Source organism: Gopherus flavomarginatus, chromosome 15, assembly GCF_025201925.1.
Source record: "Gopherus flavomarginatus isolate rGopFla2 chromosome 15, rGopFla2.mat.asm, whole genome shotgun sequence".
Classification (NCBI taxonomy): Eukaryota; Metazoa; Chordata; order Testudines; family Testudinidae; genus Gopherus; species Gopherus flavomarginatus.
The window spans coordinates 13,001,168-13,144,695 of record NC_066631.1 but is presented as its reverse complement, the minus strand read 5'-3'; the positions used below and the strand labels follow the sequence as shown (position 1 = coordinate 13,144,695).

At 46.4% G+C, this 143,528-nt stretch overlaps 2 protein-coding genes across 6 annotated transcripts; one reads left to right on the top strand and one right to left on the bottom strand.

Moving 5' to 3' along the window:
- Positions 1-35,402: 35,402 nt before the first annotated feature.
- GGT5 (gamma-glutamyltransferase 5) lies at positions 35,403-78,877 on the top strand. 3 transcript variants are annotated; one of them, XM_050924491.1, is made up of 13 exons: positions 35,630-35,718; positions 45,990-46,197; positions 57,307-57,437; positions 60,183-60,275; positions 63,497-63,692; positions 65,471-65,628; positions 66,881-67,027; positions 67,491-67,627; positions 68,618-68,808; positions 70,062-70,159; positions 71,312-71,424; positions 73,041-73,151; positions 73,423-78,877. In XM_050924491.1, exons 3-13 carry the CDS (start codon positions 57,389-57,391, stop codon positions 73,567-73,569), a joined length of 1,440 nt encoding a protein of 479 aa, XP_050780448.1. In that variant the 5' UTR covers positions 35,630-35,718; positions 45,990-46,197; positions 57,307-57,388; the 3' UTR covers positions 73,570-78,877. The 3 variants fall into 3 exon arrangements, with proteins under 3 accessions (XP_050780446.1, XP_050780448.1, XP_050780447.1); XM_050924489.1 differs by lacking the exon at positions 45,990-46,197 and having other exon boundaries at positions 35,403-35,718; XM_050924490.1 differs by lacking the exons at positions 35,630-35,718; positions 45,990-46,197; positions 57,307-57,437; positions 60,183-60,275 and adding an exon at positions 63,013-63,265.
- A 1,545-nt stretch (positions 78,878-80,422) lies between these two features.
- On the bottom strand, positions 80,423-136,432 carry GGT1 (gamma-glutamyltransferase 1). Of its 3 annotated transcripts, XM_050924486.1 has the most exons (14): positions 136,354-136,432; positions 136,058-136,199; positions 101,322-101,501; positions 100,266-100,393; positions 99,910-99,999; positions 97,958-98,150; positions 97,311-97,468; positions 94,608-94,757; positions 93,792-93,928; positions 92,898-93,085; positions 89,319-89,446; positions 88,076-88,188; positions 84,952-85,065; positions 80,423-81,717 (listed from the first exon to the last, which is right to left on the bottom strand). In XM_050924486.1, exons 2-14 carry the CDS (start codon positions 136,096-136,098, stop codon positions 81,574-81,576), a joined length of 1,764 nt encoding a protein of 587 aa, XP_050780443.1. In that variant the 5' UTR covers positions 136,099-136,199; positions 136,354-136,432; the 3' UTR covers positions 80,423-81,573. The 3 variants fall into 3 exon arrangements, with proteins under 3 accessions (XP_050780443.1, XP_050780444.1, XP_050780445.1); XM_050924487.1 differs by lacking the exons at positions 93,792-93,928; positions 94,608-94,757; positions 97,958-98,150; ... (3 more) ...; positions 136,058-136,199; positions 136,354-136,432 and having other exon boundaries at positions 97,311-97,950; XM_050924488.1 differs by lacking the exons at positions 93,792-93,928; positions 97,311-97,468; positions 97,958-98,150; ... (3 more) ...; positions 136,058-136,199; positions 136,354-136,432 and having other exon boundaries at positions 94,608-94,690.
- Positions 136,433-143,528: the final 7,096 nt, after the last annotated feature.

Sequence of the window (143,528 nt, the reverse complement as noted above, 5' to 3'; positions counted from 1 at the left end):
TTTTAATGAGTGCTTTTCATGAGACAGATACATACACAGTGGCATGATTCTGATTCCCATTGCAACAGAGAATTAACTCTGTTGACTTCAGAAGAGTTAATTGAGATTTACATCAGTATTAAAGAGATCAGAATCTGCCTTCAGCATGCTGATAGGTGGGTCATAGGAAATGGAGCTCATCAATCCATTTGTAAACTGAATTGGTGTGATTCTGTATATAAATGTTCTCAGCTCTTCTAACACAGCGTGCTCACATCACGTGTCTGACACAGATTTACTGGCCAAGACAACCCACAACCTGAGGCATCCGCAGTTATTAAATCAACTCATAAAATTCTCTTCTATAGCATCCTTCTCTATGAGTGATTTAGGACCAAGTACATAGAGTGCTTAGCAATTAGATTTGTTTTCTCCTGATTCACATCCTTTCAATTTTGTTAGTAATTTTGCATAATAAACACCAGCCAAAGTGCTTGGTCATCATGATTAAACTCAAAACCTAGTTTGGGGGATTTTTTTAGCATTCTGCAGTTAATCAAAATCTGGGCTTTCTTTCCCAATCCCCTCTCCCCCATTCCTAAATTCCTGTGGGGCTTAGGCTTTGCTAAGAGTTGCTCTGGAGAGCAGCCATAAAGAGTTGAGAAAAAATGCAAGTTCCCTTCTGCAGTTTATCTGGGCAAAGGGCCCTTCATAGCACAGACAGTGCCTCTGCTCTCACAGCAGTCCCCTTAGTTCCATGGGTCCCTTTAGGACTTTTATTCAGATTTCTCACAGTTCATCCCCCTGAGAAGCAAGGGATTGGCCTGTTGCAGAGAGCCGTGTTGGAAGGGAGAAAGTTGTAGGATTTTGGTGGAGGCCTCTGTTGTAGCGAGCTGGCAGGACCTGTCAGGGATGAGGTTATTGCCCTGGACTCACTATGCCTGGTGCAGCAGGCTGGATGACAGGCTGACAGCACATTGAGGCCACTCAGATTGCGAGGGTGCTGTGTTTGGGTCAGGTCCTCCAAGGCAGTAAATGTGGCTAGTCCTGATGTTCTCAAGTGGAGGCTCACCCCTTTTTTCACACTATTAATCTGCTGCCCCCTCCAGCCAATCACAGCTGAGACTCTTCAAATGTAACTGGGGGTTGGATTAAAGCAGGACACGTGGGATCCAGGTTCAGTGGTATGAGGTTACCCAGTGCAGAGCAAACTCAGAACAAATGACAACCAAGGGCCAGATCTTCAGCTCTGCTCAAGGAAAGGAGTGCTTGGAGCTGAGGAGGTGCCAGGGGTGGGTGGATTTAAGCTAGTTTTACTCCCTTCCCCCACACCAGATCCAGTGGCTGGTCCTCTGGAGCAAGTCAGAGTAGTGGCCTCATGGCTGCCTTTGAGACTTGCAAAAAGAGGCAGTTTAAAGCAAGCGCTTTGCAGGTAACAGAGTGAAATATTAACATTAATAAACTGTAGATTGAAGTGAATTATTTAAGTGTGTTAAGGCTTGCCTATGTGAACATTTAGTTCATTTTAAAATGAGTTGTCAGTCTATCCTGCACTAGCGTGCCACCTCTGTCAGTGTAGATCCTGCTGAGACATGTCAACAGTTCATTAGAGCACTTTGATCTAATCAAAGAGGACTTGATCAGAGCACCCTAACGAACTGTTAATATACATCAGCAGAGTTCACCCAGACAAGGAGCTGGCTTCTGTGAATGAATGTTCATGTAGACAAGCTCTGATTGTCATTTTGCTGTATGATTTTAAATCATACCTAAAAAAAAAAGATTTAAAACAGTCCAGTGTCATGTCCTTTTTAAAAAATCAGAAAGCTTTTCTCAGCATTCTGGAATGAAAATTGTAAACGTCTTCAAAAGAACAATAAATAATTTCCATAATTGGATCTATTATGTAGAGGAGACTGAAAGAGGATCATGAGAAGAAAAGACAAATATCCTCCAGTTGAAGCAGTGTAGATCAGCTGTGAGGTAAGGACAGGACAGCTTTCCAGGCCTCTGGTTTGTATTTAAATGTTTACTTATTTCCATGAGTTGTTTACAGGGCTGTCCCTAGACATTTTGGTGCCCTATGCAGCCCCGCCCCCAGGGGGTGCATCTACAGGCCTCCGTGGGGAGTAGGGGCAGGGGGGAGCCTCTCCCCAGCACTCACTGGTGGCGCAGGAGTGGATGTTCTCGGAGCAGGATTAAAAAAATAGTCTCACACAGGGCTCTGCTTTGGAGCCCCAACTGGGATAGACACAGGGGTAACCACTGTACTATTGTCCCAAGCCGATACCCTGAGGCAGTGACACAGCTGCTGCTGCTGCTTGAATCCTGAAGAGGAACATGCTATAGTGTTAGTTTAGCAGCTTTGAGTGGCACATACAGTTAGGAGGAGGGCCACATTTATTTTCCTTTGATTTCATTTTTCCTGAGGGTCAGACCCAAAGTCTGATTCTCATCTCACTTTTGTACCAGTGTTATGACAGCATAACTTCATTGACTTCAGGTGAATTACTCCTGATTTACACTGGTTTTGGAAGAAAAGTAGGCCTGGGTGTCCTATTCCTTGACAACGAATGTGATGACTTAAGGAGCAAGCCAGTGTAATATTTAACCTTATGGGGTGCCAAGGTGGAAAAGGCACTGACATAGTTTCTCACCCCCCACCCCCACAATATGGGATCTGACTCTGAAGAGTGAAGGAGAACAGAAGTCTAGAACTTGCTGTTTCCTCTCCTTCAAAAATCTATATAGACCTGTGAGCTTATCATGCCAGCTTCATACAAATAACCCAAGTGGCAGGTCTCCCACTGTGATGAATCGACAGATATGTACGCTACATTGCTTTTGGGATATGGCAGTTCCACTCATGTGTGATTGCTTTCCTCTGTACTAGCGGAGCTAATGGAACTGTTCTGCTGTTTTCCCAGTAGTAGGGAGGGATTCAGGTTTCAAACTTTCCCCTTGGCTCTCTGAATGGCTCAGGGAGTTGGCTCTAGAGCATTTTGCTGCCTGCTTGGTCCTAATCCAGCCAAGGCATGTTGTGGTGAATGACTGGTTAGTAAACTGAAGGATAAAGTATAGCTATTATTTCTGGCAGAACTGCTGTTAAATAGCTTGAAGAAAGGCCAATATTGAGTTCTGTCGGTATGACCCACTAGAAGCATTGTTCAGTATTGTGTTTTCCTATCAAGTTGGCATTCTGTCTCCCAGAGGATCTATGGGAAATGGCAGTAAGTGAACTGTATTGTTTAAGATTATCAAAACATTTCCTTTTTCCTTATCTTGTGTTTTCATTTATATCATCCTCTCTGTAATTAGAATATTTCTCCTTTATGTCTCTAACATAATGCTGAATACATTGTTCTTGCTTGAGTGTCGTTGGGTGTACATATTTTAATAATCACCTTGCAATCATGCCGTTCCGTGTTCCATTAGCATGGTTCACCTGCCTAAGTACTTATCTGAGTATCCAAATGCAAGATTTGGACATTCTGTTTATTCGCATATGAAACTTATGGCAGCCAGTGAGTCTGCTGCTAATATTGACACATCTGCATTTTCTTCTCCATTAAATTGAAAGTGACTAGTGCATTATGAGCTTCACCACAGCATTGCAGAGAAATTCAGCAGCTGCCATTCCAGGGAATAGTGGGGAAAGCAAGTACATGCCTGAATCTTTACACAGAACTTACATTTCAGAAAACAGGGCAAGGATAATTCTTAATTAACACACAAAATCTCACCCTGGACCACTCTCAGAAAAATGCTCACCATGCAGATAGCACTTCTTAGGCCTTGTCTACACTGGCATGTTTCTGCGTGGTAAAGCAGCTTTCTGCATTTTAACTCCTGAGGTGTACACACTGCCAAGCCACTTAGTGCGCAGAAACTGTGCAGTTGCAGCGCTGTAAAACACCCCAATGAGAGGCATACAGCTTTCTGTGCCGGGGGTACAGTGCCGCGGTACCAGTGTAGATTACAGCGCTGTGATTGACCTCCAGGAGGTGTCCCACAATGCTTGTTTTTGCCTTTTTGGTCATTGGTTTGAACTCTGCTGCCTTGCCCTCAGGTGACCAACCGTGAGCCCCAGCCCTTGAATTCCTTGGGAATTTTGAAAGTCCCCTTCCTGTTTGCTCGGTGATGCTTGCAGTGATCCCAGCGCATCTTTCCAGGTGGCTAGGTGCCTGCTCCACGCACCAGGCGATCCCCCGCTTGGAGCAATGCCGAGCTGCTGGACCTCATCAGCATTTGGGGAGAGGAGGCTGTGCAGTCCCAGCTGCACTCCAGCCATAGGAATTATGATACCTACAGACAGATTTCACAATGCATGACAGAAAGGGGCCATGACTGGGACACACTGCAGTGCAGGGTCAAAGTGAAGATGCTGCAGAACACCTGCCACAAGGTGCAGGAGGCAAACTGCTGCTCTGGTGCTGCGGCCAGGAGCTGCCAGTTCTACAAAGAGCTGGATGCAATACTCAGTGGCGACCCCCCCTCTACGGCGAAGGCCACTGTGGATACTTTGGTGGCTCACGTGCCAGTCGAGAGTGGATCCAGCCAGGAGGAGGAGATCTTAAACGAGGAGCAGGAGGAGAACCCAGAGGCAGAGGACCAGGACCGGCACTAGGGGTTTGAGCGCCCTAGGCGCATGGCAATTTCGCCGCCCCGCGTGCTGGTCCCGCAGCTCCAGTGGAGCTGCCGCAGTGGCCCCTGCGGAGGATCCGGTGCTCCATGTCTCCGGTGGAGCTGCCGCAGTGATGCCTGTGGGCGGCCACCGGAGCCGCGCGAGCAGCTGACTGTCCGCCCGCAGGCACCACTGCGGCAGCTCCACCGGAGCCGTAGAGCACCAGACCCTCCGCAGGCACCACTGCGGCAGCTCCACCGGAGCCGCCTGCTGCCCCCTCCAGCAAAACGGCACCCACCAATTATTCTGGCGCCCTAGGCGATTGCCTAGGCTGCCTAAATGGTAGCGCCAGCCCTGCAGAGGACAACTCGGATGTCAGAGATGCATGCAGCCAGGAGTTCTTTTCTACCCCGGAGAAGGCCAGCCAGTCACAGCTGTCGGATGTTGGCAAAGCCCAAACAGGAGAGGAGGCCCCAGTAAGCAGATTTGATTTTGAGAATCGTTGAAGCGAGTTGTTGGGGGCAGGAGGGTTGCAAAAAGCAGGTTTGTGTCTGTGTGATGCACATACCACCACATACCTAGTCTGAGCAGTGGAACGGGGTGTTGATTGACTCCCTCACTTCACAGGACTCTCCCTCAGAAATCTCCAGGAAACTCTCATGGAGATCTGGAAGCAATTTAGAATTATAGAATGTCAGGATTGGAAGGGACCTCAGGAGGTCATCTAGTCCAACCCCCTACTCAAAGCAGACCAATCCCCAGACAAATTTTTGCCCCAAATGGCCCCCTCAAGGATTGAACTCACAACCCTGGGTTTAGCAGGCCAATGCTCAAATCACTGGGCAATCCACTGCCACGGGTCCTTTGGCAGAGCTGCTTAGTTTCTTGCCCTATTAACGGTAACTTCCCCGCACCACTCTGCCGTCACTGGGGGAGGGGGGACCATTGCACACAGGTGAACCACATAGGGGCCAGGTTGAAAGCCACAGTCTTGGAGAAGACCCTCCCTTGATTCCCAGTTCACCCTCAGCAGCGAGATGGAAAATGTGGGGACAGGAATGATTATCAGGTTTCCCCTACAGTGCTGGCTTTCCCCAGGAACCACGTGCCCAGTGTACAGTAGAGTCTGGGAACACTGATTTACCCTCCCCTGTGGCTACTTACCATTTTGGGGGCGTCTTATGGCTCATGTGTGCTTGCCTGGGGTCAGCCAGTCAGTGATAGGTATGTGAATAGTGGTTGTGTTTTAAATCACTGAATCAGTGTTCGGTGTGTTGCAAACAATGCTGCTTCTGCAAAATGTTGTGTTTTCGCTTCACAGAGATGGCCTTGGGAGCCCAACCTCCCTCTCTGTTATCGGTGGCTGAACGGCTGCGCAGAATTAGGAAGCAGCCATAGAGAACTAAGGAGAACTTTCTGCGTGAGGTTACGATGCACTCCACGGCTGAAAAACAGGAATTGAAGGCATGGCGGGGCAGCGGGAAGAGGGACCAAAATGAGAATGCAGCGCGCCAGAATGAAGCCACAGAGAGGCTTTTAAACATTATGGAGCACCAAATGGACATACTCCAGGCAATACCAGCACCGCAAACTGAGCAGCTCCATGCCTGCCCTCCCCTCCCCTGCAGCCACTGTTATAAAACTCTTTCCCATGTGCCCCCCAAGACACTGCCAACAAACTTTTATCAATGTCCTGGCTCCAGTCTGTACCCATGGCATTCCACTCCTCCCCCATCACAGTCCAGCACTGCGGACTCCCAGTACCCACTGCACTCAACATGCATCGCTCTGCAGTTTAGCCCTGCTGAAGTACAGTACCCACAGCACTGTACTCCAAAGGAGAAAGTTGGATATGATCCCTGGACATACACAAATCTTTAACCGTCCCGGGACCCCATCTCCTCCTGGGACCTTCCCTTCCCCCAGCCTCCTTAGGGCTGATGTGTTTTATTGTTTCTCTCTCTCCTCTGGTTGTTTTTAATAAAAGAATTGTGTTGGCTTGAAAGCAATCTTTATTCTATTAACCGAAAGCAAACAGAGCTCTGCACAGCAACAGACAATTATGTTAAACTTTCATATTGCATCATCTGCACCAATTACAATCACCTCCTAGCATTAGAAGCACTGCACTCCCGAGCGTAGCAACAAATATTTGTGGCTTTCAGCTTCATATTGCTTCCTCAAGGCAGCCCTGATCCCTATGGCCCTGCGCTGCGCCCCTCTAATAGCCCTCGTCTCTGGCTGTTCAAACTCAGCCTCCAGGCACTGAGTTTCTGTGGTCAAGCCCTGAGTGAAACTTTCACCCTTCCCTTCACAAATATTATGGAGCGTACAGCATGCAGCTATAAACATAGAAATATTGTCATCGGCCAGGTCCAGCTTCCCATATAGGCAACGCCAATGGGCGTTTAAACAGCCAAAAGCACACTCAGCAGTCATTCCGCATTTGCTCAGCCTGTTGTTGAACTGTTCCTTGCTGCTGTCAAGGTGCCCCAGGTATGGCTTCATAAGCCATGGCATTAAGGTGTAGGTGGGGTCTCCCAGGATCACAATGGGCATTTCGACTTCCCCTACTGTGATCTGGTCCGGGATGAAAGTCTCTGCTTGCAGCTTCCTGATCAGGCTAGTGTTCCAAAACATGCATGTGTCATGCACCTTTCCGGACCAGCCTGCGTTAATGTCCGTGAAATGCCCACGGTGATCCACAAGCGCCTGGAGAACCATAGAGAAATAACCCTTGCGATTAATTTACTCGATGGCTGGGTGGTCTGGGTGCCAGAATTGGAATATGCATGCCGTCTGTCATCCCTCCGCAGTTAGGGAAACTCATTTGTGCAAAGCCACCCACAGTGTCATGCACGTTGCCCAGAGTCACAGTCTTTGGCAGCAGAATGAGATTAATGGCCTTGCCCACTTCCATCAACATGAGTCCAATGGTCGAATTTCCCCCTCTGAAGTGGTTAGCGACCAATCAGTAGCAGTCTGGAGTAGCCAGCTTCCACAGTGCAATCACCACGCACTTCTCCAGTAGCAGGGCAGCTCTCATTCTCGTGTCCTTGCGCCACAGGGCGGGGGCGAGCTTATCACCAGTCCCATGAATGTGGCTTTTCTTATCCGAAAGTTCTGCAGCCACTGCTCGTCATCCCAGACATACATGACAATGTGATCCCACCACTCAGTGCTTGTTTCTTGAGCCCAAAAGCAGCGTTCCACGGTGGTCAGCACCTCTGTGAATGCCACAAGCAATCTCATATCATAGCTAGTACACATGGCAAGATCAATGTTGCACTCCTCTTGCCTTTGTAGTTTAAGGAATAACTCCACTGCCACTCGTGATGTGTTAGTCAGAGCGAGCAGCATACTGGTCAACAGTTCAGGATCCATTCCTGCAGACTGAAGAGGCAGAGTGTGCAGTACACAAACTGTTGAAAGGTGGCACTAAATACGGATGGAAGCACAGGGATTGCTGGGATGCAAAGCAATGCATCACAGGGCATTGGGACAGGATGCCCCGCGACCCTCTCCACCTTCCCACAACTCTTAGCAGCAGAAGAGGAATAGATATTCTGTGGGATAGCTGCCCAGAGTGCACCACTCTGAATACCGCTGCAAGTGCTGCAAGTGTGAACACACTATTGCGCGGGCAGCTGACAGTGTGAACACACAACAGCAGTTTCCCTTCAGCACTCTCTGAGCAGTGCTGTAACTGCCGGCACTGTATCTCTGCCAGTGTAGACATACGCTTAGACATAAACTGATTGATTCCCCACAACACTCCTTCAAGGCAGGCAACTATTACTACTCCCATTTTACAGATGGGGAAACCGAGGCAGAGAAAAAATCAGTGGCCATATAGTGAATGAGTAGAAGGGCTGAGATTTAACACAGGAGTTCCTATCCTCCGTCCCATATTCAGACTAGGAGAGCGTGCTGGCACAAGATCAGTTTCTCTTTAAAGCAAAGTCTGTGAAATAGCTGAGAGAAGACATACTCTTTTAAGTGGTGAGCTGTTGTGGGAAAGTGCAGATTGTGAAAGAAATTGGAAGCATTAAACCACTCTCGAAGATCCAGTACCACTGGGGATTTTCAAAGTAAAACACAAGTGAAAGAAGAAAAGCTAAGAAAACAAAATCCAAAATCAACCTAATTTTCCTTGACCATCTGGTGAAGGAAGCAATGTTTTCTTGTATTCTTACATAAGATCGAGGCTATTCCACGCTTGCTGCCAGGGCCTGCAAGGTAGGCCAATACACAGAGTAACAGCAATGTGATTACTCTCTGATAGCTGGAAAGAAAGAAGCAAGCTTTCCATTATAAGCTTATTCTGCTCTTATTTGTACTGAGATGTGCAGATAACTGTTCACCAGAGTTCTGAGCAACACAGGATCTAGCTAGCTAGTTAAAAGGTGATAGCTAGCTATCATAATTTCCAGGTAAATTAGGACTGTATGGTGAAGTCCCTAGCAGACTTAATGAATCTTCCTTCCCTAGCAGAAGAGATTCTGTTTGCACTCTATTTGGGTAGTTGTGTGGGGTTTCTCAGTGGAGCTTGTTGATTTACATCATCCAAGGATCTGGCCCAGCATTTAAAGAGAAGAGCATCCTGTAATGCTGTACTCCATAATGGTTTATGGGAATATGACATAATTGGAATATGTTTTGTGCTTTCTTGCCATGTAACATAGCTCTATAAAGGTTATAGTCTACTATTTCTATTCATCCTATTTGTACACATATATCATTTTGTACTTGAGGTTAAGAATATTGGATGTATATTTGCTTGGTTTCTAAATAAGCTTTGTGAGGCATTTGATCAGCTTCTTTAGGAAGAAATTCGCAAGGTTAAGTACCTGATCAGGAAGCATTTTGGGAACAATGCATCTTGGAATGCTCCAATCCACATAAGAAGTCTTCCTGGAGACATGCAAGATACCATGTGGACAATGGCTTCTGCCTGTAAAGACTGTGAGTCATGCATGGACATGTGACTTGCCCAGGTGACTCCAGAACTCCATCTTGGAGCTGGACTTTGCATAGGAGTGAGGAGAAAGTCTATATAAACCCCTGCGAGACCCCTCCATTTTGTCTTCAGCTGGCTAAAGAAAGAGCCTCTGCACCCCCCCGGATACTTGAAAAAAACTGGAACAAAGGACAGTAAATACAGGGGGTGTGAGTGATTGCTGGACCCAGGCTAAAAGGAGCTTAGTCTATAAAAGGGAGCATTCTGGAACTGGTGAGGATCTTATCTGTTTTCAGTTTGATTAGACATAGATTTGCGCCTTTTATTTTATTTTGCTTGGTGACTTCCTTTGTTCTGTCTGTTACTACTTGGAACCACTTAAATCCTACTTTCTGTGTTTAATAAAATCACTTTTTACTTATTAATTAACTCAGTATGTATTAATATCTGGGGAAGCAAACAACTGTGCATATCTCTCTATCAGTGTTATAGAGGGTGAACAATTTATGAATTTACCCTGCGTAAGCTTTATACAGGGTAAAACAGATTTATTTGGGTTTAGACCCCCTTGGGAATTGGGCATCTGAGTGTTAAAGACAAGCACACTTCTGTTAGCTGCTTTCAGGTAAACCTGCAGCTTTGGAGCAAGTAATTCAGACCCCGGGTCTGTGTTGGAGCAGACGGGAGTGTCTGGCTCAGCAAGACGGTGCTGGAGTCTTGAGCTGTCAGGGAAAGCAGAGATAGAAGTAGTCTTGGCACATCAGGTGGCAGCTCCTAAGGGGGTTTCTTTGATCCAACCCGTCACACATCCTAACAAGTAAGGGGGGAGAATTGAGGAAGGAGGAGGTGATGGGGGAGAAGAGGTGGAAGTTCATATTTGGAAGGAAGGCGATTTCCACGGCATGGCTTTATTCTAAACTCAATAGTGCTGATTACTTGGTTTGCTTTTGAACTGCAGCTCATGGGTGGAGGATCTGGGTGTACCATGAACAAAGAAGTTGTAAGCAGAGGTGGGCTAAAACCGGAACTGTTGATCCAACCACCTTGCTTCACACCCATAACACTGTTTTCTAAAAAGAGAACAAACCCTCTAGTTGTGCACACCTCAACCAGAGGAGTGGGTGGATGTCACTTGATTCTCCAGTGTATCAATCAGGAAATGGGCTTGGAATCCTGAATGGAATAGTCTTCTGGTTCCATTTTGCTATTGTAGGTTTTGCCAGTTTCCCCTTCTCAGAATGAACCACGTCAGTAGGAAAAGTCTTAGGGTATGTAGTGCACCCTGCACGTGGGCGCTTGCCTCCAGCCTGGGTATTTGGACACATGCTAGCTCCACTTGAGCTAACATGCTAAAAATAGCAGCATGGATGTTGTTGCACGGGCAGTGGCACAGATTGGCTATCCAAGCACAAGACCACTGGACCCCCTGGGTCTGAGCGAGGGTCACTAGCCCATGCCACACTCCATGCTTCCAGAACATCCACAGTGCTATTCTGAGTGCACTGGTTCCAGTGAAGCTAGCATGAGACACACTCCCAGCTGCAGTAAAGACATACATTTGTAGGTCCAGGCTGCAAAGCCTCAGAGTGGGCTGCAAGGAAAGGTAGGCTCTGCATCTCTGAAGGCTCCTTCCCCTCTCCCTGGGACCTGTTGTTCATGCCCAATGAAATCTTCTCTACCATAGATTTTGAAACAAATGCTGGACTCATGCCTTAGTCCTGGCTCACTGGCTTCACTAGAAGGGTAGCCTGAGCTCACTGTGAGTCAGCAGCATGTTTACAGACTACAGACTAGGGACAGACTGGCTAGGCAGCAGTTCTGCAGAAATGGACCTGGGGGTTACAGTGGGCGAGAAGCTGGATATAAGTCAACAGTGTGCCCTTGTTGCCAAAAAGGCTAACGGCATTTTGGGCTGTATAAGTAGGGGGGCATTGCCAGCAGATCGAGGGACGTGATCATTCCCCTCTATTCAGCACTGGTGAGGCCTCATCTGGAGTATTGTGTCCAGTTTTGGGCCCCACACTACAAGAAGGATGTGGAAAAATTTGGAAGAGTCCAGCGGAGGGCAACAAAAATGATTAGGGGGCTGGAGCACATGACTTATGAGGAGAGGCTCAGGGAAATGGGATTATTTAGTTTGCAGAAGAGAAGAATTAGTGGGGATTTGATAGCTGCTTTCAACTATCTGAAACGGAGTTCAGAAGAGGATGGATCTAGACTGTTCTCAGTGGTACCGGATGACAGAACAAGGACTAATGGGGGAAGGTTTAGGTTGGATATTAGAAAAAACTTTTTCACTAGGAGGGTGGTGAAGCACAGGAATGGGTTACCTAGGGAGGTGGTGGAATCTACTTCCTTAGAGGTTTTTAAGGTCAGGCTTAACAAAGCCCTGCTGGGATGATTTAGTTGGGAATTGGTCCTGCTTTGAGCAGGGGGTTGGACTAGATCACCTCCTGAGGTCCCTTCCAACCCTGTTATTCTATACTTGTGAATTCCTGGAAGAATTTACTCACTTGAAAATTCTCTTTTGGGGGAAATATCTCAAAAATTCCCTTCTTGCTCCATTATCCAGAACAATCAGCCTCACCAGGGTTACCAGAGTGAGGCTGAGTTTGCCATCAGATGGACTGTAAGGAGAAATTTCTCTTTTGCTTCTATATTCCAGTAACTATCATTAGGGAGTTTTTAGAATTACACCAAAAGTGTGTAATCTTTGTAGATACAGCTGGTCCCTGCATGTAAATCATTATCAGCCCTGAGCAGCACAGTGAGCTAAACTTCACAAAGCCCATAGCACAAGTTTTTCAGAACTGGCTTTCCAAGTGTGACAGAAAGAGAGGTGTTTCCTGAAAGCTCTACATCCTGAAACCCGCTCTTGCTACTGTGAATGTCCCTTTAGCCCCAGACCTGCTGTGGCTGGGGGAGAGGAGCCCCTCCCGGGGCCCCAACCTAGCCCAGCCCACAACCTGCCCTGGCAGGTCTGGGGCTGAGTTGGGGGAGGGGGAGGGGCAGCCCAAGCCCAGCCTCAGCCCACACCTGTCGCAGCTAGGGGAGGGGCACCTATCCCATGGTCCCAGCCATAGGCGTGCGCAGCACATTTCATTAGGGTGAGCACCCAGGGAATTTTTTTTTTTTAAAGGTAAACATCATAAAGGTTAGCATGCGGGAGGGAGTGTGGAGTATGGGAGAGGGTGCAGTGTGCAGGAAGGGGCTCAGGGCAAGGGATTGGGGCAGAGGAGGGGTATGGAGTGTATGAGGAGGCTCAGGGAAAGGGGTTGGGGTGAAGGAGGGGGCTCAGGGCAGGGGGTTGGGGTGCAGGAGGGGTGTGGGGTGCCGCAGGGGGATCAGGGCAGGGAGTTGGGGTGCAGGAGGGGTATGAGGTGCAGGCAGGGGGCTTGGGGCAGGGAGTTGGGGTGCAGGCAGGGGGCTCAGGGCAGGGAGTTGGGGGCTGGGGTGCAGGAGGGGGCTCAGGACAGAAGGTTGTGGTGCAAGGTGCAGGCAGGGCGCTCAGGGCAGGGGTTGGGGTGCGGGAGGGGTGTGAGGTGCAGGCAGGAGGCCCAGGGCAGGGAGTTGGGGGACACAGTGCAGGAGGCATTCAGGCTCTGGCCTGGCGCCACTTACCTGCAGCGGCACGCTCCCTGCCCACCTGCCCTGGCCCCACGCGCACCACTCACCACCTCCCAGTACGGCCCTAGGGGGGCCCACAGGGCTCCATGTGCTGCCTTTGCCATGCCTCCAGGTACCTCCCCCGAAGCTCCCATTGGTCGCAGTTCCCCATTCCTGGCCAATGGAAGGTGTGGGGGGGTGGGTGCCTGGAGCAACCCAGGGAGCCCTCTGCCCCACCCCCCCGGGGCCCCAGGTACATGTTGCTGTGCCGACAGCTTCTGAGCGGCGCGGGACCTGCGGCACCATGGGGGGCAAATACCGTGGGCCGGATCCAAAGCATTAGGGTGTGCCTAGGCTGGTTCAGACCCACCCCCAGATTTCTCCCCCAACTGCAGGAAACTCTGCAAACTTCACCCTGCCACCTTGTGCGTCCTGCACCCATCACTTCTCAGCTGCAGGGGGAGAGATCTCTGTACAGGGAGCTGCTCCCCCCAGCCACCCAATCCCCATGCATCCAGACCCCCTCAAACCCAGACCCTCCCACCAAGCATAACACCCCCCCCGCACCCAGAACCCCCCAACAAGCCCCTGTGCATCCAGATCCCCCTCACACTGAGCCCCTCGCACCCAGATTGCCCCACACAGAACCCTCTCAACCTACACCTGCATCCCTCCACACTAAGCCCTCCACACTTGGACCCTGCCTTGCTGAGCCTGCCTGCCCACACCTGGTGCACCTAGCACAGAGGGGCAGGGCCCTGCGGTGTTTCTGGGGAAGGCCTGGTCCTTGCGCTGTGTCAGCGTTGGGTCCAGCCTCACTGCTGAGTGTAGTAAGTGAAGGCCCTGATAAAGGCCCAGCATGAGGCCTGAGGCCTGAACTAAAGTAATGGTCAAGACTTTGCTAACATAAAGCAAAGTGAAGCTGTAAGCCAGAGGCAGGCCCTGCTCGCAGAAGCTGGCAAGGAAAGGGCTGATGCTGCAAGAAGATACGTACCTAAAAGGTACTGAACACTAGAGATCAGAACATTCACATACTTGCACATTCCACACAGATAACAAGGAACAGGCCGACCCATCCCAATGACAGGGGCAAAAAGGTAATATGATGGATAGAGTTGTTTTGATCGAACCAACATGTACAAGGTGAGAGGCGGCACTTTGCTACGTAGAGGGGTTGTACCTTGCTGCGTGGAGGGGCTGCACCTCAATACGTCAGGAGTGATGTGTAACTTGTTTGTACCTGTGTATAAAAATGTATCCCTGGGGCGATGTCTTTGTCCGACCTAGGGGGCAGTGGAAAGTCCCACCACTGACTGAGCCGAGTCCATTGACAAGAGGCACTCTGTCGCAGTATGTCTGGTAGACTAAGTACTCTACGGGGACCCTGCAAGTGTGTCCGAGCGCAATAAACCTGGCCGAAGTGCCTTCGTACCTTACTAGACTCTGTGGTCATTGGGGGTTCTCTTCGGGTCTGCTGTGTCAGCTATCTGCGCAGAGCTGGGACAGCACACAGAGGGAACACATGCACGCAGCCGAGTGATACCAACAAGGAGAGAGCAGAGCAGAGCACCACACCGGTAGTGCTTCTGACAACACACCTCTGACAACACTGAGTCCGTGTCCTGGGGGAAGCTACACAGTGATCGACAACCTCTGTGCAGCCAGTGGCCCATGCTCCTCACTGCCATGCTGGAGCCTCCACATTTATTGGACAAATAAAATTTGCAGAATTTTGCATAACTTTAAAGTATTGTGTACAGAATTTTTATTTTTTGTGGCTCAGAATGCCCTCAGGAGTAAATAATTGATCACTAATACAACATCCGAAATCGTGGCCAGAAAGATTCCAGAGCTTAATTTTGCGTGATCATCATTGCACTGAGTGTGATTACAAGTAATTTCCTATGCAGTTTTCCACTGTATTGTTCTTTGGACATGTTGTGATACACGGTTTGATGTTTATAATAGGACAAAATTTGAGTCAGTCATTTCTCAGTGCCTGTTTGACAGAGTAAATAAGGAAATACTGCTGGGAAACAGAGGGGTCAATGGCCTCTGTGCAGGGAGAGAGGCTGATGAACTTCTGTAGCGCATACTGTACGTTCTTTTATTGTATAATGTCTTTCCTGGGGGCGAGGATGGAGTTACTGCAAATTCCCCAACTCTGGTTATGAAAAAAAACTAGCCTTGTGAAGCTACGCCCCAAGAAGAGGGTGATTGCCTGCTGATGAACTGTTACAGAACCAAGTTCTAAGGACCGAGATGTATAAAGAAACAGCTGATCTACTCAGCCTTCCTTCTGGTTCCTGATCTAAGGACTGATTACAACTTGTAACTATGAGGAAAACCTAGTTGTAAGTTTTGAAGGACTGACACCTACCAGTGCCCTAGCTTGGAGTTGGCGATGATCTCTGCTCAGCTTTTTAGCATGCGTGTAGGTTCTTTTATTGTTTTAATGTTTTCTCTGTAATGTTTTCACTGTCAGAATAAATGTGCTTGCTTAGAAAGAGCTGTATGATAACTTATAACTGCAGGAATACACTGGTCATAGCCCTTGCGAAAAGGGAAAATGCAGGTGCTGGCCTTTTTAGGCAATCTGGGTTGCTGGGATTATCAGTGTAAATCAAAGAGCTATGCAGTCTTAAAATCCCTGACCAGGAAGGAGTGAGACATGGCTATCTGCCCAGAGAGATGATGGCTGGGATTCATAGATTCGTAGACTCTAGGACTGGAAGGGACCTCGAGAGATCATCGAGTCCAGTCCCCTGCCCTCATGACAGGACCAAATACTGTCTAGACCGTCCCTGATAGACATTTGTCTAACCTACTCTTAAATATCTCCAGAGATGGAGATTCCACAACCTCCCTAGGCGATTTATTCCAGTGTTTAACCACCCTGACAGTTAGGAACTTTTTCCTAATGTCCATGCTAAACCTCCCTTGCTGCAGTTTAAGCCCATTGCTTCTTGTTCTATCCTTAGAGGCTAAGGTGAACAAGTTTTCTCCCTCCTCCTGATGACCCTTTTAGATACCTGAAAACTGCTATCATGTCCCCTCTCAGTCTTCTCTTTTCCAAACTAAACAAACTCAGTTCTTTCAGCCTTCCTTCATAGGTCATGTTTTCAAGACCTTTAATCATTCTTGTTGCTCTTCTCTGGACCCTCTCCAATTTCTCCACATCTTTCTTGAAATACGGTGCCCAGAACTGGACACAATACTCCAGTTGAGGCCTAACCAGCGCAGAGTAGAGTCGAAGAATGACTTCTCGTGTCTTGCTCACAGCACACCTGTTAATGCATCCCAGAATCATGTTTGCTTTTTTTGCAACAGCATCCCACTGTTGACGCATATTTAGCTTGTGGTCCACTATAACCTCTGGATCCCTTTCTGCCGTACTCCTTCCTAGATAGTCTTTTTCCATTCTGTATGTGTGAAACTGATTGTTCCTTCCTAAGTGGAGCACTTTGCATTTGTCTTTATTAAACTTCATCCGGTTTACCTCAGACCATTTCTCCAATTTGTCCAGATCATTTTGAATTATGACCCTGTCCTCCAAAGCAGTTGCAATCCCTCCCAGTTTGGTATCATCTGCAAACTTAATAAGCGTACTTTCTATGCCAACATCTATGTCGTTGATGAAGATATTGAACAGAGCCGGTCCCAAAACAGACCCCTGCGGAACCCCACTTGTTATACCTTTCCAGCAGGATTGGGAACCTTAATAACTACTCTCTGAGTATGATTATCCAGCCAATTATGCATCCACCTTGTAGTCGCCCCATCTAAATTGTATTTGCCTAGTTTATCGATAAGAATATCATGCGAGACCGTATCAAATGCCTTACTAAAGTCTAGGTATACCACATCCACCGCTTCTCCCTTATCCACAAGACTCGTTATCCTATCAAAGAAAGCTGTCAGATTGGTTTGACACGATTTGTTCTTTACAAATCCATGCTGGCTATTCCCTATCACCTTACCCCCTTCCAAGTGTTTGCAGCTGATTTCCTTAATTACTTGTTCCATTATCTTCCCTGGCACAGAAATTAAACTAACTGGTCTGTAGTTTCCTGGGTTGTTTTTATTTCCCTTTTTATAGATGGGCACTATATTAGCCCTTTTCCAGTCTTCTGGAATCTCTCTCATCTCCCATGATTTTCCAAAGATAATAGCTAGAGGCTCAGATACCTCCTCTATTAGCTCCTTGAGTATTCTAGGATGCATTTCATCAGGCCCTAGTGACTTGCAAGCATCTAAATTTTCTAAATGATTTTTAACTTGTTCTTTTTTTATTTAATCTTCTAAACCTACTCCCTTCCCATTAGCATTCACTATGTTAGGCATTCCTTCAGACTTCTCAATGAAGACCGAAACAAAGAAGTCATTAAGCATCTCTGCCATTTCCAAGTTTCCTGTGACTGTTTCTCCTTCCTCACTAAGCAGTGGGCCTACACTGTCCTTGGTCTTCCTCTTCTTCTAATGTATTGATAAAACATCTTCTTGTTTCCTTTTATTCCCATAGCTAGTTTGAGCTCATTTTGTGCCTTTGCCTTTCTAATCTTGCCCCTGCATTCCTGTGTTGTTTGCCTATATTCATCCTTTGTAATCTGTCCTAGTTTCCATTTTTTATATAACTCCTTTGTATTTTTTAGATCATGCAAGATCTCGTGGTTAAGCCAAGGTGGTCTTTTACCACATTTTCTATCTTTCCTACCCAGCGGAATAGCTTGTTTTTGGGCCCTTAATCGTGTCCCTTTGAAAAACTGCCAACTCTCCTCAGTTGTTTTTCCCCTCAGTCTTGATTCCCACAGGACCTTACCTATCAGCTTTCCGAGTTTACCAAAATCCACCTTCCTGAAATCCATTGTCTCTATTTTGCTGTACTCCCTTCTACCCTTCCTTAGAATTGCAAACTGTATGATTTCATGATCACTTTCACCCAAGCTGCCTTCTACTTTCAAATTCTCAATGAGTTCCTCCCTATTTGTTAAAATCAAGTCTAGAAGAGCTTCCCCCCAGTAGCTTTTTCAACCTTCTGAAATAAAAAGTTGTCTGCAATGTAGTTCAAGAACTTATTGGATAGTCTGTGCCCCGCGGTGTTATTTTCCCAACATATATCTGGATAGTTGAAGTCCCCCATCACCACCAAATCTTGGGCTTTGGATGATTTTGTTAGTTGTTTAAAAAAAGGTGGGTAGGTGGCCTGTAGTAGACTCCTAGCACAACATAACTCTTGTTTTTTACCCCTTTTAGCCTAACCCAAAAGAAGCCTAAAGTGAGTCCCCTGGGTGGACCATGAGTAACAGCTAATTTAGACCCCCATCATTTTATATGTATAGTTGGGATGTTTTCTAATATGTATTACTGTGCATTTATCAACATTTAATTTCATCTGCCATTTTGTTGCCCAGTCACCCAGTTTAGTGAGATCCCTCTTGTAACTCTTTTGCAGTCAGCTTTGGACTTAACTATCTTGAGTAGTTTACTCCTTTTTCCAGATCATTTATGAATATGTTGAACAGCACTGGTCCTGGTACAGATCCTTGGGGGATACCACTATTTACCCCATCTCCATTCTGAAAACTGACTATTTAGTCCTGCCCTTTGTTTCCTCTCTTTTAACCAGTTATTGATTCATGAGAGGTCTTTCCCTCTTATCCCATGCTGCCTACTTTACTTAACAGCCTTTGTTGACAGACCTTGTCAAAGGTTTTCCAAAAGTCCAAGTATAAACATTTTGCTCACTGCTGTACTTCTTGACCCTAATTTAGCCAATGCAAAGTTCAGATAAAGTTCACTGTATGTACTTCTGGGTGGGAGACAAGCCCTTCTTTGTTCTATGGCTTCATAATTTTCAGTCACTATCATAATTGTTCTAATGAGTTTTTGTCTTTAAGAAAACATGTCCTGCTGGATTCATTCCAAAATCCAATTAAAGAGCTAATGGTGAAATTACAAGGTTCCACTAATCTTATCTGGAGTGTGGCTGCGCTGTTGAGAGTAGAGGTAAAGTGTTGGTGCTATTCCGGAAGCTACCTGGTTATCTTCAACAAATATAATAATTACAAATAAATTAATGAACCTCATCCCTGTGCAGTGGGGCAGCTCAAGGCCTGTGCAGTGCTAAATCCCATTTAAACCTTATTTTGAGGACTTACACTGATCCTCTGCAAAAGGGAGAATTTATAGACTCATAGACTCATAGGTCAGAAGGGACCAATCTGATCATCTAGTCTGACCCCCTGCACAAGGCAGGCCACAGAACCCCACCCATCCAATTTTATAACAACCCCTATCCCAGGACCGAGTTATTGAAATCCTCAAAAATGGTTTGAAGACCTCAAGCTGCAGAGACACCACCAGCAAGCGACCCGTGCCCCACGCTGCAGGGGAAGGCAAAAAACTTCCAGGGCACCTGCCAATCCGCCCTGGAGGAAAATTCCTTCCCGACCCCAAATATGGCGATCAGCTAAACCCTGAGCATGTGGGCAAGAGTCACCAGCTAGCACCCAAGAAGGAATTCTCCGCAGCAACTCAGTACCCATCGCATGCAACATCTCCCCGCAGACCATTGAGCAGACCTGTCTGGTGGTAATTCAAGATCAATTGCCCAAATTAACGATCCTATCATAACATCCCCTCCATATACTTATCAAGCTTTGTCTTAAAGCCAGGAAAGTCTTTTGCCCCTACTACTTCCTTCGGAAGGCTATTCCAGAACTTCACTCCCCTAATGGTCAGAAACCTTCGTCTAATTTCAAGTCTAAACTTCCTAATATCCAGTTTATACCCATTCGTCCTCGTGGCTACATTAGTACTAAACTTAAATAATTCCTCTCCCTCCCTAACGTTAACCCCCTTGATATATTTATATAGGGCGAGCATATCCCCCCTCAGCCTTCTTTTGGCCAGGCTAAACAAGCCAAGCTCTTTGAGTCTCCTTTCATAAGGCAGTTTTTCCATTCCTCGGATCATCCTCGTAGCCCGTCTCTGAACCTGTTCCAGTTTGAATTCATCCTTCTTGAACATGGGACACCAGAACTGCACACAGTATTCCAGATGGGGTCTCACCAACGCCGTATACAACGGTACTAACACATCCTTATCCTTGCAGGAAATACCCCGCCTGATGCATCCCAAAATCGCATTTGCTTTTTTAACAGCCGTATCACATTGGTGACTCATAGTCATCCTGCTATCAACCAGTACCCCAAGGTCCTTCTCTTCCTCCGTCGCTTCCAACTGATGCGCCCCCAACGTATATCCAAAATTCTTATTATTAATTCCTAAATGCATGACCTTGCACTTTTCACTATTGTATTTCATCCTATTTCTATTACTCCAGTTTACAAGGTGGTTCAGATCTTCCTGAATAGTATCCCTGTCCTTCTCCGTGTTAGCAATACCCCCCAGCTTCGTGTCATCCGCAAACTTTATTAGCACATTCCCGCTCTTTGTGCCAAGGTCAGTAATAAAAAGGTTAAATAAGATCGGTCCCAAAACCGATCCTTGAGGGACTCCACTGGTGACCTCCTTCCAGTCCGACAGTTCACCTTTCAATACGACCCTCTGGAGTCTCCCCTTTAACCAGTTCCTTATCCACCTTACAACTTTCATATTCACTCCCAGCTTTTCCAATTTAACTAACAGCTCCGTGTGCGGAACCGTGTCGAATGCCTTACTGAAATCTAGGTAAATTATATCTACCGCATTTCCTTTATCTAAGTAATCCGTCACCTTCTCAAAGAAGGAGATCAGATTGGTTTGGCACGATCTACCTTTAGTAAATCCGTGTTGCAATTCGTCACAATTACCATTGACCTCTATGTCCTTAACTACTTTCTCCCTTAAAATTTTTTCCAAGACCTTACATACTACAGACGTCAAGCTAACAGGCCTATAATTACCCGGATCACTCTTATTCCCTTTCTTAAAAATAGGAACTACATTAGCAATCCTCCAGTCATACGGCACAACCCCCGAGTTTATCGATTGCTTAAAAATTCTCGCTAACGGGCTCGCAATTTCACGCACCAGTTCCTTTAATATCCTCGGGTGGAGATTGTCCGGGCCCTCCGACTTCGTCCCATCGAGCTGTTCAAGTACGGCCTCTACCTCAGTTGCAGTAATATCCACTTCCATATGAGAAGTGGATATTACTTTGTTCTCATCCAAATGAGAACAAAGGATCGAGAACAAAGGCTCTCACCACAGTTTTTTGTTGGGACTTCTCCTCCTACAGGCCCTGGCCATAAATTAGCTTGGAATCGACCCCAGGAGAAGGTCCAGAACAACTGTATTTTGATGCTTCCAAGTTAATGCCCTACTTCATTTGCTCATTCTTTTACTTCTGGTCTCCTTTTTAACAGTGAAATATGTAATGGTCTGTATGGTTGTATGCTGCCTAGCACAACACGGTTGGAATATATTTGGGCCACTAGGGAGTACAAAAAATAAAATGTAGATCAGTTGGCTACATAGTCCCAAACCAGAAAGCAGCCTGTGATAGGAAGAGAAACTGAGATATAAGCCTTTGTACCAGAGGCCTGCTATGAGGCCTCAGCTAAAGTAGTGGGCAAGCTTTACTAATGTACAGCAAAGTTAGCAAAAGTCAGGCTGACTTTAAAGCTCACAGAATCTGGCAAGAACAGGGCTGATATTGCAGAAATACACATTCCTAAGAAGTGCTAAGCACAGAACACTTACACAAGAGTGCGCGTCCCGATATCAAGTGATACCACAACATCCCGATATCAAGGATGGTACAGAAACTTTCAAGGATAATGAACGCCCTGACTCTTCCTAAAAGATACAGGGCCACTCAGAGGATTCAGGGGGCCTGGGGCCTTTGGCAGCGAGGGGCCCCCGCTTCAGCAGTAATTCGGTGGCAGGGGGTCCTTCCGCTCTGGGACCCGCCACCGAAGTGCCCCGAATACCCACAGTGGGGGCGCCCCGGCACTGAATTACCACCAAAGATCCAGCACTTCGGCAGCGGGTCCTGCTTCGGTGGTAATTCGGTGGCAGCGGGGTCCTTCCACTCTGGGGCGGAAGGACCCCCCACCGCCAAAGACCTGGAGCAGAAGATGCTCAGGGAGCCCGGGAGCGAGTGAAGGACCCCACTCCAGGGGCCCCAAAAAACTCTTGTGAGGGCCCCTGTGGGCCCTGGGGCATATTGCCCCACTGCCCCCCCCCCCGGGCGGCCCTGAAAAGATAAGGTCAGGATAACAGTATGTAATAAAAATGTTTTGGTCAAACCAACAGGTACAAGGCAATGGGTAATAACTAGCCACGTCAGGGGGCAATGACTATGTCAGAGGCAGTACGTAACTTGTGTGTATCAGGGTATAAAGATGTATCTCAGAGGGAGTGTCTTTGTCCAGCCGAGGGGGGAATGGAAAGTCCTGCCATTCACTGAGCTTTGTCCATCGTCACAGGCATACATGTCTTAGTATCCTCATAGAGTCTGCCAGATGCCTTCGTACCTTAACAGATCTTGTAGTCACTGGGCAGTTCGCTTAAGGTCTGTGGTGCCGGCAGAGCTGGGACAGCACACAGGGAGAACACACACGCACAGCCGAACGTCTAACCACACAGCCGTGTTGTTTCACAAGGCTTGTGCACACTCAAAACCTTTGTTTTGAGAATGTGAGTAGTGCATCAGCTCCATGCTGCCTGCCTGCACAGGAGTGTATTTTACACACAGGAGCCTAGGTCTCTTAAAGTAGAGTTTCTGTAGTTTCCTTTTTCTGATGACAATAACAAGAAGTTGTGTAGGGCCCTGTATGTTCTGTGACCAGGCATACATATACCTCCACTTATCTCCTACTCGTGTCCCTCAAAGACGTAAACCAAGCTGAGTGACAGAAAATCATGATGGGTAAGTTTAATCTCCCTTTCTTTTTACATGCTGAAAGGCCATACAGGAACAGCGTTTTCTCAGATAGAGCATAGCCAAGTCTCTTACCTTCAGCTAGAACAGTATCACTTGCTTCCCTGAACCTAATCTCTTTAATTCTGAAGGTGGGAGGGACATCTGCATTAAGACCCCGATTCAGGAAAACACTTAACATGTGCTCAACAGACCCACTGACTTCAGTAGCACCTAAGCATGTGCTTAAAGTTAAGAACATGCTTAACTCTTTTCCTGAGAAGAGGTGTTTTCCTGTATCCGGGTCTGTATTTGGTCAGATGGTGAACATGTGTTTTATCACACAGGCGAAGAATCAATAAACAAAAGTGAGACATGAGCAGAAAATTCTTCATCACAATTTTACAAATGTCTGGGAACTCATTTTTCACACGTCATTTTTAACATGTACAAAACCTCATATCTGTGCACACAAAATTCAGTACAGCCCACCTGTGTGCAAAGGAAGTTTATATGTGCACAGCTATGTTTTCGCATATTCAAAAATTAAATGCAAGAAAATGCACCCTCAAAAACCTAGGTGAAAAGAAAGTACCCCGAAAAACTTTCCCCCACGAAACTATGCGCACAATTGTAGAGGATGCAGTTAGTCGCTCTTGCAAGTGTCCTTACATGTCTCTTGAGCTCATGTAACTTAATTATATTAGAAACAACTGGTGTCCCATGGCTAGAAATATGTTTGCTCAAGGGTTTGCTCAAGGGGCAGAAGAACAATGTAAGAATACATCCAATGTAGTTTCTTGTTTCATGATGATTGGGACCTTTCCCAGAATCTTTCAACGAGAGTAAACTTGATTTAGAGCTGTCTCATTTGTCCAAGACTATCACAGTAATTGTTTATTATAGTAACAAACAGCATTGTAGATGTGCATGGGTCTCTGCTGACAAATACAAAAAGAGACGGGCCTGGCCTTATGGCTGTTATAATGCAGTTTAGACAATGTAAAGCTAAAGAAGAGGGAAGGGGAGAGACTGTCATATAAAGTCATGAGAATTTGCATTGCTGAAGTTTAACATGTCGTCTTGTCATTACAGGACTATTATTTATGTAAGTTGCTTTATTTAAAGGCAGTAGAGTGCCGGTTTTGGTTATTGGACAAAGTCCCATTGAAACTAACCTTATGTTCTGAGTAGCTGTACCTGGCTGTCTGTTCAGTGATGCTCTGTCAGTCCCTCCACCCACCCTTATTTAAGATTTGGGACTGCAAAAGAATAGGTTTGGGGGAAATGCAACACTTGAAAATCTAAAATCCTTTGCAGACCTCTGGAAAGCTCAGCTGCCTTTTGTCTCTGATTCTCATCACTGTTGTCAAATGCTCCCTGGAATGTTGCAGTGCTGAGCAGAGGAGCTGGCATAACAAAGAGGAGAGTGGGATGCTCTGTGCTTTTATCAGATACAAGCTATCTGGTAAAAGCACAAAGCATCCCACCCTCCTCTTTGTTATCCCTTTAAAAAACTATCCACAATTTCAAAGGTGTTTGCAAGTGGAGCAAAGGAAGTTGCTTATACAAGGCTGAATTCTTGAGATTTCAAGTGGACTGAATCATAGAATGATAGAATCATATAATATCAGGTTTGGAAGGGACCTCAGGAAGTCACCTAGTCCAACCCCCTACTCAAAGCAGGACCAATCCCCAACTAAATCATCCCAGCCAGGGCTTTGTCAAGCATAACCTAAAAAACCTCTAAGGAAGGAGATTCCACCATCTCCCTAGGTAACCCATTCCGGTGCTTCACCACCCAGTGAAAAAGTTTTTCCTAATATCCAGCCTAAACTTCCCTCATTGCAACTTGAGACCATTACTCCTTGTTCTGTCACTGAGGACTTGTCTACATTGGCACTTTACAGCACTGCAACTTTCTTGCTTGGGGTGTGAAGAAAACACCCCTGAGAGCAGCAAGTTTCAGTGCTGTAAAGTACCAGTGTAGACAATGCACCAGCGCTGGGACCCCACCTCCTCCTGGGACCTTTCCATCCCCCTGACTGCTGATGTTATTTTTTGTTTGACTCTCTCCTCTGGTGGTTGTTTTTTAATAAAAGAATTGTGTTGGCTTGAAAGCAATATTTATTCTATTAATTGAAAGCAAACAGAGCCCTGCAAAGCAACAGACAATTATGTTAAACCTTCATAGTGCATCGTCTGCACCAATCACAATCACCTCCTAGCATTACAAGCACTGCACTCCCGAGCACAGCAACAAATATTAGTGGCTTTCAGCTTTAAATAACTGCCTCAAGGCACCCCTCTAATAGCCCTGGTCTCTGTCTGTTCAAACTCAGCCTCCAGGTGCTGTGCCTCTGCGGTCAAGTCCTGAGTGAAGCTTTCACCCTTCCCTTCACCAGGGCTGCCCAGGGGGTGGGGGGGCAAGTGGGGCAATAGGCCCTGGGCCCCACAGGGGCCCCCACAAGAATATAGTATTCTGTAGTATTGCAACTTTTTTTTATGGAAGGTGCCCCCAAAATTGCTTTGCCCCAGGCCCCCTGAATCCTCTGGGCAGCCCTGCCCTTCACAAATATTATGTGACAAGATCTATGTCGCACTCCTCTTGCCTTTGTAGTTTAAGGAATAACTCCACTGCCACTCGTGATGTGTTAGTCAAAGCGAGCAGCATACTGGTCAGCAGTTCAGGATCTATTCGTGCGGCCCGGAGAGGCAGGGCACGTAGTACACAAACAGTTGAAAGCTGATGCCAAATGCGGACAGAAGCACAGGGATTGCTGGGATGTGAAGCTATGCATCACGGAGCATTGGGACAGGACCCAGAATGCCCTGTGATTCCCTCTGTCTTCCTAGAACTCTTAGCAGCAGAAGAGGAAAAAATACTCCTTGGGATAGCTCCCCCGAGTGCACCGCTCTGAATACCACTGCAAGTGCCGCAAGTGTGAACATGCTATTGCACAAGCAGCTGACAGTGTGAACACACAACAGCAGTTTCCCTTCAGCGCTCTCTGAGCAGCGCTGTTAGTCCCAGCGCTGTAACTCTGCCAGTGTAGACATGCCCTTAGTAAACTGTCATTTGTACTGAATTATATCACCTGATCCAGTAGGCACTTGTCTGAAACCTTAGGTGCTGTTATTCCATGGATATGGTACTAGAGTGGATTCAAAGTCAGGAGGACCTGAGGTTCTGCCATTGACTCCCAATATGACCTTTGGGCAAATTACAAGTATCTTTGTGCCTCAGTTTCCTCATTGTAAAGGACTATGAGGTCAAAGGATGGAAAGTTCTATGTAAGTGGTGAACATCATTAATCATCTATGGGCCAAATTCTGTCCTTGGTTACACACACACATTCCCACTGAAATCACTGGAATTGCTTAGGTATAAATGAGGCTGGATCTTGCCAGGTGTGTTTATCATGGACCGTGTGCATAGGGCTAAGTACACGTCCTGGCTTTGTAGGCTGAATGAAAGTCAGGCGCCTGTCTCTGTTCTTCTTCTCCATTTCCATTTCCCTCTGCCAGGGAGCAGCACCTTCCCTCCCAGTCCTTTGGGAGCTGGTGATTGCTCTTTCATTATAACCCAAGCCATTCAGTTTTGTTTTCACTATGAATGCCTCTCCTTGCGTAATTTTCAGCAATCCAGTTCATAGATATGCTGTGGCTTCATGTCTGCGTGTTCTCAGAGGCAGTTCTGCTCCAGTAACAACAAAGTGCACAGCGTGCCAATCACTGCCTCCTTCCAGGCCTGGATTAACCTTGTGTGGGCCCGGCGCCAAACATATCTGTGAGCCCCCATGGAAGCAATGGAGCATGGCGCAGGGACATCATTCCCTAGAGCGAGGGGTCAGCCAGAGGCGATGGGGCATGGCATGGCAGGGGCGGCCCTGCTCCGCCCAGCCCGTGGCACTATTTACAAACCGGCAGTTGCCAGACGCACAGTGGCCCGCCCGGCCCTGTGCTGTCGGCATGTCCCTTCCTCTCAGGGGCAGGCCTATGCCGCGCCATGCAGACCCCCTGCCCAACACTGGAACATCCCCCTGATTCCCCATGGCCAGAGCTCCCCCGGACCCACTATGCCCAGCAGCTTCCCCAACTCCTCCCACAAATGCACAGCACCCTGCACAAAACCGCCCTTGTCCAGTGCCACAGCCTCACCTAAACTGCCCAGCACCCACGACAGAACCCCGGACTTCCTAGTGCCCCAACACACACACATCTTCCCCACCACCTCACAGCCCAGCACCCCCCAAAACCCACTCCCCACCCCCTGCATCCCGGCCACACTCACTGGACCTACTGGGAGGTGACTGTGTCTGCCAGACCGAGCCAGCAGCGCAGCCAGAGCTGGTCCCAGGGCTGGGAATCACTCTGGCCCTCGGGAGTGGCACAATCAGCCAGGCCAGGGCCTGCCCCAGCCAGGCTCTCTCAAGACGCATTTGCCTGGAGGGGCCCAGGCAAGCCCTCCACCCTCACCCCAACCCCCATTGGCTGAGACTAGCCAGGCTTCTGCACCAGTCCCAGGCAGCTCAGCTCTGGGGAGGCAGGCGGGGCCCCACAGGCAGTGGGAAGCAGAGACTGCCCAGAGCTGGAGGTGCCCCGGGGTCCAGCCAGGGGACAGAGACGAGCAGGCTAGTGGGGCCAGGGGGTGGAGAGGATCCCTTGGCCTGAGGAGCAAGTGATGGGTGGTAGGGAGCCAGTGAGCTGGTGGGGTCTTGGGACACAGTGCAAGGAGAGCAGGACAGGGCTCCTTCTGAGCATGGGCCCAGCTCCATTGTAAACCCAGCACTGCCTCCTTCACATAGTAGATCTCAGGCTTTTCTGTAGCTTCATAGTGTAATGAGAGGGGATGTATATTAGAGGGCTAGGCAGGAAACAACATGCTTCTCTTTCTTGAAGATTAGCCAATTTTTTTATCTTCATCCAACAAGCCTGTTCAACTGATAAACAAAATTCATTGCTTACTTGGCCAGATGGCCATGCAAATTTGCATCAACCTTTAACCAAGTGACATAGTTTTCCAGGTGAAGCTAAAATACTATAAATACCAAAATCCAATTAACTGCTAAGTCTTCATCCCCCTTATTGAGGATGGTGCCTCTCTCATTCTGTGATTCAGGCAGAGCTGACAGCGTGTGTGTCTGTCGTGGGGGTGTCACAAGAGGTTCAAGACCAAGCAAACAAAATTTTTTTTAAATTGAGTTGGGTTGCTGAGAGGTGTGTGACATTGCACTTCATATGTTTTATGAAAATATGCTTATGAATGTGAATATAATGTAACTGGAATATGCTTTATGCAAAAGTTCTCTTGGAATGTATAATTGCAAAGCTTATAATCGACTGAGTGTGTTCATCCTATTTGTACATGAGAAGACCCCGTTACCACCTAAGATGTCTGCTGGAACTAACAAGGACTGTACCAGGGGAAAGGATTGGGCCCAGACTAGGAAGGAGTCTAGTCTGTGAAAGAAGCTTATTGGAACATCTGAGGGTGGGACATTACCTGTAATCAGTTTCTTAATTTATTAGGCTTAGACTTGAGGGATGGTCTTACCTAAATCATGTTTCCCATGGAGAATTATGATGTATTCATGGCAGTTCTGTCACATGAGTCCTGAGCCCACTGAACTGAATCCAAATTGTATCTGCAGTGACACCAATCTTACCTGTGTGGAGTTTTGCGAGTGTGTGATTCAGCTCCAGCACTTCAATGTGGCTTGTGTAGTGTAGAAATTCTCATGGAGATACTGCACTCTAAAAAACCCACCTCCACGAGGAGCGTAGCTACAAGCCACTGAAGACATGCCCTGAGAGGCTACAGTTAGGCCCTGTCTGCAGTGGCAAGTGTCTGCGCAGTAAAGCAGCTTCCTGCGCTGTAACTCCTGAGGTGTACGCACAGCCAAGCCACTTAGCGCTTGTCTACACTGGCACTTTACAGCGTTGCAACTTTCTCGCTCAGGGATGTGAAAAACCACACCCCCTAGTGCAGCAAGTTGCAGTACTGTAAAGTGCCAGTGTAGACAGTGCACCAGAGGTCAGAGATGCAGTGCAGTGATGGGGATTGAAGGGACCTTGAGGCTGTTATACTTTGACATAAGTTTCCACTAGTCAGGATTTAGCATCTGATCAGACAAATGAGTCCCTAGGTTGCTGGGTTCAAGTCTCTAACAGGAGAAGATTATTAGGGGAATTTGCATAGGGGTTACGGCAGGACGTTGGGAGTCATGACTTGTGGATTTTAATATTGGCTCTGCTGCAGTCTTGGATAGGGGCACTGTGAGGCTTACGTAGTGAAGGTAAAGCACTTTGCAATTCTTACCTGAAAGGAGCCATATGAATGTGTAGTATTATAACAGGAGCTTGTTTTGTTGCCTTTTATTTCCACCTATGAAGATCTTTGCCCATTCTTACATAGAAACCATATTCCACAGCCCTTTCCTTCGCAGGTGTTGTATTATCCTTCTGAGCCCATGCGAATAGGGCAAATATCCAGTGAAAATCCACCGTTGTCTCTACTTGACATTTATCTCCTTTTGCTAACCTGTATTCCCTTTTCACACCTCTGCTACAAGTGAGGCTCTGCAGCTGTATTAACTCCAGACCTATACAGGATCAATCACAAAATGTTCAGGTGCCTCACACATTTTGGTAGGTTGTACTATTAACACGCTGATGTTTAAAATCTTAGTCCTATGTTGTCCCCCCTAAATCAGCATATGGAGAGGTCCCTCTCCAGCTGGATCCTCCCCACTTTTTAGTGGAAAGGAGACCACGGGGGACCAGAGCCACTGTACAAGGGTATGGGGCCTCCTTAAGATACTCTGTGAATGGCCAGATTTGGGGCAGACCTTTTCTGCATAGCAACAATGACTTGATGGACAAACATGAGGGGATGTGCTTTTGGATATTCCCCTTCTGCCTCCCTCATCCTGTGGATTTGTTCTTGATGGGGATGGACTGGGGCCTTGTCATTTTCCTTGCACACTGACTCACTATCTTGCCGTTTTAAAAGATGTTTTAGAGACTTGTTATTTGCAACTGCTACCTCTGTATGTCCATGGAAAGTTATATAGGGATATGGAGGAAAGTGGAAATCCTCGGTGTTCTTTATTCCATTCGTAGACCACCATTAACCCAGGTCCTGATTTGGCAAAAGAATCTTCACCTGGAGACCTTTATTCCTGTTCAGAACTCCACTGTCGTTAATGAGAGGGCAGGGTACTCGGCACCCTGCAAGCTTAGGCCCTTAAGGTTCTGTTCATTCCTTTTAGTAAATGAAAGATGTGTATGCTACAGGATTTGTATAATTAAAGAACATTACCTATTGCCCTCTGGAGTCCCTCCCACTTCTTCCCCACACCCTGGATCACCAGAGCAGGGTTGTCTTCTTATCTTCAATCCCCTGAGGGGCCCTGATGACTTTTCTCATAAAACAGCTGGTTTCCGAGAGAGGCAAACTGCCATTTGAAAAGAGCCTCATTAAGGGAGAAAGAATTTTCATGGAGACTAGATTAGCATGTCAGGGACATGTTTGGCTCTCAGTTAAAATTACACTGAGCTTGCCAGAGTTCTTAGTTCAAAGAGCTGCTGCTGGAATGAGCAAGGAAAGTACTTGCAACACTCAGACCAGCTGCGTTTGTGACCAGTATGAGTTGATGTTGGCTTCCCCAGAACCTGCACCTTCTCTATAGTGCCTCCTAGAGGTTGGGATTGACACAGCTACCACTGTGCATGGTCTGTGAGCTCCCCATATTCATCATTCTGACACAATTCCCTATAGTCTGTAAGCTCCTTCTTAGCCAGTTGCTCCTGCACCATTCCCTGTAGTGACTTCTTTTGGGAGAGGTTGGGACAGGAATAGCTGTGAGCTTCCCCACAACCCATTCCATGTAGAGGCAGTTGCTGAAAAATCCCAACACTGAAGTACACATGCATGGATAACCTCCTTCGGTGTCTTCTCAAAAACAAAACAAACCCACTAACAATATGAGTCCTTTCTCAGGGACGTGACATCTTGTTTGGATAATTGTGGGAGTAGAACTCCTCAGCAAAGAGATTATAGACTCCAAGGTGTAGGAATGAACTACATGCTGTCCTACAATGGAAAATATAGTAAATATTTGCCACCAGGATGTATTCTTAGACGAGGTGCTCTATTCTTATCAGTCTTAATAATACTCGGCAATTATATATCACTTTGCATTCTCAAAGACCTTCACAAACATCAGCTAATTAATCTTTACAGTGCCCATGTGAAGGACAATTTACTGTGAGAAGTAAAGTATTGGATGGTCTTGGATCCTGCACTGTTTTGAGCCGGCACTTAACCTCTTCAGGGTACTCCAGAGCTGGGGTCTCAAAAGACTCTTCCATAGGAACATAGGAATCGTCATTCCAGGTAAGACCACTGGTCCGTCTCTTCCAGTATCCTGTCTCTACCAGTGCCCAGTACCAGATACTTTAGAAGAGAGTGGTAGACATCCCATAACAGGTAAGTTTGGAATAACCTGCCCACAGGGGAAATTTCTTCCCAATTCCATCAGTTAGTGGTTGTTTAGCCCCCTTAAAGCAGGGGAGGGCTTATATTACTCAACTTTTTTTTTACCCCAGCTAATGTAACTGTGGATGTTCTCATTATCCATTCAGATGTCTATTTTCTGCTTGGTAAGCATTTTCCAAATTGACACATCTTGAGAAGTTTGGGAGAAGGATGGTACAGAATTCCAAAAAAGAGGAATGATACATGAATAAAGGATTTTTAAAATTATTATACCAATTTGATTAATTAGACAGCAATTCTGTTAATGACTGCATTGAAAATTAAGAGGTAAATAAAATGGTTTGGGGCCCTGGGAATTGATTCTTACAAATTTTTTATTTTTGTGTTTAGTAATTCTTAATGAGTGAGTTTCAATATATTTAAAATGGTCAGCTCTTGAAGTCTTTCCTTTTTACACAGTTCTTACTCAGGCAGAATTCTCACTGAAGTGTGTATATCTGTGTATCTTATGCCTTTGAGCTATATTCTTAAATGTACAAGGATTTCGCTGTCTGTAGAGACCAGCAGCCACTTTGTGTTCAGCAGCTGCAAACACTTGGAAGGTGGGAAGGTGATAGGGAATAGCCAGCATGGATTTGTAAAGAACAAATCGTGTCAAACTAATCTGATAGCATTCTTTGATAGGATAACGAGCCTTATGGATAAGGGAGAAACAGTGGATGTGATATACCTAGACTTTAGTAAGGCATTTGATACGGTCTCGCATGATATTTTTATAGATAAACTAGGAAAGTACAATTTAGATGGGGCTACTGTAAGATGGGTGCATAACTGGCTGGATAACCGTACTCAGAGAGTAGTTATTAATGGCTCCCAATCCTGCTGGAAAGGTATAACAAGTGGGGTTCCGCAGGGGTCTGTTTTGGGACCGGCTCTGTTCAATATCTTCATCAACAATTTAGATGTTGGCGTAGAAAGTACGCTTATTAAGTTTGCGGACGATACCAAACTAGGAGGATTGCAACTGCTTTGGAGGACAGGGTCAAAATTCAAAATGATCTGAACAAATTGGAGAAATGGTCTGAGGTAAACAGGATGAAGTTCAATAAAGATAAATGCAAAGTGCTCCACTTAGGAAGGAACAATCAGTTTCACACATACAGAATGGGAAGAGACTGTCTAGGAAGGAGTATGGCAGAAAAAGATCTAGGGGTCATAGTGGACCACAAGCTTAATATGAGTCAACAGTGTGATACTGTTGCAAAAAAAGCAAATGTGATTCTGGGATGCATTAACAGGTGTGTTGTAAACAAGACACGAGAAGTCATTCTTCCACTTTACTCTGCGCTGGTTAGGCTTCAACTGGAGTATTGTGTCCAGTTCTGGGCACTGCATTTCAAGAAAGATGTGGAGAAATTGGAGAGGGTCCAGAGAAGAGCAACAAGAATGATTAAAGGTCTTGAGAACATGACCTATGAAGGAAGGCTGAAGGAATTGGATTTGTTTAGTTTGGAAAAGAGAAGACTGAGAGGGGACATGATAGCAGTTTTCAGGTATCTAAAAGGGTGTCATCAGGAGGAGGGAGAAAACTTGTTCACCTTAGCCTCCAATGATAGAACAAGAAGCAATGGGCTTAAACTGCAGCAAGGGAGATTTAGGTTGGATATTAGGAAAAGTTCCTAACTGTCAGGGTAGTTAAACACTGGAATAGATTGCCTAGGGAAGTTGTGGAATCTCCATCTCTGGAGATATTTAAGAGTAGGTTAGACAAATGTCTATCAGGGATGGTCTAGACAGTGTTTGGTCCTGCCATGAGGGCAGGGGACTGGACTCGATGACCTCTCGAGGTCCCTTCCAGTCCTAAAGTCTGAGGGCTTGTCTACATCACAAAGTTGCAGCGCTGGTGAGGGGGTTACAGCGCTGCAACTTAGGAGGTGTACACATCTGCAGGGCACCACCAGTGCTGCAACTCCCTGTTTGCAGCGCTGGCCGTACTCCCGTTTTGTCTCGGGTGTAGAGGATCCAGCGCTGGTGATCCAGCGCTGGTAATCAAGTATAGACACTTACCAGCGCTTTTCTTGACCTCCGTGGAATAAGCAGGTATCCCAGCATACCTGAGGAAGCCTCTGGTAATCAAGCTGGTCTCCTTCCCTGCGGTTTGCTCTCGCGTTCCCCGAACCCCCGAGCAAGCAGGTCTCCTTCCCTGCGGTTTGCAGGGGGGTTCGGGGAACGCGAGAGCAAACCGCAGCGAAGCTGGTCTCCTTCCCCGGCTTGCTCTCGCGTTCCCCGAACCCCGAGCAAGCAGGTCTCCTTCCCTGCGGTTTGCTGGGTGGTTCGGGGAACACGAGAGCAAACCGCGGCGAAGCAGGTCTCCTTCCCCGGTTTGCTCTCGCGTTCCCCGAACCCGAGCAAGCAGGTCTCCTTCCCTGAGGTTTGCTGGGTGGTTCCGGGAACGCGAGAGCAAACCGCGGCGAAGCAGGTCTCCTTCCCCGGTTTGCTCTCGCGTTCCTCGAACCCGAGCAAGCAGGTCTCCTTCCCTGCGGTTTGCAGGGGGGTTCGGGGAACGCGAGAGCAAACCGCGGCGAAGCTGGTCTCCTTTCCCGGTTTGCTCTCTCGTTCCCCGAACCCCCGAGCAAGCAGGTCTCCTTCCCTGCGGTTTGCAGGGTGGTTCGGGGAACGCGAGAGCAAACCGCGGCGAAGCTGGTCTCCTTTCCCGGTTTGCTCTCGCGTTCCCCGAACCCCCCTTGAAGCCGCCCAACAGCGCTGCAGTGTGGCCACATCTAACACCACTTGCAGCGCTGGTTGCTGTAAGTGTGGCCACTCTGCAGCGCTGGCCCTATACAGCTGTACTAATACAGCTGTAACAACCAGCGCTGCAAAATTGTAGATGTAGACATACCCTGAGTCTATGAGCTCAGTGCAGACTGTTACAGACGAGACACACACATACTATCTTTAGAGTAATTTACTTTGGTTCTTTTTGTTCGATATCTGAATTTAAAATAAAGTCCATTCTGGTTGAAAGTATGAGAGTTCACTCTGTGTAGAGAAAATCAAAGTCTGTGGCAGTTTTGTCTGAGGAAAGAATGAGTAAAAAGTCAGGCAGCGATCTAGCTGCGTGTTTAACTTTACTACCATGAGAGTCCCATTGTGGTCAAGGGGTACTACTCATGGAAGAAGTTAAGCACTTCCGTGTTTTCAGGATCAATGTATGAGTAAGGATCCCAGGGCTTAGCCCAAGGACATAGTCCAGGGGAGATTGCATGATACAGGGTCCATACTGCCTCATCTACCTCTGCTTGGAGGTTTGCAGCTGGCACATGCAGAGAATTAGGCTTTGTCTACACTGGAACTTTGTTGGCAAAACTTTTGTCATTTGGGGTGTTAAAAAAACACTCCGTCCAAATGACAAAAGTTTTACCCACGAAAAGCGCTAGTGTGAACAGCGCTTTGTCACCAGGAGCGCTCTCCTGCTAACAAGGCCGCTGCTGCTCATTGGGGGTGGAAGTTTTTTGTTGGCGGGAAAGCTCTTTCCTGCCAACAAATAGCAGCTACACTGCACACCTTTTAGCACACAGCGGTAGTGGCAGAGCTGTGTTGCTAAAAGGTGGCTCTGAAAGCAGGGAAGTGTTGTGAAAGATTGAAGATTTTCCCCTGAAATGCTCCAGGAGTAAATGGGTTAATAGTTTTCATCTCAACTTTCAAGGCAATCTTTGGAGTGTTCTGCCAAAATAAGCAATTTATGTTCATAAGAGAGGAAAAAGTCTTACTGAGATTTGTGTGCGTAAGAGGGTTCTGCACACACATTTCTTAACAGACATATCAAGGCACTTAACAGACTGTTTCCTTCAAAGCCACTGTGGGGCAGTCAATGAGCCCAGTTAATGCGAGCTCCCTCCTATAGCTCTCGCAGCTCCAGAGCAAGACAAGACAAGAGTCTCCACCAGACGCAAACCTTTACTAACAACAGGACTGAAATCCTCTCTCTCTGCTGCACTGGGGAACGTCAGGATAGCCATGTCTACAAAGAAGATCTGCTGTCTTGTGCTGCTGGTCCTAGGGCTCCTGGCTATTGTAGTTTCTGTCATTGTAATCCTGGCGCAGCCCAAGTGTGCTCCTGGAAGTTATCTGCATGCTGCTGTAGCAGCTGACACTGAAATCTGTTCGGACATTGGCAGGTAGGTGCATGGACTTTTCTGTTTGGAACTTGTATATGTAGTGCACGATGTAGAGCCAGAGTGAAAGACAGGTAGATAATACTAGAGGTTATAGTTAAAATCAGCACTTCCCAGTGACTGAGCAGGAGGCACTGGGTTTTACCTTCTCCCCTAATCCTCAGTTTGAAGAGTTATGCCAGATACCTGAGCACAAGTTCCTTATCGTAGGTCAAGTTCAGTCCTGGTGTAAGAGCTCTGAAGTCAAACATTCTTAGCCAGCTCTGCATTTTAATTTAATTTTAAATGAAGCTTCTTAAACATTATAGAAACCTCATTTACTTTACATGCAATGATAATTTAGTTATATATTATAGACTTATGGAAAGAGACCTTCTAAAAATGTTACAATGTATTAGTGGCACGTGAAAATCAGAGTCAATAAATGAAGACTCGGTACAGCACTTCTGAAAGGTTGGCGACCCCTGGTCTAATGTGACCACATTATCATAAGGGAGGTGTCACTCTCATTGGATCCAAGAACTCATTACACTGTGTGGGACAGACCCTGACATAAGGATATGAAGGACTTTGGACCCCGTGAGGGTCTCGGGATGACACCTGCTAGGGGTGACAGGTATGCATGTAAACTCTGGCTGTCATGATACAGTATGTTCTCTCGGTGACTTGTAGGAGGAATTGCTGACTAAATCTCTCATCTGGAGGGAAAGGTGGGTTCCTTCCTTGAGTAAGGTGATGGCTAGAGGGTTGAGGCTTGAGTAGGGTGCCCTCAAAGAGGCCATGAAGGGGCTAGAGGTGCAGCTAGCTTTGGAATTTGTTACACCTGGCTCAGCGAGTGGCCGAGTCAGGGAGGTGAGGGCTCAGCACCTCGTGTGATCAGACCCTGACCCATGACTCAAGCCACTTATGACAGCAGCAACATTTCAAAGGCATCATTTTCTCTTGTCTGCACTGAGTGTTTTGCTAGCATCCAATTCTGACTCACATTTACGGCCACCATGGCCAGTCAGGGAGCATTGCTGTGCTATTGGAATAAGGATGGCCCAATGTTACAGAGAGTGGGATTCAATACCCGGCTTCAACACAGAGTTTCTGGGTGACCTTGGGCAAGTCTCTCACTGTACCTCAGTTCTCCCTCCATGCCTCACAGGGGTGCCATGAGGGTAAATCCATTAATGACTGTGAGGTGATTGGGTACTGTGGTGATGTGGGCCAGAGAGGTTCCTGAGACAGACAGATACAAGGACAGATCTCTAGCTAGCCTCAGCCAGACCTCACTTAGAATAGATTAGAATAGAATCATAGGACTGGAAGGGACCACAGGAGGCCATCTAGTCCAGTCCCCTGCACTCATGGCAGGACTAAGTATTATCTAGACCAGTGTTTCCCAAACTTGGGACGTTGCTTGTGTAGGGAAAGCCCCTGGCGGGCCAGGGCCGCTTGTTTACCTGCCCCAGCCGCAGGTCCAGACAATCGTGGCTCCCACTGACCGTGGTTCGCTGCTGCAGGCCAATGAGGGCTGCGGAAGCAACAGCCAGTACGTCCCTCGGCCCATGCCGCTTCCAGCAGCCCCTATTGGCCTGCAGCAGTGAACCGCGGCCAGTGGGACCCGCGATCGGCTGGACCTGCAGACGCAGCAGGTAAACAAACTGGCCCAGCTCGCCAGGGGCTTTCCCTTCACAAGCGGCATCCCAAGTCTGGGAAACACTGAGCTAGACTAATCCTGAGAGGTGTTTGTCCAACCTGCTCTTAAAAATCTCCAATAATGGAGATTCCACAACCTCCCTAGGCAATTTATTCCAGTGTTTAACCACCCTGACAGTTGGGAAGTTTTTCCTAATGTCCAACCTAAATTCCCTTGCTCGAATTTAAGTCCGTTGATTCTTGTCCTATCCTCAGAGGTTAAGAACAGTTTTTCTCCTTCCTCCTTGTAACACTTTTTATGTACTTGTAAACCCCTCTCAGTCTTCTCTTTTTTCCAGACTAAACAAAACCAGCTTTTCAATCTTCTCTCATAAGTCATGTTTTCTAGACCTTTAATCATTTTTGTTGCTCTTCTCTGGACTTTCTCCAGTTTGTCCACATCTTTCCTGAAATGTGACGCCCAGAACTGGACCTAGTATTCCAGTGCCATGGTTATAATACATCCCAAAATGATGCTGACTTTTTTTGCAACAATGTTACATTGTTGACTCATATTTAGCTTGTGGTCCACTATGACCCCCAGATCCGTTTCCTAGGCAGTCATTTCCCATTTTGTATGTGTATAACTGATTGTTCCTTCCTAAGTGGATTACTTTCCACATCTCTTTGTTTTCTGTCCAGCATTTCATACTGGACAATAAAGAAAACCCTGTTGTTGGTTGTGTTTCTGAGTCCCTGCTTCAGGGAGCAGGGCTATTGCATTGCTGGGGCACATGCATGAAAGCCATGGGAAAACGAATGAAGTATCCAACTCAGCTAACCTGGGGATTTTCCTATTCAGATGCCAATGCTGTGGTGGGGACTGTTGTATACAGGTATCAGTCTGCTCCTCTCCTCCTTCCAGGCTTTCTCCCACAGTCACCTCAGCTGCTCCCAGGGCTTCAGCCATCGCCTTTATGTTGGTGACTTGGAAATCTACCTCACTACACCATACACTTCCCTGCTTCTGCCCATTTCCCACACATTCAGCTCCCTCTCTGACCTCTGACACAACTGATAATCTTTCCTTTCCTTCAAAACCTTTCCTTCTCTCTGGTTCCTTTTTTCATCAGCAACTGCACCACCCTCCCTGTCACATAGTATCATCCTGGAGCCTCATTCTGCTCCTACCATCTATCTTCTCACCAAATCCCACTGCTGCTTCCTCTGTAGCATCTCTGAAACCTGCCCTCTCCTCCTGGCTCACACTTTTGTGTTGGAGCTGCCATCGTCTCTTCCCCACCATCCCACACAGAGCTCCCTTCAGCCCATGTCACTTTGACGCTATCCAGTTTTCTATCCCTGGATTTCTGTTTCAGTACTGAATGAAAGTGACTCAAGTGATTTCAAAGGCTCAAATCCCTAAAGTAAAAGCAGCTCTCCTGAACCCTGACCTAGTTATTTCCAGATTTTGAAACTTTGCTGGTTTTTTATTCTTGAGTCAAAAATTTTTTTAATAAAGTGTCTGCCACATGCTTTACAGTGAGCAGCGATTAATGAATGGAGATGAGATTCCTGTGGCATGACATACTGCAGCATCTCACTAGCTTCCTGACTGTCTGATTAACAATGTTTAAATCAACACTTGATCTGAGCTCCAAGGAGCCAAAAGCAACCCAGGCCCCATCCAACTCCAATTAAAACCAAAGGAAAGATTCCATTACTTCAAGAGAAGTTCTACTGGGCCCCTTATAATAGGAGCAGCTGTTCCCTGTCCTGAGGACAAAACCCTCTGGGCACTGCTCTTTCCCACTCTAATGAAATGTTTGTCTGGAACTGCACCAGTGAGCGAAGCTGGGGAGATGGGAGGATGCTCTTAGGAAAGTCCATCTCCTTCACTGACCTGACCCTGTACTTGAACCTTGGCAGCAGTATAACTCCAGGGTTCTACTCCAGGCGCTTCAACTAACCTGTGGTTGGCAACTTGCAACCTCTCTGTGCCTCAGTTTCCCCATTTATGATGATGATAATTCCACCTCGTGGATGTTTTTGGGGCTTGGTTTACTATAATGTTTCTAAAGCCCTTTAGATCCTTTAGAGAAAAAAGCTGTACATATGTGAAGTCTCACTGTCCTTACTGGCACAGATTCTGTGCTAGATTTATTGTTACTAACTCAGTGGCTAAGAGAAAGCAACTCCGGCTTCTGGTGATAAAAGGATTTCCAGTGCTGAAAGACGACTAGGTCCCTTGTGGTGTAATGGTATGCTTATGGAGGATGGAGAGGGGGATAGGACTATTATATTATTGTCTCTTCCTGCCAATCCAGTCTACAGACTCTGGACAGAGAGTATATGTCGTAGATTGAGTAGGAAACCTGAGTGCATCCAAACTTTCCCTTTGTGGGAGCCATAGATGTTTGAAATCCACAGATGTGAATTTTGTGGCCTCAGTCCAGCTCCAACAATGGGGCCTTTTTCCCCCTTGGCCCACAAAGCATACAGATGAAGAAGTATCTAAACATGAATCCTGAGGAATCTGTTTGTCCTTAGCATTCTGCACAGAGGAGTAGTCAGACCAGGTACCATCCCCCACACATGGCCTGAATCTCCCAGTCACAGTGCATCCTTTCCCTTCTCTGCTCTTTTAGGTCATTATAACCCCCTGTGTGAGCATTAGAAGAGGCTTTTCCTCCCAAGCAGACAAAAAACTATGTATTCCCATCCCCGCCTGCCTCCCTCCATCTCCTGGTGGGGCTGTCTGCTCAGAGCTCTGGTCAGAAACCCACCTGCCCCAATCACCACCTCTGCAGTGTTCTGTTTTGCCTGCTATTGTTTCTGAAACTGAAAGTGGGGGCATGAGCCAGCAACAGGGGGTGACAGAGGATTTTGGAAAGGTAGACCACAGAAGAAGAGTTTGTTCCTAGGAGAGGAAAGGCAGGGCCAGTTGGGAATCACTGCAGCTGGGAATCCTGTCTTGACTTGACCTTCCCTCCCAGCAGCTATCAATCTTCCAACCTCCCCAGTACATACTAAAGAGAATGCTGGAAACTAGTCTCTTTTGAAGCAGCATCCCCCAGGGGCTTTGCTAGTTTCCTTGTGGCTTAGCTCCTAAAGGATGGGGGAGCTGGGAAAGCGAAAAATTTTACAACCAAGCGATGTTCACATTAATATGACTCCCACATCCTAAGCCAAGGATACGCTACAAAAGTCTTTTGCAGTTTTGAAGACCTCTGGTGTTTCTTGTGAATCTTTCTCCGCATCCTGAGGGATCTCCTCCTAGTTTAAGCATTATCAGCTTGGGCAATAAACATTCCATAGGAACAGCTGTCGCCTATACTCCTGATAAGCCATCTGAGTCAGCCAAGTCAAGGGCTGGTATTGTCCTCAGGCCCAAGCTTGCATGAAGAAGAAATATCTCCCAAGAGTGTTTAATGCCTTCACATTTCCAGGATTTACCCAATTGAAGCTACTACTGCAGCAGTTGTTCGTTAACTGGTTTTAGGCAGGAGGCTCTAGAAGCTTTAGAGCCTCCTGCATCGTAACTAGGCCTGATTGTTTGACGTGGCAAAAAATGGGAAAATTTACAATTTTAGTAAAAATAGAAAAAAAGAAAGTCACAGGGAGGGGGCAGGGATGGTATCGAAAGCAGCAGCCTGGCTCCGATCATCTCTGTGTGAGGTAGAAATGGATAAGCAGGACTGATGTGCAGAGAAATGTGAAACTGCAGAGATTGGAGAGCTGCTGTGAGGCCACCAGGCTAGCCCTGCCTAGCAGCAGCAGCAGCAGCAAAGCCTACACATCTAAACACTTGGTTTTTAATTATAGGTGTTTACATTTAATCCTTGACTCCTTAAAATTGGTCCTTATCTGCCTAGACCTTTTTTAGCCTGTGCTTGAACCTCACCTTGTCTATGTGGAGGCCTATGCCTGATGTTTAACCTCACGTCTGTGCACACAATTAGCCTCTGGTGCAGAATGGTATTGCCTCCTCTGCTGTGCACCATACAGGTCCTTGCAGGTGTAAAAACAACTGATGGAAAAGGTTACAAATGCAACCATGGGTTCAGCAGGGATGCCTGGCTTCACCTGCGGCAGTTCAGGGGGGACGGGCCTCGGTGGCCGTTCAAATCCTGTCATGTTATTAGTATGAACTGGGACTGTATAGGTCATTCTTGCAACCAAAGTCCTGTAGTGGCACCAAATCTTGTATAAAGGGGGTTAAATAAGGTGTCTAAGACAAAGTTACGGTTTGCTGGTTATGATTATGCTATCTGTATGCATGTATCATTTTTGTATTTAAAGTTGTAAGTATTGGCTCTGTTCTGTCTGTATTTCAAACTTATGCTATGCTTCTGTGACACCTCAGACAGTTTGGCATCAGCACTGCCTAGCCTGCTTGATGGCTCATTAAGGATCATCAGCTATACTATTGACCCATTGAGAGAAGGCAGATGCACCTTGTGACTCAGCAAGACATGCAGGGACATGCCTATGGACAAGACTCTAAGGTTTTTCCATGCCATGTGCTGGATAGTTTGTCTGTGGAACAAAGAAAGAAAGGCAACATGACAAGAAACTATAAAAGGCTGTAAAAAGCGACAAAGAGTCCTGTGGCACCTTATAGACCAAGGTTCGGCAACCTTTCAGAAGTGATGTGCCGAGTCTTCATTTATTCACTCTAATTTAAGGTTTTCCGTGCCAGTGATACATTTTAACATTTTTAGAAGGTCTGTTTCTATAAGTCTATAATATATAATTAAACTATTGTTGTATGTAAAGTAAATAAGGTTTTTAAAATGTTTAAGAAGCTTCATTTAAAATTAAATTAAAATGCAGAGCCCCCCGGACCAGTGGCCAGGACCTGGGCAGTGTGAGTGCCACTGAAAATCAGCTCATGTGCCGTCTTCGGCACATGTGCCATAGGTTGCCTGACCCTGTTATAGACTAACAGACGTATTGGAGCATAAGCTTTCGTGGGTGAATATGCACTTCATCAGATGCATAAAAGGCTTCTGCAACTCCTCCATCTTATCTTCAATCCTGCTTCTGACCTCTGGAGAGACTTTGCTACAAACTGAAGCTCTAAACAAAGGACTGAATGACCTATCCCAGCTGTGGATGTACTCCGGAGACTTGATTTGAACCTGCAGTTTATTCCATCACTGCTATAAGCCTGAACCAAGAACTTTGCCATTACCGTGTGTAATTGATTCCATTTAACCAATTCTAGCTCTCCTCCATATATTTTTCCTTTTATGAATAAACTTTTAGATTTTAGATTCTAAAGGATTGGCAACAGCGTGATCTGTGGGTAAGATCTAACTTATATATTGACCTGGGTCTGGGGCTTGGTCCTTTGGTATTGAGAGAACCTTTTTTCTTTTACTGGGTTATTGGTTTTCATAACCATTCGTCCCCATAACGAGTGGCACTGGTGGTGATACTGGGAAACTGGAGTGTCTAAGGGAATTGCCTGTGTGACTTATGGTTAGCCAGTGGGGTAAAACCAACGTCTTCTCTGTTTGGCTGATTTGGTTTGCCTTGGTGTGCAAAGGAACCCCAGCCTTGGGCTGTGACTGGCCAGCTTTAAGCAATTTGTCCTGAACTGACATTCTCAGAAGTGTCCCACCAAAGCCAGCACCATTACATATCCCATGAAAATAAAACACATAACTGGGACACTGCTGTGAATTTTTAAAAAATGCAATTACACAGGGCCTTACGGCACCGCATAGCCAGCCAGGGTTGTAAGACCCCTGCTGGGAACAACCATCTGGCATTGTGAGGAAGATGCTGGCTTGATCTTCTGTTTGTGATTGTTCTCCACTGTGGTCTCTGAATCCACCATAAGAAATCCCTCTGGATTCCTCTGCAAGAGCTCCTCTGGCTGTGGCTGCTTTAACAGACTGGAATGAAATGTGGGCGTGGAGTGGAGCCAAGCTCTTATTTATTCTCCTTTGCTGCTTCCCCTCCAAAGGGATTGTTAAACTCTAAACAGTCTCTCCCTGTTAAAAGACCTTTGCTCATCAGTTGCTGTTCTTGCTGTCCGGAACCCTCCAAGGGTCAATGCTCACTGTCTGATGCTGCTGAGAATAGAACAGAGCCCTGATATTAGTGGTGCTGCTTTGCAGCTCTGGATGGTGCCTGTCCTTTGAATTCTGCTGCCTTCTTTGCAACTCGTGCTACAAGTCCAATTGTAGAGAGAAAAATGTGTAACTGGGCAGGAGTCTAGTGTGTTGGGGCATTCTTTCATCTACAAGAGCCGGTGAGAATTGCAGCCTCTGATGGAAATCCAGGATCAATGGAACCACAAAACCTACCCTAGTTACAGGAAAGATTCCTTTAAAAGTGCCATGTTTGCCGAGTGTCTCAACCCTCACAGTCATAATCAGTAACAGAACAGGACATTGGCAGTTGCCAAGGTATGAAAAGGTTCCTAAACTTCAGACTAGGCCATCTAATGCTATGATTTAATCAGATGCAGCACTCATAACCTAGGCTGGCTTTGTACTTGGATGGGAGGCCTAAGGAAAATCCCAGATGCTGCAAGAAATGGTGTTGGTGATACAGTACGTGACGACCTTCCCTCTCTATCAGCCCAGTGCCTTTATGTAGTGTTGGGAGAGAGAGGCACTGAGCTTCTTGAAATGTCACCTTTCAATTGAGTAAGAAGTAAGAAGTAAGAAGAAGTAAGCAAGTAAGAAGTGCTATGTGCTTTTGGACAGATGCTGTATTTGACCACAGAGATGGTAGCATTTTCAGGATGGGTAAAGTCATTACCACATATGTTTTCATCAGTCAGTAAAAGGAGTACATAAACCACTCAGGGGTCATTAAACACTGCATATTTTCGTGGTCATCTTGTCTAGGTTTCATAACATAGTTAATGTGTGTTAACAAAACAACGGATTCAAAATTAGAAATTGCTCTACTTTGACAGGAAGATGCATGATCCTCTTGCAGATTGTTAAAAGGAATCACTTCCTACTTAGCTCTGACAACATGATTATTATTTGTATCATTGTAGCACCTAGCACCTCCAATCATTGTGCAACGTGGTGTCCAGACATGAAAAAAGAAGACAGTTCCTATCCCAGAGAGCTCACAACATGTGAGATACAATGCAGCGGACAAACGTTTGGCGTGGGTTGGAAGGATGAAGCAAATGAATATAAAATGAATAGAGTTTAGCAGAAACCACAGCTTGCCATTTGCCTAACCAAGAGCAGACAGGATTCCACCCGCACCCCCTCTCCCTCTGCTTCCATGCCCCATATTAGTAAAGTACATTCATCAGCATTGGGCTGGATTGTGAATTACTTATTCCAGTTTATGAGCATGAGTAGTGACTTTTCATAAGTCAAGAGTGGACTTTACATGAGTTCTAACCAGACTTCAATGGGTTCCAGAAGATGCGTCTTTGATATCAGGAACACTCTGACTATTTAATATACAAATATTATTTATTTTCATTCTTAGGCCTGGCTGCAGGCACCTCCCATTGACCTCAGTTGGAATCACATTTTAAAGCATTGATTTGGCCTGAATTTATTAACTTGTGTCAAGTTGTGCTAGAGAGAGTGCATTACTACACACTGAGGTCTAACCATTTTGTATATGTGGCGTTACTATAAAGCCCTAGAAGTGTTTGTTGTAATTAAATAGTGTTTTATCACACAGTGTTGCTGTTGTTAAATAAATGTTGCCTTTGTTGGGAATTTAAAAGCTTTAAGCAGCAGACTGAGGCCCTTGGGATCATGCGTGTGACTTATAGACTCCAACTTGCTGATAGATTTGTCACTGGGGTCCCAGGGGAGCCACACTGGGATTACTTAATTAGGGCAAACTGCAAAGACTGGGGCAGACAATCCCCAAACTGGTGGTCATTCCAGGACTTAGATCCACCAAGCTAGCCTCAAAACAACTTCTGCAATACCTTACTGGTTACCCAGAAACCAAAACACAGCTCCCTTAAAGCAACCCAGCCTTAGGCCTCCACCCAGACAAGCAAGTCAAATATGATGAGGATTACTGAAAATCTTATTCACCATAGAAGAAAGTTCTACCAATCCCAGAACATCAGACACATTACCTCCCAGGTTAATGAATATTTCAGATCTTACCCAAATACACACTTACAGCCAATTCTTATTGACTAAACTAAAATTTATTTAAAAAGAAAAGAGGGACAGTATTGCTTAAAATAGGGGTCGGCAACCTTCGGCACGCGGCTCACTAGGGTAAGCACCCTGGGGGGCCAGGCAAGTTTGTTTACCTACTGCAGCCGCAGGTTCAGCCAATCGTGGCTCCCACTGGCTGCAGTTCGCTGCTCCAGGCCAATAGGGGCAGCGGGAAGCCGCATCCAGCACATCCCTCGGCCTGTGCCACTTCCCGCAGCCCCCATGGGCCTGGAGCAGCGAACCGCGGCCAGTGGGAGCCGTGATCAGCCGAACCTGCAGATGCAGCAGGTAAACAAACTGGCTCGGCCCAGCAGGGTGCTTACCCTGGTGGGCCACGTGCCAAAGGTTGCCTATCGCTGGGTTAAAAGATCAGTATGCATACAAACATGAGTGCAGTTCTGAGATCAGATTTATACGATGGTGAACTTTGTAGTTGCAAAGAGTTCTTTATAGTCCAACGTTAATTTTCAGGGTGATCCAGATGGGACTGGAGATCTCAGAGAGCTTCCCTTGCATAAAGTATCAAGCAGATCTGAGATGAAAGGATCAGGTCCCAAGAGTTTTTATACAGTTTTCTGGCAGCCTCTTGACCATACAGTCCTGGATGAAAAATAGGTTTTTGATGTAACCTTCTGTTTCCCAAATATCACCTGTAATTAACTACATGGATTAATATAAGGTAATTTATCCATTAAGTAGTTCATATATAGCTTACCACAAACTTTAAAGAGACATACAGACAATGACATTATTTCACTCACATTTCATCTAAATATTAATATTTCCTTTTTATCTCTGAATCAATAGCTATAGTAATAGACAGGAATTGTCTGTTTACATGGCTAACATCTAACAAGATATAAGTAAACACATGCGATTAGGATCACTTCTAATTCTCTAACAATAGAGGATTACATTTCAAAATTCTATCCCATCTAACATGAAATGGCCCTAACTGCCATTTACATAGTTTTCTAACATGTCTCTAAAGATTGTATCTGGGTCATTCAGCCTGCTAGCTGCTTAACCCTTTCTGGCTGTCTGTCACAGGAGTACACTGAACTAATGTGTTTAAAATGCAGAGGGCACTGGCTCTGAATTCCCATGTGTGTTTGGATTGGGTGGAAAGAATTGTCCACAAAGGGTAAACACTCAGTGTATCTCCTGGGATTATGCAAGAACTGCTCATCTTCTGGCAAAGATAAGCAACCAGTGTAGTGCGTGAATGAAGAGGGCCTAGGGGTTCTTTAGGTTGTGGTATTTCCCACATAATGTTAAATATTCAGAAGGGTGTGAGTGATTTATCTGTGTTGCTCTAAAAAAAGGATAATGGCCAAGGGGGCATAGGACAATGGTGAATGTGGTTTATAGGAATTGCAAACATTGTCATAAATTATAAAAGCAGCAAAGAGTCCTGTGGCACCTTATAGACTAACAGAAGTTTTGGAGCATGAGCTTTTGTGAGTGAATACCCACTTTGTCGGATGCATGACATCATCCACTCTTTGCTGCTTTTACAGATCCAGACTAACACGGCTACCCCTCTGATACATAAATTATAAATATAGCTGTAAACTCAAGTGCTGGAATCTGTGGTCTCCTTTATAGAAAGGTCAGCAGCTCATATGATGGTCACAGGCTTTTTATATTTAAAATCCTGTCCCTCCTTCCTTAAAATCTCTTATGCTAGAGGAAAAACTCCACATCTGTCCAATAGTGAAGGGAACTTCTTATAATGGGTGGAAGTAGAGAAGAGAGACAGATCTTTCAGCACATCTTTAACCAACCCAGGGCTCTGCATTCACTGCTGCTTCTTCACATGGAAGCTCCCCTCAGGGAACAAGTGGAGAGTGGCAAATTTGTTCCACTTGAGAGATAAAGACAGGCTGGAAACCTGGTCTCTGAAACAGAAATTCCAGTGATTTCTGTGGGAGCATAGGAATAACCCCAGTGGAGCAGATCAATGACCCATCTAGTGCAGTATTCTGTTTCTAGTAGTGGCTAATCCTGGATAGTTCTGAGCAAATAACAAAATATAAATAGTGATACACATACAGACCCAATTTTACAGCCTGATACCTTCACAGAGCTGCTTGTGCCGGCATGCCCCAGCTAGTGTCCCAATCCAATGTTTCACACCTGGCTTTTTCTGTGTTGGGATCAGCTATCAGAGTAATTTAGCATGACTTAAGTACATCAGTCAAGATCAAGTTAATGGAAAATTCCCAACTGTAAGGGCCACCTGTTTACACAAAGAGTGTTCTTGTAGATCCAAATCCATGAAGATTTTTTTATACTTGTGTTTCTGAGAGGTCCTTGCGAAACAAGACCCCACAGGCAGAAGTGGCTCGTGATCAGTGGGTAAAATTAAGTGCAATTCCCTTTTCTCTAAGCCCAAGTCTACACTAGAAACTTTTTCTAGTAGAGTAAGATTGATTGGGGGGGTAGGTGACTTTTTTTGCAGGTGACATTCCTATACTGGGAAAAGCCCTAGTGTAGGTGCAGCATAAAAGTGCTTTTGCTGGGATAGCTTATTTCACTCAGGGAACTCAGGTCTATCATCAGAAGCACTTTTTGCCAGTGTAAACTGCATCTGCACTAGAGCAGGGGTTCTCAAACTTTTGTATTGGTGACCCCTTTCACATAGCAAGCCTCTGAGTGCGACCCCCCCTTATCAATTAAAAACACCTTTTAATGTATTTAACACCATTATAAATGCAGGAGGCAATGTGGGGTTTGGGGTGGAGGCTGACAGCTTGCGATCGCCCATGTAATAGCCTCGTGACCCCCTGAGGCATCCCAACCCCCAGTTTGAGGATCCCTGCCCTAGAAGGTTTACCAATATAACTATACTGGAAACCATTTCTAGTGGAGACTAGGCTTTACTCTTCCCGGAGAGTAGCATTCAGGGAATATTGAGTGTATCCTGTTGCTAATGCTTAGCTGCATGCTGCTTGGTTCTAAGGCTACTAGGGCTGAGAGGGGTGGGGGGCGGACCCACTTAAATGAGAAAGAAACGGTTGCTTGCTGTAACTGTGGTTCTTCGAGATGTGATGCAGACAAGTGTTCCGCTTGGGTGTGCGTGTACCCAGTGCGCTGGAGCTGGAAACTTTTCCCCAGCCTAGCAATCTGCGTGGAAGACAGTGATCGCACCTCCTGGCTGTGTGAGGTGGTGCCGCCCTGACTCCCCCTATAGTTCCTTTGCACTGAAAGCCCGTGAGGAGACTCCAGTGCAGAGGGGATGAAGGGTGGGTCACATCTCGAAGAACCACACTTACTGTAAGTAACCATTTCTTCTTTGAATAGATGCAGACACGTATTCCCCTTAGGTGACTCACAAGCAGTACACCACTCTAGAGGCAGGGCTTGGAGTCTGCGCAATTGAGATCACAGGGCTGTCCTTCTGAGGCTGCGTCCACTCTTAAAGATGCAGTAATAGCATAATGGTCTGTGAACGTATGTATAGATGACTACATGGCAGCCCTGCAAATGTCCTGTATGGAAACATCACTGAGGAAGGCCATCAATATCACTTGCGCTCTTGTGAAGTGAGCCATATCTACTGAGGAGGCATAGCTGAAGCTATCTCATACATAGCCTTGATACAGGATGTTACCCTTCCAGAGATGGTCTGTGCCGAGACCTCTTGCCCCTTCATGCGGTCTGCATATGACACAAACAGGTGAGGTGTAGCACAAAGTGGTTTAGTCCTGTCTAGATGAAAGACTTGACTTCGCCTAACATCCAGATTATGGAGGCACTGTTCTCCTGGGTAAGAGTGCAGCTTTGGGAAGAACAGATAAATACACTGCGTGATTCAGATGAAACCGAGAGACCACCTTGGATAAAAACTTTGGGTGTGATACATACATGTAGGAACTAGGGGTGCTGGGGGTGCTGCAGCACCTCCTGGCTTGAAGTGGTTTTCATTCTATACAAGGTTTACAAAGTTTGGTTCAATGACTCTCAGCACACTCACTATAAAAATTGTTCCAGCAGTCCACTGTGGTTGCAGCATTACATTCAGCTCCCCAAGGACAAAGTAAAGCAGCTCAGCCATTAGGGCCTGCAACTCACACCTGCCCTTGCTGACTTGATGGCTATCAGGTATGTGGTTTTCTGAGACAGGGGGCAGTGGGCAGGCCGCAAGGGGCTCAAATGGAGGGCCCATCAGAGCTGCCAGAATGTTTAGGTCCCATGGGGGAACTGATTCTTGGACCAGATGATGTAAGGGGAGAAGCCCCTTCAGAAATCTCATTACTATGGCACTGGAAAAAACTTAACTTCCCTTAAATTGGGGGATGGAATGCAGATATCGCTGCCAAATGTACCCTTGGGGAACTGAGCACAAGGCCCGATTTCTGAAGATGTAGCAGATACTCTAAGATGTCCTAATGGAAGCCCCTGTCATTTGGGTCACATGGGTCAAGGACCACACTGAGAATCTATTGCAGCTCACTAAGTAGGCTGTCCTAGTGGAAGACTTCCTACTGTTGAGTATTGGACAGCTGCCAAGCACTGCTCCTCCTCTTCATTCAGACATGTAGCAGCTGCACCGGAAGTTTCAAGGAGCTGATTGCAGGATGGAGGGTGGGGCCGTAATCCTGAGTGAGCAGATCAGATGGAGAGGATTTGGTATGGGAGGCTGACCCGACAGAGCAAGGAGATCTGAGAAGCAGCACTATCTCAGCCACACTAGTGCAATGAGATGAGCTTGTCCCGATCCGCATTGATGAACTATGGAATGATTGGAATAGGGGGAAAGGCATACAGAATTGCTGACTGCTAACTGCAGTGAAAGGCATCAGAGATGGAGCCTGCCCTCCCAGGAGCAGAAGAGGTGGCACTTTCAGTTTTCCCTTGTCACAAATAGGTTGATCATGGAGATGCCCCATGTTGTGAAGACAACTCTGCTGAAATATCTGCAAGACAATTTTGCACCCCTGGTAAATGGATTGCTACTGGAATGATGTCTGCCTCAATGCAAAACTGCCACAGGTTGATCGCCTCCGGACAGAATGACTTGGAACTTGCTTGTTCACATAGTACACTGCAGTGGTATTTTCCCTGAATATGTGAACCATTGAGTGTCTGATGCAGTCCCAGAATGCATGGCATACATTGTGGATGGCCTGAAGTTCCAACACACTGATATGGAGGGAGGTTTTCTGTACCGACCCCAGGTCCTGCACCCTCAACAAGTTCAGCTGCGCCTCCCACAACCCAGAAGGGAAGTGTTGATAATCACCAACTTGGTCAGAGAGGGCTGAGCGAAGGGGTCTCCTTGGCGCACTACATTGTGTAGAGAATCCCACCAGCACAAGTGGAGGACTGGTGGAGGAAGTTGAACCATAAATTTCAAGTATATAAAAGGTTGTTACAAGGAGGAGGGAGAAAAATTGGTCTCTTTAACATCTGAGGATAGGGCAAGAAGGAATGGGCTTAAATTGCAGCAAGGGAGTTTTAGGTTGGGCACTAGAAAAAACTTCCCAACTGTCAGGGTAGCACTGGAATAAATTGCCCAGGAAGGTTGTGGGATCTTTGTCATTGGAGATTTTTAAGAGCAGGTTGGACAAACACCTGTCAGCGATGGTCTAGATAATACTTAGTTCTGCTTTGAGTGCAGAGGACTGGACTAGATGATCCTCCCAATCCTACGATTCTATGATTCTGTGCTGATGCCACAGGCAGTGTTGGTCTCATCACAAACATTGGTAACAGAGTGCCTGAATGTGTCGATGTTGAAGGTGGTGAGAGTTGATATGGGAGCACTTGCAGAGTCAAATGGAGTGGGGCCGAAAAAGGTCCCAGTGCCGCGGTCCCCTACACTGATTCTAGTGCCAGTTCCATCCCCACCATGGCAAGGGGAGGATCTGGATTCAGTGCCGACAGACATGTAGGTTCAGTGACTTGCTCCATCAGAGGGGCCATAAGTAGGAGGGTCCTGGACCAATGGTCAGTTCGGGACTGAAAGGCAGAGAAGGTCTGCGGCTGCCTGAGATGTCAACGATACCGGTACCGGCATCTCCCTCATCAGTACCAGACTCAATGGATGCCGGGAGCTGGAACCAGAGTCAACGGCATGGAGTTTCTGCCCTTCCCACTCGGTACTGGGGAAGGGTCAGAGGTACCCGTGCCATCCCATGTTCCAGAACCAGCCCCGTGCCAGTCTTCGCTTTTCCCGGGGGAAGCAGAGGAGTTGCCCTACAACCTGGAAAGATCCTGATTGGTCTTATGAGACCTCTTCCTTGACATGGATGATGGAGAATAACTCCTCTGTCTCTTCAGCAAGGTGCCTGCTCCAGAACGAGAGATGGTTTTCAAGCCTGAGGGCAATCTTTGGCCTGAGAAGGACCTTAGTACCAGATGAGGCTGCATGGCCTGTTGAAGCAGATGTTGCTTGAGGCAAAGGTCTCGTGCCCCGAGTCTGCTTTTTAAATGATTTACAGATCAAACAGCGCTCCTAAGATGGGCCTCACTGAGACAGAACATGCACCGTGGAGGTGTGGGGGGGTCACTGTTGGGGCTCGCCTCTCCACACGAAGGACAGTGTTTAAAGCCTGGTGAGGGCATCAAGGGAGGAACACTATCTACTAATGCTATCTAACTACTAACTAATTACCTATGTACAGTAAACTAGGCTTAGAGTAAATGCAAGGTTGTAGGATTACAATCACAGACAGATTTTCAACTCCAGAGAAGGAACCAAGAAGGGTTGGGGCAACAGCACCTCATATAGCCAGGGGAGGGGCCGCAGCCCTGAGGTGCAAGGGCTGCCCTTCTATGGGCACTGCTAGGCAAAAACCTCTGGCACCGGCACGCTAGATGTGTGCACACCAATGCGGAATTCAGGTCTGCATCTACTCGAACAACTTCAGATTACTGAGCCAACAGACACTGTCTGAAGTGTGTTGTGGAGGTGACATGCTTTGGTCTTGGGCAGGCAGTGGAGTTAACAACTTCTTTAATTGGCATCCTTGTCTGGCCAGCGGAGGAGTGGTTGAAAACAAACCTCACTGTTGCCAACTGTTGTGGTATAAGGTGTTTTTCTTAAAGCCTCAGCTTCTGGAGGCAGAGGCGGCTCTAACTTTTTTGCTGCCTCAAGCAGGGCAGTCAGGCAGCCTTCGGTGGCACACCTGCAGGAGGCCCCCGGTCCCACAGCTTCGGCGTACCTGTCACTCAATTGCCACTAAATCTGCGGGACTGGCGCACCTCCCGCAGGCATGCCACCGAAGGTGGCCTGACTGCCACCCTTACAGCGACCGGCAGGCTGCCCCTTGCGGCTTGCCACCCCAGGCATGCGCTTGGAGTGCTGGTGCCTGGAGCCGCTGCTGTCTGGAGGCATGTGATTAGGTGAGAATCTCAGCTTTCGTTTGAAAAAAGAAGTTTCTAGCCCTCCCAGTTGCAGTGAAAAGCTTGAAAACAGAACCTAAGTGCACCCTAAAGACACTAAAACGAGAAGGGAAATAAATGACATTCACATATATTAGGCTTAAAAATCATGAGGGTTTTCAATAATGTCTTATGATTTTGGGGGGCCTGATTCATGCCTTTTGAACATTTAGGATTGGCAGCACTGAAAATTGAGGTGGTTGAATCTGCCACTAGGAGAGTCGATCAAGGTTAACCTGGAGTTGTGGGAGGCTGCAGTAGTAAGTTCCTGTTCCTTAGCCTCCATGCAAATACGTCATCTTAATAATGCTTCACTCCTGTAGCCTGATCTATAGATTATGAATAAAAATTCCCAGTCACTGTATCACTTTGAGGGTTGACAGGTTCTTGTCCCAAGAGCAGGCCCAGTATTATTAAAATTATATAGTTGGGAATCCAGATGAGCACAGGTGCAACACTCACACCGCAGGAACTCTTTTATGTTTACAAATAAATAATTTATTAATACATTTAGCAAAGTCATACGCACTCTAATTCAGTAAGGTAGAGAGAGATAATACAGAAAGTACATCTGAACATCCATACTCACACCATCCCCTGCAGAACAGCCTGAAATGTTAGCCATTATCTTCCTCATCACCGTCACCTTCTTCATCTTCACCATTGGCCATCATTCTGGCCCTTCCCAAGGGCTACATCTCTCTCCCTACCAGGGGCAGCTCTAGGCATTTTGCCGCTCCAAGCACGGCAGGCATGGTGCCTCCCTCACGGCGACCGGCAGAGCCCCCCCAGTGGCTTGCCGCCCCAAGCATGCGCTTGGCGTGCTGATGCCTGGAGCCGCCCCTGCTCCCTACTGCCCCCAGGTTGGGATGCCACTTTTATAATAAGTTATGCTGACATTACCCATGTCTAATGCATATTCAGTAGGGGTTTCTCCCCTCTTCCTTATTTGTATTTCCTCCCCTTACCAACGTTAAGATGTCCTTCTTCTATAGATTAGTGTATTTATGATTTCACCCCATTATCATATATGTCAATTTGTTGCCAGGGCACTTTTGCAGTTGAGTATTCCGTTCAAAACCTTCCAGAAGCTGGTGTCAGTTCATGTTCTGTGGTTGGCTGATGTCATTATGGACAAAATTCCCCCCTACAGTCTACTTCCAGTTCCCCAAAACTTATTGGTTACCTAAGTTTATCTGTGCCAAAGTTCGTAGGCTTCAAGCCTCATGCTAATTTCTGAAGCCAATGTCTTACAGGATACAAGCCTGTAGGTTCCTTGCATTACCACTGAACATGATAAAGCAGAATATAATGCAAAGCAGTGAATATAATAGAGCAGAGGTGGGCAAACTATGGCCCACAGGCCACATCCAGCCCGCGGGCCCCTCCTGCCTGGCCCCTGAGCTCCTGGCTCGGGAGGCTAGTCCCCAGCCCCTCCCCTGCAGTTCCCCCTCCTACGCAACCTCAGCACACCACGCTGCCAGTGCAATGCTCTGGACAGCTGGGCAGCGCAGCCTGATCTGGTGCTTTGTGCTGTGTGGTGGCGTGGCTGTCTCCAGCCAGGCGGCGTGGCTGTAGCGCTGCCAGCCACCAGTGCTCCCGGCAGTGCGGTAAGGGGGCAGGGAGTGAGGGGTTTCGATGGAGGGCAGGGTCGTTCGGGGTGGCGGTCAGGGGACGAGGGTGTGGATAGGGGTCAGAGCAGTCAGAGGGTGGGGAACAGGGAGGTTGAATGGGTGCAGGGGTCCTGAGGGGCAGTCAGGAAGGAGAGGGGGTTGCATGGGGCAGCAGGGGGCAGGCAAAGGCAGGGGTTCTGGGGGCAGTCAGGGAGAAGGGATGGTTGGATGGGTCAGGGATCCTGGGGGAGGCAGTCAGGAATGAGAGGAGGGGTTGGATGGGGTGGCGGGGGGTAGTCAGGCGTGAGAGTTCCGGGAGTAGTTAGGGGATAGAGAGCGGGGGGGGGGATAGGGCAGGGGTCCCTGGGGGGCCATCAGGGAATGCGGGGGTTGGATGGGGTAGGAGTCCTGGGGTGGGGCCATCAGGGGATGAGAAGAAGTGGGGGATAGAGGGCAGAGACTGGATCACACCTGGCTGTTTGGGGAGGCCCTCAGGCCAAAAAGTTTGCCCGCCCCTGTAATAGAGGTAAGCTGGCCCACTGAGCTACACCCCTATAGCTCCTTTCATCTGAGGGGAACAAGATACTTTCATAATCATTCAACTGCAACATCATTCATTGTATAAGGGGTAAAACTCCTTCTACAAGAGGGGTGACTTTGTAGGTAGGGCACTGGACTGGAGATCTAGGTTTTGTTCCTGTCTCTGCTACAAACTCTGTGTGATCTTGGGCAGGTCCCAGAATCCCTCTCTGTGTCTCAGTTCCCCTATCTGTATAATGGGAAGAATACTTCATGTGTGCCAGGAGTGTTGTGAGGCTAAATTCATTAGTGTTGGGAAGATGATCAGAGGGCCCCAGAATATGTTATAAATAGAGACATGGACATGCCTGGCCTGCAGTGAGTGGGGATTTGAGCTTCCTCCAAGCTCAGTGCAATTTGGAACAGATCTGTGGATCCAGCCATTACTTTGGAGGCCCTGGTCACCACTCCATAGTGAAGAGTGCATACTTGAAGGAGCTTGAAATGAAGCCTAGATTGGGATCTAGTGCCCTGCGCTCGTTCACTCTGGTGTAAGTCTGGCGTAGCTTCACTTACGCCAGTGGGGTTACACTGCTGTTAGTGAGCAAAGAATCAGGCCCTGAATTTCCACAGAGTTGGTGTTCAAATCCAAGGGCTTGTTTCTCATCCACCTGTAACTCATACTTCTCCCTTCCCCTCACAATATAGTTAATAGTCAAATGGTGCCTTGTCTAATTGTCGTAGTAGCTGGAAACGTAGTGCGGTTGAACTAGCCACAAATCACTTACATTACTTAAGATATTTGTGAAGACTTCAGCTCTGCTTATAGAGTGTGCTGTGCTCTCGTGGGGGGGCTTCTGGTTTTCAATAGCTTTCCTCATCTTTGTATGATCATTTCCTGATCTGCCTGGTTGCTGTGGCTTAAAAAGCTGTAGCAATTTCCGATGATTGTTCGCTATTTTCATCCTTCAGCTCAGCCTAAATAAGTCTTCATGGTCCAGCTGTGCCATTTCCTTGTACAGATTTTAGATCCTCACACAGAATTCCTGCCTCTTTTTCCAAGGGTCTTCTCCAGTTTCCTTTCCCACTTACTGTAACTCATTTCCTCCCATTTTGTGAAATCATCTGTGACGAAGTGGGAATGTTCTTAATGTTTTCTCTGAATACTATTGGGTGCCTCAGTTTCCCCTATGCATTTCTTAAGTATCTAGGTGGTGGGATAAGGGTATGTGATTGTGGCAGAGCCTTAGAGGGCCAGTGTGATGCTGTCTGCACAGCGAATGGCTGACACCCTGTCTCCTGGCAACTGATGGCCTGGGTCCCTCCCCTGCAAAGGTGCCAACTGAAGGTGTTGGAGAACAAAGAGATCAGATGACCTTCTGGCCCAGGAAAGAGACAAAGGCCAGAGGAGGGGCTGGAGAGTTTCAGTTTGGAGCCAGCTGGGAAATGGAGGGAGGCACAGATGGGACCCTGGCCTCCCTGCCCCAAGATGGACCTGACTTAGGGGTCCTGTTTCTGTACCTACGAACTCTGTCATAGTCTGTGTTCCTGTCTTCTAAAAACCTTCTGTTTTACTGGCTGGCTGAGAGACATGTCTGATGCAGACAGGGGCGGCTCCAGGCACCAGCACGCCAAGCGCGTGCCTGGGGCAGCAAGCCACGGGAGGTGCTCTGCCGGTCGCCATGAGGGCGGCAGGCAGGTTGCCTTCGGCAGCGTGCCTACGGAGGGTCTGCTAGTCCCGCAGCTTCGGCAGACCTCCCACAGGCGTGCCGCCAAATCTGCTGGACCGGGGACCTCCCGCAGGCAAGCCGCCGAAGGCAGCCTGCCTGCCGTACTTGGCGCAGCAAAATACCTAGAGCCGCCCCTGACTGGGGAGTTTGGGTGCAGGGCCCTCTGACTTCCCCAGGAGCCCCGCCTGTGCAGACTTGGTGCGGGAAGTGCACGGTGTGAGAAGGGGATGCTGAATGCTCCAAGGTCAGACCCAGGAAGGTGAAAGCTGTGTAAGCTTCTTGCCCTGGAGACAGTGTGCTCAGAGACAGGAGGCTCCCCCAGAGACCTGACTGGCTTCGTAGGGAGAAGTTCCAGAGCATGACCTGGTGACTCTGTGACATCACCCCAGCTGCTTCAGTCCATTTAACTATTGACTTCTCCCAACTTGCCACCTGTATAACATTTGCATTACAAGCAGGAATGCTCTTCCATGAGCCTGCTCAGGGCTGTGCTGCCTGGTCTTTCACAATATTTTCTCTTCCTTTCTCATACAGGGACATCCTACAACGTAAAGGTTCAGCTGTGGATGCTGCTATTGCTGCTCTGGTCTGCACTTCGGTTTTGAACCCCCAGAGTATGGGCCTGGGAGGAGGTGTCATCTTTACTATCTATAATGCAACCACAGGTATGGTAAGGGCCTGTCCCTTCTCAGGTAATTCTCCCATAGCATTTGCATACTCCTCCTTTAGAATCTATTCACCAGCATATTCATTCAGTAGCCTTGCAGAAGCCAATGTCCTGAAAGCTCAGGCAAAGCATTCTAAGTGTGAGTAGGATATCGCAGTAATTCTAAAAGAAATCTCATGCAGGTGAGGGAACGTTAGAGTTAAGGTGAAAAACCCAACCACGTCTAAACGTTAGGCAGGCATTAGAGCAAACCCAGAATGGCCTGAATTCCGGTTAACTGAAGGGCTGATGCTCACCTTATAGTCAGCCAATGCAGGTGAGATCAGAAGGGAAGCATTTGCTATGAGAATCTAAGTGTAAATACTCTGGGCCTGTTGTGACTGTGCTGAGGGATGGATGTGACTCTCCACGTCTGCTGAGACCTTGGACCTAATGCTTCGTGGCAAGTTTGCACCTTGTGTCCTTTACCATAAATGGGTGCAAAAGGCTGCCAGAACAGTACTTTATGTGGCTGTTAGGGACTCCACAAAGAAACAGACTGGGGAGACTCAGGCCTTCTAATTTTTCAGCTTACTCCCTTTGGCAATCTAGCTATGCTCAAGTCCAGCCACTTTCAGGCCCTGACATAAGACTTGTCTGTTTGTTTGGCTTTTAGAACTCCAAGTTTTGTTGTGTTCCTGCTTTAGTGAATTAATAGTGTCTTAATTTAGCCCAGCTGACGTAGCCTATAGAAATTAGTAGTAAGAATAACACTATAGTTTAAAGCAAACAAACCAGCTAAGTTACAAAGTTTGGAAATATGCAGGACTGACTTACATTAGAAAGCTGTGCTGGCAAAACTTCCCTTTTTCTCAGCACAGCCTGGTGTGTTGTCTCCTACCAACCAAACTCTCTACTTTTGCTGACATAATTATTCTTCTGTTCAGAACATCGTAACCCTCTGCCACTATACTGGCAGTGGCTGCGTGGGCACACACATACTGATACTGGTACCGATAGTACTCCAGCTGCAATCCCAGAATGCAACATTCATTTGTGGTGCCAACACCCTCCTAAAGTCTACTGATTCACCTCACTTTTTTCCCCCTTTACTGGTGAGAGAATCCCATTCGTTGCCACATGAAAGGGACTTAAGCACTCTCTATTGCAGATATGAATTACAGTAGTGTGGTCTGTTGTTGCAGGATAATGTAATCTGCACACATGCCCCATCTCTTAGCCTACCTCCAGTACAATGATTATCAATAGCCAGTCTGTAAACGTGTATATGGTGCTGCATGTCTAAGGTTGTGTTGCGCTCTGGCTTGCACTGCAAAAATGGAGTGTCTTTCCAATAGCGGCAGATGAATATGGAGTATTGGATGGTTTCAGGAACTTGTATGGACAGTTTGCAGAGGAGAGTAAGAGAGGGCATGATTGTCACATTTTGGGGTGCAACCCACATCAGTGCGAGGTCGTGTTACCATTTGTCCTGTAACTCTGAGTGCCTTAAAATGTTCTGCTGCTGTAGCTTCCTGTCTGGGTGCTTCCAGCCAGCATACAAGCATGCACTGAGTATCTGTGTGATAAAAGCTACCCTGGTTCAGCAACTCCAGCACCCTGCTTGTTACACCACAGCCACTCCCTGGTCTCCAGCAGCCTTGGTTACTATTAGCCAAGCCACCTCTACTCCTGAATTTCCCCAGAACTGTCTGCCCTGAAATGTCCAGCCCTCTCCTGGTACATTGAGGGAAGTAATACAATCCATTGGGCCTTTAAAGAGACAAAACCCCAGCAGTCTATTGCTTTAACTAGAGCTCAGAATTACGTCAATTCAAAGAGGGCGCTGGGTTGGTTTAGATGGAAAATAAACACGTTTATTAATGAAAAGAGAGGATTTTAAGTGTAAAGGATAAAGTCAGAAATAGTTATAAGCAAATAAAAGTGAAAAACACTTTCTAGGGACTAAGATTTAACCAAAACTACAGTCTTGTTTCAAGGTGAGCTTCTGTTGCTTCCTCCCAGCAAGACAGCTGACTGACCCCTTGGTCAGAATCTCCCACAAAGTCCAAGGTACTCGGTTCCTTTGTCTTTTGAGGTGAAAGATAAGTTGGAGTTCTTTGCCCCCCCTCTTTTATAGTCCAATGTACTTTTGAAATGCAGCCTTCTCAAAGTCGAGTGCTCTCCTGTGAGGAAAGGTGCCATGGAGTCTGATGGAGAAGGTTCCACGCTGGTTCCATCCGCCAAGAAACAGCCACTTCACTGCAGTTTGCAACCATGCCCCCTGCAGCAAGTGCAGGAGCGATGTAGAGATGAGAATTCCTAGCTAACTGGTTAAGCCAACAGTATGGCTCTTTGCACCGCTGAAGTACCATAAAAGGGCCACAACAGTTTTTAAGAGCAATAGAGCCAGAATTAACTCATCTGTATATCCTGGATCATGATCTTGCTTTCGGATCAACAAAGGGCCAAAGGGACCAACAGTATGAGATGTACTGTTCTTAAAATTGTTAGGAAGACATAAACTCTGCAGCAGGAAAGCTTCCTGCTGCAGAGTTCATAAACACAACATAAGAGTTTGGCAGGTTTGATGATTGACTTCATGGACTCCACAGTGCATGATCCAAAGGGACTCCAACCCTCACCAGTTTCCACAAAAAAGCAAAAACTCCAATCCTTTGCTTTCTGCTCCACCAACTGTGATGAATGAAGTTTACCAGACACTGGGAAGAGATTATTGTATGTTTTCCTTTCTTATTTCCAGGAGAGGTCATGGTGATTAACGCTCGTGAAACAGCTCCAGAAAATATCAACCAAGACTTGTTAAATCAGTGTAATGATTTCACTCTCCAAATAGGTAAGGACAGGAATTGGACTGTTTTCCTATCAGACAGCTTGATGCAGTAAGCAGGGAGAGTGGGGCCACTGCCTAGCATTTGGGGAGAGGATAGAGGTCCTCGCAACTTCACTGCATTATCGGAAGTCCGTTGTCTCTGGAGGGTCACTCTTCTTCATTATTTCCTGCTGTTGCTCTTGAGTGAACAGAGCTAGGCAAAGCATTTGAACCCCCCTAATCTGTGGGATGAGAAGGGAAAAACTGTCCTAGGTAGAGGACGGTAACCTGAATCTCAAGGAAACCTTCTGGGATTGGTCTGGTGTCAGTCCCCATGACTAGACCCTGCATGTACTGCAGTTCTAAGCTTTTTCCTAATATCAGCGTTGGCCCAGAGTTGGGTTGTTTTTAATACATCCGAGATGCCGGCCCCGCACCTGGGGCTCTGCTGCCCACGTCCAGGATCCTGGCTGCCGGCCCCGCACCTGGGGCTCTGCTGCCCACGTCCAGGATCCTGGCTGCCGGCCCCGCACCTGGGGCTCTGCTGCCCATGCCCAGGATCCCAGCTGCTGGCCCTGTGGCTGGAGTCCCAGCAGCTGGGACTCTGGACACCAGGCACAGGTAATAGCAGAGCCCCAGGCACGGGGCCAGCAGGCGGGACCCCAGTGGAATTTAATTGTTAACAGAAACCGATAAGCATCAGGTTATCAGTTAACTGGTTAAACTTTTACATCACTATAGGGCTGCAGGCTGTTGTAAAGTCCTATAGGATCAGGCTCCACAGCAAGACTCATTGTCTGTCAGTCAAAGCTGACAGCTCTGTACTTCATTATTCTTGGCTTTGCCTGGGGCTCAATGCGCAGTTCCACAAACATGACAGCAAAAATGGCCGGGGGGGCATGTTTGTGTCTCAGCGACACCATCTCAAAGTGCAAAGCTTGCAAGGAAAGAGACATTGTCTTTCTGACTGATTTCCCACCAAACTCAGCCAAAGATCCGAAAACAGGACTTTTTCTCTCCTGCATTGTTACTGGGATCAAAAGTTCTGCAGGCCAAATCAGGCCCCCTGTGGTGGTGCAAACCTCCTTGTCCTCAGGTCCTTCTTTCAGTGACATCCATTCAGTTCCCTTGCTGTCAGTGGGTTTGCACAGATCTTACTGTGACTGAACTTAGCAAGGAATGGTGGTGATGCACAAGAAGGACTAGAGTCCAGCACTCTGTCTCGTAGCTGTGTTGACTCTGCAGTAGTAAACATCATTTTAAAAAATTACTTTTGTCCCTAAAGTTGGTAGAGGCAACTGACCCACAAGGTGAATATCAGCTAAGTAAGGAGGTGCCTTTTTTATGTAATCTTCAAAGTAAAACTGCATTTTCCAAGTGCTCTGCACCCAGCAGCTCCCACTGAGAACAATTAAAGTCAAGGTGTGCTCAGCTCCTCTGAAGAATCAAGCCCTGAGTGTCTTGCCCAAGATCCTTCAGGGCATCTGCGGCAGAGACAGGAATTGAATCCAAGTCTCCTGAGTTTCAGTACAAACTCGTAACCAGGACACTACCTTTTCTGTCTCACCTCACCCTGCTTGTTAAAGAGAATACAAGTGCTGTTACTACTAACAGCTAATAGAAAAGCAGCTTCTTCAGCTTGGGCTGCCGCAACTTTTGTTTAGGAAGAGGTCAAGAGATCTACCCTTGGGGCTTTTGCACGAATGCTTTGCCTTCCCTAGATTCAAGGATCTCAGAACACATTACAGGCACTAGTGAACTAGCCTCAGGACACTCTAGGGAAGGAGGTATTAGTGTCCCTCTTTTACAGACTGAGAAGCTGAGGAACAGAAATGTTAAAGCCATTATTGTTTCTTAGAGGAACAGAGCTCAGCTGTCCCAACCGGAGATCTAAGAGGCATTGTGCGGGGGACTAGGCTACTTTAAGAGGGTGCAGTCTCTATTTCCCTATCCAGTTATTTGCATCACCCTTTCCACAAATCATCACAGCTCCTGCTCCATCCCTTCAGGGCTCAGGTCAGCATCCAGGCGGTGAATGTGACTGGCCCCTGTACAGGGGTGCATGTGGAGAAGACCCCATACGCTCCCCAGTTTGAGAAACACAGGCCTGCTGGATAAGGCATAGGGCAGGAAACTGGAGTTTGTGGGAGTGTCTATTCTCAGCTCTGCCATTGACTCACTGTTTGACTTTAGGCACCTTGTACCCTATAGTGAATGTCTGCTGGGGCACAAAGGGGGGGGGCAGTAGTCCCAGGCCCCCTCACCAGAGCTGGAACTTTAGCTTGACTGCCCTGCTGTCAACCCCAGGGAGAAATGGAGCAGGGTCACCAGGAACCCACAGTATCAAGGTGGGTTGCACAATTGGAGCCAGGCTTTTGGAGTTTACTGGGGAAGCGGAGCTGCACGGGGAAGATGTGGTCTGGGGCTCCCAGATATGCCTGGCCCCTGGTGGAGGTAGTATTCTTCAGCCTGACAGCCTTGGGGCTGGTTGTGGGGCAGGGAGATCTCGGGGGCTGAGTGCAGGAAGGGAGAGGTCAGAGCTGAGTGTGGGGCAGCAGATGGGGGGCTTGGGGGAGCTGAGAGCAGGGAGAGTGTGCAAGGAAGAGAGGTTGGGAGTGGGTGCAGAGCAGGGGAGGGAGAGCTCTGGGAAAACTCTGGTTGTGCCCGATAGTCTGAGGGCAATTGTTGCCATTTTAGGGTGAATTGGTTGGCCACGTCTGCTGCTCAGATGCTAGCTAGACATTGTTTTTCCATGTAAGCAATTGCTGAGCTATCGCGTATGGAACAGGCAGCTGGAGGAGGGTTATCAGTAACGGGCAGGCAGGAAGAGGTGGTCTGTGCTATCTCTAATGGAATATGGGGCATGGGGGTGGCCTGTGCTATCGCCAGTGGAATTGAAGGCGGGGGAGGAATGGCCTGTGCTATCACCAGTAGGATTGAAGGTGGGGGAGGAATGGCCTGTGCTATCACCAGTAGGATTGAAAGGGAGGAGGAACTGGCCTATGCTAACACCAGTGGGATTGAAAGGAGGGGAATGGCCTGTGCTAACACCAATGGGATTGAAAGCAGGGGGGATGGACCACGCCTTGAAACTAATGGACATTCCTGGTGCTAGATTCTGCTTCCCTTCTTAGCATGTCATAGCTGTTAGTGGTGGCCTCCAGATGGATGTGACCATGAATTATATGATTAATATATGGGAGGAGAGGTTACTGCAATGAGTAATATCATAACTGCTTGTGCAGGGAGCCAGTGGATTGCAGTCCCAGGGGAACTTCGTGGATATGAAGAAGCCCACAGGCGCTATGGCCGGTTGCCATGGAAATGGCTGTTTGAACCAACCATCCAGCTTCTTACACATGGAATCAGAATGCCAGCAGCGCTGAGCAAATTTCTCAGTCACCCACTGTTACAGAGCTTTTTGAAAAAGTCATCCTTGTGGTAAGAGAAGTTGTATTTCACCTGGGTGTGTGGCATAGGCGCTGACTTCCCCTCTTTCCCATGGGCACTCGATCCCCCATCCTGCCTCCGGCCCCACTCCACCCCTTCCAGGAGGCTCTGCTCCTGCCTCATCTCTTCCCACCCCTGCCCTGCCCCCATTCCACCTCCTTCCCCAAATCCCCGCCCTGGCCCCGCCTCTTCCCTGCCTCCTCCCCTGAGTGCGCCACGTTCCCACTCCTCTCGCTCCCTCCCAGAACGTGCTGTTGCTGCCAAACAGCTGTTTGGTGGCAGCTGGGCAGGAAGCGCTGGGAGGTAGGCAGAGAACCAGGGATGCGGCGCACTCAAGGATGACTATGAGCCGCCAATGTGATACGGCTATTAAAAAAGCAAATGCGATTTTAGGATGCATTAGGCGAGGTATTTCCAGCAGGGATAAGGAGGTGTTAATACCGTTATATACGGCGCTGGTGAGACCCCATCTGGAATATTGTGTGCAGTTCTGGTGTCCCATGTTCAAGAAGGATGAATTCAAACTGGAACAGGTCCAGAGACGGGCTACTAGGATGATCCGAGGAATGGAAAACCTGCCTTATGAAAGGAGACTCAAGGAGCTTGGCTTGTTTAGCCTGGCCAAAAGAAGGCTGCGGGGGGATATGCTTGCTCTATATAAATATATCAGGGGCGTTAACGTTAGGAGGGAGAGGAATTATTTAAGTTTAGTTCTAATGTAGGCACGAGGACAAATGGGTACAAACTGGATATTAGGAAGTTTAGACTTGAAATTAGACGAAGGTTTCTAACCATTAGGGGAGTGAAGTTTTGGAACAGCCTTCCGAGGGAAGTAGTGGGGGCAAAAGACTTATCTGGCTTCAAGACTAAGCTTGATAAGTATATGGAGGGGATGTTATGATAGGATAGTTTAATTTGGGCAATTGATCTTGGATTATCACCAGATAAGTCTGCTCAATGGTCTGCGGGGAGATGTTGGATGGGATGGGAACTGAGTTACTGCAGAGATTTCCTTCTTGGGTGCTGGCTGGTGAGTCTTGCCCACATGCTCAGGGTTTAGCTGATCGCCATATTTGGGGTTGGGAAGGAATTTTCCTCCAGGGCGGATTGGCAGGGGCCCTGGAGGTTTTTCGCCTTCCTCTGCAGCGTGGGGCATGGGTCGCTTGCTGGTGGATTCTCTGCAGTTTGAGGTCTTCAAACCAGTTTAGAGGATTTCAATAACTCAGTCCTGGATTAGGGGTTGTATAAAAGTGGATGGGTAGGGTTCTGTGGCCTGCCTTGTGCAGGAGGTCAGACTAGATGATCATGTTGGTCCCTTCTGACCTATGAGTCTATGAGGCGCTGGGGCAGGGGGTGAGGGGAGCTTGGCTGCCATGGGAAATGTACATCTGCACATTCAGAATAAGATAGGGGACTGGATGTGTGAAGACTGCCTCTGTTGAAAGACATTGACAGTGCTGACAGGGCAGAAACTTGCAGTCTTACTCATGTGAGCATTCCCATTGGGATTACTTGAGTAAAGCCTGCAGCTTCAGGCCCAGCATGAGGAATGTTTGTGTGGGATTTGACATGGAGACATGCTTTCCAAGGGAAAAGTACTGTGTGAAGACAGGCTGTCCCCTGGCGGTATAGAGTGGAGCTTTGGAGAACAAGGACAAACAGTACACAGAAGAAACAAGCTTTGGCTGGCAAATGGGGACTCTGTGAAGGGAGAGAAATAATCACACACATGCTATAAACCTGAACTGATGGACATTCTCTCTTAACAGCCAGCTGTTCTGTGAGAATGGTGTGGTCCTAAAACCTGATGCAATCATCTTTTGGCCAACTCTGCTGAAAACACTGAAGGCTGTAGCAGAGAAGGGAGCCAGAGAATTTTATGAGGGCGAGATAGCACAGAATCTGGTGAAGGACATAAAACATGAAAGTAGGTAACAGTTATTCTTCATAGATGAAATTTCTCTAAGGTGGGTGCACAACTGGTTGAAAGATCATACTCAAAACGAAGTTATCAATGGTTCATTGTCAAACTGAGTGGGGTCTCGCAGGGGGTCAGTCTTGGCTCCAGTACTATTCAGTATTTTCATTAATGACTTGGATAATATGAGAGAGTGAAGAGTATGCTTATACATTTTGGCAATGACATCAAACTGGGGGGTTGCAAGTACTTTGGAGGACAGGATTAAATTTCAAAAGGACCTTGTCAAATTGGAAAATTATTCTGAAATCAACAGGATGAAATTCAATAAAGATAAGTGCAAAGAACTCCGTTTGTGGCCCCAAAAATGGAGGCACTCAGAGTCACTAGTTACCGTTTTAAAAAATCGACATCATGACAAGTACTGGCGAAAATGCTAGGCCTGATATTTCCTGGTGCAACTCAGCTGACTCTGTGGAATTACGCCATGCCGGGATTTGAGCCTTGATGCCTAGGGATTATACACAATAGGGTTTTCAGCTAAGAAAATAGGTCTGTGTTCAGGAAAGCTGTAGCCTTGACTTTAATACAGCTGAGGGTTCATTTATCAAAGGAAGAAAGAGCAGAACTTGCAGATATTTTACCTCATGAGGAAACTGACCCCACCCACATATTTGGCTGCTGATGTGAGATAAGGAGTAAGAGGATGAGTCTTCTGTTTGACGTGGTATAGACTCCCAACTGGTTGCTGCACTTTATTCATGCCTTATTGACTCACTGAGTGCAGAAAATGCAGTCACTGGATAATATTTTTCCTTTTTTGTTCCTAGTCTGAGAGCTCCCCTCCTGCTCTTCACTGCAGGTTCACCTTGTCCGTCGTTAGGGGAATGACAGCAGTATTGTTCAGTGGGGCAGCCACTGGGTGGAGGTCCAACAGTAGGGTACCTTATGCCATTTCTCTTTCCACAGGGGCAGATGTGACCTGGCTCAGTCCCAGGAGTGGAGCCTGAAACCCAGTCTCTGCTCTGTCATTCAGCCAGGGTCACTGTGCAGTTGTTTCACCAGCTGTATCAGTTTTTTGCAGTCCTTGGCTTTGACACACAAAAGAGGAAGGGCAAAAGATAGGTGGGGGGATGCTGGGGCTGGTTGTAATAAGTATTCTTCAGGCTTGCAGGGGCTCTGGCTCTCTCTGCCTATGGCAGGTACCCATAGAGTAAGCTATCACTCCAATGGCACGTGCTTCTCTTGTTTTCTCTTGAAGACGGCAATCTGATGCTGAGTGACCTCAAGAATTTCCAGGCAGAAGTGATGACACCCCTGAATATTTCTCTGGGTGGATACACAATGTATTCGCCCCCACCACCAGCTGGGGGTGCTGTTCTTCTCTTCATCCTCAACATACTGAAAGGTAATCTGTGAAATGAAAGGCAGATTTCTGTATCGTGTGCCATCAACATGCACAGGAAGGGTAGTGACAGTGGGTGGAGGGGCAGGATGAGATCAGAAACAGCAATGTAATAATATTACTTGGCCCTTATCTTCAAAGCATGTTACAAATATGAACCAACTAATCCTCCAAACATCCTTGTGAGGTAGGGAAGCATCATTATCCCCATTATACAGCTAGGGGAACAGAGGCAGAGAGGTTAAATGACTTTCCCAAGGTCACAAAGAGAATTGGTTCCAGAGCTGGAATTAGAACTTTGGTGTTCCTGCTTCCCAGCCCATGCTCAGTCTGCGGGATCAAGTCTCTCAGATGGGAAGAAATGGATTAAGAATAGGGATGGGACAGAAAGAGTAGATAGGATTAGGACTCATGATGTAATGCAGCTGGCTGTCTTCCTTACTCCATTAATCCCTTTGGTTTACAGAGTTTAAATTCACGCCAGAGTCCCTGGAGCCGGCCAATAGGAAGATTGAGACCTACCATCGTATTGCAGAGGCACTGAAGTTTGGCAATGGGCAAAAACCAAAACTGGATGACCCACAGTTCTCTGGCATACAGCAGGTGAGCCAGCACAGCGCCAGAAGGCAGTCAGAAGTGCTATTGCAGATCTCAGACTGTCCCTGTGGCACAATCAGTGGGGAAAGGGAAGAAATGGAAATCAATTTGCTGTTAATTGTCCATGTATTTTAAAGTCCAGTCAGTGTTTCCTTGCTAATAAGAGTCATGTACCCCAACCCCATAAAATTTCACTGCTCACTGGTCCAGTGCATCTCCATCTCAATGGAACTCTTACTTGTAAAATGAATATGTGCAAACTTGGGCTTCCTGCCCTGACTGTCCATTGGATAGTTGATAGGAAACACTGTCATGGAGAACAGCTGTTAATTTGCGGCCCCTTCCTCCTCCCGTGCCTTCTCTATAGTTTTGATGCAGGGCTGCTGTTTCTGTTTTGAAACCTCTTTGTCATAAACTCATATGCTTTACACTCCCTATGATAAACCTTCCAAACAACCTGCCAAGTCCCGTTAAGATTCATTAGAACACTGCACTGCAACGTTAAATGTTACTTCTCTCATGCTTACTCGTGCTGAGTAGGGATTTACTCTGTGTAGTTCTGTTGCAATGGGGAAGAAGTAAAATCAGTGGGACAACTGGTGGAGGACAGTACTGCTCAGTTTGGCTGAGGGTGGCAGAATTGGGCCCTGTGTTCTCAGACAGTCTCAGAGTCAGTATGTTGATTGTTTCATTTCAATGGCTTTGCTCACCTGATCAGTTAAAGCAGGAAAGAGAATCTGGATTACAGGCATCATCCATTGCTGTTTGCCAGAGTGTTCTCATTTGTTCAGGAGTTGGTTATTAAGCACTGATAGCTCTGCTTCGTGTTGTTTGAGGCGGTGGGTTGTGGGGAACAGTTGGGCAACAGATGCTTGAGTGATGTAGATTCTCTGAATTCCATCACCTTGAGTTAAACCCCATGACCACCTCCTCAGTCTGCAGCAGCATCCCTGTGTTCTGGAAGGGTCATCTCACTGCCCTTGGCCTTATTCCTAGGTGATTATTCAGGAACTGTTGTCGAACTCCTTTGCTGAACTTGTCAGGAAGCGTATAGATGACAGAGGTGACCATCCACGCAGTTTTTACAATCTCTCACAGCCAAGCAACACAGGCTACGGCACCTCCCACGTCTCCGTCCTCGCTGAAGATGGCAGTGCTGTGTCTGTCACCAGCACTATCAACCAGCCGTAAGTGACCAGAGCCTGGTGATTTGGTCACCCAAAGGGAGTGTGACTGGGACTCTGCTGAGTAGGTTTGTGGGGCTCCTGGAGCATCCGAGCGTCGGTAGTGCCACCTGAACCCCGGCTGCTTCCCATCTTGTGACTCTCTGGAAATGGCTTCAGTCTCAGGTCTCCCGTCTCTCCCCCACCTTCACTCTTTCGCAGGTTGCCACTCGGTGCGGGGGGAAGGAGGGAGGGGTTGCTGTGCTGTACTCACAGGGAGGGGACCAGATGGCCTAGGTCTGTACTGAAACTGACACACAATCCTACTGTCCAGTATAACAAACTGGCACAGCCAGTTACCTGGCTCCCAGGCTGGTTATGAAAAATACAACAGCCTGTGTTACAGTTTCCCAGAAATAGGCAAGTCAGGGGCAGGGATGTAGCTACCCACAGGACAGCCGTACTCTGAGCTTCCCTATGCTTTCTCAACCAGTCATCTGAGTTTGGTTGTTCCAAGCTGGAGCAGTGAAACGGCCTCCTGCCTGCTATCAAGGGACGTAGCCCCAAGCCACCTCACTGCCACGCCCACTCGTGTCAAACAGGACAAACAACTTGCTCAGTAGTTTTTGCTACTGAGCCACCTATTGAGAGGTGCCCTAGAAAGTGGCAGCCAGCAACTCTTTTACAAGCACTTGGACTCAGCTGACTTAGGAAGTAGAAGTGGCTCAGTTTAGTTGCCTGCAGGGCCGCCCGGGATGGGGGGGGGAAGAGGGGCAATTTGCCTCAGGCCCCGCAGGGGCCCCCACAAGACTATAGTATTCTATAGTATTGCTACTTTTTTTTATGGAAGGGCCCCCCCCCGAAATTGCTTTGCCCCTGGTCCACTGAATCCTCTGGGCGGCCCTGGTCGCCAGTACAGTGATGGCTCTGGCCCAGCACAAGGGTGTAGTATTTACTCTGATTTCAAAACTTAGCCATACAAAAGGTAAAACTCTCTTGTCTCTTCTTACAGATAGTGGACTCAGCAACCCACACAGCCTGTGGTCACACAACAGTAAATATAAAGGTACCCCAGCCTTAAGGCACTGGCACCTCTGCGCTGAATATGGGCTTAGCAGAGTCTTCCATGGGCTCCTGAATATGGCAGTGCTAGGTTGGCATGGTGCAGCATGGCCAGTGGTAATTCCCAGAGGGTTCTCTGCTGTTCTGTCTGTCGGTGATCTTTGGCATGACCGTCCTGGACTACCACATCTCACATGTGCTTTCCCTCCACTCAGGTTTGGCTCAATGGTATATTCTCCAAGCACTGGGATCATTTTAAATAACGAGCTCGCTGACTTCTGCAAGAAGAAGCCAAAAAACAAGATCACTAGCGGTGAGAGCTGTCGCCTCGTATCTAAACAAAAGGCCAGAATGTGCCGTGAACATCCACAAACCTTTGGATGTGCTCCCCGATCTTGAGCAGCCAGCTCATAGCTCTGAGCCTGAAGTGCACCTTGGGAAATGATCTCCAGCAAGACATTCCAAGGGTCAGAGGTTACTTTTCCTCCCTGGTCCCTTTCTGACCAGAACTAGATATGAGTTTGTTCTGAATTAGTGCAGTACCTGTACAGTCTGTAAAACTCTTTCATTCGTTTTCTGGGCAGGGCATACAAAGCAAAGGCAAAACGCTGAGAAGCTGAACTCAGAAAAGTAACTACAATCCATATAGGGATAAATGCTGCAGTGCTGACTTTCGGCTCCCAGTGACTTCACAATTCTCAGATTGTGGGAAAATAATAATCCCCACAAGACACACGCATCCACCAAGAATTTAAATAGTTTTATTATAGTGCCGGAGGTGTATTTATATCTGTACAACCCTATACGTCTATATAAAGTGCTTGAGCCTGTAGGGTTACCAGATAGCAACTGTGATAAAATGGGACTGGGGGGGGGAATAGGCACCTATATAAGAAAAAGTCCCAAAAAATGGGACTGTCCCTTTAAAAACAGGACATCTGGTCACCCTAAGCATGGGGCTAGTGGCACATTGTTTTCCATGTTAGCAGATAAGTTTCACCCCAAGGAATTCTTCCATGGTTCAGCTATGCCAAAGGTTGACAGAACAGTGCCTTTCTGCCCAGGTTGTGCCTATCACTAGTCTTCTCGGCTCCTTGGAGCTAAGATCAAAGTATAGTATCTAGTTTCAGCAGTCCCCAAAGAAGTTTGAGGCTGCAGCACACTACAGAGCTAAGCAGGGCTGTGAGAGCATCTTCATAGTTACAGACCTCCTCTAGTGCAGGTTGGGCTTCCAAGGAGTGGCCTCTGGCCAAGGGAGATAAAAACAGTGTCTTCCCCCTGCCCCCCCGGTTGCTTTCCCCAAGACTTGTATTTCTGGAACAACTGATGGAAAGTTGAATTGCTGAGGGGAATGGGTGAGGTTCAGTGTGGGACAGGGAAGAGCCAAACAGATATTTGCCATGAACAAAGTTTGTTTTTTCCCTATGGCCAGATGGGCCAATAACTCATTCTCCATCTTCTCTAGGAGAGAGACCCCCCTCTGACATGGTTCCTTCCATTCTCATCTCCAAAGATGATAACTCCAAGCTGGTGATTGGAGGCTCAGGAGGGGACCTGATTATCAGCGCCACTGCCTTGGTGAGCGAGTGACCGCGTGGCATGGGAGGGAGCACTAAAGTTACTGCTCTTCATTTGAGTTTCCTCCTACTAAACGCATGAAACGTTCATAAACCTACCTGCAGGGCAGAGGGGGCCGCAGCTCCTTTTGTCGGTGCTGTTAAGACTGTTTGAGAGTGCTGCAGGCCCACCAGCCTTTGTGACTACACTGGACACTAGCCCAAGTGGGTTTTAACATCACCATGAACTGGAGTTTCCTTCACTTCATGGCAGCTCTGTCATTGCCCCACAGGCATGGCTTACTTTCTTGCTAAAAACAAGAGATGATGTGTCTACTGGAGGTAGAGAGGATGAAATGGGAGCTTATTAAAACTGGTACCATCTCCCAGACCAGATAGGGAATGTTCCCATCATCTTGCACACTCCGTGTCCTCTTTCACAAACCTGATGCAATTGCTAGTCCTGTCCTTAAAAACTCCTCTCATTAGAGGTTGGGGAGTGGGAAAAATAACTTCCTCTCCATAGAGGTTGGGGCCAAAGTGTCCCCAGGTTGCTTTCCAGGTGAGGTAAGGGATTTCATAGGACTCTCTGGCCAGCTCGAGAGGCAAATCTCCCCTTCACTGTTGGACCCATCATCTCTGGATGCTGAGTCGCATTCATTCTCGCCTCCTTCTTTTGCTAGTTTAGGCCTCTCACTGACAGGAAACCAAGGCGGTCACGGTAGGCCAAGGTGTTGACTCAGCCTTGAATGACTGTAGTTAGGGATGGGCAAGACCAGCTTTCTAGTCCATCTCCTGTCCCCTAGGGCCTGTTGTTCTAGGGTGGAGTCTGTTTTTAGAGGCTAAATGAACCCCTGGCTGCCAGCAACAGAAAGACTCATTCCAGAAGCTTGTTAAAGCTCTAGATATTGTTCTTAACAGTTTCATAACATCTGGGCTGATGTTCAAATGAGGCAAGGGTGAATCAAGACAGATTCCGACTCTGTCCCTTTCATTTGGACCAGTGAGTGCTGTGGAGTCCTGGGGTGTGGAGGGAAAATCTGTGTGTGTTTGTTCCAGTCCCGCCACCTATTTCAAGGGTAGTATTGGTCTGTTGAAGGAAGCTGGGTCTAGCCCTCCTTGGCCCATGGAGCAACAGGGTGTGGCGAATAATCTGCTTTCCCTTGGTATAGTGCACAGCACCTTTATGGCCAGTTGTCTATGTGAGATATGGGCACATAACAAAAGACTATTGTATCAACCCTGTAGGTATTCTCATGGGGGTCAGGATTGTAGTCTGGCTTTGTGAGCGAGTTCTAGGGTTTCCTAGAGAAACCAACATCACTGGAGGGTAATTAATGCAAATCCCTAGCTAGGCAGCCAGTCTGGAGAAGACTCGCTCTATGGTGGAAACTGCATATACTAGCTTGACCAGGATCAAGAGGCCTGATGAACTAAAGCTGTCACAGGTGCCCATCCAGACCTAGGGAGAGCAGACACTTTCTCTTAATCCTAGCTATAACTGGTGTAAATCAGTAAACATTCCATACAACCAGGATATAGCCCAAAGGCTTCAAAGGTTTGCATCAGTGTCAGTGAGAATTTGACCCAATTTCTCACCCTTCACCTTCGTTAACTGCTGAGTTTGATCCACTGCAGGCGATCATGAACAAACTCTGGTTTGGCTATGACCTGGAGCGTGCCATCTCACTGCCGGTTCTCCATGCCTCCATGAACAACTCCATCCAGTTTGAGCCAGGCTTTGATGAGGTGAGCAGGTTCCGTTGGCTCTCCCTGCACGTATTGCTTGTCCTTTGTGTGGGTTACAAATACAACTGGCAGGCAGATGAGTGCTCCTTGTCTGTCACCACACCAAATGCTAGGAGGGTCCCACTTCCAGCTGATGCCCCTTTTATCTGAACCCAGTCACCGGACCAGCTGCTCAACATGTTTCCGTCCCATGGGAGAATAAGCCCTGATGCAACACACAACAGAGGCCCCGGCGAGACTTACTTCGTTTTTTCTGCTCCTTCCCTTTCAGGCTGTTAAGGGGGAACTGCTGCGCAGAGGACACCATGAACAGAAACGCACCATGTTCCTGAATGTTGTGCAGGGGATTTCAAAGGAAGGAAGATGCATCTTTGCTTATTCTGATCGAAGGAAGCTGGGGAAGTCATCTGGGTATTAAGAACAAGTGCTGTAGCAAACATTTTATTGTAGCCAAAAAGAGTATGAAATAACTGGGTCCAGCTATCCTGGAAGCACCCCTGACATCTCCTGTACCAGTCGGACTTCCTGAAGCCACCTAGCAGAGAGTGTGGGTGAGACTCATAGTAACAACTGACCCTCCAATATATGGAAAGCTACATTCAAGCTGTTACAGGCACTAGTCAGCCAGTCTTGGCTAGAATCATACCCTCCATGTATTATATCTGCTAGTTGGGTCCAGAGGACAAAGGACCAGCACTTGTGTGATATATAGAAATATATTTTGTGAACAGAGCAGCTAGTAACCAAGCAGAATTTGGAAAGGGGAACCAGGCCCACTGCCAATGGGAGCTGCCCTCAGGGACCTGACTCTATCTTCCCTAGAGTCTGAAGATCCTCAGATAGGAGGGGGGGGTGGTTTCTTTCTGGCTTTGGAACCCCCCCCCCCCCCCCCACATGTGAATGTGCTTTCTGGCCACACCATTAATGTGAAATAGGAAGCTATGACAGACTTCTTTCTTTGCTCAGGTGTGTTTCAGCACCACCAAGTTGCACAGCAGAGCTGCAAGATACAGCTTTGCATGGACACACGATAAGGGAGTGAGTCTAACAATATTTTGTCTAGCTCTTGCCTGTCCCATGGGTATCATTTGACATTAGCATTAGCACAAACCTGTCTATGTACTACAGCATCTGTTGCCATAGTCAGCTACTCTAGGAATGAGGGCCACCTCTGTAGCAGCGCTGAAGGTTTCTTAGGCACTGCCTAAGAGAGAGTCTCTACAAATGAGCGGTGCAAAGTGTGACTGTGCATTCGTGTGGATAATGTGAATTCTTTTCTCCTTTGGAAGGAACTGATGATGTATTATTACAGATAATCTTCCAGTTTTACACCTCTCCCCTGGGGGCGGGGAGCCCTAAGCATTCTTCAAATTTCCTTGCTCATCCTTATCTAGATGTGAGCCACAGTGAAGCTGAAGACAGGCCCCTAGATGAGTTGAAGTGAGGATGCACAAGAAAAGGAAATGAATATTTCTTCAAAACAGGAGGAGTGAAATGGGTTCCGGGAGGACCCTTTAAAATAAAGGTGCAGGTAAGAGTAGCCATATAAATAAGAAGAAAACAAAGAAAGAGGAAGTGGGACCGCTAAACACTGAGGATGGAGTGGAGGTTAAGGATAATTTAGGCATGGCCCAATAGCTAAACAAATACTTTGCCTCAATCTTTAATGAGGAGCTTAGGGATAACGGCAGGATGACAAATGGGAATGAGGATATCCATATCCTGTGGTAGCTATTACCACATCCGAGGTAGAAGCCAAACTCGAACAGCTTAATGGGACTAAATTGGGGGGCCCAGATAATCTTCATCCAAGAATATTAAAGGAACTGGAACATGAAATTGCAAGCCCATTAGCAAGAATTTTTAATGAATCTGTAAACTCAGGGGTTGTACCAAATGACTGGAAAATTGCTAACATAGTTCCTATGTTTAAGAAAGGAAAAAAAAGTGATCCGGGTAACTACAGACCTGTTAGTTTGACATCTGTAGTATGCAAGGTCTTAGAAATGATTTGAAGGAGAAAGTAGTTAAGCACATTGAGGTCAATGGTAATAGGGACAAAATACAACATGGTTTTACAAAAGGTAGATCATGCGAAACCAACCTGATCTCCTTCTTTGAGAAGGTAACAGATTTTTTTTAGACAAAGGAAACGCAGTGGATCTAATTTATCTCAAGTTCAGTAAGGCATTTGATATGGTTCCACATGGGAAATTATTAGTTAAATTGGAAAAGATGGGGATCAATATGAAAATTGAAAGGTGGATAAGGAACTGGTTAAAGGGGAGACTACAACGGGTCGTACTGAAAGGTGAACTGTCAGGCTGGAAGGAGGTTACTAGTGGAGTTCCTCAGGGATTGGTTTTGGAACCAATCTTATTTAATCTTGTTATTATTGACCCTGGCACAAAAGGTGGGAATGTGCTAATAAAGTTTGCGGCTGACATGAAGCTGAGAGGTATTGCCAATACGGAGAGGGACCAGGATATCCTACAGGAAGATCTGGATGACCTTGTAAACTGGAATAATAGTAATAGGATGAAATTTAATAGTGAAAAGTGCAAGGTCATGCATTTAGGGATTAATAACAAAAATTTTTGTTATAAACTGGGAACGCATCACTTGGAAATAACAGAGGAGGAGAAGGACCTCGGAGTACTGGTTGATCACAGGATGACTATGAGCCATCAATGTGATATGGCTGTGAAAAAAAGCTACTATGGTCTTGGGATGCATCAGGCGAGGTATTTCCAGTAGAGATAAGGCGGTTTTAGTACCGTTATACAAAGCATTGGTGAGACCTCATCTGGAATAGTGTGTGCAGTTCTGGTCTCCCATGTTTAAGAAGGATGAATTCAAACTGGAACAGGTACAGAGAAGGGCTACTAGGATGATTCGAGGAATATAAAACCTGTCTTATGAAAGGAGACTCAAAGAGCTTGGCTTGTTTAGCCTAACGAAAAGAAGGCTTGAGAGGAGATATGATTGCTCTCTCTAAATATATCAGAGGGATTAATACCTGAGAGGGAGAGGAATTATTTAAGCTCAGTACCAATGTGGACACAAGAACAAATGGATATAAACTGGCCATCAGGAAGTTTAGACTTGAAATTAGACAAAGGTTTCTAACCATCTGAGGAGTGAAGGTCTGGAATAGCCTTCCAAAGGGAGCAGTGGAGGCAAAAGACATCGCTGGCTTCAAGACTCAGCTTGATAAGTTTATGAAAGGGATGGTATGAGGGGATATCCTAATTTTGGCAATTAATTGATCTTTGACTATTAGCGGTAAATATGCCCAATGGCCTGTGATGGGATGTTAGATGGGGTGGGATCTGAGTTACTACAGAGAATTCTTTCCTGGGTATCTGGTTGGTGAGGCTTGCCCACATGCGCAGGGTTTAGCTGATGGCCATATTGTGAGGTCAGGAAGGAATTTTCCTCCAGGGCATATTGGCAGAGGCCCTGGGGGGTTTTCACCTTCCTTTGCAGCATGGGGCACGGATCACTTGCTGGAGGATTCTCTGCACCTTGAAGTCTTTAAACCATAAGTCGAGGACTTCAATAGCTCAGATATAAGTCAGCGGTTTGTTGCAGGAGTGGGTGGGTGAGATTCTGTGGCCTGCATTGTGCAGGAGGTCAGACTAGAAGATCATAATGGTCCCTTCTGACCTTAAAGTCTAAGAGTCTAAGAGTAGCATAGTCAGGATTTCTATTATATCTGCACAAACACACAATGAGCCTTTCCTAACTGGAGCTGTTACTGCACCCACCAACGCAATGAGACATGATGCAGACTGGTGCTGTGCGTTCTGTGACTATTTTACACCTGTGTCCTCAGGAAGAATTGTGCTCCACAAAAATGAGTTGCCCCAATTAACTACCACAAGTGACCTATGTTTTTCAGAGAATTTAAGGAGACGACTGTAGGAACATGCCAAAGAACAGTCATAACTAATATGCCTGTAGGAGGGGAGCGGACTAGTGCTTGTTAAATCACAGACGTGCACGGCCTAGGGGGTTATATACACCTCATCCCTGCCATAGGTATGATTGGGCAGGCAGTCACATTGTTTATATTTGTACACTGATAGTTTTAAAGGGCTTTAGAAAAATTCATAGGACCAAAGATTCAGCATGCCTCTATAAATTCACCTGCAGCCACTTGTGTGTATAGGAACCTTTGTTTGCATGCAGGAATTTGAGATTATTATACACTTTTAAAGCCTCGCATATAACAAATTTATATTGGCTTTTTTGTGTGTGTGCGTTAATAGATTCCCTATTCTATTAACCCATTTGATGCAGAAAAGCAAGCAGTTACACTCATGTCAGACCTTAGTCTTTTTACAGCAGTCTCATTATCCCCCCACCACTGTTTTCAAACTCATGCTTAAAATGTCTCCGCAAACCCTTCTGACTGTTAGCTTTTCGTCCCAAATGGCTGCATACATGCCTTTAAAAAAATCCTATATCTCATGAAACCAGATTGCTGGATGCCTGCTTTTTCTACTCATAAGCCCCTATCATGTAAATAAAATGCTAGTCACTTAGAACCCTATTAACTCGGAGAAACAAAAGTCAGCCTTTAGATGCATTTCAGTGCTGTTGAAAATTAAACTTGCTACAAAGAGCGAGCTGTTTTCCTTCAGGAATTGTACTCCAAGAAACTATTGCATCAACTTCCATGAGAAGCTATGGCTGCATCATAGTGGTGGCTCATACAGAAATATGGTTGCACTAGAACCATGATGTTTTGTCTGGCAAAGTATCAGAGGGGTACCCGTGTTAGTCTGGCTCTGTAAACAGCAACAGAGTCCTGGGGCACCTTATAGAGTAACAGATGTATTGGAGCGTAAGCTGACGAAGTGGGTATTCACCCACAAAAGCTTATGCTCCAATACATCTGTCACTCTACAAGGTGCCACAGGCTGCTTTGTTGCTGTCTGGAAAACAAATTTATTGCTTTACGTACTAGTCAATGAGTAAGACCATGTTTTCCTGAAGCAGGGCTTGCTGTTTAAAGTGCTTGCCTGAACAAGTAGTAAATGTAAGTGTGGCAGAATGGTACAGGATAAAAGAATGTTGCTGGCTGGCTAGCACTCATTCTAGAGTATGTAGAATGAGAGGGGCCCTGCTTTTTCTTTCTTGTTACAGTCTGGTGTTTGCAGTAGCTGTTGTGATTTAGCAGTCATATGACCTGAGCTGCAGGTATACTGACCTCTCAACAGTGGTAGCACTGATGACTATAATTAGTTGCCACCCAAGAATTGTGGGTAATTACATAGGCCCCAAACAGTAAGTTCAAAAATGGACCCAACTCTTCAAGAGCAGGCCCACTGACTGTACACTAGCAGAACTAACACGTAGAACCATAACACACTAGGCAGATAAATTGAACAGAAGTAGCGCTAGAGCTGTCGTGACCTTTGGCTGGGTGAATGTTGCTTAGTGTGTATAAAAATGAGGAACTGGCTGGAAGTAGGCAGGAGCTATTTTTGCTACCATATTACACCTCAACTCTGATCTCAGCATCAATCAGGTCTAGCCCTGGGATTCTCCGCTGGTAGGATCCCCCATGCCAACTGCTGCCAAGGGCAGGGGCCAATTCTGTACACTGCCACCTTCCATGGGCTTTACGTGACACTGTGAGAGGGGATATGCTTCTATTTTCCAATGGAAATTTGTTTTACAAAGTTATATTTTTAATAAAGTACTTTTACAAATGGCTTGTAGCTGCTGGGAATTTTTACCCTGCAGCCCTACCTCCCCCACCCCAACCGAGAGAATGGAACCAGCTGCGTGGTTTCCATTTCTCTGCCATCCCGAGTCATTCTGGCATTTCTTCCAATAGCAGCAAGGCGTTCAAGGTGGTTTTGAACAGACACATGTTCTACTTCACCTTTGAAATAAGTGTCTTTGCCTGGACTGGGCTCTCATGGCTTGGGCCCTGGGCCCAGCATTATGCACTGAATTGTGGGAGGGGTCTGAATATTACCGCAATGATTGTGAAATAGCAACAGCCTAACTATTGCTAAGGAGCTTATGAGGCTCCTTTAGTTAAAGTGATATGAGACAACTGGTGTCATTATAAAGACTGGGAGAAGCTAAAGCAGTCCTTTTAGAATGGTTTGTTCTGGTGCTTTCCAAAATAGTACCCAAGTTCTACTTAATTTCCTCTACTGGGACTTTCACTCATAACATTTCGGTGCACGGTTATGGATTTATTTATTTTTTTAAACATAATCAGTGCAACTCAGTTCAAATCTTTGAAGGCCATACTTTGGCACTTGTTTGTCAGCTAGAAAATAAGTCATATTGAGGTTTCTGTACCATCAAAGCAACACACTGATAGCTAAACCTTGACTTACTGTGGAAAAAGTTTGAGAATCTTGCCCTCTTGCAGAAGGATCTATATAGAATGGGACAGGAAATGAGTTCAACTGATATTTTTCAGGAATAAAAAAGGAGTTTGAAAAAGGAAGTTTTCATCTCAAAACACATAAATTTTGGTAACTTCAAAATCTGAGCATTTGCAAAGACAAACATTTGTTTTCATCAGAAATTCTCGGAGGAAAAAGTCAGTTCCTGACCCCCTTTATACCTACAGGATTTAGGAACACAATTGCCATTGACTGTGGGAACTGTGCTCCTAAAACTTTTGGGGTATACTTTCTGAAGGACCTGGCATTTATTTAGTTATTAGTATTGTGGATTTTTATTTTTTGGCTTGTTTTAAAATACAAGTGAGCAAATACTTGCACTTGCTCTTTAGAGAGCTACTTCAGGTTAACATTCATTTTCAATGAAGTCTTGTTTGTATTACTAATGCCACCAGTTATTGCCACTGAATAGATTTTTAAAATCCTGTTTAGACCAGTTATATTTTAGTTCTTGGATTTCACCCATCTGCAAAGGACAATGGTGAGAGTAGCAGGCTGCCAGTTTGACAGTCTGTTTGTGCCCATCCTATAAGGTACCAAGAGCTTCTGAAAGCTACTGACCAGCCTCACCTCCAGTGGGGAGACTTCAGGAGGCAGCGAGGGTGCTCAGGCCTTATTTACCTACCTTGCATCTCAAATCCAAATGAATGACCCCAAGCTCTGAAGGTGGCGAATAGTCTTATTTCTGTTAGAAAGATGGCTAAAGTCACAAGCAACTCAAAAGTTTAAGGGACACACAGTTGGCTGAAACCACAGCTTCACACTCATCTAAGGACACAACTTCTGCAATATTCAAGTCTTTGGGGTAAGCTGCAGGTAAGAAAAAAAAATCCACATATTCAACTGCATCAAAGTTGGAGTTTAAGGATGGGCACCCTGCACCCCCCACCCCTTATAGAAAGATCTTTTTTCAGCTGCTAGACACCATATCACAGTGATATAACCAAACCAAGCCCTCAGAAGTTGTGCTTGGTAACTGAAAGACAAGATACCTTGCTGCCCGGGCTGTCAGTGGCTTATACTATGCTATTTGGCTTTAAATGCTTCCTTCCTTTTTCCTTTGGACTCTAGGAATTTGCATGCTGTCAGAAGGGATAATAATGAGAGACAAATTGGAGACTCCTGGGGTGAGGTGAGAAGGGAAGACGCATCATGGAAAAAGGAGCCTTGTCCCTATTTTCTGGGACCTGAAGGAGTTGCACCAAGGAGCCAAATTGCTGCAGTGCCTCAGTCATACAGAACCTCCCGATTCCTTGTGGACAAGTGCTCTGTACAGGTCAAAGCAGGAATGTTTACCTCCAGAGGCCTGTCATTCTTTCTCAGCATAAATTAAACGGGTAGCTTCTGTCTTCCCCTGACAGCTTTTGAACAGATGTAAAAAACAAACAAAAGACATTGGCACCATCACTTCTTCGGCTACCCTGTCATCCCTCAAACTCCTGAAATGAGAAGCAAGACGATAAAAAAAAAAATGAGTGAGGTTGTGGGAAAGGGTTATCCTAATTCCTCTTCAGACTGTGGCTCAGGTGTGCTGCTTTACAATGTAGCGTTGCCAGCACCTTCCATCCCATTGACAGTCCAGCGTTCATTTCTCATGGGAAAGTGTCACTTCTAGAGAACAGACCAGGACAGCCACTGGCTGGGTAAAGCTGAAAAATAAAGGAGCTGGGGCTTTGGACCTTCCAAAAGCTGTGCACTCAGTCCCTGGTGAGCAGGAGGAGGGAGTAGACCCTTAGGTAGGTGCTGGATATTCTGGGAGATTTGTGCTTTTTCTTAGCACACTGATCTGTTGTAAGGCACTTTTCAGTAATGACCCTCGAGAACATCTGTCCAGGTCCATTAGCAGAACCACAGGCAAATTAATTCTTTCCTGTGACAATCCCTGAGTTGCAGTGCTCAAGTATTCCCTCCCCCTTCTCCCCAAATGTAAGCTGGTCACTAGATCTGCAAAGAAGCAGGCTGTCAGAGCAGCTTGAGTGACTTCAGTAGCCTGCTGGGAAGCCACCTTTCCGGGAATCAGACACAGCAGCCCAGCCATCGGCAGTCCATAGAATGGCCTGGACAACGGCGTTACTGTCACTCCGCTTGATATCGTGTTTCCTCTTCTTTAGTTCCACTTCTATGCCCTGGAATGCAGAGAGAAGGGGTAAACACACAACAGGAGAGGCACCAAAGGATGCGCACAGCGATTACACGGTACATGCAATGTACCTCACTTGCAACACACAAGTATACTGGACTGCTGAGCTGCCCCTCCGCTGCTGGTAGCTCCATGCAGAAACCTGGTCCACCCTCTCCACCCTCCCACTCCTCCAACCAGCTACCTCCTCTCTCCGGCTTTCCAAGGAGTTTTGCTACAAAGTGACAGAAGGCAATTCTTGATTTAATCCTAAATGTTGCACAGGGTCTGGTTTAAATGGTGACTATAGCTGAACCCCTTGGTAATAAACAACCATCATATAATTAAATGTAACATCCCTGTGGGGGTGGTGGGACACCAAAGTAAGCCCACCACAGTAGCATTTAATTTCAAAATGGGGAACTACACAAAAAAGAGGCAGCTCGTTAAACAGAAATTAAAAGATACATTCCCAAAAGTGAAATGCCTGCAAGCTGCATGGAAACTTAAAAAAACACCATAATAGAGGCTTAAATTAAATGTATACCTCACATTAAAAAACATAGTAAGAGGCCAAAAAAGTGCCACCATGGCTAAACAAAGTAAAAGAAGCAGTTAGAGGCAAAAACGCATCCTTTAATAATTGGAAGTTAAATCCCATTGAAGAAAATAGAAAAGGAGCATAAACTCTGGCAAGGTAAAAGTATAATTAGGCAGGCCAAAAAAGAATGTGAATTGCAACTAGCCAAACACTCAAAAAGTAACAGCAAAAGCAGGAAGCCTGCCAAACAATCAGTGGGGACAATGGACGATCAAGGTGCTTAAGGAGCACAAGCCATTGCGGAGAAACTAAATGCATCAGTCTTCACTGTGGAGGATATGAGGGAGATTCCCAAACCTAAGCTACTCTTTTTAGGCGACAGATCTTAGGAACTGTCCCAGATTGAGGTGTCATTAGAGGAGGTTTTGGAACAGATTGATAAACAGCAATAATAACTTACCAGGACCAGATGGTATTCACCCAAGAATTCTGAAGGAACTCAAATGTGAAATTACAGAATTACTAAATGTGGTTTGTAACCTCTCATTTAAATCAGCTTTTGAACTGGATGACTGGAGGATAGCTCATGTGACACGAATTTATAAAAAAGGCTCCAGAGGCAATCCTGGCAATTACAGGCCAGTAAGCCTAACTTCAGTATTGGGCAAACTGGTTGAAACTATAGTAAAGAACAGAATTGTCAGACACATAGCTGAACGTGATTCGCTGGAGAAGAGTCAACACGATTTTTTTGTAAAGTGAAATCACACCTCACTAATCTAACTAGAATTCTTTGAGGGGGGGGTCAACAAGCATGTGAACAAGGATGATCCATTGGAGATAGTGTACTTTGAGTTTCAGAAAGTCTATGACAAGGTCCCTCACTAAAGGCTCTTAAGCAAAGTAAGCTGTCATCGGATAAGAGGGAAGGTCTTCTCATGGATCAGTAACTGGTTAAAAAGATAAGAAACAGAGAGGAATAAATGATAAATTTTCAGAGCGGAGAGAAGTAAATAGTGGTGTCCCCCAGGGGTCTATACTGGGACTAATATTGTTCAACATATTCATAAATGATCTGGAAAAAGGAGTAAACAGTGAGTTGGCAAAAGTTGCAGACGATACAAAATTATTCAAGCTAGTTAAGTCCAAAGCAGACTGCAAAGAGTTACAAAGGAATCTCACAAAACTAGGTGACTGGGCAACAAAATGGCAGATGACATTCAATGTGGAGAAAGGCAAAAGAATGCATACTGTATGAGCTTGGCAAAACCATGTGTGCACTTCAGTGGTGTGCTTTGTACAGAGAGGAAACATAAGCAGGAAGCATGATGGACCACAAAAGCAGAACTGCAGTGGGTCTGGGGGTCTTTATAGATCCTGCCCAAACACGGCTGTGCTTTAGAGGTGGAATTCAGAATCCCAGATCCCAATTGCTCAGCTGAGCCCTTCTGTCTTAAAGGGCAAAACCTTAGGGCATTTGAAGTTAGTGTCTGAATTTTGCACTTCTCTGTATCTAGACCACACACCTCCCTATCACTGCAGTGCCCAAACAGACTCAGCAACAGCCGTTATCAGAGGAAGCAGAGCACTAGAGTGATAGATCTTGGAGTCATTGTGGATGGCTTTCCCAAAACATCTGCTCCATGTGCAGCTGCAGTCAAAAAAGCTAACAGAATATTAGGACGCATTAGGAAAGGAATAGGTAAGACCGAAAACATCATAATGCCTCTATAAAAATCCATGGAAATCCATGGTACACCCACATCTTGACTCCTCTGGTCAGATCTACTTGCCCCATCTCAAAAAAGATATATTAGACTTGGAAAAGGTATAGAGAAGGGCAACAAAAATGATGAGGGGTATGAAACAGCTTCTGTATGAAGAGATCAAAAAGATGGACTTTTCAGCTTGGAAAAGAGATGACTAAGTGGGGGATATGAGAGAGGTTGATAATATCTTGACTGGTGTGGAGAAAGTGAATAAAGTGTTATTTACTCCTTTAGATAATGCAAGAACTAGGGGGTTATTAATAGGGAAATTAATGGGCTGCAGGTTTTAAATTTAAAAAAAGGAAGCACTCCTTCACACAACACACAGTCAACCTGTGGGACTCCTTGTGGTGAAGGCCAAAAATATAACAGAGCTCAAAAAAATAACTAGAGAAGTTAATGGATCGGTCTATTGATGGCCACTAACCAGGATGGGCAGGGGTGCAACACCATGCCCTGAGTGTCCCTAGACTCTGTTTGCCAGACGTTGGGAATGGACAGAGGATGGATCACTTGATGATTGCCTGTTCTGTTCATTCCCTTTGAAGCACTGGTCACTGTCGGACAACAGGATACTGGGCTAGATGGACCTTTGGTCTGACCCAGTAGGGCCATTTTATGTAAATGAAACATTTTGAACACTACAGCACATCACGCCCATTCGTGAGCTCCTCATCCATGCCACTTCAAGTTTTGTAGGCAAACTGCAGCCAAAATGCCGAGTGCAAACCCACATGGATGGGCCCTTGAACTCCTTGTTGTAGACCAAGGCCAAAGCTTTGCCCAGCTTTAATTCTTAAGCTCATAAACAGTCAGACAAACATTATGCAATGGAACATAGGGAAAACATTCCCACGGTGCCCGCAGAGACCAGGATCATCTCTGACATCATACCCCCTGCCCCAATCCCTCCCACAGAAGACAAATAGACCTGCTCTACGTTCTGCTCCAGCTCCGTGACGTTGGGAATCAGCTGATCATGAACTCGAGGTTCTTCCACAGCCTTTGTCACATCGTATCCGAACCAGAGGGATCTGATGATTGTCTGGATGAAGCAGAAAGCCGCAGCATTAGTACATGACCTGCCCCTGGAGAACTCTGTCATTGGTGTCTCAAAATACTGCAGTGAAAGAAAGCCAGATTCCTCAGCATGTTAGGCGTTACCTGTAAAATGCTGCCTCTAAAGCTGGCTGAATGGGACACAGGAGATCACCTCACTATACAGAGCTGCTCAGGTGATTCAGAGCCACTACAGCCCCTTCTCCACCACTCCCTGCCTTGAAGCCAGCCTGGACAAAGCTCCCTTATGCCTGGCTCATCCCTGGCTGTTCTAACTGCCACTTAGGGCTACAGGCAGACACGCTAGAAGGCCTCTAGGCTCAAGGACCTCAATAGCTGACTTAAGGCAACTATTGCACAACCTCCTCTTGCCTTGCACCAAGTGTTGCTCCCCCAGATTCCAGGTGCTAGCCCCACATGTACAACTGCTGTGCTTTGTATGAGCTTGGGAAAACCCTGTATGCAATTCATCGGTGTGCTCTGAACCGAGAGAAAACATAAGCAGGAAGCAGAATGGACCACAAAAGCAGAACTGCAGTGGGTCTGAGCGTCTTCATACACAGCTGTGCTCTAGAGATGGCATTCAGAATCCCAGATCCCAATTGCTCAGCTGAGCCCTTCTGTCTCTAAATTAAAAGGGCAAACCCTTAGGGCATTCAAAGTTAGTGTCTGAATTTTGCACTTCTCTGTATCTAGACCACACATACCCCCGTCACTCTGCAGTGTCCAAAGAGGGACAGCAACAGGCATTATCAGAGGAAGCAGAGCACTAGGGTGGCAGCTACTTCCTGTGAAAACCCATAATACTTGGTAAGGTTGCTTCTGTAAGAATTTTGTACAGTGAATCATGAGGATCCATATTTCTAAAGCAGACTGAAATGAAGCCAAGTTAGAGTTCCAGTAAACGTAACCTGTAGCTGTACAGTGCAACTGCCATTTGAGAGTCCTGCAGTTGTACGTGGATGTGGAGAAATGCATGAAGGAGCAGTTCCCACGCAAACCATGCAGCTAAACACTGGATAAGTTAGGAACTTTGCGTGCCTGTGATGCAAGTAACCTAGATTGTCCCCTTAATTCTCAGGAAGTTGTACTGAATGAGGCTCAACAGCAGCCTCTGCTGGTCTTCTGTTAAAGTGCACCTGGATCATTATCACCCCAAAGCAGGGCACACCAGGAAAGCCACCTCAGAAGCTTGGAACATTGTATCAAATCTGACTTGGATTCTTTACCGCAAAGAGTAGTAGACTATTGTATTTGCTAACCAAGTGTTATTGACCCACTAACTCTTTCACCAACCTAAAAAAAGAAAGAAAATTCACCCTTTTGCACTCAGGAAAATCTCATGCGAAGAGACAGATACAAATATTCATGTGCTCAGGAATGTACACAAGTACGGGGTTTAGTGTAAATAACCGTGGGTTGTATGCACACACAGGTGCTTTTTAAAGTAGCCTTTTTAAATGCCTCCAAAAGCTTAAGGCATTGTGTAGGCACTCAGCAAACTTGGTTTCTTTGAGATCATACTACATGAGTTATATTACAATAAAGTGCATGGCAGAAAAAAGTTACTTCTGCACATAGCACAGTAGTACACCTGACGCTTCTAAAATGAAGGTTTTCTATTGCAGATACCGTTTTCCATTGTAACAGTGCTGTGAGGGTTAGGACAGCAGTCTTCATTATGCATTTCTGCATTTGTTAGGGTTTAACATACACCAACCATTTTGTATTGATTGGAGAGAGATATATATATAAAAATCCAATCAATATATACACACACACACACACACTTGCCAGAGCAGTGTCCTGCTCGGTTGATTAATTGTATTAAGTTCTGTAAAAACATAGAACATGCATTTAGAATAATGTCCAAGTCAAAGGAATTTGGTATGTCCTAGTCTCCAGAGCACGGTGGAATGATTCAGCTGGGACGTACGCTAGGGCTCAGTATAGCTACAGCTAACCCAGGTAGGTCACATTAAGTAGTACTTAGCTCCTACATAGCACTTTCACCCAGAGACCCAAAGCTCTTCACAAAGATTGTCATCCCCATTTTATCTATGGGGAAACTGAGGTACAGGTTAGTTGATTTGCCCAAGAACAGTCAATGGCAGAGCTGGGGAGAGAGCCTAGATTTCCCAACTCCATCCCAGTTGTGAGGTTACATTATGGCTGTTTTCTTGTGTGACATGCTCACTATGACGTTCTCTGTGGAAACAAAGCATGTCGATCACACAGGATGGGAGACAGTTGCCTGGAATTCAGCAACACTGAAAAGGACACGTACCCATGAACCCTAAGTGAAAATGAGCTCTGAGTACAATGCTGTGACTAAGAGGGTGAACACATCCTTGATTCCTAAGCAGGAGACAATCAAATAGACAATCAAATCCTTCTGTATACCCCGTTAGTGAGACCATTATCGGAATAGTGTCTAGTTCTGGTGTCCACACATCAAAAAGGGTTTAGGAAAAGAGGTACAAGAATATTTGAGGTCTGGAAACCATTCCTCATAGACTGAGCTTCCTAAATCTCTCCATTGAGTTTACTCCAAGAGAAGGTTAAGAGGCGACTTGATCACAGTCTATTAATACCTACATAGGGAAGAGATTAGTCAGTAAGTGGCTTTTAATCAAACAAGAAAAGGCATAATGGGATCCTATGGTTGGAAATGACAAATTCAGACTAGAATTATGGTGCAGATTTTTAACAGTGATGACAAGTAACCACTCGAAGAACTTACACAGGGAGGCTGTGGATTCTCCACCATTTGCAGTGTTTATATCCAGATGATGTCTTAAAATATATGCTATAGCTCACACAGAAGTTACGGGCTGGATGCAGAAATTACTGGGTGAAGGTCTGCATTTTACAGCGGGTCAGACTAGATCGTCATAATGTTTCCTTCTACCCTTAACATTTCTGAATCAGCCACCTCTCCAACCTTGTCTGGCCTCTACTAACTGTCTCCTCATCTGTCCCACAATGACATGTACCAGTGCTGTTGCTGTGATAATTTTTGTTCCTCCGGATGCACCAACCACCATCTTCAGCTTATTTGTTTTATCCACTAGGACTGATGGACACATGGAGGACAGGGGCTGTTTACCTGTAAGAGTGCACACAGACGTTAACTTGTACTTAATTACATGCTCGGCATCTGGGCCCACACCACCACAGCCTGCTTAGGCCAGAAATACAGAACACTGCTACCGCTGGTCTTTTGCAGATCCCAGATCTGCTGGTTCAGTGCACAAGTCTCTCTTCAGCTGCCAAGGGGATTCTGTCATCCCCTGATCCCTGCCCCTTGTTGACTTTGTAGAGGGGGTGAGAGTGAGAACTACAAGGGCTTTGAGCTGGCCCCTGACATATGGGCACACCTGAGTGTGCCAGCTATCCAGCTGTGTGCACCCATACACTGGAGGCCAGGGTTCCGCTTCAGAGCTCATCCCTGAGTAATGGGCCCTTCCTGGTCACTTTCCCGTCTGGGTGAGAACCTCTGTGGCTATAGATCTGGTTGGGAAGGCTCCCTTGCACTAATCCTCTGGCACCCCCAGCTCATCTTCATTGCCCCATGATCCACTCTTGGCACTGGCAAAAGGCAGCTTTTACATACAGGGGGTGTGTCCCTCTCTGACTCCACCTCACCTGTAAAAAAAAATGGAAACAAGGAAAGTAAAGGGAAGAGATCTGGGTTTAAAGGTTAGCAAAAGACAGTCTATTTTTTTTCAGAGCTGTATTCCTAAGGTATTGTGGGGGAGGGAGAGCATACACACTGACACAAATGCATTCTAAATATTTATTCAAATTACTTGCAACCGGCAGATTGTTGGAATGCTGCACGGTTGTGCACCACTCCCAGGGCCTCCCATGTTCACTCATTGCCTCCCTGATCAGCGATGTCCAAGGCTCTCTTGCAGTTGTGGAGCATTGCACTTGGAGTGATTTTTGAGCTCACCTTCGTGAGGGCTTCAGGCAGCTGGGGATAAGCAAGTCCCAGGTGTTTCCCTTGACACTACAAATGCTTGTGTTCCTCTCGGCCAGCCAGTGCATACAGATCACAGTAAGGAAATGTGATCTGTAGTTAATGAGCTGTTATCAGTGATGCAGTATACAGAACTTGCATATTTCCCACATGTGACAGGGACCTCGAGTCAGCCCGCTAGCTGGCAGTCACCATCACTTTGGTATGCAAAAGACAGCCATGATACTGGCTAAGGAGAGGGAGTGAAGTGCTACCTGGTTCGATGAAGTTTGCAGTAGAGGGAAGGATTCCAAAGCCATTGACAATGTAAGGTGAACTGAAGTCGTCCATCTCATCGTTAAATATGATTCCACTCACATTGGAGCGAACTTCTGAGCCAAAGCTAAATAGAAGGAGCAGAAGGGAAGGCATGTCAAACCCAGACTCTAGGAGAAGGACAAGCTTCAGGTAAATTGTAGGTCACAAGAAACTAGGGCTATCGATTAATCGCAATTAACTCACCAGATTAGCTCAAAAAATTAATCATGATTAAAAAAATTAATTGCAATTAACTGCAATTTTAATCGTACTGTTAAACAATAGAATCCCAATTGAAATGTATTAAATACTTTTGGATGTTTTTCTATATTTTTAAATATATTGATTTCAATTACAACACAGAATACAAAGTGTACAGTGCTCACTTTTTATTACAAATATTTTCACTAAAAATTATGAACAAAAGAAACAGCATTTTTAAATTCACCGTATACATGTACTGTAGTACAATCTCTGTATCATGAAAGTGCAATTTACAAATGTTGATTATTTTTGTTACATAACTGAAGTCAAAAACAAAACAGTGTAAAACTTTAGCGCCTACAAGTCCACTTAGTTCTACTTCTTGTTCAGTCAATTGCTAAGAGAAACAAGTTTGTTTACATTTATGGAAGATAATGTTGCCCGCTTCTTATTTACAATATCACCTGAAAGTGAGAACAGGCATTCACATGGCACTTTTGTAACCAGCACTGCAAGATATGCTAAACATTCATATGCCCCTTCATGCTTCGGCCACCATTCCAGAGGTCATGCTTCCATGTTGATGATGCTTGTTAAAAAATAAGGGTTAATTAAATTTGTGACTGAACTCCTAGGGGGAGAATGGTCTCCTGCTCTATTTTACCTGCATTCTGCCATATATTTCATATTATAGCAGTCTCAGATGATGACTCAGCACATGTTCATTTTACGAACACTTTTGCTGCAGATCTGACAAAACACAAAGAGGTACCAATGTGAGATTTCTAAAGATAGCTACAGTACTCAACCCAAGGTTTAAGAATCTGAAGTGACTTCCAAAAATCTGAAAGGGACGAGGTGTGGAGCATGCTTTCAAAAATCGTAAAACAGCAACACTCTGACGCAGAAACTACAGAAACCAAACCACCAAAAAAGAAAATCAACCTTCTGCTGCTGGCATCTGACTCAGATAATGAAAATGAACATGTGTCAATCCATACTGCTTTGGATCATTATCGAGCAGAACCTGTCGTCAGCATGGATGCATGTCCTATGGAATGGTGGTTGAAGCATGAAAGGACATATGAATCTTCAGCGCATCTGGCACATATAAATCTTGCAATGCCAGCTACCAGAGTGCCATGTGAATGTCTGTTCTCACTTTCAGGTGACATTTTAAACAAGACGAGGGCAGCATTATTTCCTGCACATGTAAACAAACTTGTTTATCTGAGCGATTGGCTGAACAAGAAATAGGACTGAGTGGACTTGTAGGCTCTAAAGTTTTACATTGTTTTATTTTTTAATGCCATTTTTTTTGTATATAATTCTATGTTTGTAAGTTCAACTTTCATGATAAAGAGATTGCACTACAGTACTTGTATTAGGTGAATTGAAAAATATTATTTATTTTGTTTATTACAGTGCAATATTTGTAATAAAAATAAATACAAAATGAGCACTGTACACTTTGTATTCTGTGTTGTAACTGAAATCAATATATTTGAAAATGTAGAAAACATCCAAAAGTATTTAAGTAAATGGTATTCTATTATTGTTTAACAGTGCGATTAATTTTTTAAATCGCTTGACAGCCCTACATGAAACTGTTGTATCTCAGAGTGAGACCTCACTGCCCTGCAAGGCATAGGCCTGCACTCAGAGAACACCTAGCAGACTAACAGAGGGACATTAACCTACCTCTGGATCTCACTTGGGGGAGCCAGTTTTCCTCTGCCTGTCACGTGTTGGTGTAACCTCTGTACAGGAGACACTGCCACCGACATAACTGGGAAACTCTATTTACAGCCACTTTGCATGTGTAACTATCCCAGGTGTGATCAGGACCCAGCTTTCCCATACAGGGGCCAAACCAAACCTCCAAATACCCTAACGTGCCTAAATGTGCGGGTTGAATTCCAGCTCCAAACCGCCCTGGGGTAGAGGTGCTCCAGTACAACCCACCATGGAGATAGGATTGAGTTGCAATCTTGGATCCAGACCCATCTCTACCAGAAGAGAAGTGGTATTTTACCAGAACGCCACGGCAGCATCATGTGCTTTGTTTACATTTTCTCACTATTGATTAAATCAGTCAGCAAGTGAATAAATTGCAATCGCCTTTATAACCCGCTAGTGGCTCACACCCGATTCATTCAGTGATGCCACAGCCCAACACTTGACATGTTACAAGCATTTTGATAGGTTGGATTTGACCTCACCAGGTGAATCAGGCAGGAAAGGTTCACGCTGAGCAGACGGGAGGAAAAGCCATCCTGGCTGCAGTCTGGTAATTTAGAAGAAAGCCTCTATTTACTAACAGAGGGGTGAGGGATAGCTCAGTGGTTTGAGCATTGGCTTGCTAAACCTAGGGCTGTGAGCTCAATCCTTGAGGGGGCCATTTAGGAATCTGGGGCAAAAATCTATTAGAGACAGTACTTGGTCCCAGTGTGAAGGCAGGGGGCTGGACTTGATGACCTTTCAAAGTCCCTTCCAGCTCTATGAGATAGGCATAGCTCCATATAATGATAAAAAAACCATCTCTCTTAATAGCCAATAACAGCACAACACTCAGTGTGCCAGTAACAGGCAGAGCAGCTGGAGTAACTATACTTCCTTTTTTTAAATGGAGACATACCTATCTCATAGAGCTGGAAGGGACCCCAAAAGGTCACCCAGTCCAGCCCCCTGCCTTCACTAGCAGGACCAAGTATTGATTTTGCCTCAGATCCCCTAAGTGGCCCCCTCAGGGACTGAACTCACCACCCTGGGTTTAGCAGGCCAACGCTCAAACCACTGAGCTATCCCTCCCTTTCCTTCTGTTACAAGAGAAGGAAAGAAAGAAACAGGAAGGGTCTGATAATTTAAAGGAAGCATTAATTTAAAAGAGGTACTTGAGTACAGTAGGGGATTCCTTGATGACAAAGGGCGTGGAATAGGTCATTGCAAAATTAAACAAGAGTGGGCTTGAATGAAGCATAATGGAGGCCTCTAGTCCTTATACCTTGTGTGTCCTACTCAGTAGCATGGGACTTAGCATTAAGGGCCTGACCTGTAAAGTTCTCTCAGCTCCTGTGGATTTCAATGACTGTTAAGGGTGCTCAGCACCTAGCAGGACTAGACCAGAGAAAAGTATAGAACCTAGAAGTCCATTTCAAGTCTTACTGGAACAGTGGCACCTATATGACCCCAATAAAGGGAGTTCCAGTCAGCAATTCCTCTACCAATGACTAACCCACTATGGAGATACCAGGCCAGTGATGTTTATACCAACCACAGAACCACTATGAAGACGGCAGAGGCCTACATGGAAGTAACATCTGAACTCATACTGTTGGTTGATGGTGCTGGTGGCGGACACAGCACTGCCATCATCAGCCACAACGGAGAGATGGGATGTACCGGCATTGTCTGGAGTGTAGTACTCTGGCTCATAGTAGTCGACTATATGGGTGACGTTGTCAGTGATTTTCCCCCGTAGGTTATCCGCAAAGAACTCAGAGGTCATGTTCCTGATCACCTGTTAGGAGAGACAGATTCATCTCAACGCTACCAATAAGTTCCAGTTAAAGATGTAATTCTAGAATGCTGGAACCCTTGCGAGATGGGTCACATCAGACCTTGAAAAAAACTGGGGGGGAATCCAGCAAGGAAGCCACTGGCTTTCCATTGTCTGGAATCCTTTGTTCCATGCTGCGAGGCCAGCATGTCAAGCTTCCATAAAGAGAACGCTGCCCACACCAACAGTAATACCACTGAGACCAGTTCACGTCTTTCATTGTCAAAACACTTTATGGAAGTCCCTTGTCACCATCCCCGTGAAGTAGGCAGACAAGTGTAGTTATCCTTGTTCATAGTCTGTTATTTTTGTATGGCACATTGAACACGTAACATGTTACGGTAGTGCAAAGTATTATCTATATTTTGTAAATTCTACTGGCAAACCAATGGCTGCACACTGCCCACAAACACCAGTGGAAATTCCTTTTTATATCCCCGGCAGGTCACCCATGGATCAGTGGTAACATATGGCTTTACATTTGGATCCAGATCTGTGTTTCATCAACTTGCTGATGGCAAACAGAATTCTGAAGTGCCCTTGGAAATCTCTGGGGTCCCCTGTCAGAGGCTGTAAGCCAATCGCCACTTGGCTTTCATAATGCTTTGGACATGCAGAAAGATCTTGCTTTTAGGACAGGAAATACAGTGACTTCTCTGCTCTTTACCTCCGTAATGTTGACAAATGCTGGGTCTCCCAGTAAAGTCCTCTTGGCATACGCGAAGCGGAAGGCCTCCACAATGCGGTGGTAAGTCAGACCCTTTTTCTCCATGGTCATAATACTGTCACTGGAGAAATTAAATCCTGGCAATAGTAGATAACACATTGTGAGCATGTCTGAAAGCACATGGCCAGTGGGTGGCAAACAGGAACTGGCTCTGAAAGATGGTCAACTTGAAATCTAGTCATTTTAAGAAAAGACTCAGAAGCAAGTATTGCCCCAGTCTCTGAGCCCCAACAGCCACTGCTTGGGGTCTGACAGTCACATTTTTTTTTCCTTTTCTGCTGTTGCTGCATGAAAGATCCACTCAGGAAAAACAGGCCACTGACAATACAGAGTGCTGGAAACACTTCAAAAGAAAACATGTCCTCTAGTTTCTGTTCGAGTGACCGTACGTGTTACTTGCAAGAATGGCAGGTAAGAAAGTGAGGGCACTATAAGTCCGTGTCCCTTTCATTTCCACACATGCGGGTACCAGAGGACACCCATCAAGAGAATCCTTTTCATTCTTCAGCCTGTTCTTTCATCTGCTGAGGCCATCTCCCACGTTTATGGAATTAGAGGGCTGATTCCCAGATCTGCAAAGTGGCCTGCTAACAGCCTTCAATCACTGGCCACTTCAGAACTGAAGTTAATTAAGAACACTGCTGTTTGCCTACCGAGATTGCTGTGGCAGAGAAAGTCAACTGGACAGCGTGGTCTTTGGGAATCCCCAGGCTGCTATCACCTGTAACAGTGTGGTACACTGAGGCCTGCTCTTACCTTTCAGCATGTTGAGGATGAGAGCTAGCACTGGGCCACTCAGGGGGGAACTGGGTGTGTACATGGTGAACTCCCCGATTGTGATGTTTAAAGGATTTTCAATCAGGATCGGAGTATAGTCTCTTAGGTCCTCCATTGAAACTATGCCCCCTAGAACAGAGAGAAAAGCCATCTGTGGCTCCAGGTTTACATGATCTCCAGTAGGAGGAAGAACCTATCTTCCCCGTTCCCCATCCTTGCTGTGCTGCCAATGGTGGGAATGCAGTGACCTCACTATGATTGTGATTTAACCAGTGAGATTCCACAGATTTACTGAGATAAGGGGATGTGTGAATGGAGATGAGTGTATCCCTTTTCTGACTCAGGGCCAGATCCCCAGCTGGCAAAAATCTGCATCAATCTTTGGTGAAGTTAGACTGACTTATACCAGCCAGGGTTCTGGCGCTCTGCTTCTCTCATTGTGGGAGACTGGTAACATCAGGGAGTGAGCCACAGAATCCTCTTGTTTTACAAGGAGGAAAAATGCTGGTGGTGGATGCAGACGCTTTATGCTCCCCAACAAGCAGAGTGGTTGGTGCTGTCTGTTTCCAGCCTCACTGGAACTGATGCAGGGTTTGCAGAGTGTGGTGAAGGAAAGTGGTGGTCAACAGGGATTATTTGTCTCAATCCTCCCTCCTTCTGGGGAATCTCACCTCTGCTGTATTACGTCCCCTGAAAGGGATGCATTCAGAAAGTGGGAGACTATTCCTGAGGGAGCCGAGCCAGGTGGACCACACACCCGGGCTAGGAACAGTGAGGGATTTTAATTTATTTTAGCCCCAGGGCACTTTAGAACCTATGGTCACATTTTCAAGAAAGCTCAGCGCCCAGCAGCTCCTACTGAGAACAAGGGGGCAGGGTGCAGAGCAGTCCTGAAGAGCAGGCCCCAGTTGTGGGTGCCAAGCACTTTTGATAAACTGGCCTTTGGTGGTTCAGACACCCAAGTGCTGAGCATGGTGTGAGCTAGACAGACTCTTGTGAAGGCTCCTACTCTCAAGAGCTGACAGACCCCTGGACAGAACTAAAGGAAAATGGGTGAACTAGCTGTCCCTGGCCCTCCAAACCCAAACTGAACCTCTGAGGTTCAGAGACATGGCTGACAAGGGACAGGATGTGCAAAGGTGGCCCAGGTCCACCTGGAGTCTGCATCCAATTCTGATCACTTCATCTTAAGAAAAATACAGTAAAAACTGACAGCTCCTGAGAAGGGCAATAAAGGTGATTAGACTCAGCACAGAAAGCATAAGACAGAAGGGACTGGTGGCTTCTATGTACTGATAGTGTCAAAACTGAGCCATCCCTCTTACCCCTTCTGTGCCTCAAGTTCCCCATCCTACTTTGTAAGTGCTGTGTAAAGTGCTTGAGAACTGATGAAAAGTGCTATATGCCGGGGATCATTATTCCATAGTACAAGAACGGGGGGACACTCAGTGATGTTAAATGTCAGAGCATTTACAACCAATTGAAGGAATTACTTAAAAACAAAACTAACAGAAAACATAGTATATAGTCAGCTGGAGGAACTCACTGCTCTGGGAGGACAAGCACAATAGGTGGGTTACTACAGTTCTGTGAATTCCGAAGCTATGTACAATGTATTAGCTAAGCCTATGCTTCTGTCACCATTTAGTGACCTACAGAGGGTCAGAGCCCTATTCCCACAGACAGACCAGATTAAGTGTGGGTGGGTGAGATGCTGTGGCCTGCGTTGTGCAGGAGGTCAGACTAGATGATCAAAATGGTCCCTTCTGACCTTAAAGTCTATGAGTCTATGAAAGTCTAAGTTCACATGGTACGGGCCTATGTTTTTAGGTATAAACTAATATCAGAGGTTGCATCTCAGATTTGACAGCAGACCCTGATCTGCTATGAGAAGTCAGTACTTCCCATGAGTCTAAAAGCAAAAGATGTTTGGACCAGAGATTTCACTTAGGTATTTACTGGCAGAAAAAGAGTCTACACTTTTTTATTGTTCCCCCAAGATTAAATTTAATCTGGCACAAAAAAAATCTCCCAATAAAATTGTTTCTCTCCAATAAGATGCTAAATCAGTGGTTCTCAACCAGGGGGTACATCAACTCATCTAGATATTTGCCTAGTTTGACAACAGGCTATATAAAAAGCACTAGCAAACTCAGTACAAACTAACATTTCATACAGATGGTGACTAGTTTATACTGCTCTATATACTATACACTGAAATGTAAGTAGCATATTTATATTCCAATTTATTTATTTTATAGTACTATGGTAAAAATGAGGAAGTCAGCAATTTTTCAGTACTACTGTGCTGTGACACTTGCATTTTTATGCCCGATTTTGTAAGCAAGTAATTTTTAAGTGAGGTGAAACTTGGGGTATGCAAGACAAATCAGACTCCTGAAAGGGGTACAGTAGTCTGGAAACACTGAGAACCCCTGATCTAAATCATCAGCCCCACGACTACTGACTTATAACCAATGACAACTTCAGCCAGCTGCTAATGGGTTTCACTTTCTTTGGCCATTATAAGAAGTTTTGCTAAATCAGAGACTTGGTATCACAGCAAAGATTTTCATCCATGGAAGCTGAGCTTCTGCAGTTCTTCTTGATTACATTTGGGGTATTTAGTTTTATTTTAAAACAAACAAACAAAAAAAGATACTCAAGCCCCTGGTTTCTCACCTGCCTCCTTGATGTCTTTGACAATTTGCTGCGCCAGGCTCCCTGTGTAAAAGGCATCTGCTCCCTCATTGGCTAAAGTCTCGTAGGTGTTTGCTAGTTTGGGCATCTTGATGACATCCCCCTCATGTAGGATTGTTCCTTCTCTGCAGAACACTTCACTGTGGGGGAAAGGAAAAGAGAGTGAGAGAATCAGCTCTGACATTGAGCTTCACCATAGACATCTTTGGCTTTGAATTGTGCAGTATGCAGGCTAACAGCTTCCAAGAGAAAGCCAGCACTGAGGAGTTAGAAGACATGCTATTCACATGGTCCCCCCGGACGCAAGTATCAAGACAGTAACGCCAGGCCAGCTCGCTGAACAACATACACAAGGAACTCCTGCCTTAGAGTTAAAACAAACTCATCGCTCACCACTTGCTCAGTGTAACCTACACTAGTGGAGAGTGGCTCTTTGTGTCCAATAGGCTAATAGCCGGTCTACATCAGAGATCAAACCTACCGCAGCAGCCAGGAATGGGGCTTGTCCTTGAGCTCAAATGATGGAGGCTCCTACTGCTGGTTCTGAAGTTCCTGAGTTCAACGCTTGCTGCCAGTCCAAGCAGGGGCAGTTATAATAGCACCAATGCAGGCTCCCAAGCGCTACCTACCATAGCAAGGGGTTGCTTTCAATCGCCTTCTCTTTATCCTTGATGGCTTTTGCCAGAGCTTTCCCAATTGGGAACCCTTCTCTCGCCAGCCTGATGTTGGGCAGAAACAGGTGCTTCCACGGCAACTTGCCATGCCGCTTATGAGCCATTTCATAGCCACGAATTTCTCCTGGAACCGCAATTGACAGGCCCCCTGGAGCAGACAGGGAAGACATGAGGCCATTGGGCAACAAACACTAAGCAAGAACAAAGACAGAGTCGTCTTTACATGTACTAATTTCCAGAACAAAAAGTGAAGGGGACCCCTCCATGGCCAGGTCTTCACTAGAACTGAGCAAACAATTGTTTTTTTGCTTCGGTGGCCAAACTGGGAGAGGAGTGGAGGGACAGAAATCAGGAAAAAATTGTTGTGTTCCAGACTGGAAGTTGAGTTTCTCACCAAAATGAAAAAACAAAAATAAAACAAAGTTGTTTTTGAACAAAACATTTAATTCAATCCAAAACATTTGGGAGTTGTTTTTTTTGTGTGTGTTTATTTATTATTTAAGTAAATCCAGCTACATTTCTAAATGAAAACATTGTTTCAAGAAGAAAAGTCAAAATGTTTCATTTCAGAAGTATCAAAACAAAGCATTTAGATTTTTTTTTTAAGCTGATGCTATTTGCTGAATTCAGCCTGAATTCAAACACAACTTCAGTTGACTCAAAACTGCATTTTTTGGCAAATAAAAGTTTAGTCTGCAAAATGCTGCCTTGCTCTGATGTTCACTTAGCAAGGAAGCCATTTTATGGGAATAGCCTGCATGAAATGGTTGGTCTCATCTCATGTCTTTGCAACAGTTCAGTCCACCCATACGATCATGCTGTTTGGCGGAGCTCGTTTTGGTCCAGTCACTCCCTGTACGTGTTCGGGGACTTTTGAAGCAATTGCTGGTAGAGGGGGGTTTGGGGGTTTTACCCAACATGAGGCCCTGCAGTGTGGGATAGCATCACTAGAGCTAGCTGAACTGATGAGGCAGCTTATAGCTTCCAATCCAAAAAAGGGGAGAAAGACTGTAGTAAAGGACAAAAATACAACCAGAGCTGAATCATAGGCCTCATTGCATCCACCTGCACCGGGATGGCTATTGGGTGTTGACACATGGCGTTGTACAAGTAACCCATGCAGATGGGATTTCAATCCATGGTTTGGTGCAACAACTTGCACCTCATATAGACAGTCCCATTTTTATGTGCACCTCCCCAAATTTGTAATGTGTTCCTTGGTGCCAGTTTTCCCCACAGAGGCTTTTCCCTTCCCCCCTCAAATACAGATGTATCCCAGCAAGAGAACTTGCTTTCCTAGGTCACGCAAAGCATTCTGGGAAGTCAGTTGGTTTAGCTGCTTCATGTCTTTTTGATATGGTTCTGTTTCCAGTCAGGAGAATTTCTGCCTCTCCCCTGGACCCTCTAGGTATCCAACTGGAGCCACCATTAATAAGACAGTTGAGTGATGGCTCTCACGGCAACACAAGCATTGGTGAGATCTAATAGCAGGGACTCCTGTCTATCAGAGCATGGGGAGGAAAGTGGCAGATGTTATGTTGTTCATGGCAATACAAAACATGGCCCCTTAACAGTTATGTATTAAGATTGATTTTCTACATTGTTCTTTGTATGAATGAGACAATGGGTGCTGTTGCGACTGACTGTCATGGTCGAGACAGTACATTCTGACCTCCTGGACAAGTGAAGATACACAGCAGCAATCATCAGGAGGTGGAAGAGATTTCTGGGGAAATTGAGAAGGTGAGAATCCCAGATGGCTGGGTAGGGCCAACGCCAGCCACAAGATGCAGAATAGTCAGAAGTACTCTGAACCCAGGAGATTCTGCAACAGTAGCTAAAGTTTGAACAGCCCAAGGATCCACTTACTGGAATCAACGTGCCAGCACCATCTGACATCTCCTTACCTTTAAGGGAGAGCTCTGTGTTGTTCCCAAACATGCCCAAGGATGCATTTTTTGGAGCCACCTCTCTTGCATTAATGACCTCTACTTTCCCTTTAAAGACACAAGGCGTAAGGATGGCATCAGCTCTTCGCTCTAGACACACAATACACTGGCTTTGTGGTACTGAACCTCTGAATTGGAGTCCTACAGCACTGAGAATTGACTCCTGCGTGGCTGGGATGCCTGAGGCTACCCCACCTGCATTGGTAGTGTACAATGTCACCGGCCCTGTGCTAGGATAGAATTAATAACTTTGCTTTAGACAGAGCCATGTCTCAAGGGTAATGCTACCCATCATTTACGACTGACACTCTTACCTGTGTGGGTGTAGATGGTGAGGAAGAGACCCCCTCCAATTCCCATACTGTGAGGATTCATGAGGCCCACACAGAGCAGAGCTGCAATTGCCGCATCCACTGCAGATCCTCCTTGCTGAAGGATATCCCTGCACAGGCCAAAGAGAACAAAATTATCGTCCAGCAACTGACAGCACAGGAGCCTCTTCTCCAGCACTTTCAGGACCTCCTGGTACATGGCAGATCGCAGGGCTGCTACAGACAAGTCAGGCTTTTGTACCAGATTTGGATTGGCTATGGAGCATCCACCATAGAACGAGACAAGAGAGGTGTTCTCAGTCTAAGAGATACTTTAACGTGCTGCCCTCTTTGTGGATGTTACACATGGCATCACCTAGTGGCTGAATATTATAAGACTGTTTTAGTGTCCCATCACAGCCGCCACTCCCTCCTCCCGCTCATGGGCTCTCAAGTGGTTGCCTGCTTCAGCACAGAGGCAGTAGGGAAGCAGTATCCAGTCGCCTTCTCAGCATTTTATTCAAGACGACAAAGATGCAACCTGGTTCAGTTTCACAGTGAAGCGTGAGCTCTCCCTTGGTAGCATCATCTACTCTTGAGTGTACCCCATCTTACGGAGCAATTTTTAAAAAGCAGCATCTCCTGCTGGTGTGGGCTGGAGAGATCTGCATTAATATCAGCTTGAAACCCTGCTGAGGTTTTCTAGAGCTGCTTATGGCATTTAGATATCCAGTTCCCAATTTAAAGTGGGAATAGGCCACTGAAATCTCCATGGAGACTGAAAAAATGGATTTTAAAAGTGCCTTGAAAAGTTTATTTCAGTCATGTATGTGGTTCCCATCCCTGTGGACCCAATGTACATAACTTAGATTGTCAGCATCCATGTTTCTCAGGCATGGGGAAAAAAACAAGCATTGCAAGACTCCTCAGTTTTGCTATCCTGACCTTAATGACAGATTACAAAGCAGCTCCTGAGTGAAAGCAAATCGAACAGCAAATAGGTCCTTGACTTTGTTACAATAGCTAAGAGAATGTATGGACATGAGTAAAGAGAGATACCTTCCAATTATTGAGCACGGCCCAGCATCCGTGGCTACGGCTGCTTTCTTGTAGAGATGTCCATCCTGCGCTGGGGGCAGCGGGGCTGAGCGCAGTCCAAAGAAAAACCCCAAGAAAAGGACCAGGCCCACCAGGAAGCCAGTCATAATCCCAACCAAGAAATAGCGCTTCTTCATCTTTCTGTGGACAGAGACACTGTGAGCACGCAATTTCCACGGGGCCTACAGGTGATCGTTGAACACGGTACCGAGAGGGCTGCTTCCACCAGTCCGTTTCAAATACACTGAAAATGAATGTCCACCTATCCAGTTTCACACTCTGGTTTCTCACCAGTTGTCTCCTCTCTTGACTCCCTATTGAAGCAGGGGAGGTTCGGGGAAGAGCAACTGAAGGAGACCAAAGGCGCATTCCATTCAGAGAAAGTAGAGACTCGGCCTACTCCTTCTCGAAGGGAGGTAGATAGTGAGGAGCTTTTCAAAGGCCCCCAGGGCAGATGGGCATGCAACTCTCATTGCCTTAGTTAGGACCTGGGTGCCTAATTATCCCTTTTGACTTTCAAACCTCACCCCCATGCCAAAAAGCATAACGAAGTCATTGGGCATGCCTGTTCTTGCAGTCTTGTGAGAGTAAGAGTCCCCAGTGTCCGCGGGACAGTGCTCAGATGCAATCTGTCTCAGTTAACTTTGAGGAGCCCTATCAAATGCTGTGCCAGACTCCAGCTCTGTTACATCCCTGAGTGCCCTTCATTCAACAGTTTATAACTTTATCAACATTAAAAAGCTCATCGCTGTCTGGCGTGGGCTGGTGTCCTGCTGCTCCTGAGAGTGCCCAGGGAATAATGGAAACTAGCATTCCCTCTTGCAACATCTGAGCCAAAAATTTTACTAGAGACCGAAGTTAGATTTACTGGATGGCAGTTACCAGGATTGCTCTTTTTTCCTCCTTTCCCCTCACAGAAAGTCTGTACATCTCATTATCCCTCCCTCCCCCACACCCCCTTGTTTTTAAACCAGGTCTCCATGGCTTTTCAAAAGTAATTGCCAGTAGCTCAGTAAATCAATTAGCTAACATCCCTGGCCCTACTGATGTGCAGCACTTCCAAGTATTCCCTACCCTAGATTTATTTTTCATTCACAGGTATCTTGTATTGATACCATCACTACTTCGTTGAGTCTCTCAATGAGCCTTGGAGTTTTCATGCTGAACATCGACCACAAGCAGCAGACCAGGGATTCTATCATTTTAGAATGTTAACAGAGCTACTCTGTGCAACACTTTCTGCCCCCATTCCCTCGGCCCTGATCATTCTATTTATTATGAATATAGCATCACCATTGTTCCAGTTTATAAGCACAGAGCCCTTCAAACCCAGCTTCTTTGGCTAAGATTTTAAGCCAGCAAAGACTTTTGCAAGAGCTGCCCCATATTTCTTCAAATGGAGCAGGCCAAGATATAGTAATTAATACAGTGAGCATCCAGGATAGATTATGTTACGTAGTAGCAAGTAAGTATTCCACATAGAGCAGAGGTAGCACGATCAGGAAAAGTCCCAGGTACAGAACTTGATTTAAGCTGAAATAAATTCTAAATGTCTGGCAATGACTTCACAGGAGAAATGCTGTGTTTTCAAATTCTAGAACAGGGGTAGGCAACCTATGGCACAGGTGCCGAAGGCGGCACATGAGCTGATTGTCAGGGGCACTCACACTGCCTGGGTCCTGGCCACCAGTCCGGGGAGCTCTGCATTTTAATTTAATTTTAAATGAAGCTTCTTAAACATTTTAGAAACCTTATATATACATACAACAATAGTTTAGTTATATATTATAGACTTATAGAAAGAGACCTTCTAAAGACATTAAAATGTATTACTGGCACGTGAAACCTTAAATTAGAGTGAATAAATGAAGACTCGGCACATCACTTCTGAAAGGTTGCTGAACCCTGCTCTAGAATCAACAGCTGCCCTCCCTCTGTGCAAGGTCATGGGGTATCCATAGACCTGCATTATATACATCTTCAGTAGTGACACTAGGAGCACTATGATATGTTCCAGAGGCAACATACAAATATAGGCACAACGCACTCTAAGCGGTACAAAACGCAGAGTACTCAGAAGGTGTCTTTTATCCCATTCCTAGGTGCAGCAGAAGCCATCTGCTTTCCCAGTAGTTAGGGCCTCATTTCCCCAGAAACAGCTGCACTGGAAGTAAGAAAATAAATGTATCTTCTTTTAACTGCTTATGATCCCCCTCTCCTCCAAACAGTACAGGTTAGTTACAGATGTAATACAGCCAGCACACTTAGTGCAATAGCCACGCTACCCAGGAACCTTACCAAACCATCTGTTGTGCACAGAGAGAAAGCAGGCAGAGGCATGGTGTGACGAGCGGACAGGACTGACCCTCTCCAGTGACGTAACAGTCCCAAGGCAGGATGTGATTTCCAGCCAGGTCAGACTGGCTCTCGCTGCCCTGTGGCAGAGGCACATGCAGTACCAGTGAGCTGTGGGGGGAGCTCGTGCAGAGGTCACTGGAGGGAGCAGGCCAGCCAGGATGGAAGCAGAGTGGGTAAGTTGGCCCATCAGGGAGAAGATTGGCTGAACACCCCCCCACAGACAGACAGACAGACACACACCACTTCAGCTGAACAGAGGTCAGTGTGCCATTCTGGCCCTCTGTCTATTAGTAGCCATTGCATTGCTCTTCTCATCCAGGCACAGAAAGCTTTCTCGTAGCTCCTTACAAAACTGCTCTACTGCCTGTGCCTTCACACATGTGAATCTTAAAGATAGTCACAGGTAGCTGATGGGGAAAGGATGAAGACTCTCAGCACAGGTTCCGAGCCTGCTTTATACTAGATCATTCTAAAATCAGTGGCATACTTGTCATACAGTTACTGTGCATGGAAACGGAGCAGCCATTATGTCTCCAACAATAGCTACCTCAGCACTGGATCTTAAAGGCAGTTTATTGGCTGCGAGTTTGGACTGGCTCTGTCCTCGGCTTGTTACAGAAAGTGTCGCAGGATCTGTCACCAGGCAAGAGGCGTCTTTTTTCTGTGGCTCATCTGAAGGACGACCCCTCTACCCCTGCAGCACAGGGCAGGATCACTAGACCCAGGCTGGAGCCTGAAGCCATAAGCTTCTGAATCACTGGAAGCAGTGCTCTGTGATCTGACCATCCTGGGTCTGGCCAGCTGCAGTGGGGCACAGTGTTAGACCTCTTGTTTCTCACTGCTTATAATCAGTGCAAGTTACCCCAGTATCACAGTAATGGGCATCATTCCAGACCAGTACGGGCCAGATTAGGCCCAGCTGCTGGGTGACGGCACACAGTGTACAAAGCCTCTGACCCCTTGAGCCCCATACATGGGAGTCAAGCCCCGCCAGTCCCCCTGTAGATGACAGCCACCCCGAAGAGAGTAAGGCTAAGACCAGGACACGACCTCCAATGCCCTAGCTCAGCACAGCTGGAAAGACACAGGGAAAGGCTGTGTCAGTGCCCCAACCTGTATACCTGAGAGGGAGCACCTCCTGGAGCCAGCACCCCCTATGCTCCTGCTGGGGCAGTGCAGCTCTGCATGGCCCCATCCTCAGGGCCGTGCCTATCAGAGAGCTGGGCTCTGTGTTCAAGAGTCATAGTCAGTGTTTCAGCTTAACTCTCAGCTCAGAATTCAGCTCCCAAGTTTCCTTTGGGCTTAGAATAAGTGGAGCATCCAATGCATCCTCTGTCAGGAGACTAGGTCCCCAGCCTTGCAGTGACTCCTGTGACCTAAGAGGTACATCTCTGTTTCTAACTAGTATAATCCGTGCCAAAGTCCTGAGGAAGCTGGAAGAAAAACCATGCACTTGGAATGGCCAACCAGGACATTGAATAGACATGGACCTACAGGCAGAAGAAAGAGAAGGCATCTCGATGAAATGCAGCTGCGTGAGATGGATCATGTCAGGGGAGAGAGCCAGAGAAAGCTTGGTCCCTGTAGGAAGCTGGAGGACTGAGCTACAGGAAAAGCAGGCAATCCTGAGCAGAGCCGGGACTAGAACCAGTGCCAAGAACACACTAGGTCTTTACTGCTGGAGTTAAAGGAAAGCAACTAGGTTCCCTAGCCTACTGTAGGCCTCGCCACTAGAGGGCCACATCCATCCTATACACAAGAGCCACTACATTGCAGTTTTGAAGATAGGAAAGAAGCCTGTGAATGTTGCTGCATGAAGTTTAAGAGGTATTGGCCGACGTTATGACCAACATTTCAGTACTTACCTGATGCCTCTGACTAGGTGGCATAGACAAGTGTTTTAAGTGAACAGCCTATTTTTTCCCTGCTGAAGCTGGCTCTTTTCTCCACTGATTTATTGGTGGGACTAGTCAGAACAATTACTGTGCACTGCCATCTGAAGCAGCGAGTGCTGGAACTCTCTAGCAAGCTGTGTTCTGCAAGTGGTTTTAACCTCTGAAACCTCTCGCCAAATCAAGCTCCGGGGAAGCTTTGTTAGTATTTCAGTCAGATAGCGCTTCTCGTCAGCAGAAGACCGAGACAGAGGGGCTATAAAGTAATTAAAGGCACTGCAATTCCTTCTCCGACATTAGGCTTGTGACCGTGTCCAATGTGAGGCAGGAAATTCAAAGCCAAGTTTGACCTGTCTGAATTCATGCAAGGGAAGAACAGCAAGCAACGGAGTTATAGCTGGATGAGCAACTTTACCAGTGAGCTGTGTTAATTGGTGTCACAACTTTAACAGTCCTAAACATACAGAAGCTTCATTTCAAACCCCAGCACAACAGCCTAGTTACTGCCAGGCAGGGGGATTCAAGTTCAGCCTGCTGTGCCGTATGAAGCAGGGGCTGGAAGTGGGTCTCATGATGCTCGCTTCTGGCCATGTGAAGGAACAGCAATGAGTGGCTCTGATGGGAGGCAACGCCAGCCCCCTCTGTGCCTGAAGGCAGGTTGCATTGCCCTGAGAGCTGGAGCAGGATGAAGAGAACAGAAGGCGGGACATTAGCAGGGTTCTGGAGGACCACCCAGAAGAGTTGAGACAGTCACACATACACACATCCCTGCTCTAGAGAGCTAAGCATGTCAGAATTTGGTATTTCCCCCTGGAGGCCAGAATTTCCAAATGCACATAGTTTAAGGTCTCGGCTCATTGTGGCCCTAGAGACCAGGCATTCCAGATTAGGAACCAGGGGTAATCAATTATATTTTGTCAAGGTCCAAATTTCTTGGTCAAGGTATTGTCAAGGTCCAGACTCCAGTGAAAAACAACAACACAAAACCAACAATAATACTGGTAATAAGAAGTAAATAAAAAGATGTTGCGGTCTGTCCAAAAGCATCTGGTGGTCCAGAGCTGGCCCACGGTCCGCCTATTGACTACCCCTGCAAGTCTAAGCTGTCAGAAAGGTGGGGCTATCAGAGCTTGGATGGTGTTGCAATCATCGCAGCTAGCAGTGCTTTCTAGCAAAATGCAGAGCAGCAGCAGCCAACATTTGTCCATTAGCCAAAAACTCGCAGGCAAAAAGTGTCACAGAGTGTGGGGGAGTCCAGCCCTGCACCCCTCTTCCTGTGACTTACAGTGACTCTTACCCAGCCAGTAAAACAGAAGGTTTATTGGACAACAGGAATGCAGGTTACAGCAGAGCTTGTAGGCACAGTCAGGACCCCTCCATCGAGTCCTTCTGGGGTTTCAGGGTGCTTGGATCCCAGCTTAGGATTCCCTGAATTCCCACCACCCAGCCCAAAACCGAAACTGGAACTAACCCCCTCCAGCCAGCCCCTTCCTTTGTCTAGCTTCCCAGGCAAAAGTGTTGACCTCCCACCCCCCTTGCCTAGCTCAGGTTACAGGCTCAGATATTGTCCATCCTCTAAAGACCTCCCCTGCTCTCCCATCCCCCATGCAGACAGCCCCTACTCCATCACAAAAAGATATCTAGATCACCTCCTCCACAGACACCAGCGCTGCTCATAGAAAGAGGGCACAGCCAGATCCCATCACTTTCCAAAGCAGCACGCTGCCTTTGGCCTACCAGTTAGAGTAGGATCCCTTGTTACCCAGGGACCATTCCCTCAGTTGTGGTTGTCAGTGCCTTTTCCCATACATCTCTGTACTTGCATTACAGGATTTGCCAATAAACTGCTAAGGTACCAGATTATATTCACGACTGGCATATGAATTATTTTCATTCTCCCTCCAAAGGCAGGTTTGCAGTAGTTATTTAGCCATTAAGCTAAATAAACCATCATTTCCTCACTCACATGTCAGCCAGTGAACTCACTTTACCTCTATGTAAACAGAAAAAGCAAATGATTCTGTCAGCCTTGGAAACCTTGATCATCACTAGAGTGTTGTAGTCAAGCCTAGTTAGCCATTGTTTATATCCTTAGATGCTGTAGTCTAATTCTGCATTCTCCCAAACCGTCTTCCAGCTGTTAGTAGGGTCAGGGCCAGCAGACACACTCTGTGTGCAATAACATCCCAACTCATCACTTCTGTATAGCCCATTAAACTGTGGCTATTTGCTCCATAAAACATCTTCCAGCACTGGGAAAAAGAAAACGAAGAACATCGCAGGAAAGGCAGAGAATATATTGACCATGTCCGTGGCAAGTTCAGATGACAGTGATTTCAGGTGTTAGTTCCACTTCTTTTGTGCAGAAAACATTCAAGGTTTTTGTTTCTTTTGATTATTGTTTAGGGTTCAGTCTGTTTAGTCTCTTTTCACACACACCTGCTTCTAGTGGTTTTGCTCAGATTTATCCTAGCAAAATCTCTACTGACTCACTATGGTCTTTGTCCATCTCTACTGCTAGATCATGCTTAGTGGCTTTTGAGCCTGCTACTGCTTCTGAGCTGACAGATTTGGTTGATCTTTTAGTTCATAGAGGCTTATGCTTTTAGCTATGCAGTTCCCAAGATTAGTCCCTACAGACAACTTCTCCAGGGGTGTTATTACACAAGCTACACAATCCTTAGCAGACGTAACTGTGGGGATCCTTTAACACTTAATTTGATAGAGTTAGTTAAGAACTCCTAGGTTGTGAACACATTACACAAAACAATAAGGGTCTTGTTTCATGTACCATTGAAAAGACTGCTGAGCGTATACGTACACATCATTGCCCGTCAATGAAACCAAAATAGCTCAGCTGCAGAATCACAGAATCATAGAATATCAGGGTTGGAAGGGACCTCAGGAGGTCATTTAGTCCAACCCCCTGCTCAAAGCAGGACCAATTCCCAACTAAATCATCCCAGCCAGGGCTTTGTCAAGCCTGATCTTAAAAACCTCTAAGGAAGGAGATTCCACCACCTCCCTAGGTAACCCATTCCAGTGCTTCACCACTGTAGGTCATAGTCCCAATATTGCTAGCAGATCATGGAAATTCCCATCAGCACAATTGGTATCTTGTGTTTTCGAAACAGGAAATTTGCTCTCTATTGCTGCTGCAGCCATCGTGTCCAGTCTCCTTTAGAGATATTTTGCAATATCAAATGCAAAATCAAAATCTAATTCAATGCAGTATCTTTTTTGTTCCTAGTGTGGCCTTTCCTTCTATTGTTTGAAGTCATGATCTCAGTATTATCTCTGGAAATTGTAAAGTTGTATATGCCCAAATTTAAGTCCTATCAGCACAGGAACTGGGATTAATGGAACAAAGATCTGAATTCCAATTCATTTAATTATCTAGGACACCAAAATGATTGCTCTCCAAGGCCAAGTTCTGTGTTACCTTTGAAGTGCAGAATTTCTCTATGGAATATTTTAGCAATAAATATTTATTTCCCAGTCTCCCCACCCTTTAAGCAGATTAGGATAGTCTCAGCCTTAACTCAGTTGTCTTTGGAGTTTTCTCTAGTAGTAGTGGCATCTTCTGGGTGTCTCTGATCTTCAGGAAAGCTTCCTCTTTCCAAAGTTGGGCTTATAGTTGGAATTTTGGGCCTAGAACCCAAACCCAAAGGTTTTTGTCTATGAAGGACTCATTTAAAGAAACTCAAATGATTGATCATTCCTTGCTTGAAGTGGGTAGCCACTCTCTCTAGGTCAAATCAAGACAACTCTGCACTCAGGATCTGTTGATCTTCAAATGAGGCTGCTTCTACTCACTTGGTGATGGTGCATCTTTTATGTATCCTTCTTCCATTCAGATGGACTGATGAGTTGAACTATCCCCCAGAAAGATCACTGTCATGATTTTGTGCCTTTTCATTGGTTATCCCCAAAATTTGATGACATCTCATCTCCAGGTTACAGGTGAATCCATCATTTTGGCAGGTCTGGTGTCATTGTACTCTTTTACCCATCCAATAGGTGGCAGCCACAATTCAGAAAAGTTAGTTTTCCCATGTAGTTGCGATTCTTTCCTGGAATGTTTTAATTTTTACTTGGCATTATAAGTGTATAATACTAACAAAATTATCTCTGAAGTTTTTAGTTTGGTTCTCTGCTAATTGTTTGTGAAACAATGAACAGTCTCAGTAAATTTGGAGATTATTTTCTCAAAGTTTCATTAATCGTGAAGTTTAAAGTTTATGTTTCATTCTCTTTGCTATTAGCTTTAATTTGAGGAAAATTTTTCCCATCCTGCCTTCAAATTTAGATAGGGTTTCTTCCCCAATTTGAATTCAGATAACTTCCAGAGTGCATCAACTTGATAGCAGAGCTATCCAAAGTGTCAAAGTAGAAATCTAAGCAGAGAAAGGAATGGGGGAGGGTGTACTTGGTCTTTTTTCCCCCTCTTCTTGAAGCTTTTGGAATGTTTAAGGATGTCAAGGAGACCATATGTCTGTTCTCCCACACATACTAGTTTTCCTTAAAAGTAACAGATAAGGCTTATATAACCAGAGTTTATCAGAAGGTGTCTTTGGCCTAATATTCAGGCTTTTCAGTCAGTTCAATATGGGTACACAATTGAAATCAAACCATTTCTGAACACAACTACCAACCTTACAACCTTCTTCACAGTGAAAGAAATCTAAGGGAAGTTCTTAGTCTATAAGGTGCCACAGGATTCTTTGCTGCTTTTATCAAATACTGAGGAATTCCTCAGAGTGCTGTTCAAGAGAAATATAATTACCGGTAATTGTTGCTAGTGTTACGTAGATAGTTTGGTACTTGGAAGAGCAGTTACTGCTGATTGGGAAATTGCATGAAAGGACAGGAGCTGATAAAGATTTACAAACACTTGTGAGAGCTAAGGGGGAATTAGAGAGGTTCTGTAGCAGATGATCACCTGGGACCTACAGGTGGCAAAGCTCTGTCTGTGGGATTGCTTATGGACAAGGAAACAGCAGATTTGCCCTCCATTCCTCCCTTGAATGCTGGTAAGTACCTGATCTGCCATATTGGATACAGAGACTGACCAGAAGGCCAGTCCTATCATTTAACTAAGCATAGAGCTGGTCAAAATCTTCTGACCCAATAGAGGAGAAAGCTTTTGAACATCTGGCTTCATCACAATTTTCCAAATATGTTATTTTGATTAAGGCTTTTGACTTTCCAATTGGGGAAAATCAAAATCAAAATTAGTTTTGAATCAACATTTTAGAATGTAATTTTGGTTTTTGGAAACTGAAACTTTGATTTTTATACTTCCACCCTTTAGATTTTTGGGGGCCACCCAAGGGGAAAAGTTGGCAAGTAATACATGTGAAAAGTGGATTTTCCCACCTTCTCTCATCTTTTTTCCTTTGGAAGTAAATGGTGTGTGTGTGGGGGAGGAATTTATATTAAAGAACTAATTTTGCATTCTACGTCAAAGCAAACACAAATCAGTTAGATTTGAAACTAAAATTCATGCTGGAAAACCCAAAGTTTTTGTTGGAAAACTTCAAATGATTCTTTTTAGATGAAATTTTCTGGAAGCGGGGGGGAGAAAGGGCTTGTTTCCAACTGTCTTAAGCTTTCTCTGAACTTCACCATCTGGAGAGAACTTGAGGATAATGGATGCAGTCTTTGGAAGGCTTAATCTTCCCATGGTGGGTCTGCAAACCCCTGTCTGCCAAAGCACTCTGAATGAGCTGTGCACACAGACTGTAACCTACTGCACCTGACACTGTCACAGCCAGTTAGCCATGCTTTTTTCAGCTGAACAGTATCGTGTTCTAGTCAAAATGTATCAAGTGGGGGCAAGTGGTAGGTTCTCTCTTTTTGGGTATAGTGCGCCACTAGCTGCCCTACATAAGAAGGGGAAACCTGGGCTTCACTCAGACCTATACTTCTCCAGTATATCTGCAAAGACATTGGCCTATGTTCAAGCCCTAGACTCAAGACTGGAAGAGATGAGTGACACTGTTCAGGGCAACTGCACCTGTTTTCCCCTTCCAAGGTTCCTGGGTGGATACCTTTGTCCCTCCCTCCTGAGCGGAGTTTCTCTGGGCTGCACCATGCCCTGCCTATGCTGTAAGTTCCCCAACAAACCAGACTGCCGAAACAGGCCGGAGCCTGTGCTTTGCTTTCCTCTCAGCGGCTATAAACAGCATAGTTGCCCACACTCATAAGTTACCACAAAGCCCTCTTTAAGCAAACACATTTATTCTTAAGGTGAAAGCATTATAGAGAAAACAATGTAAAAACATCATAGTTCCTGTACACGTGATAAAAGCTTACTACCACTCAGGCTTATGGGCCTCAGTAGGCCAAAGTCCTCCCCAGCTTCCTAGGAAGGCTTGGGGCTCCCTTCTTGGATGGGAGGGTCTGTCCATTTGCTGGATCAGAACAAAAGCCTTGAGTCAATTTAAACTCAAGCTGTTTATCCAAAAGGCTATTGGTCTCTGGAGAGTCCAGTTTGAACCAGTATATGAGAGCCTCCCCTGGAGGGGTGGCACTTCTCTGAAGTGTTACAACCTGTGTCAATTTGCCTAATCAACCCCTACTGTTCTTAGTTCCTGGGGGACATGTGGGGTCACCTCCCCCATGGAATTGCATACAATCCCTGGCCCACAATGATATGTAAAGTTAATACAGTACGTTCTCCCAAAGATAGGCCTGGAAATGGCCAGATCTGTCACAATGTAAAAAATGCTAACAGAACTTAGACTGTATTAGAGGGAGACAGTCAGCAGGCTGTACAGCGTATGATGTCTGTTGTTTGCATTCCCTTGACCATTGAAGTTGAGTTCCCTCCATCTAGTTACTTATCAATTAACCACGTCAGAGGAGGACATTAGTTACTCATTGACTGAAGAATCAAAACCTCACCCCTTTTAATCTTTATTTAGTGCTCATGAAAAGTACCATACTGAGCCTAAGTCCTTATTTATAAATGGAACCAAGACAAAAAGAGTAGCCTTCCCATACTACATCACTATGTCTGACATCTGATTAAGAGGGACCTCTCCTATGGAGGAAAGCGTTCAGAGTCTTCTTAGGTACATATATGGCCCTCATTACCATGGTATCTGAACCATTCAAGTCTTTAGTGCCTTTATTCTCACAGCCCTGCAAGGCAGGGAAGTATTATTATCATTAAAAAAAAAAAAAAACACAGAGAATTGAAGCAGAGAGAGACTAAGTGCCCATAGTGACAGAACAGGGACTTTAACCAGCTGTCCCAAGTCATAGTGCCCTAACCCCTGGGAACATGAGCACTTCACTTCTTTGCCTCCTTGCTCAGCCTTCCAAGGATGCCAGTTAATGCCATCAGATGTTAACTTTTGACCTTTAACAACAGACACTATTTTAACCAGCCATCTACCTAATAGTTAAAGACTCCAGAAATCTCATTATCAATCCCTCAGCCAGCCAGACCTCTTCCTACCCATGGCCCATGTTTTCCTGCCTCAGGGCATGAGCCACTATAAAAAATGTGCTGGCTGTATTACATTGAAACACTAAAATAGTTTGACTTAGCCACAACGATAAACAAGTAATTCCCGATAAGGTTCAATGTTTCCTAAAATAAAAGTGTTGTTCCGTTCCTGAGAGAAACCACCACCAAAGGTAGAAAAAAAACCACCCTGAAGTTCTAAACATTTATATTAGCTTATTAATACTGAAATATGATTACCTATTTTTTTAGCCTCAGAGGTGCACAGAAGTCCCCTGCAAGGTATGTAAATCCTTTCGAAGACCTTAAGCTACATAGGATAGGATTTTAACTTTTGATATATGCCTCACACTTTACAGTACATCAGAAGTGCAAAAGCTTCCCATTTGTTACCCTTATCAGTTCTAATATAAGAATAATTTCAGGGGTGGGGGCAGGTTGCAAGAGATCCACTGAGCAGGCTGAGACAACGGAAACTTTTGGAAGGTAGGTAATGGAGACCCACATTTTGACCCATAAGAAACTAACGTTGCAGGTTGAGAAGGATGAGAAGTAGTGGGTGAGAGCACTGATGACCATCAGTATCCAGACCGATGCCCGTGGTCATTAGATTCCAAAGCCAGAAGGGACCATTGTGAACGTCTAGGCTGAGCTCCTGTATTACACAGGCCAGAGAACTTCCCACAACAATTCCTCGAGCAGATCTTTAGAAAAACATCTAATCTTGATTTAAAGAACGTCAGTGATCGCACGACCCTTGATACATATTTCCATTGGTTAGTTACACTGTTAAAATGTACACTTTATTTCCGGTGTGAATTTGTCTGGCTTCAACTTCCAGCCATTGGGTTGCATTATACCTTTTTATGCTAGATTGAAGAGCCCATTATTAAATATTTGTTCTCCATGTAGTTACTTATAGACTGTAATCAAGTCACCCCCTAATCTTCTCATTGAGAAGACAGACTCAAGGAGCTCAATCTATCACTATAAGACACGTTTTCTAATCCTTTAATCATTCTTGTGGCTCTTCTCTGAAATCTCTCCCAATTTATCAGCACCCTTTCATAAGAACATAAGAACGGCCATACCGGGTCAGACCAAAGGTCCATCTAGCCCAGTATCTGTCTACTGACAGTGGCCAATGCCAGGTGCCCCAGAGGAAGTGAACCTAACAGGCAATGATCAAGTGATCTCTCTCTTGCCATCCATCTCCATCCTCTGATGAACAGAGGCTAGGGACATCATTTTTTACCCTTCCTGGCTAATAGCCATTTATGGACTTAACTATCATGAATTTATCCAGTTCTCTTTTAAAAATTGTTATAGTCCCAGCCTTCACAACCTCCTCAGGTAAGGAGTTCCACAAGTTCACTGTGCGCTATGTGAAGAACTTCTTCCTTTTATTTGTTTTAAACCTGCTGCCTATTAATTTCATTTGGTGTCCCCTAGTTCTTGTATTATGGGAATAAGTAAATAACTTTTCCTTATCCACTTTCTCCACATCATTCATGATTTTATATACCTCTATCATATCCCCCCTTAGTCTCCTCTTTTCCAAGCTGAAGAGGCCTAGCCTCTTTAATCTTTCCTCGTATGGGACCCTCTCCAAACCCCTAATCATTTTAGTTGCCCTTTTCTGAGCCTTTTCTAGTGCTAGAATATCTTTTTGAGGTGAGGAGACCACATCTCTACACAGTGTTCGAGATGTGGGCGTATCATGGATTTATATAAGGGCAATAATATATTCTTAGTCTTATTCTCTATCCCCTTTTTAATTATTCCTAACATCCTGTTTGCTTTTTTGACCGCCTCTGCACACTGCGTGGACATCTTCAGAGAACTATCCACAATGACGCCAAGATCTTTTTCCTGACTCATTGTAGCTAAATTAGCCCCCATCATACTGTGTGTATAGTTGGGGTTATTTTTTCCAATGTGCATTACTTTACATTTATCCACATTAAATTTCATTTGCCATTTTGTTGCCCAATCACTTAGTTTTGTGAGATCTTTTTGAAGTTCTTCACAATCTGCTTTGGTCTTAACTATCTTGAGTAGTTTAGTATTATCTGCAAACTTTGCCGTCTCACTGTTTACCCCTTTCTCCAGATCACTTATGAATAAATTGAATAGGATTGGTCCTAGGACTGACCGTTGGGGAACACCACTAGTTACCCCTCTCCATTCTGAGAATTTACCATTAATTCCTACCCTTTGTTCCCTGTCTTTTAACCAGTTCTCAGTCTATGAAAGGACCTTCCCTTTTATCCCATGACAGCTTAATTTACGTAAGTGCCTTTGGTGAGGGACCTTGTCAAAGGCTTTCTGGAAATCTAAGTACACTATGTCCACTGGATCCCCCTTGTCCACATGTTTGTTGACCCCTTCAAAGAACTGTAATAGATTAGAAAGACACCATTTCCCTTTACAGAAACCATGTTGACTATTGCTCAACAGTTTATGTTTTTCTATGTGTCTGACAATTTTATTCTTAACTATTGTTTCGACTAATTTGCCCGGTACTGACTTTCCTGGACTGTGGGCACAAGAACTGGACACAGTATTGCCAGTAGCAATCACAAGAGTACCAAATTCAGAGGTAAAATAACCTCTCTACTCCTACTTGAGATTTTTTTTTTGTTTATGCATCCAAGGATTGCATTATCCCTTTTGGCCACAGCGTCACTTTGGAAGCTCATGTTCAGCTGATTATCCACCATGATCACTAGATCTTTTTCAGAGTCACAGCTTCCCAGGATAGAATTCCCCATGCTATAAGTAGGGGCTACATTCTTCGTTCCTAGATGTATAGGTTTACATTTTGCCATATTAAAAGGCCTACTGTTTGCTTGCACCCAGTACCAAGTGATCCAGACTGCTCTGTATCAGTAACTTATCCTTTTCATTTACCACTCCCCCAATTTGCATGTCATCTGCAAACTTTATCGGTGTTGGTTTTGTGTGTTTTCTCTCAGGTCATTAACAAAACTGTTACATAGCATAGGCCAGCAACTGATCCCTGAAGGATCCCACTAACAACACACCCATTCAATGATTCCCCATATAATTCCATTTTGAGACTTATCAGTTAGCCAGTTATGAATCCATTTAATGTGTGCCATGTTAATTTATATCTTTCTAGTTTTTTTTTAAACCAAAATGTTGTGTAGTACCAAGTCAAACATCCTACAGATGTCTACGAATATTATAACAACACTATTTCCACTATATCAACCAAACTCAGTCCAGGTGTACTGACTGTTTAAAGTCTACATGATGGACAAGCTGGTCATAACTACACAGGCAAGGTTGTTCCAGCCTTAAATTTGCAAAAGAAACAGCACTGAGACAATTTAAGCTCTACCCCTGAATGTTTGTTAGTCCTTTATATGCCTTTATATTAAACATGGAGGATACTTGTTGGGTGGAGAATTTACACTGTGATTTGTTGTACAGAGTTCCTTTTCTATCTATTAGCTCATATGCGCATACCTCTGATATAATGAATCTCAGCTCTGGAACAAAACTAACACCTTGTGTTTTAATCCAGAGACATAGTCCATACGCTCACTTCAGCTCCAGTGATGTGTCTAATTGAGGGGTCATGGAATTATTTTGCTGGAGGGGAAGATTTGCTGGCTGCAGCATATTTCCACAGTCCCAAATTGTTACAGGAGCACAGTGAGAGATATGTATGGTTGTTTAAAAGGCCAGATTTTGTAATACTTCTGCATTGACATTAAGGTTTGGACGTTTCCATGTAGATCTGGAACAGTTGTGTTGTTTCTACAACACGCTGATTTAGTCTGTGGTTATTGCTAGTGTGTTGTCACAGAGGCAGAATGGATTCTGGTCAGTGATAATCGCTCTGTTTACTGGCCTGTAAATATGCCTATAAGGAGTTAAAGTTACATAACTCAATCTCAACCCAACGTTAAATTGGAATTTCTAGTTCTGAGATTTTTAAGTGTCGCATGGAGTGGTTGTTTTGAACCACACATAGCAACCTCTAGGTAACTAAATATTTTCCTGTGGGTAAAGAAATAGGGTTGATTGATACTGAATAAGACATTAGCGAATCTTAAAATCTACAAAAATCAACACAGAAACATCGTTTTCCTTGTTATCATCAACTAGCAAAGAAAATACCCTGCAGAAAATACCCTTCTTCCTCCACAATAAACATTAATATGAAATTAAACTGCCTGGTTTTGTCATCTCTCTAAATCTAAGATCTCCAGGTTACATTGAAACAGGATGTGCAAGTTGGTCCCCTCTACTTTCCCTTTCTCCCAAAGGAAAATATTTGTCAATACATTAGGGATATTTTCTTTCCATTGTTCTTAGGACAGTTGCTGAATCATTACCACCTTCTGCCCCAACAGTCAGCTGTCAGATATTTTTGCTTAATAAACAGTACTTCATTCTTTCATAAGGCACCTTTCCCCTCCGATATCATAAACTGCACAACATTGTAATCAGTTCTTATTCAATTTCAAGATAAGGGACCTTTGACCTGAACATAAAGATGAGAGATAATCTTAAAAGAAAGAGCAAAACCAAACCTATGTTAAAATGCTGGGCGAGGCCTTGACAAAACGTCTGAGCGTCTTTATTTGAAAGAAATGCCTTCAGCAAAACAAGACTTGGGCACAAGCAAGGCACCACCCGTCTCTGTTCTATGTGGTGTGAGCCTATGCAGCACGCTCAGTTAGAGACCCTTGCCATGGCTAATATTGGTGGACACAAGCCACACATCTGAAAAGTGTTCTATTGGAGCTTAGAGAGGTTTCCTTTATCCAGAGTCAAGAATGAGGTTATTTGGGGAGGCTCCACTTTGTACAGGAGCGAAGCTTTGTCGTAGTCTCATCAGAGCACATTGTCTGAGCAGCAGGTCTCTACTCGTGCTCTTTTTAGGCTGAGGTCACACAAATGGCTGCCTCAGTCTATCTAGATTGTCTGAATGGCTCCAAAGCCTTTTCATATTAGGGCACTTAGAAGACTTACACACCTCTCTCCTGAAGCCCCCAGGTCCGACCGAATATTCTCCAAGCAGCCACCCTAATAGTTTGCTACATGAGAAGCATAACATGAAGATTCAACAGGTAAAGATCAGCTTGTTCCAGCCTGGCACATGCTGCTGCCTGGCATCCTTCCCCTGCAGCATGGCCATGTGTTGTGAAGTCCTCTTAGAGGCCGAACATAGGGTGAGCTGCTGGAGATTTCTAGGGCCTACATCTCCTCTCCCTTATACCAGTATAATCCAAGAGCAACTCCACTCAAACCAGTGGCGTTTCACCCATGCAAGCAACGTCAGAATCAGACCCCTAGGCTGTGTGTGATGGGGGAAGGAAGCAGAAAGCCAGTGTTCAGAAAGCCTAATGATTTGTTGCATAACATCTGTCTGCCACTCGCCTCCTGGCAAGTATTTGATCCTGGTCTCAGAGAGCTAACCTGCTGCTGGAGCCCCCAAGGGCTCCCTAGAGAGCTGGAAAGAGATTTTTAAATCCAGACCCAAACCATGTTGGATTTGACAAGAAAGAGATGAATGCAGCAGAGGGGCCACTATTCAGAGTTCTTCAAATTGTCATAGCCAAAGACAACAGCTCCTATTATCTCCCCTTTTAGGAAACAGACTGCAGTTCTCTTTCCTGTATTAGGGAATAAAAGGACTGTGTTTGCTAACCTGGGCCAGTCTTTGAGCCGCTGGGCACAGAAGCAGGCAGCTTTGCTGACAGAGCTTTGGAAAGCAAGCAGTCAGCAGACTGGAACCTGCAGAGATAAGATATTTTAGAAAGTTAAAAAGATTATCTGGCCTGGGAGAGGGCAAGGCAAACTGAGGCCAAGGGCTTCAGAGGACCAACCCACTGGCCCTACAGCCACAGCTCAGTAAACAAAGAGCATCTCTGTACCAGCGTTGCTCCCTCATTCCAGGAGTAATGCAGCCCCCAATAAAGAGTAGCTCACTCCATGTGCTTTCGTTTATATGTCCTGATTTTCCTCTCTAATGGGGTAATTAACCCGAGGTGAGCCTAGCCCCCAGGACTGGGTGTTGGTTTTTGATCCAAGAATCAGGTTTGGCCACTTCTGCTCCACTGGGCAGCTCTCTTCAGCCTCACTGGGCCGTTTCCTCTCACTCCCCCAGTCAGATTAGTGCTGCTGCCTCTGGCTGTGCCCTTTGCTTTTGTCATTCCGCCCCCCTCGTTCCCCCCACCAACACACATGCTCTGCGCTGAGATTCTCTGGGCCAGCATGTGCCTCTCCCCCTGGCTTTTTTCTCCCTGCCCCATACAGGAGCCCTGCTCTCTTCTTACCTTCCCCCCTCCCCTCACTGAACAGAAGAAGGCTTCTTACAGTGCCCTAGGCCTCCTCTCTCCTCCTGACAAGCACTGGAAGGTCCCTCTCCACATCCTGATGGCCCCTCTTTCCTGCTGAGGGTCTCCTACCCACTGCCCCTGCCCAGTCCTGCTTGCCTTTGCCATTTTTAGTGCCCATTCCTTCCCACCGCTTGGTGTCCCATCCTCCCGCAGCTGGTTCCTGGGCCAAGGGTTGGGAATGAGCAGAAGGTGAGGTGGTCACATGGAAGCACAGAGTGAGGGGAGGCACGTAGGGCCACCCAATAGCTCCAAGCTGCCCAGTCTCCAGGCTCTCCCATATAGAACCTCCCCCGCAGTGGCTCCTCAAGCCCCAAATAATTAGGTATTGGCCAGGTATCAGCCACCTGGGAGTTAGCCCAGTTTGTTTCCTGTGGCCTAAACGGGACTCATGCTAGCGATGGGGCTTTCAGACTAAATCTCTCTCTGCTTCTGGACACCAGGGAATTCTCCCCCCACCCCACCCAGCCCAGCAAATTCTCTCCTGTGATTTTGGCAGGTCTTCATCTCAGTCACATTTGGCATTTCTTTCTCCAGCCTCCAGTATACCCCACGCTCTGTGCTCACGAAAAGTACTTTGACTTGAACCCAAGTCAAAGTGACTCAAGCATGTGACACAAAAACCTGGCACTGCTGCAAGGCCTTTCATGTACACATATTAATTAATGAAGCCTCATGACTCCACCGTGAGCTAGGCAGGAATTACTATTATTAACAATGGATGGATGGGTAAACTGAGTCACACAGCAGTTGAATGACTTACCCCTAGCTCACCCAACCAGTCAGTAGCAAAGCTGAGAAATGACCACAGGACACGTGACATCCAGTCCCCAGCTCTAACCACACACTCTGTAAAGAGACACACTCCTGCTAAACCGGACACACTCCCTCTCTGCAAATCCTGATCCGCAGGTAGATAGGACTCAGTTGTTCAGAAAGCAAAGCCACTGTAACAACACATTATGAAACCGGCCAGAGAAGGCAAGGAGCAAGACCTGGACACAACCCAACCAAAAGTAAGAGTTCAGAGGGGGGAACAGACCCATGGGGTTGCTTACCCTCAGGAAAGCTGGGATGTTAGCTGGGAGCTGTTCGCCTTCTGCCAGTGACACCGAGGATGGCTCTTCCGTCCCACTTGCCTCGTCCCCACTTGCAAAGAGATTTCAGAAGTAACAACTTCCAGGCAGTGGTTAGTGGCTGTTAACTTTATAAATGGGAGTGGTCAGAAACAGAGCAAACACTCCACAGTCTGACATAAGGAACTCGCAGCTCTTTGAACACCAGCGGTGGTGTTGGAAAATTGCTTCCCTGCCCGTTTTTCTTTTCCTTGCTCTTTTTGGGTTTCTTTTCTCACCCCGGCTGATTTACTGCTCGCAGGAGAAAGCGGATGTATTTTCTCACGGCAGGGAAAGTGGCATATAGCAGAGAGAAAGGGAACTGGGTGGTTGAACTGGGTGATTCCTTGTCATCGTGTTGTCCCAGGGCTGAAGCCCTGCTGGACGCACTCTTTGTTTTTCCAATGCTCTGGCCAACATGCTGACAATGGTTAGCTCTGCCCCACCCCACCCCACAGCAGGGCAGTGCTTGCTGAGCGGGGCATAGAGAGCCATTGCTCACTGCTCATCACAGCCCAGCTCTCCCACCAGCCATGGGGAAAGTTCAGCCATGGACCCTGAAGCCCTGGGGCCTGACTGATGGCCCAGGGCAGCCACAGCACAGCACAGGCCCAGGCTTGCACTGAGTTTCCTGGGCTGTGAGGGGCAGTGTACATGACTCCTGAGCGTCCATGTGTTGCCTTGGACGGTGCTCGGAGACGGTCCAGAGAGAGACAAGTCCAGCCCGTCTCAGCCAGAGGTGTGTTGCTGTCCATGGACAGTGGGGTGGTTCCCCAAAGGAACCACCCCACCCCCCGATTATAAAGAATTCATTTCCAGTTTCCTTCTCTATGGCTTTGTCTTAGATTTTGAAGGCTAGTGCCACATACACTGCATGGACTTCAGCAGGTTCAGACATAGGTGCTAGAACTAGGGATGCTGGGGGTACTTCTACACCCCCTTGGCTTGAAGTGGTTTCCATATACACAGGGTTTAGAGTTTGATTCAGTGGTTCTCAGCACCCCCACTACACAAATTGTTCCAGCACCGCTGGGTTCAAAGCCTTGTTGCTCCTGATGCTTTTTCTTGCTGAGAAACGACTAACCTAATGGGTGATACTCCCAGGAAAACAATACAGGGCAGGTGCAGTTAAGACTGACAGTAAGTTGGTTCTTGCTGCAGCCCTTTCTCCCACTCTTCAGCTGTCATGTCTATTTAGATAGTAAGTGTTCCAGGACAGATCCTCAGCTAATACACATGAGGGTCACTCCATTGACTTCCACAGAGCTGTGTTGCTCTACACTATCTGAGGATCTGGTCTGCCATCGCCTACTATGTATTTGTACAGCCTCTCGCACAATGGGGCCCTGATATCTGCTGGGGCCTCGGGACACTACAATAGCACAATACTGAAGTACAATCCTAGAGCTAGAGACTTACTTTTTTTAAATGAAAGCGTAGATCTCCAGAGGTCATTCAGCACCCTATTTTCAGTGCATTGGAGCCAATATGCCTATCTGATGTTAGTATTTACAATCTTAACAACTTTTAAAATTAAAACTAATCACTAGTCCTGGACACAATTAGGTGAGTCCAGTAAAGTTTTATTTCTCTTCTTTCTGCTGCAAGGAGATTAGAAGACTCTAATTTCAGAGGATTGTAACAATTCTGGAAACCCTCGTCCAATTCTCTTCATATTTGGCAGACAACATCAACTTCAGTCCAAGACCTAACCTGCCAAAGTTGAGGCTGATATTCCTTTTGTTTGAGGATTTTAGTGGCAGAGGAGTAGGTTGGGGGCAAAAAACATCAGGATTATAATGGAAATTCATTTGCATCCTTGACTATGGAGTAGTCGCCGCATAATATTCCATCTCTAGAATGGAGTCTTACTCTATAGTCAGAAAAAACGCTGCCCCCTCCCTTGCCCCATCAGTCTGAGAGACCCAATAGCACTCTGAAACCATACTGCTGTTCTGCCCAGCCTGGTATCTATTAATCTACTTGGGCTACCAAAAGTAAGTTGACTAGTAGTCACAATGTTTTATTTCGTCCCTCCAAATGAAACACAGTTCAACTGACCTGGACTGAGTCTATCTGCATCTCCCAAGGGTCCTCAAGAGAAGCTTCACCCAGCTGGCCATGGGATGTTGATGTTTCACACCAAGAATCTCTACAGATGATAAGGCCTTTATTAACCAGTGGGTAATGAATGCTGACCACACCTACTGCGCACCCGGCTTTGGCATGAAGATTGCTGTGGACATCTCTCATTACTACCATAAACTATAGACTTTGTATAGAAAAAGGCATTCAGCTACACTGGCTGGTATGCTTCTGTTTTTACTGACATGGCATCAGGCTGTCCTTTACCCATTCATTATAAATGCTTTGTGGTAGGGTTCATGGCCTTTATGTGACACATCCTTCATACTGTACAGCACTGCTTATACACATGGCATAAACAACATCTTCCGTACATCTGACCTAGATGTCCTGTTGGCCATTGTCCAAGCCTATGACTCAGGAGACCCTAGTTCCTGGTGCTATCCCTGATTTACTCTGACATTGGGTGAAGCACTTTCTCTTGCTGTCTCAGTTACCCTATTATAAAAAGCTTTCCTAACTCCCAGAAAGGGAGCGAAGCTTTTGCAAACCACGTTGAGATCCTGGGATGAAAGGGGCTAGAGGTGCGTGATGTGTTATGTTACTGCTTACATTTGGGATGCTACAGATTTTTAATGTGTTGTACTGTAATCATGCTAGTGGCTTCCTGCAGAGTCTTGCATCCACCTGCATCTTTGAGCACTTTACGAACTATAAACCATGTGTGGAAGAGGGGGCAGAACATTTCCCCCGGCTTTAAACTCATTGAAAACAGTAGCTATTCCTCCCTCTGGTGAGCAGGAGTGTGAAAGCTGGAGGTGGGGTGGAGGTGGAGAGACAAAGGGTGTCAATCATCCATTGGCCCCCTGTAGCCCACCTCCCACTGCAGAAAGACCACCAGCTACAGGCACAAAATATTGTTCAGAAGTTTGCAGGACCAATAGAGTTGTTGCTGAGAGCTGGCGGCCTGCTAGGTGATGCCATCCAACATACCCTGAAGAACTGGGGACCTCTGGAGCTAAAAGCATGCACTAAAGAACCAAGCTTCCCCAAGTGAGGCTGTAACAGACTCTGACCCTTTGTGGATAGGACCCAGCATGGACCCTGTAAACACATTTGTGACAGATATGGCAATTTCCTGTTGGATCCTTGAAAGTCCTTATTGTATTAAGTTTATGTATTATTGTGGGCTGAGACTGTAGGTAATCTCTCCTGGGGGATTGGGAGAAGCGTGGGGCGGGAAGGGAGATGTGACAGATGTGAGACCTGGGAGTTCAAAGGACTATATTGAAAATGTGCCAGACAGGCATGGACTTTTGGGATAATACGTGTAAAGGGGATTTCCTGGAAATCCTGGGGATGGGGTGAAATTAATGCAAACTCCCCAAGTCCAGTTGTGAAAAAAAAACTAGACTTTTAAAGCTATGCCCTCAAGAGAAGGTCATTTTTTCCCGATTACCTGTTGCAAAAGACCAAGATCTAAGACCCGGGCTGTATAAAGAAATGGCTGACCCACCCAGCCTTCCTTCTGGTTCCTGCTCTAAAGATTGATAAGAACTAGTAACAACATGGACAACTTAGTTGTGACGGTCTGAAGGACTGACAGCTATCTGAGGTTGGAGGTGAGCTCTCATAAGCTTTTTAGCATGCCTGTAGGGTCTTCTACGGGGTTGGAACTTTTTAAATATTTTCTCTATAATGCTTTTACCTTAAGAATAAAGGGACTTGCTTAGAAAGATCTGTGTGATCATTTGTAATTGCTGTCAATATACAAAGGCTGGCCTTTTAGGCAGTCTAGCTTGCTGGGGATTTCACAGTGTAAATCAGGGAGCTGTGCAGGGTCAGGAGGGAGTGAGATGCACGTCTCTGCCCAGGAAGTGAAGACCTGCATTTCTATTTCTCTCTCCTGCTCCTGATCTGGGTACTTCCAGGCTGTACAGTTCCCCACCTATGCTGTGAATACCCCAGCAAGTCAGACTGCCTAAACAGGCCTGCTGAGCCTGCTTTCCTCAGAGGCTATACAGAGCGTCAATGCTCATGGTTAAAGACCCACACAGCTCCTTCTAAGCAAGCACATTTATCCTTAAGGTGAAAGCACTGCAGACAAAACACGTAAAAAAAATTAAAAGCACCTAAATGCATGCAAATAAGCTTACAGGGGATCACTCCAACTTCATAAAGGGATCTGGCAGGTGAACAATACTTCAAACCTCACCAAGGTGCTTTCCTGTAGTTACACATTCTGTGTCAAGGTGGTTATGAACAAGCACCCCCATAAAAAGTTTAGGCCATGTCTACATCTAAAATTTTGCAGCGCTGGTTGTTACAGCTGTATTAGTACAGCTGTATAGGGCCAGCGCTGCAGAGTGGCCACACTTACAGCAACCAGCGCTGCAAGTGGTGTTAGATGTGGCCACACTGCAGCGCTGTTGGGCGGCTTCAAGGGGTTTCGGGGAACGCGAGAGCAAACCGGGAAAGGAGACCAGCTTCGCCGCGGTTTGCTCTCGCGTTCCGCGAACCACCCTGCAAACCGCAGGGAAGGAGACCTGCTTGCTCGGGTTCGGGGAACGCGAGAGCAAACCGGGGAAGGAGACCAGCTTCGCCGCGGTTTGCTCTCGCGTTCCGCGAACCACCCTGCAAACCGCAGGGAAGGAGACCTGCTTGCTCGGGGGTTCGGCGAACGCGAGAGCAAACCGGGGAAGGAGACCAGCTTCGCCGCGGTTTGCTCTCGCGTTCCCCGAACAAGCAGGTCTCCTTCCCTGCGGTTTGCAGGGTGGTTCGCGGAACGCGAGAGCAAACCGCGGCGAAGCTGGTCTCCTTCCCCGGTTTGCTCTCGCCTTCCCGGAACCACCCAGCAAACCTCAGGGAAGGAGACCTGCTTGCTCGGGGTTCGGGGAACGCGAGAGCAAGCCGGGGAAGGAGACCAGCTTGATTACCGAGCTTCCTCAGGTATGCTGGGATACCTGCTTATTCCACGGAGGTCAAGAAAAGCGCTGGTAAGTGACTATACTTGATTACCAGCGCTGGATCACCAGCGCTGGATCCTCTACACCCTAGACAAAACGGGAGTACGGCCAGCGCTGCAAACAGGGAGTTGCAGCGCTGGTGGTGCCCTGCAGATGTGTACACCTCCTAAGTTGCAGCGCTGTAACTCCCTCACCAGCGCTGCAACTTTCTGATGTAGACAAGCCCTCAGTCCCTTCTTTAAACAACTTGAGTCTTTGATCTGTGAATAAGTAACTCAGAGACACTGGGTTTCTCCTGAGGGCACAGCTTCAAAAGGTAGGACTTTGGCATAACTGGGGGAGCTACATTTGCATACAGCTTTGCCTAGAGATATCCTGGAAAGTCCACTTACCTTTAAAAGTTCACAGTGCTTAAAATAGTCTTTTGAAGTGCATAAAACATCTCATATTGTGCACTTCACAGTGCTTAAAATAGTCTTTTGAAGTGCATAAAACATCTCTTATATTAGGCAGATCTCCTCCCTAGAGACGTGCCATGCAATGCCATAACAATACATAAACATTTGCAGTTTTAATACAATGGCTTCTTAAGTTACTTAACCTTAATTCATTAAGGTTTGTCCAGGATATTGTCACAGATGCATGCTGCCTTTCTAGCAGAATGTTTATTATATTCATCGTTGAAATATGAAGTGAGGAAAGGTAATGGCTTAAATGCTGTCCAGGAAGTAAGTTAACGGGTTGCCCCATGATGCCAGTCAAGCACCTTGAAAGCCCTTACTGTATTAAGTTTATGTATTATTGAGGGTGTGGGATAGCATGTAATCTCTCTGGGGGGGAGACGCAACAGATATTGCAACTCCATAGGGAGCCATTTCTACTCGGTGGGGGGTGGGTTCTCACAGCTCCTCCAGGAACTAAAAACAATGGGTGGTGATTATCTCACAGAGAGGTACCACCACTTGGGGAGGCTCACATATATTAGTTCAAACTAGATTATCCAGAAACCAACAAATAAAAGGACGTTAGAATAAATAGCCAGAGTTTAAACTGACTCAGGGCCTCCTTTGTGATCCAGCAAACACTCAGACCCTATTGCCCAAGGGGGAGCCCGAGCCTTGAGGATGGGTTGGAAGGACTTGACCTACTAGGGCTCCATGAGAATGCTGTAGGGTTGCCAGCATTGCATTTCAAAAATAAGGGACTGTTTTCTTAGCACTGCTGCCCCCCGCCAACTACAGCTATTTATTAATTAATAATAAATAAAATATAATAATAAAATAAAATAATAATAATAAGTACTCACATTCATGAGGGGTATTTCTTGCTGCTTTTTTGCAGCACTCAGCAACTCCTGCTCTTGCTCTACAGGGATGAAGTACAGGACAGGCCATTTTCTATTTTAAAAAGGGATGTTTCTTGTAATACCTAGACTGCTGGGTGGTCACTGGTGAGTTTTTTACATGCCTAGAGGGGGGTGTTTTTTTTTACATGTTTTCTCTGTAATGCTTTCACCTTAGGAATAAAAGTGCTTGCTTAGAAGGAGCTGTGTGGTAACTTATAACTGCAGGCAATACACTGGTCATAGACTTCAGAAAGAGAGTGAGCAAAGCACAGACACTGGCCTGTTTAGGCAGTCTGGCTTCCTGGGCACATCACTGTATAATCCAGGGAGCTGTGCAGCCTTAAAACTTTGCTCAGGAGGGAGAGAGAGACACAGATGTCTGCCCAAGAGAGGTGCTATCCAGGAGCCAGAGGTAGAGGCAGAGGCAGAGGGAGAGGATGTCTCTTATGACTCTGTTCCTCCTTTATGTCCTTACCGGGCAGTCTGTCCAGTAAGTACATTTGTATAATCTCCTCCATGCTGCACAGCAGATGAGAGGTCTTAGCCCTATATGTAAAAGAACCAGCTCCCCTACCACTGAATTATAGGTACCCTTGTGGGGTAATGCAGCTGTTACAGTGCACAGCCACATGGGCCAGCTTGGGCAGGAAATGTAGAATAGTGCAACTGCCCGGGTGGGATGCAGGGTAGAGTTGTTGTTCTTTTTAAAGCAGTATAAACAATTGGAAGTTTGTCCCTGTTGACAGGTTCCACCGGGGCTCAACCCTCCCTGAGGGGGAGGGGAGCCACACCGGCCTCGATGTCTTCTCTGCAATTACAGTCTGCTCTGGTCTTTCGGCAGGTCAGAGCAGTGACAAAGTCAGAGGGGGCCCAGCCCTTGGTTCGGGCGGGGCACCAAACACAGTTTAAACAGTTACAGGCCTCTCCAACTGGGGAGAGGGGGAATCTGCCACCCGCTTACAGGTGGCAGGGGGAACGCAGGCCCACCCACTCCTCTGCGTTCCAGCCCGGGGCCCTGGTAGCAGTTGTCACCTCTACCGGTGGTCAGTGGGGTCCTGACCGCAGCACACTGACATGGGCAACAGTAGCTCTGCAGCCTGACTGGAGTCAGCTGCCCCCGGGGCTACTTCCTAATTCCCCCTCTATTCCTACCTGGTCTGGGGCCTCTGTTCCGGAGACGTCCAGGACCATCGGTTCCTCCCAATCCGGGCTGGGCAGCAGGTCCAGTAGGGTTTCGTCGTAGTAGGGGCAAGGCAGCTCTGGCAGCTCCTGGTCTCGACCTCTGGCTTGGGCAGCCTCCCAGTCACGAGCGTCGGCGGGCACGTCTGCTCCTGCCGGTGGCCGAGCCGCAACTGAAGGCTGGGGCCCGGCTTTTATTCTTCCGGGTCGCCGCCTGACCCTTTGAGGGGCGGGACTTCTGCCCAGCGGCCCCGCCCCTGTGGATGACTGATGGGGCTCGACCCTTCCTGAGGGGGAGGGGAGCCACACCGCCTCGCTACAGTCCCCAAATGCCACACATCCATCTTTCCCCCATGCCTTTGATAATCATAACAAAGCTTTACACTGAGGTAGCACTTTTAATCTTGAACGCTCTTTACAGACAGGGTCGATTAATCCTCACAACACTGCATGAGATAAGTATCATTACCCCCATGGTAAAAACAAGAAAACGGAGATCTAGAAGATTTAAATGACTTGCTTAAGGCCACAGAGCAAATCAGTGTCAGATCTGAAATCAGAGCTCAAAAGCGTCTGTTTCCAGTCAATCGACAACACCTCTCTGTCACTTCGCTAACACATACATTAACCCAGATGAAGTTGGAAATGGCAGCTGAAATCGCTGGCTGTGATTTGACTGCACAATGCATGGAGCTGTGTGGGTTGTTTTGCTGGTTTTTATGGCTTGGTTTCTCCTCCAGTATAAACAAGAAATGAATAAAACATGAAGACAGCTCAGACTCCTCATGCAAAACAGGGTGCATTGCATTGCAGCAAAGGAGTTGAAAAGAAGTTCAAAGTACTTGCGACTTAATGTCAAACGTCCCAATTGCAGTAAGGAGCTGTTTGGTGACTGATTCCTGTTAAAGTCTACTAAGGTGGGAGGACACTGCACCCAGAGTATTGAGGGCTGTTTCCATGGGTAATCAAAGTCCACTCTCGGTAGCTGCACAAATCCACTTTCTTTTCTGTCCAAGAACCATTATGGTCAGTCCCAGCAGCAGAGTCAAGACCTGAATGGACCCAGATGCTGTGAGCTGGACTCTTTTGGCCTCTACTTCCTGTCCCTTATTCTTTCTGATGGGAGCTATTGGCATTAAATAGAACCTTTATTTCTGAAAGGTTCATTCACTCTTGGTACTAACACTGCCCAGGGAATAGTATCACAATTAGTGTCTATGGAAAGTATTGTGATGTCAGAATCAAACGATGACAACCTTAGAAAGGGAAGAACCAGCAGGATGAACACGTAGCGAACAAAGACTGAGTTTGCCACCGACGTCCTCAAACAGTACAAGAGACGGCTGCACCAGGGGATGGGGTAGACTCATCCCCAAGGCCAAAGCACGCAAGCACATGTTTAACTTGCAGCACATGCTGAATTCCCCATGACTTCGGTGGGCCTTAAACCCCTGCTGACATGACTGGCTGATCTGGTGTGAAACTGGGATAGTGACTATGGAGTTTATAGAAACAGATGGGAAGATTCCCATTGCCACCTTCCTGTCCTAAAGCAGCAGGAGAGCCCCTCCCCTGGACCTTAGAATGTGGGGATCATGGGACAAAATGTTTACACATCGTTCTGATTGGGCAGACCAGTCAGGCTGGGTGTGTGCAGCAGGCCAGCTACTGTGGGTAGAACATTACTAAAGCACATAGCATGGACAAGTGCTAATGCATCTGTGGGAATACGGGCAGGGCTCCCCTGCCCAAGGGGGCAGCCTAGTGCCTTTCGAACTACAGCAGAGCTGAGTGCTTGCACACTAACACCACGCAGACCAGGAGGAGAGAGAAGCTGCAGCGGAGCTGCCTGTCTAGCCTCCCATCTCCTGTATTATGATTTATTTAACAGTGGTACAGAGCAGCCCAGGAGCGAGGGAACTTTACACAGCGAGTAGAGGCAGTCTCCGTCCCAAAGGGCTTGCAACCTGAGTTGATCAGTCTGCCTTCCTTACTATTTAGCGTGTGCTTACAGCACCACAGGCGGGCAGACAGACTGACAGCTGTGCTGTAAGGGTGCAGGGTCCCATGACAATTGGGGCGCAGTGAGTCTGAGGTGAGTCTGTTGCTCACCAATGGAGGAGACATGAGAGTGTCTGCTCTTAGCCAGCGCTGGATTGAATAAGGGCCAATCACTGTCAATCCTATGCACAACTCCGTTCCTTTCTGGGCTTTGCGGTTTGTTTCGTCAGCTGCGTCAGCACCTCCAGCTGAGCACAAAAGAAGTTGCTACAGCCACACCACCTGTGAGCAAGTGTGGGCCTGGTACACCTGCACCAGTCACATGCCAATGAGCTCCCTCCATGGGGGAGGCTTGCTGCAGAGTCACTGAATTCAGGAGCCTGCCTGCGCCTAGCTCTGGGATGAGTGTCAAAGAGGAGCTTTTGCTGCTTTTCACCTGCCTTGATCCATGCCTGCTGCTGCTGTTCTCGTTGCCAGTGGGGGGGGGGGGGGGAGGCGCGCGCCGGTCTCTTTACCAGGCTGTAACAGGATCTCTGGGGAGGATTTTACTGCTGCTTGTTTTAACAGACTGCCAGGGCTGTGGGTAGCTGGCAGCCAGTGTGCCAAGGACACCTGCACTTCCAAGCCAGCTGCCAGAAGACAACCAGCCCCTAACCCTGCACTGTCAGTCTGTGGCCATCACAGCTACGCACAGGCTGATAGAAACAGTACGCAAATGTGTGCATTGAGATGTGCTAGATCCCTTTGGGCAGCTGTGGAGGGGTCCCCTGGCCTGGTTTGTCCCTCTGCAAAAACAAAAATAGAAAACCTTCCAGAGGGCTTAGTCTTCAAACTTGTACATCCCTAAGACCTACATAGGAATCAGGGGATCCCCCAGTGGCCAGCGCTGAGGTGCATAGAGGCCATGTGCCCCTGTAACTGCCCTCTACCCACAGCAGCCCTCTGACAGGCCTGGACCAGCACAAACCAGCCAGTGCCACCAGACCCCTCCACAAAGGGTCCCCATCACAGCGTGGAGTGGAAAATCACTCAGGCATGTGCGTAAATGTGTCAGACAGTGCTCGTCTCCCCTTCCCACTGCTGGCCTGTCCCCCTGTACTCTCAGATCTGGATCCTCATGGACCCCACCATCCCGCCCTCTCCACATGGTTTCCTTTGAGGTCAGAGGTCACACTCCAAGCAGCATTTAAAATAAAAAGTTTCTTCTTTATTGGACCTTTTTCCCCCTTCCCCCTTGGGCACCAAAGCTCTGCTATGGAAATAATTCACTTGCATGACTCACCTTCATGGGGGGAGGGGAGAGTAAACAACAAAGTCTTTTGTCCTCTAACATTCCACACTAGTCTGTCTGGTGTCCATAGGCCTTCCTGGATGGGCAGAACATAACACCTTCTGTTGGGACCAGCTTTTCACCTAGTTAATGTCTCTCTCCTGTCTGGTGATTTACAGTCACAGAGGCTTACAATGTAAATGCTCAGATATGACCTTATAATGGAGTACAGATGTTATAAGTGAGATTCATGCATGCAGCAACTTCCAAGCATTCCATAAAGTCCAAAAAAAACAAACATTCTGGTAAGTCTAATATGTGTTTTACCACCACCACCACCCACGCGGGCCAGGCTGGTCCCCGTTGTGTATTTGTCAATGTTCCGTTGAGACATGGGCATATGGGCTGCCAGCATCATGCCACAAAGCACCTGGTGTCTAACATACATGTAGCATGGGGCTACTTAGCATATCCTGAAGCACGTCCTGCTCTTTATTTCAGTTTGTTTTGATAGGAAGCCTGTTATGTCAGGGCAAATTAAGTTACTCTCAGCTTATTAAAATCATGTTGCAATTTCTCAACTGATAATTACATGCGACAGCAGGGACTCTGTGTTCATTCTAGCCAGAAGCCCTGGCTAGAATTCAACCAGCTGAGTCAAGCTACAAGGTGCTTTCTGGCTCTGACGGGTTCCCTGCCAGGATGTCACCAGGAACTGGGGTACCACTGAGCCCCCTTGACCCATCAGCCTGGACTCCCTTTACACTGTACTGCTATGACCAGCCCTCTGCCAGGCTCCAGCACACATCTAGGTGGGGACACACCCAGCTGCAGTTACATGCAGATAGGTTCTTTAACCAGCCCCTGCATGCGAAGGCACAGCTAGGGCACTTTCCAGTTCCTAAGACACGCACCCACTCTCTGAAGGGTAAACCCCAAATTATACCATTCTGTGCTGCACAGAGAACTGTACAGCTCCCTCCCCCGAGTTATGATTTCCACACACGCTGGTTTTAGACAAAGCAAAAGCAAATTTATTAAAAGAATAGATTTAAAGTGATTATAAGACATAGCAAACAAATCAAACCAGATTACCTAGCAAATAAACCAAACCACAAACTCACCTTAAAACACACTAGATAGGTAGGATATGAATTAGCAAATTCTCACCCTGAGTGAGAAACAGGCTGATTCTTAATTCTTAAGGCACAAGCTGCCCTGGCTTTGCAGGTTGGGTTTCCCAGGTTTTCATACACAAGCTAGAAATATCTTTAGCCTGGGATCATCACTTCCCCCTGTTCAGTCTTTATGCCTCAGGTGTTTTCAGGTGTGGTGTTGTAGGGAGAATGAGGTCCCATCATGATGTCATTTCCCCCGTTTTATATCTTCTTACCACTTGCTGGAAAGCTCTTTTGCTATGATCTGGGGCAAACAGTTCCCATTGTGTAGTGCTATCTCTGAGAGGTTTCTATTGTACACAGTCCCCAGGGTAATCCTTGTGCTTGTGTGCATTTCCACAATAAGCCATTAACATTGTTTGGCCTTTTTACTGTTGTACTTGAAAGGCTGCTTGAAAGAGTGTTTTCAACCTCACAATGAAGCCAAACTTCATAACTTCACGTAGGACGATAGCACATACAATCCAACGACATAGCACTGTCTAACAGATCAAGACTTTTAGAATGATACCTCACAAGGCACACTTTGTGCAAAACATATCCTAATTACATGACAGTGGTGCATATTGGGGTGCCATCCACACTGGGAAAGCTGCCAAGCTGATTTGGGCTTAGCAACCACGTTACCTAAACCCAGCCTCAACTCAACCACTTTCCTAGTGGAGACAGCCACAGCAGTGATGAGAGGGAAGATACGGTATGCACAGAAAGCACCTTCTCAGCACTAGAAGTGCTCCCTCCACACCCAGTTCAGCGGTCATTTACAACCAGGCAACCTTAGCGAAGTCACTGGTCTTCCATATCAGGGTTGGGGCACATTAGGGGAAAAATGTAACATCGTGGACGGAATACTGGACTGGGACTCAGGAGTTGTGGATGATATTATTGGCTCTTCCATTGGCCTGCAAGGTGATCTTGGCCAAGTCACTTCACTGCCCTGTGCCTCAGTTTCCTGTGTGTAAAATAGGGATAGTGATGCTGAATTCCTTTGTTAAAGATCTTTGAGATCTATAGATGAAAAGTGCCATCTAAGACACAGCAAGGTGCTGGTGGATACTGTGGTGGAAACCTCTGCTGTTTCTGCGATCCCCCCCACCTTGTACCTTGCATAGCACAGAACTACCTGCAGCAGGTGTTGCGAGGCCTGAAAGGGGACACGGTGAACAAACAGCCCAAGATATCAAGACAATAACCGAGAAATTCTGCAGGCATGTCAGAGGTAGAAACTTTCTGGAGAACCAGTGCTGTGACTGCACCTTGTGAAAACTAAGAGAACAGCCAAAGAGGTCTCAGGGATTGCAGGTGAGCTAATTTAGCTCTTTGCATCAATCTTCACCACAAAGAAACACCTACCCCAGATTACTCTTGCCAGGCAGGAGGGGTGGGGCCTGACCGGAGACAGAGAGATCAATAAAGAGCTGATGGAACAACCTGAGAAACGAAGGCCCAATCCTATGACGAATCCCTAGTGGGCACAGCATTTGCTAAAAAGAGTAGCCTACCACCTTCCACGCCCAGCAGCATGGGGCCCGGATTCAGACAAGCACTTAAACACACACATAAACTTTATCCATCCCTATTCAGGAAAGCACTTCACACACTTAAATTTAACCATGTGTTGAAGTCCCACTGAAGTCAATGGCACCTTCACAACTCAATAGGACTTAAGCAAGTCCTGAATGCTTGCCTGAATCAGGGCCTCTGTTTGCAGGATCAGCCTCTTACACTACCATCAATCACCAAGCTCACATAGCGTGCCTGTGAAAACACTGACAGTACTAGCAAATTAAGTTGCTGAGTGACGAGTTAAACCAGCCGCTACCCTAGAGGACCAGAAGTTGATCAATGTTGTAACTCTTTAAAAAGTTTAAGGGAGCTCCCAGGAATTCTAGAGCAGTGAGCCCTACCTAAGTACTGAGAAAACTAAATGAGAAAATCATTAGCCAGAGTTATAACCCTGGTCTGATCAGTGCACTGTGACAGGCCAAGCCAGCAGGGTAAATTGGTGGCAATCATTTATTAGCAAAACTGGATAAAATGTGTACAACTGCTCGGTATGATCCGTAAAACTCTTTGATAAGGATTTTAATAAAGTGCCGCAGAAGGGGCTACCAAGGACACACAGACTGTGGGTATGGCTACATTTGGAATTTCAAAGCGCTGCCGCGGCAGCACTTTGAAGTGTGAGTGTAGTCAGAGCTGCAGCGCTGGGAGAGAGCTCTCCCAGCGCTGCATGTAAACCACATCCCTTACGGGTGTAGCGTGCAGCGCTGGGAGCCATGCTCCCAGCGCTGCTGCCATGATTACACTGACGCTTTACAGCGCTGTATCTTGCAGCGCTCTGGGGGGTGTTTTTTCACACCCCAGTTGCAGCGCTGTAAAGTGTGAGTGTAGCCAAGGCCTGTGATATCCAGACTTGTCCTGGACTAAAAACTAGTTCAAAGATAGGAAGTTAAAGAGTATAGGAATAAATGGCCCAAGCTCAGCATGGGGAGTGCTTAGGAATGGGTTGCCCTATGGTTCAATGGGGGCTGTACTCCTCAATATATCTATTAATGACCTGGAAGAGGCAGTGTTAATGAAAGGGCTGAGCACACAAATTTAGGTTATCAGACTTGGGGGAAGTTTGCAAACAGCTCATGAAGAGCTTGAAAAAACTGGAAAATGGGGCAACATGATGGCAGATGATCCATGCATGGTGATACCTGGTGGGAAACAGCTTACCAATGCACACCGATGGGTTTGGTTTAGGAGCTCTTTTCACCCAGCACAAAAATCTCTCTCTAGCAATGTGTGAAGACATGCAGTAAGATGCTGATGCAGGAGGCACTGTATGTGTCATCCGGATCCTGATAGCTCCTAATTCATTCCCTCTTAGCCACAGCTTATAAATGAAATTGTGTCTGGGAAGGGGAAAAGATATTTCTTTGGAAAGGATAAAGGGGACCTAGGAGAGAGTTAAGAATCAGAACTGGCAAATCAAACAACCATCGCTGGAGTTCAGTGCTTAAAAATAATACTATAACTCTGTCTGTGCTGCCTGTATAGGAAATGGCGTAACAGAAACTGTGCTGGGCAACCTGTACTCATGTTTAAAAAAACCAAAAAAAAAAAGTGTTTTCCAGTCTAAGGCAGCTGCTTATAGCTCGGATTGCAATAGAAATGACAGTTAACCAGACAGAACAATTCAAGATCAAACTGAGGTAGGTCATTTCATTTATGATCATAGGCGTCTGCAGCTGGCATGCTCAGACCGTGCTAAGGTAATTTAACATCTCAAAAGCAAGGGCAAGATCATTGACAGCAACAGATATTCCCCTTCCTACTAACAAAATCTGGCAGCAGCCAAGTATCCTGGCCACTCCAGCTATGTTACCTGAAACCTCAAAACATACCCACCTCCTTCCCCTTTCCACCCACCCCTACAAACATACTTGGACATACACAAGCCTACCTGGAACTAGGTCTGATTTTTCCACAGAGTCTGTGTGGCATTTCACAGGGTGTTTTCAACACATCACCTCACTGGCAGGTTGTCTGATGTGCTTCCCTGAAGAGAAAGGAGACTTGAGAGCAACTTCCTTCTGTCTGTTCTCCTGAGGGTGAAATAGACAGGCTTAAATAACTTGCAATTCCTTGCCTGGACAGTAGATGGCATGTGCCATGAGTTGTAGGAAATTTAAAGGTGACCTGTGGTTTGGTGGTGGTTTTTTTTTTTAAATGAGCTAATTAGTGTGTAAAGGTATGTACCAAAAGGTCCCAAAGGAGACAGGTTACATCAGGTGTTCTGCACCCCTACGCTAGATTATTCACGGCCCTGCTTCTGGTGTGGTGCCTGTGGTATTACACAACTGCTTGGATCTGGTAGCATTTTACAATCCCTTTGCTCTGAGATAAATGACTCAGCAGAATGCAGGGCACCAGAGAAGCAGGCCCATAACCTAGGACTTCAGTTCCTGTCTCCTGAAATTAGATTGGCTGGTAGCCCCCACTGTCACACCCCAGCGCGCCGCATGCTGTGATGTCACAGCAATCACGCAATACCGCCCGACCTGGGGCCAGGCCATAGGGGGTGGAGTCAAGTAGTGACATTAAAAAAAAAAGATAATTCTTGTCAGCACTCTTTTGTCCCTCTGACCTTTGCTCTTGGGGCATCGAGTGGAAAAAAAGCTTTCAAAAATACAACAGTACTCCGCAGATGTGTTGCCAGCTCTTGCAGTTGGATCGTCAGTCACTCTTGCAATATTTGGTGCTTTTCTTCAAGTCTCAGCTCCAGGAAACATGAGGCTTGGGGAGAATCTCAACTTTCATTTCAAGTCAAGTAAATGTCCTTTCGGATGGAGAGAAAAGCTTGAAAATGTGACCCCGGAAGGCTATGACACTGGCAGCAGACCGTAAATGGAGCCTGAAAGTAGTTCTTAAAAATCTCGGTATTTTAAGTCAATCTCATGATTTCTGAGGGCCTGACTCGTGACTTTTGAAGGCTTGGGGTTGGCAACACTGGAAAACTCCAAGACTTTTGTTGCAGAACAACCAAAAAAACCTCTCTCTGAATTTTATCGGAATGGCTGGCCCAGCTGCCCAGCAAACAGCCAAGGACTCAGCCCACCTGTCCACCCCCCAGGAGGGCAGTCTGGGGAGCTGGCCAGGTGGGGAACTGGCCAACTGACCCTCCCCCCAGGAATCCAAGGGTTCCTGGGACCCTTGGGTCTGCAGCAGCCCACCAAGTGAACTGACAAGGAGCTGAGGAGCCAGGCCTGCTTAGCAGTCTGCCCTGCAGCCTGGGACCCTGGGAGCCTTGAGTCCAAGGCAACCCACTTGGTGGACTGCCCTGAATCGGAGTCACCCTGCTGAGGAGCTATGAGCCTGGAAGCTTGGCGGCTGGGACTCCCAGTCAGCCCGCCAGGCCGGAGGTGAAAGAGCCAGGCAGGGAGGCAGGTTTCCAAGCCAGCCTGGCCAGTTTCTTCACAATTGTCCCATTCCTGCAGAACATTCAGTTTTGATGAGCCGGGCTTTGCTGATGGAAAACCATCCCCTCCCAACCAGATCTAATTGCAACAGGTACCCCAAACACGGCCTGAAGCCTGCTGTCAAGGTTTGGACCACGCGTGTATACTTCAGAACTTTTCTTTGTATAAAGGAATTTGAGATTTAGCTTTTTAAAAATAAGCTATTACATTTGAGGCCTGGTCTAGTGGTCACACCCAGGAGCCAGGAACCTAACCCTGCCTCTAACATCAATGTCACAGCTTGCCTCAGTTTACCCATCCATAAAATGGGAAGAGTACTACTGCCCTGTATTACTGGGCTGTGGTAATGTTTGTAAAGTGCTTTGTAAAGAGAAAGCTCTCATTGCTAAGCATTACTGATACCTCTCAGGACATGCTAGTGTCAGGGTCGTGAGGTGTTGATGGCTATTGCACTAAAGAAGGTTTCGAGTTCGCTTGTTTCTATCTAGGCTCAGTTCTGCTAATGCACTTGATGAGATACCAGAAACAGGTGGTGAGGAAGGAGGTCGGTGCTTCTACAGCAGTGTCTACTGTAGCTGCTCTCTTTCCTCCCTGGTTTTCTTTCTTCCAGAAATTCCTTTAAAGATGTAGATGAAGATATTTACGAATGAGCCTTTTGTGACTGATGTTACAATGCAAACATTGCCTAACACATGTAAGCCAGCTGTACTGAGCACAGGAGGACAATGTACTTTTTAGAACACGCGGCAGGGGAGGCGTAGGGGATGGTATATTGGCCTCTGCTGTTACTACATTAGAAATTCCCTTTACTCCAAAGGTTAACATGGTTAATGTCGATGGTGAATGTCATTGGTTCTGACAGTGCCTTGGGAAGCAGGCTCAGTTCATGGTGGCTCTCCAATCTGTGGAAGGCAGGTGCAAGGTAGGGTGACCAGATATCCCGATAAAATCGGGACCATCCTGATATTTCAGTTTTTGTCCCGATATTTCGTTCTGCCAGCAGCACTCGGCTTTTTTTTTTTCCCTTCTCCTCGCTGCTCCGCCGGCAGCACTCGCCTCCCCAGCCCCGGCCTGCTGCTCTGCCGGCAGCACTCAGCCTTTTTTTTTGCTCTGCTAGCAGACCACCCCCACCATGTGTCCCAATATTTTCTCCCTCTCATCTGGTCACCCTAGAGCAGGGGTCAGCAGCCTTTCAGAAGTGCTGTGCCGAGTCTTCATTTAGTCACTCTAATTTAAGGTTTCGCGTGCCAGTAATACATTTTAATGGTTTTAGGTCTCTTTCTATAAGTCTATAATATAGAACTAAACTATTATTTACTTTACATACAACAGGGTTTTTAAATGTTTAAGAAGCGTCATTTAAAATAAAATTAAAATGCAGAGCCCCCTGGACTGGCGGCCAGGACCCAGGCAGTGTGAGTGTCACTGAAAATCAGCTCGCGTACTGCCTTTGGCACATGTGCCATAGGTTGCCTACTCCTGCCCTAGTGCAAGGATAGTGCTCAGATGGAGGAAATGACTCGTGCGAACGGCAGACGCTGCATGCGTGTGAGAAAGGCTGTTATTCCACCAGAGCCTTGACCAGGAAAAGCAAGGAGGATGCTTACACTAACAAGCCCAATCAGCTGGCCCTGTAGAAGGGATTCAACCCAGCCAGGCCGAGGAAGGCAAGCTCAATAGGTTAAGTGAGCATTTCACACTCCGGCTAATGGCACTGCTCTTGCAAACATAAAGGAGCCAGGGTTCTACACCTTCATGTTACTGGGATCTGCGAAAACCCATTTAGAAAATGCTTCAGGGTGTCCTGCACAGGACAGAAAGTGTATGAATGGTGGGAAAACAGCAGCTAGCATGGGCCAAATTCAGTGCTGGGGTAAGCAGGCATAACCCTATTGGCTTCAGTGGCATTTACTCCAGGACTGAATTTGACCTGGTGTCTCTAGTCTCCCCAGGGAAGAACCCAAGGTCTGGAACCTAGGAGTGCATGTAATGTGGAGGAGGAAGAGCGGGCTGATTGGGAGGGGTCTGGGAAGTTAAAGGGAGCCAGTAGCTGACAATGCTGTACAGAAGTGAACCTTTCAAACGTTGCTGGTTTCCAGGCTGCCAGCCCAGGGCTTAGTTTGCCAAACAAGCACCTATGCTTTCTCCCATGCTGCTCCATATGCTTGGGAGGAGCTCCCAGTCAACATCAGCAATGCTGCTCCTTTAGCCCCTTTTAAATCCCTCCTGTTCGCTCTCCTTTGCCTGGAGATCTATGAACAGCGGTCTCATTGTTCACTTGTGCTCCAAGGCCTGCCTCTGGTCTTACACGTCAATTGCAAGCTCCTTGGGGCAGGGACGGTCCTTTTATTCTGGGCTTGTACCGTCCCAGCACAAAGGGGGCTCCCTGGGCTCTACCATACAAGTCATAAACAGAACAACAACAGTGGTTCTGCAGAGGCACTCATGCTGGCCCGGGGAGGAGCTGCACGTGCCCAGGGTGCTGTCTTTGAAAGGCAGAACAACTCCAGAGACTCAAGGGCAGGGGTAGGCAACCTATGGCATGTGTACCGAAGGCGGCACACGAGCTGATTTCCAGTGGCACTCACACTGCCCGGGTCCTGGTCACCGATCCAGGGGCCTCTGCATTGTAATTTAATTTTAAACGAAGCTTCTTAAATATTTTTAAAACTTTATTTACTTTACATACAACAATAGTTTAGTTATATATTATAGACTTAGAGAAAGAGACCTTCTAAAAACGTTAAGATGTATTACTGGCACGTGCAACCTTAAATTAGAGTGAATAAATGAAGACTCGGCGCGCCACTTCTGAAAAGTTGCCGACCCCTGCTCTAGGGGCAGCAGGCACCTCTCCAGCAGAGGTGTGATCAACACTGTCCCAGCACAGCTCTGCCAAGGAGTGGGGTGGGCTATGACCCTGGCATCTCCTACCCAAACATGCCCTGCTGGCAGAATGAACCAGGCTCCCCTTAGATTCCCCAATGCCTGCAGACAAGCGATGGCTGTCTACTGCATGGGATCCCTGGGCACTCTCCCCCTTGCACTGTACCCATGCTGGAGAGCCATGATCTGCTTATATGTGCTGAAAGGTGGGTCAGGGGAGGGCAGGGGAGAGGTGTATTAGCCTGTCACAGTTCAGGGCAACTGCACCTGCATTCCTCTCTAGGGTCAACCAAGGGCACTCAGTTTTGGGCCTCTGAGCCATCAGACTTCTTGGGTGGACACACCCATCTCTCTCCCTTTCTCACTGGGGTATTTCCAGGCTACAGAGCTCCCTGCCTACCGTGTGAATGCCTCTAGCAAGCTCAGGGGAGGGATAGCTCAGTGGTTTGAGCACTACCCTGCTAAACCCAGGGCTGTGAGTTCAATCCTTGAGGGGGCCATTTAGGGAACTGGGGTAAAAATCTGTCTGGGGATTTTGAGCACAGGATTAGATGACTTCCTGAGGTCCCCTCCCACCCTAATATTCTAGACTGCCAGCATCTACTCTCTGCTTTCTCCACCAGACACTAAAACAGTGTAAATGGCCAACAGTTCAGTTACCACCCAGAAGATTACTGAGAAAACAGATCAGAATAACAGAAGAGCCTGCATGCATGCTCATTAGGTTGCCAGCAATCACCCCAGTTCCACCAAGGGTTTTGGCAGGTGAACAGTCCTTCAAACCCCACCAAGGAGTTTTTCCTTGGTTACAAATTGATAACCATCAAGGCTCACGTCACAAGTACCCTCATGAATCAATGAGTCATTCCTTTGTCCAGTGTGAGCCTTTTTGATCTGTCCTCACTTAACAGGTGATCAGCAGACAAAGGTCCCCACCTCAGGGTGACACTGCAATAGATTGAGGTCTTGCATAACCGGAGTGGGTCCACTTGCAAACCTCTCCACCTAGTGATTTCTGGGAAACATTCCATATTCCTACTTGTCTTGGCCCATTGTTTAAAATAGTCACTTCCTATGGTTCACATTAGTCAGGTCTCCCCTGAGAGGCACTCCGAGCAATCCCACAGGAACACACAAACATCTGCATTTGTAATACATTAAGCCTTACAATACTTAAACTGAATTCAGTAAGGTTTGTCCAAGATAGCAGGAAATTGCCACAAATGTCACTGCCCCTCAGGGGTCTGTGCTCTGCAAAGGAGCCAATCCATTTCTCTCTCTCCTTTACTGTCCTCTGTCAGGCCGCACTTGTTGCAAACCAGAAACAACCACTCCACTGCTTCCTCCCTCCGCTTAATGGGAGCTAGGAACCATCATAAAATTGCCTTCCAGGGGAACCCTTTATTGTTCCTTTCTGATGGCTAAATAAGACGCATGAAGTATCTTTCTCCTGCTTATTTTTTCCCTGGGCAATGTGAATCAGGAGTGTCAGCTGAGCTCTTCCTTGGCATGGCTGGAGGACCTCCTGCACTTCTCCAGGGATGAAGGATTGGTGAAGACAACCCTTACCCGAAAAGTTAACTAGTCATTAGGTGTTACCAGAATAGGTGTTATCAGAAAACAGAGGGTATTAAACAATCTGACTCAAAAATCCCTTCCCACCTTAAGTCTCTCTCTCGGTTCTGGTGTTGGCGCCATTCCACTAACATCCTAGAGCCTCGGCACAACTTAGCTTTGTAATGTGAAAAAAAGCAGGACAAGAAAAGTTGAGGCCATTTTTATGCACCTTAAAGATGCAACAAAAGGCTTCCACCCCCCCTCCTTTTTTTTCACTACTTAGCAGATCACCTTTAATAACTCCAGTTCCAGGAGTTCATCGAAACCCAGCAGTGACGTGGGCTGATGAAACTGCCTGCTGTGACGCCAAAGGCACCTGCAGCATAAAGGTAGGCACTGATGTTCCAGTCTGCAAATCTGAGGCTCACTCATGGTAACGCTTTACTATTTTTTGTAACTGATAGAAGTTTCTTCAAAGAGAGGATCTCTTGAGATTGAGAGAAAAGCAGGTTGATTTGGAAAGGAACAGAGCCAGTTGGTCGAGTTCCCAAGCCTGCAGCGAACTGCAAACAGGTTGATATGGCAACGAAAGGGCCCACACAACAGAGAAATTTTATTCATCCTTCTCTGAAGGTCCCTACTTGGATTGCAGACTTTTAGATGTCTATGTGGTTAATGGATGGCACTGGGATCTCTCTCTACATAGGGTTGCCAAGCCTCCAGGATTGTCCTGGAGTCTCCAAGGATTAAAGATTAATCTTTCATTAACGATTATGTCAAGTGTGAAACCTCCAGGAATATGTCCAACCAAAATTGGCAACCCTAACCTCTCTCTCCTGCATTTTTGAAGCACCAAATAGCATGATATTTTGGTGCTGCATGTAATTACAATTCACACTTAGCTTCTGTCCTGTAAGGACAGCCATCTCCTGCCCTGCCCTTTCTGCAGAGGGCCCTAGGTCCATGGCTCAGTAGTACACAGGCCTTGTGCTGGTAATCTACCCAGAGTGAACTTCACCCTGGAGGTCTGTGCCAGCTCCCAGTGGAATTAGGAGGAGTTTTGCCCAGTGGGAAGCAGGATCAGGCCCTAAAAGTTTTCCAGTCCTTTGGTCAGTGAGTTAAGGAATGAAAGCTGCTTGGAATGGTGGAGGAGCTCTGCATCGCCCTGATGAACTACTTACAAAGCCAGCTCAGCCCTTCAGCCTCGAGCACTGAGCCCACGCAAACCCTCAGCTCAGCACTGGCCTAACTTCGTTCCCATTGGAGTTAATGCTCAGGTCAGGTCTCCATAACGTGGTCAAAATGCTGGTGGCAGCACCGCTCCCCCCTCCCCAGGCTAGCCCTTTGTGACCAATTGCTTAAGGTGGCTCAGTGCTGCTACTAAGCTGCTTTATGGGCTTAATGCATCTTAAGCACTGGAGCAGCTTTAAACTCTTAATGGCAGCATAAGCCCCCTTAACCCTCTGAGTTAAGTCAACTTATGTGCCTCTGGTGGCTTGATTGGCACCGTAA

What these genes read in the sequence shown, in the direction of transcription:
- GGT5 (XM_050924489.1), top strand. Translation starts at nt 35,558, where the DNA reads ATGTCTACAAAGAAGATCTGCTGTCTTGTGCTGCTGGTCCTAGGGCTC. An exon ending in ATCTGTTCGGACATTGGCAG is followed by an intron (nt 35,719 to 57,306) that starts GTAGGTGCATGG and finishes TTTCTCATACAG; the next exon opens with GGACATCCTACAACGTAAAG. An exon ending in AGTTCTCTGGCATACAGCAG is followed by an intron (nt 67,628 to 68,617) that starts GTGAGCCAGCAC and finishes CCTTATTCCTAG; the next exon opens with GTGATTATTCAGGAACTGTT.
- GGT1 (XM_050924486.1), bottom strand. Translation starts at nt 136,098, where the DNA reads ATGCCACACAGACTCTGTGGAAAAATCAGACCTAGTTCCAG. An exon ending in CCGTGCTCAATAATTGGAAG is followed by an intron (nt 100,394 to 101,321) that starts GTATCTCTCTTT and finishes TGGCCTGTGCAG; the next exon opens with GGATATCCTTCAGCAAGGAG. An exon ending in CACAGAGCTCTCCCTTAAAG is followed by an intron (nt 98,151 to 99,909) that starts GTAAGGAGATGT and finishes TGTCTGCTCCAG; the next exon opens with GGGGCCTGTCAATTGCGGTT.